Source organism: Nothobranchius furzeri, chromosome 12, assembly GCF_043380555.1.
Source record: "Nothobranchius furzeri strain GRZ-AD chromosome 12, NfurGRZ-RIMD1, whole genome shotgun sequence".
Taxonomy (NCBI): domain Eukaryota; kingdom Metazoa; phylum Chordata; class Actinopteri; order Cyprinodontiformes; family Nothobranchiidae; genus Nothobranchius; species Nothobranchius furzeri.
Genome location: NC_091752.1, coordinates 28,853,738 through 28,997,916, shown reverse-complemented (window position 1 = coordinate 28,997,916; position 144,179 = coordinate 28,853,738). Strand labels below are relative to the sequence as shown.

Genomic DNA, 144,179 nt, shown 5'->3' with positions numbered 1-144,179 from the left:
GACCATGTCCCAACCTCCTACAGACCAAGAAGTGAGTGAAAAATTTACTTCATTCTTCCAACAGGTCACACATTAATTTTTGTATTTGAAATAAAGTATATGAGTCAGTTGGGCCTAGTGCATAAATGAAATGCACTTTGATTGTGTTAAAACAATCAGTTTGAGTGAAAGTTTCCCCAAATCAACATTAGCATTAGGAGAAAGAAATTGTCTATACCATTTGTTAGTCCAAACTTTCCCTTTAAGCATTTGCTTGATCTTTATTCTAACTAAATTTAATATTTTTGTCCTTTTACACATGTTTTTGTCCATTTAACCTGAAGCTGATCAGTTAATATGATTGGATTTCTGGGGAAATAGATGGCTTTACATCAGTGTTGGGTTTAGAGCTTTTATTGACAACAGCAGGAGAAGCTAGAAGTCAGGAACATGAACACTACATGTGTTCAGTCGTCATGTCCTCATATTGTTTCAAGCTGTGAAGGAGATGTGTGTGTTTCAGAATACGTCCTCATATGGTTGGACCAACAACTGTAGTGTGTGTGTTACACTGTCCTCATATTGTTGGGTAGCAGAACTGTACAGTGTTAATAGTTTCTATACAGTCTGATATAAGGAACTCAGATTCTTCTGTGAATAATATTCACTGAAACAAGTATGATCTGTAGTTAATGAACTAGTCAGGATTCATAGTACAGAATGTTTCTGACATTATATTGTTGTCTTTTGTTGCAGACACCAAGTGTTGAGACCATGTCCCAAACTCCTACAGACCAAGAAGTGAGTGAAAAATCGGAAGAAAAGTTATGAGCCACCAAAGCTGTTTTTGGAAACCGGCCTTCAAGTGACACCACGCCCGGTGACCTTTGGGACATGGTTTGACCCCCTTAGGAATGTGCTATCATCATGAAACGTTCAGATCACTTACAACTCCATAGATTATACTTTCACGTGATGTTTCAGCCTGATTGGACCTTGTTTTCACACAAATGGACCCAGAAATATGTGAAATTGGGCTTTGTGCGACATAATTCTGGGTGCCATTTAAAAACCAGATCTGAGCTCTCTAGGACATTCAGAAGAAAAGTTATAAGCCCGCAAATGTGTGTTAGGAACCACGCCTTTAAAGAACAAGTGATCCGATGACCTTTGTGACATCATTTGACCCCATTAGGAATGAGCTATCATCATGAACCGTTGGAATCACTTCTAACTCAATAGATTCTACCTTCCTGTGATGTTTCAGCCTGATTGAAGCTTTTTTCAGAGAACTGGACCCAGAAATATGTGAAATTGTGGTTTGTGCGACATAATTCTGGGTGCCATTTAAAACCCATAAGTGGTAATGACTCCATTCCTTCTGTTCCAGATATAGACCATTAATTGGAGTATTTTAAAATCAACCTGACCTCTCTAGGATATTCTGAAGCCAAGTTATAAGCCCACAAAGGTGTAACCGGACACTACCTGACGATTTCTACTTGGAAATGCGTCCCGAAAGGGCCCTCGAAAAGGTCCGACGGCCGCAATTTCGACGTGTGTCGATGAGATGGTAGCCGGGATGCACCACAAAAAATTTCGTGCGGCTACGCCTGACTGAATTCAAACGGTGGCCCGAAAGTGTTAAAATTTAGCTCAGGCTTTGTTTGCGGCCTTCTGCCACTTGAGACCCTTTTCGTCCGCCATTCAGCCCACGTTGGTCCGAGGCACCCGAAAATTCTTCTGGTGCATCCCACCACTAGCCCGAACCACAGATTTTGAATTTGTGCCGGTCGCATCGTGTAAAGCGTCCGTTTGGGGCCGGACGGCAGTGTTCCCTCCTTTTTTGTCATGTGCTCGGCAAAGTGGCATTTCTCAACCGATTTTAACAAAACAAACATTGATTTGGCATGCCGCCGTCACCCCGAGCTAGCCCAGGCAGTTTGGTAGCCGTAGCTCGTTGTTCCGGTGCTTTTCTGAACCCTAGGTCGCCAGAGGTCACGCTCTTTTTTGGCCACAGCTCCTCAAGCAAACGCCCAATCCGTCCCGTTTTTGGAGAGGTGGTCCCCGTGGTGCCAAGCAATCATAATCCGCTGTCAAAATTGAAAAGAAAAAAAAAGTCGCTTCAGAGTTAGGCCAAAAAATGTCCTCTGAGACGTAACGCCTCAAAGAGGACTTGTGTTTTGCTGTTACAAAGTGGAAAAAAAAAGTTCTGCTGGTGCCAGCGGCGCCATCTTCGGATATGTGGTTCGGGGGCCAAGCACTAGTCCACCCGAGGTGATTTGGTGGCAAAATATTTTGTGGTTCCGGAGATATAGCCCCCCAAAGCGCGCAATTTTTGCAAGTTTGCAATGGCGCAATTCTAGCGCCGTGAGGGCTATCAAAAAGGCGAGTAGATTTTTGCTCTCGTACCGGACTTCCGAACCAGAGAGTGAAATTTTTTTTGACTGCGCCCACTAGTGGCCGAACTCGGTCAGTGAGCGACGTAGCGTGACGCATTTTAGAAATTATGATTTGGCATGTCCTTCTTTACAACATATGTGAATTTCATGTCCCTACGTAGAAATAAACTATTTTTAATTAATTAAAAGCAACGGACAAAACCCTAGGCCCCAAATGAAGCCTGGCCAAGATTTGAGCCCCTTTTTGGCTGCCGTTCGGCCATCGTTGATCCGAGGTTCACGAAAATTTTTTTGTTTTACCCCAGTGCTGGTCCGAACCATAGATTTCAAATTTGTGTCGGTCGCATCGTGTTAAGCGTCCGTTTGGGGCCGGATGGCACTTTTCCCGCCTTTTTTGCCATGTGCTCGGCAAAGTGGCATTTCTCAACCGATTTTCACCAAACAAACGTCGATTTGGCACGCCGCCATCACCCCGAGCTAGCCCAGGCAGTTTGGTAGCCGTAGCTCATTGTTCTGGTGCTGTTCTGGGTCAGAGGTCAGAAAAAATGATGGATTTCAGCTGAAAAACAGGGTTCTCTTCAACCTACAGACTTGCAACTGATATGCTCCTTGACCTCACATGTCCAACATATGTTAATTTCAGACAGATTGGAGCTTGTATCACAGATATGCAACCAGAAATATGTGAAATTGTGCTTGGTGCAACATAATTCTGTGTCCCATTTTAAAACCATAAGAGCTAATAGGGGCTGTTAATTGGAGTAATTTAAAACCAAGCTGACCTCTCTAGGACATTCAGAAGCCAAGTTATAAGCCCCCAAAGCTGTTTTTGTAAGCAGGCCTTTAAGGCAGAAGTGATCCGGTGACATTTATGACATCATTTGACCCCATTAGGACTGAGCTATCATCATGAAACGTTGGAATCACTTATAACTCAATAGATTCTGCTTTCCTGTGATTTTTCAGCCTGATTGAAGATTTTTTCAGTGAACTGGACCCAGAATAATGTGAAATTGTGCTTGGGGCTATCATCATGAAACGTTCAGATCACTTACAACTCAATAGATCTTCATTCTTCCAACAGGTCACACATTATTTTTTGTATTTGGAATCAAGTATATGAGTCAGTTGGGCCTAGTGCATGAATGAAATGCACTTTGATTGTATTAAAACAATCAGTTTGAGTGAAAGTTTCCCCAAATCAACAAAAGCATTAAGAGAAAGAAATTGTCTATACCATTTGTTAGTCCAAACTTCCCCTTTAAGCATTTGCTTGATCTTTATTCTGTCTAAATTTAATATTTTTGCCCTTTTACACATGTTTTTGTCCATTTAACCTGAAGCTGATCAGTTTACATGATTGGATTTCTGGGGAAATAGATGGCTTTACATGAGTGTTGGGTTTAGAGCTTTAATTGACAACAGCAGATGTTAGAAGTCTGGAACATGAACTTTACATGTGTTCAGTCGTCATGTCCTCATATTGTTTCAAGCTGTGAAGGAGATGTGTGTGTTTCAGAATACGTCCTCATATGGTTGGACCAACAACTGTAGTGTGTGTGTTACACTGTCCTCATATTGTTGGGTAGCAGAACTGTACAGTGTTAATAGTTTCTATACAGTCTGATATAAGGAACTCAGATTCTTCTGTGAATTATATTCACTGAAATAAGAATGATCTGTAGCTAATGAACTAGTCAGGATTTACATTGTTGTCTTTTGTTTCAGACACCAAGTGTTGAGACCATGTCCCAACCTCCTACAGACCAAGAAGTGAGTGAAAAATTCACTTCATTCTTCCAACAGGTCACACATTAATTTTTGTATTTGAAATAAAGTATATGAGTCAGTTGGGCCTAGTGCATAAATGAAATGCACTTTGATTGTGTTAAAACAATCAGTTTGAGTGAAAGTTTCCCCAAATCAACATTAGCATTAGGAGAAAGAAATTGTCTATACCATTTGTTAGTCCAAACTTTCCCTTTAAGCATTTGCTTGATCTTTATTCTAACTAAATTTAATATTTCTGTCCTTTTACACATGTTTTTGTCCATTTAACCTGAAGCTGATCAGTTAATATGATTGGATTTCTGGGGAAATAGATGGCTTTATGTCAGTGTTGGGTTTAGAGCTTTTATTGACAACAGCAGGAGAAGCTAGAAGTCAGGAACATGAACTCTACATGTGTTCAGTTGTCATGTCCTCATATTGATTCAAGCTGTAAAGGAGATGTGTGTGTTTCAGAATACATCCTCATATGGTTGGACCAACAACTGTAGTGTGTGTGTGTTACACTGTCCTCATATTGTTGGGTAGCAGAACTGTACAGTGTTATTAGTTTCTATACAGTCTGATATAAGGAACTCAGATTCTTCTGTGAATAATGTTCACTGAAACAAGTATGATCTGTAGCTAATGAACTAGTCAGGATTTACATTGTTGTCTTTTGTTTCAGACACCAAGTGTTGAGACCATGTCCCAACCTCCTACAGACCAAGAAGTGAGTGAAAAATCCATTTCATTCTTCCAACAGGTCACACATTATTTTTTGTATTTGAAATCAAGTATATGAGTCAGTTGGGCCTAGTGCATGAATGAAATGCACTTTGATTGTTTTAAAACAATCAGTTTGATTGAAAGTTTCCCCAAATCAACATTTGCATTAGGAGAAAGAAATTATCTATACCATTTGTTAGTCCAAACTTTCCCTTTAAGCGTTTGCTTGATCTTTATTCTGACTAAATTTAATATTTTTGTCTTTTTACACATGTTTTTGTCCATTTAACCTGAAGCTGATCAGTTAACATGATTGGATTTCTGGGGAAATAGATGGCTTTACATCAGTGTTGGGTTTAGAGCTTTTATTGACAACAGCAGGAGAAGCTAGAAGTCAGGAACATGAACTCTACATGTGTTCAGTCGTCATGTCCTGATATGGTTTCAAGCTGTGAAGGAGATGTGTGTTTCAGAATACGTCCTCATATGGTTGGACCAACAACTGTAGTGTGTGTGTTACACTGTCCTCATATTGTTGGGTAGCAGAACTGTACAGTGTTAATAGTTTCTATACAGTCTGATATAAGGAACTCAGATTCTTCTGTGAATAATATTCACTGAAACAAGTATTATCTGTAGTTAATGAACTAGTCAGGATTCATAGTACAGAATTTTTCTGACATTATATTGTTGTCTTTTGTTGCAGACACCAAGTGTTGAGACCATGTCCCAAACTCCTACAGACCAAGAAGTGAGTGAAAAATCCACTTCATTCTTCCAACAGGTCACACATTAATTTTTGTGTTTGGAATCAAGTATATGAGTCAGTTGGGCCTAGTGCATAAATGAAATGCACTTTGATTGTATTAAAACAATCAGTTTGATTGAAAGTTTCCCCAAATCAACATTTGCATTAGGAGAAAGAAATTATCTATACCATTTGTTAGTCCAAACTTTCCCTTTAAGCATTTGCTTGATCTTTATTCTGACTAAATTTAATATTTTTGACTTTTTACACATGTTTTTGTCCATTTAACCTGAAGCTGATCAGTTAATATGATTGGATTTTTGGGGAAATAGATGGCTTTACATCAGTGTTGGGTTTAGAGCTTTTATTGACAACAGCAGGAGAAGCTAGAAGTCAGGAACATGAACTCTACATGTGTTCAGTCGTCATGTCCTCATATTGATTCAAGCTGTAAAGGAGATGTGTGTGTTTCAGAATACATCCTCATATGGTTGGACCAACAACTGTAGTGTGTGTGTGTTACACTGTCCTCATATTGTTGGGTAGCAGAACTGTACAGTGTTATTAGTTTCTATACAGTCTGATATAAGGAACTCAGATTCTTCTGTGAATAATGTTCACTGAAACAAGTATGATCTGTAGCTAATGAACTAGTCAGGATTTACATTGTTGTCTTTTGTTTCAGACACCAAGTGTTGAGACCATGTCCCAACCTCCTACAGACCAAGAAGTGAGTGAAAATTCACTTCATTCCTCCAACAGGTCACACATTAGTTTTTGTATTTGAAATCGAGTATATGAGTCAGTTGGGCCTAGTGCATAAATGAAATGCACTTTGATTGTTTTAAAACAATCAGTTTGAGTGAAAGTTTCCCCAAATCAACATTAGCATTAGGAGAAAGAAATTGTCTATACCATTTGTTAGTCCAAACTTTCCCTTTAAGCATTTGCTTGATATTTGTTCTGACTAAGTTTAATATTTTTGTCCTTTTACACATGTTTTTGTCCATTTAACCTGAAGCTTATCAGTTAATATGATTGGATTTCTGGGGAAATAGATGGCTTTACATCAGTGTTGGGTTTAGAGCTTTTATTGACAACAACAGGAGAAGCTAGAAGTCAGGAACATGAACTCTACATGTGTTCAGTCGTCATGTCCTCATATTGTTTCAAGCTGTGAAGGAGATGTGTGTTTCAGAATACGTCCTCATATGGTTGGACCAACAACTGTAGTGTGTGTGTTACACTGTCCTCATATTGTTGGGCAGCAGAACTGTACAGTGTTAATAGTTTCTATACAGTCTGATATGAGGAACTCAGATTCTTCTGTGAATTATATTCACTGAAACAAGTATGATCTGTAGTTAATGAACTAGTCAGGATTTACATTGTTGTCTTTTGTTTCAGACACCAAGTGTTGAGACCATGTCCCAACCTCCTACAGACCAAGAAGTGAGTGAAAAATCCATTTCATTCTTCCAACAGGTCACACATTATTTTTTGTATTTGAAATCAAGTATATGAGTCAGTTGGGCCTAGTGCATAAATGAAATGCACTTTGATTGTTTTAAAACAATCAGTTTGATTGAAAGTTTCCCCAAATCAACATTTGCATTAGGAGAAAGAAATTATCTATACCATTTGTTAGTCCAAACTTTCCCTTTAAGCGTTTGCTTGATCTTTATTCTGACTAAATTTAATATTTTTGTCTTTTTACACATGTTTTTGTCCATTTAACCTGAAGCTGATCAGTTAACATGATTGGATTTCTGGGGAAATAGATGGCTTTACATCAGTGTTGGGTTTAGAGCTTTTATTGACAACAGCAGGAGAAGCTAGAAGTCAGGAACATGAACTCTACATGTGTTCAGTCGTCATGTCCTTATATGGTTTCAAGCTGTGAAGGAGATGTGTGTTTCAGAATACGTCCTCATATGGTTGGACCAACAACTGTAGTGTGTGTGTTACACTGTCCTCATATTGTTGGGTAGCAGAACTGTACAGTGTTAATAGTTTCTATACAGTCTGATATAAGGAACTCAGATTCTTCTGTGAATAATATTCACTGAAACAAGTATTATCTGTAGTTAATGAACTAGTCAGGATTCATAGTACAGAATTTTTCTGACATTATATTGTTGTCTTTTGTTGCAGACACCAAGTGTTGAGACCATGTCCCAAACTCCTACAGACCAAGAAGTGAGTGAAAAATCCACTTCATTCTTCCAACAGGTCACACATTAGTTTGGAATCAAGTATATGAGTCAGTTGGGCCTAGTGCATAAATGAAATGCACTTTGATTGTATTAAAACAATCAGTTTGATTGAAAGTTTCCCCAAATCAACATTTGCATTAGGAGAAAGAAATTATCTCTACCATTTTTTAGTCCAAACTTTCCCTTTAAGCATTTGCTTGATCTTTATTCTGACTAAATTTAATATTTTTTACTTTTTACACATGTTTTTGTCCATTTAACCTGAAGCTGATCAGTTAATATGATTGGATTTTTGGGGAAATAGATGGCTTTACATCAGTGTTGGGTTTAGAGCTTTTATTGACAACAGCAGAAGCTAGAAGTCAGGAACATGAACTCTACATGTGTTCAGTCGTCATGTCCTCATATTGTTTCAAGCTGTGAAGGAGATGTGTGTTTCAGAATACGTCCTCATATGATTGGACCAACAACTGTAGTGTGTGTGTTACACTGTCCTCATATTGTTGGGTAGCAGAACTGTACAGTGTTAATAGTTTCTATACAGTCTGATATAAGGAACTCAGATTCTTCTGTGAATTATATTCACTGAAACAAGTATGATCTGTAGTTAATCAACTAGTCAGGATTTACATTGTTGTCTTTTGTTTCAGACACCAAGTGTTGAGACCATGTCCCAAACTCCTACAGACCAAGAAGTGAGTGAAAAATCTACTTCATTCTTCCAACAGGTCACACATTAATTTTTGTGTTTGGAATCAAGTAGATGAGTCAGTTGGGCCTAGTGCATAAATGAAATGCACTTTGATTGTATTAAAACAATCAGTTTGATTGAAAGTTTCCCCAAATCAACATTTGCATTAGGAGAAAGAAATTATCTATACCATTTGTTAGTCCAAACTTTCCCTTTAAGCATTTGCTTGATCTTTATTCTGACTAAATTTAATATTTTTGTCTTTTTACACATGTTTTTGTCCATTTAACCTGAAGCTGATCAGTTAATATGATTGGATTTCTGGGGAAATAGATGGCTTTACATCAGTGTTGGGTTTAGAGCTTTTATTGACAACAGCAGGAGATGTTAGAAGTCAGGAACATGAACTCTACATGTATTCAGTCGTCATGTCCTCATATTGTTTCAAGCTGTGAAGGAGATGTGTGTGTTTCAGAATACGTCCTCATATGGTTGGACCAACAACTGTAGTGTGTGTGTTACACTGTCCTCATATTGTTAGGTAGCAGAACTGTACAGTGTAAATAGTTTCTATACAGTCTGATATAAGGAACTCAGATTCTTCTGTGAATAATATTCACTGAAACAAGTATGATCTGTAGTTAATGACCCTCAACAACACAAAGGTATCTTGACTTGCCCAGTGTGTGTTAATATCTTTAAGTTATGAGACTGGAGACAGTTATTAGGTTCCTGATAGTCATTTTAGATGGGCTTAAGGTACAGCAGTGTATAAAATAGAAAGAATGGTAGACACCATTCATTAATATGGTACTAAGAGATCTAGATACCTTGAAGTCTGGCAAAATGCATAAATAATTAATACAAAGGCAAATATTAAATATAAGGATTAGGAGGTCCACTTCTGTGAGATTAGGCACACAATTTGAGAGGTAGTGCATGCAAGTAATGTGTTTGTAGGGAGATGCCTGAGTATTGATGAGTATTATTAGTAGATTATGTTCACATGTAAAATATTCATATCAAATGTAAAATTACACACTGCCCAATTCTGACTTTGCCTACAATGCAAACAAAAAAGCAAACAAACCTATTGCATGCATTAGTTCTCATATTTCACAGTTACTTTTCAAAGGCTCAAGAACCAAGAAATCTGGGAACCAAAGCCAGACACTTTACTCAGCTTCCCTGGACATTATGGAGGGCACTTCTGCCTCAACCACCCTGGACAATTTGGAGGGCACTTCTGCCTCAACCACCCTGGACAATATGGAAGGCACTTCTGCCTCAACCACCCTGGACCGCAAAAACATCAGCAACACTGCACCAAGAAAGGGCAAAGTTACCCATATACAAAATGTTTTAAGTGAATATACTTGTTATCAATAGATATCTTTATTCTTTTCAGGCATGACACTATTAAGAGCTTTTATCATAATCCGTTTAATCTTCTTTGATTCCCAGCAGAACACAGCACTTCAAATGGTTTATCCCAAGCATCCTTAAAGGAGCATTAAGCAATATCTTTTCACTGCTTTTTTAGGTTTAACTGTGTGCAGTGCTTTGGTCAGCTGACATGCTGTTTTTAAATGCGCTCTATAAATAAAATTGGATTGGATTGGATTGGATTGGATTGCTAGGTGTGCTGTTGTGCACTGCCTCTAAACCAAACCGAAGTCTATGGCTGGAGATCAACACAGAGAGGGGGATTGTGACTTCATGCTGTACTCCAGATGAAATTACATCTCTAATTCTTCACTTAGCCATTTTGTGATGAATTGTGCTTATTGCTCCTTTCAAGTGCTCCATTAGAAACTAAGGTTTAAGAACATTTTGTATTCACATTATAGACTAGAATATTTTCTCTTTTATATTACATTCGCATTAAGATATTTTTTTGTTTCCATTTATGACAGCTGGGAAGGCGAGGTGCAAGTGGACAGATGATGAAGTCAAGGCTGTTGAGCGGCACTTGCTTCATTTCATAACAAGCTGCAAAGTACCTGACAAAAAGGAATGTGACTCCTGCATCCAAGCAGAGCCGGCAGCTCTGAAAGGCAGAGACTGGGTTGCCATAAAGTATTACATCCACAACAGGATCATAACATTAAAACGAAAGATGAATAAATAAAATTATAAAATGCAGGTTCAGGAATGCTGCATCAGTTAAAATTAACTTTATTTTCATTTTATTTTTTTACATTTTTGACTTTGTCTTTTGGGTTACAAATGACCAAGTTACTCAGTCCTTTCTCCTGGTTTTTGCCATCATAAGTTCATGCGGTTTTCAGTTTAAACAAGCAAAGGATATAGTTTGTTACTCTCACAGTTATTTCAGTATTGCAGGTCTCCGCATTGCGTTGTTCTTACTCATAAATCTGTTTATGGGTGCATTTTGTAATAAAAATTAGAGAGGCAGATAATGTTCCATGTTTTTACTCACATAAACATTCACCGCAAAATGAGTTAATGCAATACAATATTAAGACTTAAAAAGTAGACTGACCACATTTTTGAGCTATGTCTCTTTTTAAGTCTCTATACAGCTCAGATTTACTGTGTTGTATTAACCCATGAATGTCTGATATTTCAGTCAGAAGTTACCTGACTGGTCATCGTTACTATTGTACATCTATGCCTATTATATTGTAATTTCAAAAACCTGTAACAAGAGCCAAGCTGAAAATACAGATGCTAGCCTTACCAGGTCCTTATAAGTCATGTATACCTGAAAATTGTGTGTGTAGCCATGGGCTTCACAATTCACCTAAACATGAAATATCAGTGTGTGACCTTATGGTACTCATAAGTCACATAAACCTGACAGTGTCCTCACAAGTAGCATTAAATTCAGGTTTGACCAAAATTTTGCCCTAGCCAAAATCTCAACAGATGGGCGTGTTCCTGGAAGCATGGGTCAAACTTTTTGTGATTCCCATGCCTGTAGGCCCTTCGGAAAGGCACGTTCCCATTTGTCACCTTTTTGTCATAGGTACTGATATGTCATGAAAACACGTATGTGTGTGTGTGTGTGTGTGTGTGTGTGTGTGTGTGTGAAGTGAGCAGTTGTCTGAGGGGGCGGAGAGAATCTCCATGGCGACGGTCTAGTACCCAGCTGTCATGAAGAAGAAGAGGATGGGTCCCATGAACGAAGAAACCACTTAACCTCAGCTGCTCCTCAGCTTAGGGGAGTCAAGATGCTGCTGGGACTCCTACAAAACCTCACTTAATATGTAGACAATAAGCCCTCCAGACCGCCACCACCAGACAAAACCAGTCAGAGGAGGGGAAAAGTTACAGAAGGCTTTCACTGAGGAAATGGAAGTTTTTCTGGGGAAAGAGGAAGTTGGGAAATGATTATGCTGGATTAGTGTTTTAACTCATAATTTATGGCAGAGGGATGCCATGTGATAATCAACCTTGCTGTAATCACTTGCTTTACAATTATTTTACATACAATATTTATAAATGTGAAATCAGGGGGCACTGGGGTGTAACGAGTCTTCAATTCAATTCAAAATAATCAAATAAAACTTACTGCAGGACACCAATGGGTGTAACACTAGAGTCATCCAGTTAAAAATAAATAATAAGTAGAGTCTTTCACATTTTATGCTGCATAACAATGTCTATTTCTCAGTGGTGGCTCATCAATAGGGACACTAGGGTGCCACAACACCAGTCTCACAGGAAGAAGAATAAGATAGGAATAGAAATATATGGAAAAAAAAACATAAGTTATGTGTGTAATCTGCATTTAAAGTGGCTTTCCGGAGTTTTTTACTTTCAGAAAGTATGTATGATTTTTCAGAAATCCATAAAAGTGATTGTCTTATCATGTACTGTGATGTAAGCAATACGACTTTTTTTTTGCAAAGCACGCCCCCCTGCCCCGCAGAGCTCCGTGCAATAGGAAACTGAGTGCCGACCAGAACTAACCAATGGCGTTAGACCACCGCTTACATTAGGAAGTACCTCAGCTGATGCAGAGTTGATGAACTTTAAGTCTTTAAAATACAAACATATGAGAACACAACATGACATGAGAATAATACTTGTAAAACAACGTGTTTTAGCTCTGTTCGTCGGCTATAGAAGCAATAATAATTTATAAACAAGAAATGTGAAGTCATCATCTTAAAAAAAATGGATCGACAGACTTTTTATGTGATATGCTTGTCAGCTACTAGAAGGTGCCATCGGATAAGAGAAATACTCTGGAAAAATGCTTTAAGTGTAGTTTAAAGATGTTCTCTAAAACATTTCGCATGACCGAATCATCTTCTGATGTATTTTGTGTTCTTTTTGGGCGCAGCAATCTTTAGCGTAGACCTATTATAACTGACGCATGCCTGCTGAATCCTCCTCCAATACAAAGAATAGGAGAGCCTTTGGTCGCAGATGTTTGTGACCAAAACTGGGTGGAGTCTCAACTCAGCTCAGGATGTTCACCCGGAACCGGAAGCTCTCCACAGTACCATTTTTTTTCTTAGCTCACCGTTCTTTGTTTTGGAGCAACTGAGTACACCTCGTGGAGTTTTCTTAAAAAGAACTGGAAAACGATGGAATGTAGCATCTGAGATTGGTAAACACTCCAGCGGGTAAAAGAAAAAAGCCCAAGAGAGTCAGGAATCAGCTCAACGTCAACTTGGGACATTGGATTAAACAAACCAAGTGATTTTTATTTATTTTTTTTGTTTCGTTTTTACTATAACATAGATTATGACCGTAAACCAGCAAAGATAAGACTGAATTCATGCTTTTAACTTCATGAAATGAAGTTTGTTTGTTTTGCTGCTGAGTTTCTTCAGCTTTGCAGTTAGAGCAATTGTACTTATGTGGTTGTAAAGAGGAGAGTCTGGGCTTTAATTTAAATGGCTGCTGTTGATAGGATCATATCGCATTGTTGCTACTGTGTATTTTTCTCAATATTTGTATTTAGCCTTTTTTCCAGCCTTTTTATTTAGCGTCATTATTGAGGTAGAAAACATGGATTCTATCATACGACTGGTAATTTGGCATCCCTTAGTGGTGATATGTGATTAGTGCATCTGAAAATAATAATAATAATAATAATAATAATAATAATAATAATAATAATAATAATAATAATAATAATAATAATAGCCTTTATTGTCATTGTTGAGCATACAACGAAATTGGAGTGCCACTCCCTTGGTGCACAATACAATAATACTTATAAATATAAAAGGTCCCCTAAAACAAAACAATAGTAAGTACAATATATACAGAATAGCAGCTAAAATAGTATGTATAAAATGGCATTAGAATAGCAGCATAATAATTGACGGTGACCTTGACAAGTCGCTAAGCAGTTTTAATTGTTTTATGCTTATTTACAATAGAGATCGCCCTGGGAAAAAAGCTATCCCTGAATCTGTTTGACCTGGTTTTATGTGACCTGTACCGTCAACCTGATGGTAATAGTTGAAAGACTTGATTGCTGGGGTGAGACTGGTCCTTGATGATATTACTCGCTCTGCTGAGGTACCGAGAGTTTGCAATGATCTTCAGGCTGGACAGAGAGCAGCCAGTGATCTTCTGGGCTGTGTTGATGACCCTCTGCAGTACTTTCCTGTCTGCAGCTGAGCACCCTGCGTACCATGCTGTTATGCTGTACGTTATGATGCTCTCTATGGTGGCTCTGTAGAAAGTCACCAGCAGCCTCTCCTCCAGGTTGTTCCTCCTGAGCACTCTCAGAAAAAGGAGATGCTGCTGGGCCTTTTTTACCACTGCCGTGGTATTTGCGGTCCAGGAGAGATCGTCAGAGATCTGCACGCGCAGAAACCTCATGGTTTCTGCATAATAACAAATGCATAAATGTGCCCCACCAAAAAAATTAATCACCAGCTTCCACTGCTACTAATTGGCCTGGCCAGCCATGCCAATGCTTCCTTATGGGAAGCAAAGGGCCTGGTAATTCTCTCATTCAAATAACCTCACCCCCTGAGAATTCTACCTGAGCCAATCAGTGGTGAACAGCGTACATCAGACATTGCAACGCTCAGTTTCTCATAAACAACGAAGAAGCCAACTGAAGTGGCATTTGCTGCGTCTCTTTCTTGTGTTCTAAATGACTTGGAGATGTCTTTAAAACCATGACAAGAAGAAGTGCTAAAAGCCTTTCTCCTAAAACTACAGCTAAAATACTACAGCGTCATGCAATACAGTCGTCATTTCCGCCTTTTTTCCTGATTGGTTATTTTTGAGCTGGCTAGTCCCGCCCCTCACGGTGCTCTCTGAGTGTCCAGACTCATCCGCTATGTAGAATAGACACACACACACACACACACACACACACACACACACACACACACACACACACACACACACAGAGAGAGAAGCTGGTATATAGTGCTAGCTACAATGATTGATTTTTTTCTCATCTTTTTTTAACCTTTTGACCAAATTTTACAGGCTTTTCTCTTTAAGCAACTAAATTGATGTAACGTCCAGCAATGGTCAGTTTTTAGGCACAGTTTGTCTGGCAGGTCAGTCAAGCTACTTATGGCAATTACGGTTTATCAAACCTCACCAGAACATTTTAAAAACCTAAATCTAACCAAACAGGAAGTTAAAGCAAAAGTAAACAACTATCATAAACAGGAAGGAAGCAACTTGGTTGCCAAGCAAACTCTCAACTTGCCGTTTCACATTTTTGGCTCTTCTAACTCTCCATGGCTTCTATATGAGTGTGAGCATGCTGCAGTTATTTTTAGAGGGAACTTGCAAATGTTTTGAACAAACTGGAAATTTAAGAGTCTAAAGAACATGGCCTGCAACTTAAAGTGGTAGTAGAATTTAAAACCATGTACATTGTTGCTGAATAAAGGCTGGTCAAATGTAGCAAACTAAAAAGTCAGAGACGGGTCCGACCTTCTTTTTATGCTAATTTCTTGAAAATGGTGAGGGTGAGACAGTTCGTTTTGAGAAAAGCTGGTTTAATATGCAAAAAAAGCAAGACATACCTCCTTTCTTCAGTGTGTCCTAACTCATTAAAGTCTCAGCAATATTTGAACGCAGGTCACGGTAATGCTAATCGCAGAACAGTGCTAGGCCAAGCCACTGCAAACGCTAGCTTGAGCTGCTAGCGCCTTTGTTGAACATTACAAAACAACAAAGAAGAATGTTGAAGCATCGCTCACCTCCCAGGATGTACTGGGAATATCCAGACTATGGATGAATGGCAGATAAAGCCATAGATTCTGGCCCTTGTTCCTGTCCGTGTCATGGCCTCGGACAGTTGTTCTCACATCCAACTATTAAAAATGAACCTTCATTATAGGCGTGTGAGATGTGTAGCAGTCTTTTAACTCCTGGAAGGAAGCTGCAGGGAACGTTAGTTTGGAGAGAGTGACTGCAGGAAGAGGTGGAGGAGACTGAGGGACAAATGTGTGTGTTTTAAAGCCTTACTATGCAACTTTTTTATATTTTTAAATAATTATAGTATGTGCTAAAATGAACGTTTCAGGGTTTCCCCAGCACTTTATAAGCCTGGCAGCCCACCAGGCTTGGCTTGGCCACCTGCCAGGCTAAGCATCGTGCCCCGACCCCCTCCCCGACCCTACAGTGTCCGCTGACAGGAACGGCGCACCGAAACAGGAGCCCTACATCAGCTGATACTGGTGAGAAACAGCAGCGGAACGTGTGCAACACCCCCACCCCCGCTCTCACGGAGGAGCGCTGCGGGACGGTGCGCACGACCCCCCTCTGACGGCCGAATCCGCCAAGCTTAACTCATTTTCCTGGGGAAACCCTGCCCTTTATATGATGAATGAAATTTCACTCAGATCCCACCACCCCCTGGGGCCAGAATACCACACTTGCAACTTCTGAGTGCCGTTCCGTTACCTGTTGGACTTAGTAAAATGGAGCTGACATGCCAGGCACTGTAGTTTGCTTCCAGCATTTGTTCTGATGTGTTTGATTTAATGAAGAATCGCTCCAATAGAAACTAATGAAGGATGATGAGATATTTCAGAAGTTAGATAAATGTGTTAAAAGGACGAACGTACAGCGAGAAAATAAGTTTCACTTTTGCTTTAACAAACAGACATCACGGGGTGCTAAAAGCAAGCCTAAATTTTAAAGTATCCCTTTAATAAGTCTCTAACACAATACAGAAACATATACACAAGAGTAAATACACTATCGGAGGTGCAATGGAGGTTGGACATCCCCAGAAGAGCGTTACGCCCTCTGTTGTCCTGGTGGGGATTTGCTTTGCAACACTCCCCAGACAACAGAGAAGCTTGAAAGGAAAACATCTTTGCACCTAAGCTGACAGTGACATATTAAAAAACTTTATACAAGGAAACTGAGACATTTTAGAAACTCCTCGTTTGTCTCCAACCACCACAGCACAGTTAGATCCTGACCTAAGTTCACCGAAAAGGTTTACCTGGAGAAACCGGTTTAATTTCCCCTCGTGTTCTCATGATTAGAGATGAACCTAAAAGTATATTTTTGACGTACCGTCCTCACTTGTTCAGTACTTGCTGTGTGTGTAAAAAGAATCAGTTTATCACCTGCTGTTTGAAAAGTGAATAGCGGGGTCATCTGTTGACAACGCTGAAGGGACTGATGTGAGTCTGATGATGGAGCCGGGGGAGGGACGTCTGAGTCTGACAGTGTGCCGTCGTGGCGGTGACACGTATTGCCGCTGACAGAGGTCGGAGGGTCAGACAGGATGGGCTGTTGTTATGAGGAGAGAGAGGACTACATTGTTTGTTCCTCCCAGAGCAGCAGCAGCCTAATCGGGCTTTGTGGTCGTTGTCTGAAACAAATAGCACAAGCTCATTCTCTGTTTTCCCCTTTTGTCTCCAGTTCTGTTTCTGTCTCTCATCCTGAAACTCAAGCAATTTTTTTTCCTGTTTCCTAACATCCTTCTAAGTCTTTGCCTCTAGCGCAGGGATCACTTACTCTTGCTTTCTGTATGTGCATGCATTTGTCTAGGAGAGTGTGTGTCTCTCCCTCGGGCCGTCCCATGGGAGGCTTCACAGGCTTTAGAGGCCAAATGAGGTGTAAGTCTATTAAAAAGGCAGAGCCAGCGTGCAGATTCCCAGCATGGGATGCCACTGAAATAAGGATAATTTGCACTTGATCAACAGTAGGCGTGCTGCAAAGAGTCTGACAGGTCAGCGTAGACATATCCACCACCTTTCTGTTCCTCTCAGCAGCCTCAGATGAACCTTTCTGTGCCTATAGCAACAGCTGTTGCAGAAGATTATGCTGCACTACGTAACATCCTAGCATGCTGATCGTGTGGAGAAGCTCATTCTGTCAAAGTTTGCACATAAATTCAGAGAATGATGGATTGAAACGGCGTCTCCCTGCAGTTCATTTGCAAGAGAAAAAAATACTGTGTATATCCATCCTGTGGAAGCAGGACAAAAGCAGTCTGCTGCTTGAGTATGTGTGCTGCAAAGTGTTGTGAAAGGATGCAAAGATTAAATATGCCTGTTTATTCATATGAAGATGACAAATGCAGCAAGATGCAGGAAGAGGAAAGGCTCGGAGGGCACACGATTCATTTTCTGAATGCCTGTGGGTCATTGTGTTTTCAGCTAAATCAGGTCTGTTTTCCAACTTAGACCGATTCCAACCTAACACACGTTAAATATTTAATTACCGTTTTTCTTTCATTCTATAAAAAATGTAAAAAAGATTTAAATAAGTATGAAGTTTAATCAGTGACTGCTGCGAGTCGGTGTGCATTAGGATCACAGCGACATGAGACTGGTGTAACTAGAGTCTGTCAAGGCTAATTACAGGTGAATCTGGCTGCAGCTTGCACTGCTAAAAAAATTTAATTTGCTATTGATTCAATACTTAAATGCTCTCAGTTCATTCCCATCATTAAAACATGGAAGCACAGCTGCCAATACAAAAAAAGGACCACTAACTTCCCTCAGGGTGACTCCAAATGCCTGAGGAAGTTTTGTTTCATTAGCACAAAATTCATTTTCAAGCATAGCTTACTGATTTTAAAAGGTTTGTACCCTTAATAATTGCTAAATGTAAGACTTTACAACTTCTTCAAAAAAATATCGAACCAGTGTTACTTTTGACTAAAATTCTTTAGAATTTTAGTCACAATTTAGTTGTCCAATTTGTTTAATTTTAGTCTCATTTTAGTCAACTAAAATAAATGTATTTTTCTTCTGATGCAATAACTTTCTAATTGTGTAAAGGAAATATTAACTACACCTACTTGAAACTGTAAATAAATATGAAAAATTCACATTTCACAATCTGGATCAATAAAACTCTATATTTATAATTGCTTTAATAACAATAATTTTTGGAAAATACCAAAATGCAAACTGATCATTTGAAATTGTGCCTCTAAATATTATTAAAGTAAACAAATCTGTATAATTGTTTTGAATGCTGTAAAGCAAACTACTTCCACAATTCTTCAACTATTTACACAATTTTGGTATCAAAACCTTCAACTCGTTCAGCTTATGCCGGCAATGACTTTTGGTATTAAAATATTTTATACTTTTTGAGATATTCCGCTTTTTCTGCGATTTTTGGTCCCATTGAAATTAATGTGATTGCTCAATTTTCAGCTAAATCCTATCACTTTTTTTAACTCTTACAGGCAGGGGCGGATTAAGGACTGAAGAACATCCGGGGCTTAACACACGCACGCACACGCGCACGCACACACACGTGACACGCACTAGTCAACATCATATATGTCTTGTACCACATAATTTTTAATCTAAAGCTACATATTAAGCATTTTCAGTGCAGAGTATTGTTCCTGTTAGTGTTTAGTGTGAGATGATGGTAAATATTCCCTTTCTTTCTTCAACAACTTTACCTGACAGTAAGCTAACTTTAGGCAAACCAGCAGCACAACAAATATTTTCAAATAAGACTCACAAACCTGAGTCAACACCAGTCTCATCAAAGCTGGGGTTCTGTCGCCGTACTTTTGGTCTAAAAAACGTCCTTATGTCCACCTTCACTCATGCGTTTCAGGCAGAGAGTGTAGAAGAAGCGGGCTGCTGAAGGGCTTCTTCTTCAGTGGTGGAGGCTCAGGCAGGCTGTATACAAACTACTGCCAGCTGCTCCCTCTCTGTTGGACTTTGGTACTGCATGTTAGTCTAATGAGCTTTGAAAGAAACAGACGTACTGCATGTTAGTTCCGCGATTTAGATCCGGGGCTTCCTATGAAACATCCGGGGCTTCAGCCCAAGTAGCCGGGCCTAACGCCGCCCCTGCTTACAGGTTAACTTTAACCTAGAGACTTCATTCAAGTTTCAACAAACTCACAAGACTTTCAGCTGTTTATGGTTAAAAGATCTTTTACATATCTATTACAGTTTTTCTAAAATCACAGGTAGAAGTTGAGGTACGGCTTGAGATTTTCAGAAAAAATCTCAAAAACTATAATGGGCAGAAATAGGAGCAATGGCCCTCCTTTGCTCCATTTCTGGCATTGTCCTGAGAAAACCGTAAGTCCGATTGAAATGAGACATATGCTGGCTTGCAGCTAACGGATATACCTTCGTTTTGAGCTATAAATCATGAATGTACTCCAAACATTGTGGTCGTACGGTTCATTTGTTTGAGAATATTTTAATTAAAAAAATGTCTCTCACCACTCTAAACTGAAAGTTCCACTCCAACTTTTGACCTTCACATTTTCTGGAAACAACTCTTTCCAACACCCAGACCATCTGGAGCACCGAAACAAATTAAATCTCAAAAAGTAGGAATTTGTCAGCTTTTCAGCATAGATTTCATTTCATCTGTACGTGGTACGGTTCTTTCTCTACAAACCTCAGAAGGAGGAGAGACCCTGATTCCGTCTCATTGAAACCCATGTTAAAGGAACAGAGATTTTCTCCTCCCATCGGCTTCAGTGTAGCGTCATAAATGGCCTCTAATTTGTGACAAAGGTCACATTTTCCCAGTTGGGTCAAGCTGGGTCAACTGTAACTTTTCCGCACAGATTCACCATGCCAGGAGCCATGATGTCTGCTGAATATCATCTTTATCTGCTGCTGTTCCGTCCCAAGATGAAGGACACTTCAAGTTTCACAATAATTTTAAATATTAATTTTAATAAACTCTTGACTTTATTACGGTTATTACAACCATCATAAATAATCTCTTGATTCAGTATAAATGTATTTTAATTACTGAAATGACTTATCATGCTAATAATGATTATTGTTGATGATGATGTGTGTTCATCAAACCAGAAGGTCATCTTGCAGTTAACCAGCCTCATTCAGAAGATATCCAGAGTAAAGGGTAAAACTATCACATGTCTTTACCTCATGACCAAGCTTTCTGATGCTGAGGGTTTATTTTTAAAACCAAAAATCTCGCAGCTGTGAACCAGTTCTTGAACCCACCAGGAGACAAGGGACGGCCGCCTGAGTCTCAACTAAGCATTCTGTCACGCCGATAGAATTGCTCCGAATAAACGCACCTGTTTCCAGCTGACACAAAACTCCTTCAGTTATTGTTTTTGAGATGCAAATAGTTTCACCAGTCGAGTGACCCAAGGAGACATCTCAGGACCGATTTGGTCGCACTAAGGTCCTTCTACCAACCTCATGCCTGGAGGACATCATCTCCACATGACATCTCGGATACAGAAGAAGGTCTCCTGATACTGGGTGAGGTAGACACTTGACAGGTTGCATCGGTATGCTGTTATATCTAAGAACAACTCAGTTAGCTGCAAAACAACTTTCCACCCAGAAACACTTCTCTCTCTGAAAGAAACCTTCTGAAATTCATTCACGCATCCAAAAAAAAACACATTTTCATTTTAGCTTCCATTCAGTCACAGGTTTCCCTTTAAAACAAGTTTTAATATCAAATTGTCTGTTCAAAAATTGTCATTTCTAAATTGTCATTTCAAATTGTCATTTTTAAAAAGTGTTAGTATAAATTCTTAACTTTAAAAACTGGACTCTTGAAATTAAACACAGAATGGTGTAAATTTCTGTTTATTGAAAAATCAAAGATTCCTTTAACTTCTGATTCAATAAATAAACTTTTGCTATTAAATTTAATTATCTTAAATTAAACATCAATCTTTGGATTAAAAATAGACCAAGCACATTGGCAAATGAACTTCTATCGAGTATATAATATCCTAGATATTTATATATGATAGAAGCTTCATTGTTAACTTGTGTGGATCTTTTCTCGGGATCAAACAAAGCTGACAGCAAACAGTGTTGATTCTAGTATGTAGTGAAACACGCTACATCAGACAGCTAAAATGTTCTCGTTATAGCTTCTAGACAAAAATTCACACAGATGACCACCAAAACCTTCTGCCGCTCACGCTTTTTGAATTTTTCAAATCATTGCAGTACTTTTCGAATGGTGATGAGAAGTTTGACAGGTCCAATTTCACTTCTGAAGGACAGATTTAAAGGCTTCTCTCATTAACAGGAAGGAGTACAGCTGCAGGCCTCCTAGGGAAAAGGCGGGAGAACAGTGCTGCTCTCTGATTGGTTGAGAGCGTTCAACCATTTTCTGTCCAAGCAGGATCGAGCACCCACACATATGACACATCAAATCGACCAGCTTGGTCTCAGGAATCTTGTATTCTACTTTAAATTTGTTATCTGTTACCATGGTAACACAAGTGCATAAGTATATCCCCAAACAAGTCTTATTGAAATAAATGTGAAAAGCCTAATATTGAGCCTATGACATATTGCTGTTTCTTATCTTTCTGAGCTGTATACACTTAAAACTAGCAGCATAGCTGACGTTTTAACACTAGTCAGAAGGCAGTTCTGACAGGGGAATACAGCCATGGACCTGTTCTTGAGGATTTTATCTCTTGGTGTGATGAATCATATCTACAACTTAATGTAATTAAAACAAAATGTATGATCATCGATTTTAGAAGGAAGCCACAACAACAGCATGATATTTCCATAATTAAAGGTCAAACTATTGAGCAAGTGAAATCATATAAATATTTGGGGACAATTATTGATAGGGAGTTGGATTTTGAGGAAAACTGTAATGCTGTGGGTAAGAAAGGCCAGCAGCATTTGTACTGTCTTTGAAAATTGGCCTCATTCCATGTTGACAGGACTATAATGTCCATGTTTTATTGTTCTTTTATTGAAAGTGTTTTATCCTTTTCCTTAGCCTCATGGTTTGGTCTGGCAAATCTTAAACAAAAGGAAACGCTAAACAGGATTGTAATGTGGTCGGGTCGTCTGCTTGGAAAGCCAGGGAAAAGTGTGGCACATCTGTACAGTGGACAGGTAGAGAGGATCCAAAGCTATTGTTAGAGATACGGGCCACCCACTGCATGGCCAGTTTACTCTCCTGCCATCTGGACGGAGATTTATTGTGCTAAAGTGCAGGACCGAGAGGTATAAAACAAGCTTTATTCCCGAGGCAGTAACGTTACTCAATAAGAATCGAGTCTGGCGTGGCTATTTTATTTTTATTCACTTATTGTTTATATTTTTCATTGATGTTTGTGTTGTGACTGTGTGTGTAACCTGGGTGTTAATTCTCGTGTCACATGGCAAATCAAATTTACCTGTGGGTATTAGTAAAGTTACCTTGAACCTTGAACCTTGAATGCTTCCATCCATCCATCCAATAAACCATCTAACATCCATCCAACAATCCATCCGTCATTTCATTCATCCAACCATTCATCCATCCCATATCAAATCTGAACATATGTTAATCTATCAGTTTCAGATATCAGCAAATGTTTCTAAATTCACACTTCAGCCAATTGTAAAAATGTACCAGTTAAACTATTCTCATTCAAATGCCAGCTGTTTAACATATCACATTTCGAGTTTTTAATCAATGTTCAAAGATTAAAGTTTTCTGCTGTTTAGCATTTTTGTCCATTCTTCACCTATATTCTGAGCATTATTACACTTGGTGATTTTTGCTTCTAAATCTTTAAATACATTCAGCTCATTTTGACAGTTTAGCTTAGTTTCAGCTTCACTTCAGCTATTCAGCAGCTTCAGCAATCAGTTTCTGAATTCAGCATATGATGCTAATTTCACAGTTCAGCTAAATGTAAAAATTAAACTGTTAAACTAGTCCTACTGAAATAACAGGTGTTTAGACATTTTAGCTGTCCAGCTTTTTAAACAGTGTTCACAGATTTCAGTTTTCTGCTGTTTAGGATTAGTTTTCTTGATTCTTCACTTACTTTTTGTGCTTTATTTTCTTGTTGGTGATTTTTGCTTTCACATCTTTCACTACATTCAGCTCATTTGCCAGTTTAGCTTAGTTTCAGCGTCACTTCAGCTATTCAACAACTTCAGCATCAGCTACCAATTTAGCATAAGCTGCTAATTTCACAGTTCAGCTAAATGTAAAAATTAAACTGCTAAACTTGTCCAACTGAAATAACAGGTGTTTAGACAATTTAGCTGTCCAGATTTTTATACAATGTTCACAGGTTTCAGTTTTTGCCATTTAGGATTATTTCTCTCCATTCTTCACTTACTTTTTGTGCTTTATTTGCTTGTTAGTGATTTTTGCTTCTACATCTTTCAACACATTCAGCTCATTTTGACAGTTTTGCGTACTTTCAGCTTCAGTTCAGGTATTAAGCTGATTCAGCTAACAGTTTGAGCTGTCCAGCATTCAAACAGCATTTATGCAAGAAATGCAATTGATCTAGTTTGAAGTAATAATACCGTAAAATAATTAAAAAGTTTTACTCCAACCATATTAGGAGGTAAACTAATTGTTTTCAAATGTATTTATCAGATTTTTCCCTGCACTAAGTTACCTAGGTGGGCTGCCTGAATGTTTTTGTCTTCACAAAAACACACTAAAACACCGAACGCTGATAAAATCGTCCGTAGTAGCACCAGAAAAAGGGTGGTACCACGTACCACTTTTATAACCAGGGGAAACCCCGGATGTGTAGTCAGCAAGCAAAATACTTTTCAGATCGTCACTGTCATGTTCTGCGTACTGCGTCCCCCTCATGTGTCTCCTTCTGTTCTCCTGCCCTCTCTAGGTTCCCGTTTATATGTCTCCTTGGGATCCTCATGTGTCTCCTTGTCTGTGTCCCCCCCTCCTTGTGTTCCCCAGCCCACTCCAGGTTTTCCCCTTAGGTTTCTGTGCCCCTTAGGTCTTCAGCTCCCTCTAGGTTTCCCTCAGGGTCCCTCTTTGTGATTTCAAATCTAGTTATTCCATCCTTGTTAATGTTTTTCTTCTGATGTCTAGTTTTCAGGTTTATTAGTTCACTTATCTTTAGTTCTCTGTAGATTAAGGCCCTGTCCACACGTAGCCGGGGATCTGCCAAAACGTAGATATTTTTCTACGTTTTGGCCTGTCATCCACACGAAAACGGAGTTTTTTCACACGAAAACGGATCTTTTTAAAAACTCCGGCCATAGTGAAGATCTGCGTTTTCTCCGTTTTGGGTGTCTGTGTGTGGACGGACAAAACCGGAGTTTTAAGGTCCGCAACGTCACTTTCCGCGACAAAAAATGCTGACATCACGTGTGCGACCTGTGTTTACACTAGCCGACAGCATGGAAGCCCTCAGCTGCGCTCTGTCACTACCCGATCCATCAATTGTCCAAGCGCTTTCTGCTTTTTTGTTTTTGCAAGCGGAATTACTGCTCCTTGCGGAAGACCACAGACGAAGGACGAGGTTAAGAACGGGGGAAGTACTGCCGCCTACAGGTCTGGCATGTCCTTAACAATGTATTTATCCGGGTACGTGTGGACAGAGTTTGTTTTTAAAACGTGGTGGTGTGGATGCAAGTTTTTGGAGGGGCGGATATTCGTTTTCAAAAAAACCCGGCTACGTGTGGACTAGGCCTATGTTTACCTAGTCAGTTTCCCCACTCAGTTAATTAGTCTCACCTGACCCCTTCTGATCTCACTCCCCACACACCTGTCACCTGTTTCCCTGATTGTTTCCCTTTGTGTTCCCTCTGTGTATATAACCCTGTCTACGTCTCAATGTGTTGTCGGTATTGTCTTGTGTCAGCATTGCTTTGTCCTCTACAGACCTATAGGTCCTGGCTCATGAGTGAGCTTTTGTTTTTGTCTTTAGAACTTTAGATTTTTGGCTTAGAGCCCTGCAGTTTTGTTTTTTATAATAAAAGGATTTTTATTTTATACAACCTCTTCTGTCTTGAGTTGTGTAGTGTTCTGCGTTTTGGGTCTAATCCTCCTGCGCTTGCAGCGTGACAGTCACATCTAATGCTTTTCCTCCCATCTATACACATTTTCTTCATTTAGATATAACTAGTTCAACTGCATAGACATCAATGTCTGTGCTTAGTGGTAGTTTGTTCCAACAGCGGCCAGCGACTCTGGTTTGTTTCTCATCCAGTTCCACTGGTTCCATTCGCTGATTGGTTCTTTCTTCCATTCTCCGATCTTTTCCATTTTATGATTGGATTTTTGTTACTGTCAATTTTCGTTGTCATCTTTAATTCATTGACAAAATTGTCAATCAATATTCATCATAATTTAGCCTTTAATAGAAGTACAAATTAAAGTTTTTGTTTTGTATTGATTTGCTAAATTTAATTCTTCACAAAACAAAAATACTTCATCAGTGAAATGAACACTAACAAACAAAAACTTCTCAATCATTGTTTTGACCATTCTCTTCCTTTAATTTGATTTACCAACAGCAGTGGCATAATGACCTGTGGCACAGGTGGGATATCTGTCACCTATGGGTGGTAAGAGTTGTGAAGTAAAGTACAGCAGAAAAAACAAACCTGTCAAATCTCTCTAAAGAAATATCCCAACAGGACAATTAACAAAAACACGAACATGTTGGGTTTCTGGTTGTTTGGGCAGTGTTGTCCCCATATGAGATTTTCCTTCAACACACTGATCACAGTGATTCTAATCTAAAACATCATAATCATTTGCAACCAACAAATGCAGAACCAGAGCAAATAAGATAATAAAGAACCCCATCCACCAAGTGCATGAACTACTCTCCTCGCTTCCTTCAGGCAGAAGACTGACCTGCTTAAAAAGCCTAAAGCATCAAAGCTGAGACTTTGATGTTCACGAGCTCTGCAGGTTTTCCACAAAAAAGATGAATTTTAACTGTTTATACAATTGTTTAGATTCTTTCTTGCATATATCCAATAAGCCATTGACTGAAAATGCATCTGAATCCTTGTGTAAGTGTAAGCTTCAAATACACCTTCACATAATTGCATTACTGTAACGTCCTTTTCATCCCTTTCCCACCAGTGTGTGAATGTGTGTGTGAATGGATGAATGATACACTGTAGTGTAAAGCACTTTGGAGTCCTTACTCAGAGGCGCTATACAAGTGCGGGTCATTCATCACTTATCATTTTCTCAAAACATTAAGAACAAATTGATGAAATGGCATGGTAAAAGTACACAGGTTTGGTGTGTTTCAATAAGTGGGTACAGAAACCTGAAGCTAGCTCAATATTCCACTGTCCCCTGCCTGCTCTATGAATGCAGTAGCTGAGGTCAGTAGCCCTGCTCTGACCTCTCTGGGTTCGTTTCACTGACAGACATTTGTCACTCTGTGGAGGTCTGTGTGCCGTAATAGATTATTGACCACCTTAGCAGTTCCATTCCTCTGAACAGCTCAGATCCCCAATCCAGCTACCTTTATTGTCACGCAGAAGCACACATGATAATGAGGTGGCATTTTTACTGACATACCCTACAGTGCTGCTCTTCTGTTTTAAACCATCTTTTAAGCAGAAATCCAGAGTTTTCCACATTTCAGTATTATGTATGATGTTTTTAAAAATCTGTTAAAGTGATAGTCTGACTGATCTGGGATATAGGCTGTGTCTCAATTCAGGGTCTGCATCCTTCGAAGGACCCAGCCCACCCGGCCGACGTGGGCTGGGTCCTCCGTCGGCCGGGTAGACCGGATGTTAACGGCTGTGAATTTGGACAGGCCTAGCCTTCATGAACTCCCTCCGCGAACGTTCCGTCGCCTAGCAACCGTGGAACCGCTGGGCAGAAGGGAGAAGGAACTTTAAACGATGGAGCTCGACGTTTTATTTAGCTTTTTAACCCCCAGAGACCCAAATTTAGAAAACAACTGCAAAATCTTTTTTTAACATTTCACATGTTGTTCTAGGAGGCCAGATAAACAGGCCTATTTACACATTTTAACAGCCAATAGTGTTGCAGAACTGAACAATAGGACCTATTAGCAATGTAAATGTGGTTTTAAAAAGAAAAAAATGGGGAAGGTTTATTCTTGTAGACTTAAATCTGATGTTGTAATATTACAACCGTGGGTCTTTGGGGGTTAATCATTTCCTTGACTGTTGGAGAGCTAATTCAGAGAAAATACTTTAGACAAGCTGAGCCAGAGCAAAGATGTGATAATAGTTTTTAATACTTTCTAAGGGTCTTGATTTGACCAAAACCGATTTATCACCTTTTAAGACTTTTCAAGACCCAGCGGATACCCTGTAATATTAAACAATTCTCATTTGTAAACAAAAATAAAATTCAAGAGTTTAATGCAGAACTGATTTTATTTAGATATTTCTTTTATATGTACATGTTTAATCTTTATTAGCCATTTTTTTCTAGCAAAGTAAAAAGCTGTCAAAGTTCTTCCTTCTCTCCTGTGCCCTCTGCTGCTCTGCCTCCCTCTGCAGCCTCATGTCCTCCCAGATCAGCTCCAGAAGCTGGTCATCGCTGGCACCTTCCCCTGGATGCCCATTTTCTCCAGAATAGTCTTAACAAACATGTAAGAAAAGAAACAGGAAGAGAAAAGAGGACAACGGGTTATTCCTTTCATGTTTTCGCAGAAAAAATAAACTCAAACGAGTTTTTAAAATATGAGATGTTATTGTACCTCCATGCCACAGCCGCCGAATACTTGGCTCCGGTGATCATGGGTCCATCTTCGCCCTAACCTTAATAAATTCCCTGTTTTTCTCATTTGTTCCTAAAAACAAACTCCTATTAAAATCTGGGGGGAAACGTAGCGGTAGAAGTACGACACCGAGCGCGGCCGAACATACAAGCCGAGACCGCAATACGAGCACTTTTACTGTTACATTTCTAACTAAAATAACGTTCATGTATCACAAAAAGTCCTTAACCTAACAGTTTTCAAGTTTATACTTACATTTATATGCGCAATCCTCTCCAACAGCTCCCGCTTCACTGTCCGCCATTGTTTTTAAGTTTTTCTGCCGGCCGGCCCCCAAGGCATCTTGGGAAATGCTACCTATTGAAGGATACACCAGACCCATCCATCATTCAGGCGAAAAGAAGGCTGGATTCGTCGACCGCATTTGAAGGAGTCTTCGAATTGGGACAGGCCTAGTCGCGGCGCTGTGACGTAACCGGCCGACGTAGGATGCAGACCCTGAATTGAGACACAGCCATAATGTAGACCATACATCTACTTTTTTTGTCCCGTAGAGCCCCATTTTACTTGACCACCACTCTGCATTAGCCAATAGCATTGGACACCCGCTTATGTCAATCACAGAGCGTGAGCAAGCATGTAGAGCACCAAGGGCACAGCGAATAGCAACCACCTTAACAGCCACAAAAAGACCAATTCCACGAGTGCCTGCTTTCACTCAAAGTCAGACAACAGTGGAGAAAAACTCACGGACTAAACTTGCTGAAATGACTGACATGTACCTTGGACCTGATTTTCAATGGTGGAATGATCAATTTGAATGTCAAACAGTTGGTGACATAATATGAAAATAATAAGGTGCGTGTTCATGGATAAAAGACTTTTGCTTCCAGTGGTGTCATGGAAGCAGAAAGAGAGGCTTAAATGTGACACACATTTTTCTTGTCTCTAGGTGGGGCCCCAATGTGTAGTTTTTACCACTAATCTCTGGAAATATGCATTGAAATGTTGCTGAAAATGAATTAAATGATGCTTGGTTGTTGGCGGTTATTGGCGACTTTGTAAAATAAAACAATAAAAATTGGGTCTAAAATACATGGGAGCAGGTCTAAGTCTCTGGGCGACATTTGCTGATTTGCAACAAGCGGTAACAACATTTTTGCAACTCATAAATGTTGTTCCTTTACACATTTACCTCTTCGCTCGTTGCCAATGATGAAAGGGAGGCGGATGTGCTTGTCATTCTGCTGGAGGCTGAACGATCTGACAAAGTACTCATTCAAAATTTGCTCTCTCAGGAATATTGGACCCTAAGGGCCATCCGTTGGTAAGGGTCTTAAGCCTAATTTATAGTTCTCTGTCTGCGTCAGGACGGATGCTCGCAGCACTATTCTTTCGAGGGCTCTCCAGCAGACTCGCAAAGACGGACATTGTTTAACTCTCTTTTTTAAACATCCATCAATCGAGACGAGAACGCAAGAATGTGATTGGTCAGGACACTGCTGTCATCTACAGTGCCGCCATTGTACCCTCAAAAACATAAAGAGAGCCGAGGATTTTTAGTGGCAAACACGGAGAAGCTTGAAGAATACCTCACGGAAAAACTCTAACAACATGAACGTTTTATTCCCTCGTGACTGAAGGAATGAAATGATACACAGCAAGCGTTTTATTTGTGGAAGGAAATGACAGGAAACATGGGTTTAGAGGTGGTGAGCACATGAGGAGGTGGAGGAGGATGAAGGACAAATTTGTTTGTGTTAAAAAAAAGTCTCTTAAATGCAAAAAAAAAAAAACCACAATATAAACACACTATCTTGGACCGGATGCATGACAGGATACCACAGTGCTACGCCCTCTGTTGTCCTGGCAGGGCATTGCTTTGCAACACAGCCCAGGAGACAGAGAAGTATAAGGGCAAATTGTCTCCGTTTGTGCGTGCGTGTCTCTCCCTCATGGAGCTGATGGAAAAGTATAAATTAGGCCTAACTCGAACACTAAATTAACGCTTGCTTGCTGTGATTTAGGTGTGTACTGCCCCCTATCGCCAGGGAAAATACACATTGTCACTTTAAGGAGGCAAACTGTAACGTAGTAATTAGTGTATGTTTTTGGGTGATTTTAAAGCTTAATATACCACCCTACACTTTGACCAATGTGATGTGAATTTCCATGTAAATATGGAAATCCAGTCTGATTGGTCTTAAATGTTTAACCAGAAGATTTAGAATTCTTTGTTTATTCAGGGATTGTAGGACACTTCACATTAATTCAAGAAGAGAGTCAAGTTTATAAAAAGTAAGAATTTATTTTCCAAACAATTAAAAACATGACAGGTTCACTAAGATTACTGTGATGGATGGATCTAGGTGGATGGGATGGGATGTATGGTGTGACTGTTAACAATGAAGCTTCTATAAGCTTGTGGACCTGATATCAGAACCTTTGTATCTAGAAGAACTGAGTTCTGGGTGTAAAAAGGAAAGAATTTGGTTCGCATTAACTAGGAAGTTGATTCTAATCAAACCCACTTAAGACGCAATTCATGTTGTGTCTACCTCACCCTTTTGGAAAACCCTCTTCGCGGATTCAGAGGTCAGGAAGGTCGGATGACCTTGGGGCAGCGAGGTTTGTAGAATAACCACAGCACCGACTCTCCAGTCCAGAGATGTTTCTAGGTCACAACAGATAGATGGAATCGTTTGCGTCTAGAAGGACTCTTAGGAAGTCAAGAAGAAGAAGAAAATATCATTTCTATAGCGCCTCTCAAGATAAAAATCACAAGGCGCTTCACAAAAACAAAAAATGTAAAAATATAAAAAAGCCTTTAGAAAATGTTTAAAAATATATTTAAAATGAGCAAAAATAGGCAACTGTGATTAAAAAAATGTTAAGAAAGAGAGAGAGAGTGAATAGGAAAGAGGGAAATCAGTGGATCCTGAGGAAGGTGGAATAGGTGGGGAGAGCAGAATAAAGAGAGAGTTGTGAAGAAGGTCATACAAAAGCCAGCTTGAACAAGTGAGTCTTCAGCTGTTTTTTGAAGGAGTCCACTGAGTCCACTGATCTCAGGCTCGGGGGGAGAGAGTTCCAGAGTCTGGGGGCCACAGCAGCAAATGATCTGTCACCTTTGGTCTTTAGCCTGGTGCTGCACAACCAGTAGGCTTTGATCACTGGACCTCAGGGACCTGCTGGGGGTGTAGATCACCAATGTAAGATGGTGCTTGCCCATGTAAGGCCCTATAGACCAGAACCAGGATCTTGAAATGAACCCTGAAGTTGACTGGCAGCCAGTGAAGCTGGAGGAGAAGCGGGGTGATGTGGGTGTGTTTGGAGGACTTAGTCAGAAGCCGAGCACAGGCATTCAGAACCACCTGTAGACGGTTCAGGGAGGTTCTGCTCAGACACGTGAAAAGAGAGTTACAGTAGTCTAAGCGTGAGGAGATGAAGGAGTGGATAACTGTCTCAAGTTCAGAGCGGGACAGAGTGGGACTCAGTTTAGCAATGTTCCTGAGATGGAAGAAGGAAGAGCGAACAAGAGAACTGACATGAGAATCCAGGGTGAGAGCTGGGTCAAAGGTCACGCCAAGATTCCTTACAGAAGGTTTGGTTTGAGAAGCAAGCTGACCAAGAGAGTCACTGACTTTGTATGTTGTTCCCTCTAAGAAACGACTTAGTTAGCTGCAAAACATCATCCAGAACGCGCTTCTCTCTCTGAAAGAAACCTTCTGAGAACATTCACTCATCCAAAACTCGCATTTTCAATTTAGCTCCCATTCAGTCACAGGTTTGCTTTAAAACAAGTTTTAATATCAAATTGTCTGTTCAAAAATTGTCATTTCTAAATTGTCATTTTTTTAAAAAGTGTTAGTAATAAATTCTTAACTTTAAAAACTTGACTCTCTTCTTGAAATGGAACACAGAATGGTGTGTATTTCTGGTTATTAAAAAAGCAAGGATTCCTTTAACTTCTGATTAAATAAATAAACTTTAGCTATTAAATTTAATCATCTTAAATTAAACATTAATCTTTGGATTAAAATAGACCAAGCTCGTTGGCATATGAACTTCTATCGAATATATAATATCCTAGATATCTATATATGTGATAGAAGCTTCATTGTTAACTTGTTTGGATTGTTTCTCAGAATCTAACAAAGATGAAAGCAAACAGTGTTGATTCTAGTATGTAGTTAAACGCGCTACAATATTTATATAATCGATAGAAGTTCATATGCCAACTGGCTTGGTCTATATTTAATCCAAAGATTAATGTTAATTTAAGATAATTAAATTAATAACAAAAGTTATTTATTGAATCAGAAGCTTAAAGGAATCTTTGCTCATTCAATAACCAAATATACACCTTTCTGTGTTTCATTTCAAAGAAGAGTCAGGTTTAAAAAGTTAAGAATTTATTACTAACAATTTTAAAGATGACAATTGAAATGACAATTTAAAGAAATGACAATTTGTAACAGCATTGATATTAAAACTTGTTATTAAAAGCAAACCTGTGTCTAAATGGAAAACTAAAATGAAATGTGTGTGTTGGATGCGTGGATGATATCTCAGAAGATTTCTTTCAGTGAGAGAAACACGTTCTGGGTGGAAAACGTTGTTTTTGCAGCTAACTGAACTGTTAGAGAGAACAGCATCAGATGCCATCTGTCGGAAAGTGTCTACCTCACCCAGTTCAGGAGACCCTCTGTGGATCCGAGATGTCAGGTGGAGATGATGTCCTCCGGGCACGAGGTTGGTAGAAGGACCTCGGTGCGACTCAAATCGGTCCAGAGATGTCTCCGGGTCACAACGACTGATGAAACTATTTGCGTCTCAAAATCAATAACTCTGAAGGAGTTTTGCGTCAGCTGGTGGTGCTGTTTATTCGGAGCAATTCTATCGGTGTGACAGAACAGCTTAGTGAGGCTTCAGGCGGCTGACTCTTGTCCTCTGGGATAACTCTCATCACCACGGAGAGCATCTGCTTGGTTCAAGAACTGGACTTGAGCTGCGGAGATTTTGGTTTTAACAAAACCTCAGAACACGCCCTCAGCGTCAGAAAGCTTGTTGTTATGGAGCAAAGACATGTGAGAGCAAGTTAACTTTACCCTGGATTCAGCCCCCTCTGCATGGTTTTCACACGTGCAAATGACCTTCTGGTTACTGTTAAACATTACTGATTATCATAAATAATAATTATTATTAACCCAAAGAATAATAAGTCATCCCAGTAATTAAATACATTCATAATGAACCATGACGATTATTTATGATGATTATAATAAACCTTGTAATAACAGTAAAAAGAGTTTATTAAAATTATTATTTTAAAATCTTGACGTGTCCTTCATCTTGCGGAGGAACAGCAGACAGATAAAAGATGGTGTTCAGCAGACTGTACGGCTCCTGTCTGTGGAACAAAAGTTACAGCTTGACCCAGCTCGACCTAGCTGGGGAAGTGTGACCTTTGGGACACAAATATGAGGCCATTCATGTTGCTACATTATACTATTTATAGCTATAATATGTTAGAACGTCGTTAAGTGGCATTAAAAAAATATTTTAGCTAATTTGTTTTCAAAATTTGCCATTGCAGCTTTTACACATTTATGTCAATTCAAAATAAGTCTAAGCAAAAGTAGATTGAAAGGAAATAGCTTTTCGCAAAATGTTGTCTCTGAATAAACACGACACAAACAAGGTGAAACATGTTAAAACTCATAATTTTATGGAAATAAATAAAAGGAGATAAAATGAAAAGCAGTTTCTTAGATTCATCTCTGGTGAATTAATAAAAAAAGTAGGTCTTTACTCCATATTGTGTGTTCTGTTTTTGGCCATTCTGGGGCTCTTAATTGTATGATAATTTATCTCGGAGCACTAATTTACCCCCTGCCAGTCTCTTTCAACGATGGACTATTTTGTGAACCTGCACTCTGAATTCACAATGAGCTGATTTTTTTAAAGACGAAAAAAGTGTCTTCCATATTTCTTTGTTTGCTTTGAGCAGATAAATATCCATATGTTAGCCTGGCAAGCCATCCTATATATGTGAATATCTATATAAGGCAAGAATTTGGTCTAGTACACTAAGCTACCCATATGTGGCATTTATAAGAAAACCAGTTTATTTTTTTCATTTATCACTCTTCCCCCAAAATGTTTTATTTTTTATTTAAAGCAAAATAAAATTCTAGCTTTTGATGAAAAACAGAAACAGAAGGAACCATTACGCTGCAAATTAGGAGACAATGATTTAGAGCCAGTGCATTGTGATGGTTCTGATGTGGCATGTTGGATCTGCAATATGTCCCTCTCAAGCAATTCATATAACAACTACCTGCTGTTCAGATTCTTGAGTCCAGCCGGTTTTGTGTTCGGGGGACATTTAGGCTTATTACGCCACGGGAGGCCTATTAATTTCAGCAGGCTTCGTCTTCTCCAGGGGTGAGCGTTACCCGCAGCATGCACGTCCCATTGTTCAGTTCCATTTACATCTGTGGTCAATGAGTAACGACAGCTCCAATGCAGCAAAACACATACTGGCACACACTGAGATTGAGCACAAATTTCCCACAGGAATGGTTAACTGAAAATGAAAGGAAAGTGGAAATTCTGGGATTTCTGTGGGTTTGCTGTAGAAATTTACAATTAAAAGCTGCATAAGTGAAGCTTTAACTCTCCTTTGTGAATCTCCATTTTGTACGGCTGTCATTTTGGCACCCTCCCAACTGCTTTTGACCCGTTAAATTAGCCACATTGGCTGATTTGGTGCCATACTAATGTTGAGGTTTTTTCTCCACCGGGTGCACAGACTCCTGGCACACTTTGATTTGTACTGTTTGTGCAGAAAAAGGCTGTGCCACTGCTACCACACATCATAGAATATTAACCCTTTTCTGTTGTGTGGCAAATGCTCCAGATGGCACAGCACAGGAACAGCTGTCAATTTCAAGGCTGCGCCTCTTTGGTGGAGTTTCTTTTCCCCACTTGGTGTTTGAGATCTTCACAAGGATTTTTAAGACATAATAAGCAAACCGATTTGCTGTTTCAGATCATAATGAATCAAATGTTAAGAGAGGAGCAAAGAGCGTGTTTCCTCGGTGGGAAACCAAGGAGGTGTTGCAGAGCCGGCGCAACAGTCAGCTGCAACATACACGCACACAGCGTGATGGATCAGTGGGAGAGAGTTTACACATTAAAATGTGAGGAGAGAGAGAGTTCCTCTTCTTGAATGTGAGATGTGGTCCCTGGTGTCACCTCAGCTGCTACTCGAGTTAAATTAAAACTGAAGCCACCAAACACACTCCCGCCTTTGTGGGTCTTTTTGGGCCAAGAGATGGCTCGGGAATTCTCCCACTCACAAAATCCCATTTGTCTTATTTACATTACAAAAGGTGAAGTCAGGGAAAACCAGCTTTTGATTCTTTTCATCGTTCATTTCTAGAGAAATCTTACTTACGTCAAAGGAAAATGATAAAATCTCAGCTGCTTGAGTTGTTTCAGTGGGACAACGTGAAAAAAGGAGTGTTTAACTCCTGAATGAAGGGGTTGAGATGAATCAATGTTGAATTGACCCAAGTTCTGCTGCTCTTTTAGGGGATGCTGTTTTGTCTATAAGAGAAGGCTGATCGGACCAACTTCGCCAACTGAATCAGACGTGATGACATCACACTGGAGCGTATAAGCAGGGGTGGACTGGCCTATCTGGCATTCTGGCACTGTCCCGGTAGGCCGCTTGCCTAGCTTGGGCCGATGCAAGCCCACAGTGTGAGTGCCCCGCGCAGCCCCCTTCCCCCGCTCTCAAATTCAGCAGCATAGAGACGAGTCTGCCAATTTTCGGTCCCAGTCCACCCCTGCATATAAGTACCACATTTACTGGTGAGTCTTTTATGTTGCCAGTTTTGCAACTTAGGATGGAAACGCTCAGTCAGTCAGGGGTTAATTTCTCACTCAGACCGATGTCATTTTTTAAAACGCATGTAATCGCGTTAGTCTTGCTGAAGGCAAACTGGTTCTAATCATGCTGAAGCACCCAGATAATGCGGTGGGAAACTGACTGCATCTTTATGTAAACGGCTCCATTGAGTTGATCGTTTCTGGAAGCGACAAGACTGCAGAATGGGTCTTCTGATAATATCATCGCCACAATGTAACAAGTGTAACACCATCAAACAGTACAGCACTACCAAATAAGCTGTGCTGCAGCATTGTTGGTGTCCATTGCTTCCGCCATTGTGCATTTCCTGTTTTAACTTTGCTTTACTCCAGCGTTCATTAACTAAAGTGTTGCTATCCATGTTAATCTTACGGCCCGTGACGCATTTGCACGAAAGATGTAAGCAACTTCCAGTCAGTGTTTGTTAACATTGAAATGTTATCTCTCCCCCTCGTCCTGACGGACACCCCCGTCACCACTGTGGACTCCTTCCGCTTCCTCGGAACCACCATCACACATGATCTTAGGTGGGAGCCATCCATCAGCTCCCTGCTCAAAAAGGCCCAGCAGAGGATGTACTTTCTGCGGCAGTTGAAAAAGGCCAAGCTGCCGGCCCAGATGATGGTGCAGTTTTACACGGCCATCATTGAGTCCATCCTCACCTCCTCCATCGCTGTGTGATACGCTGGAGCCACAGTGAGGGACAAAAATAGACTGCAGCGCATTGTGCGCTCTGCTGAAAAGGTGATTGGCTGCAGCCTTCCATCTCTCCAGGATCTGTACGTCTCCAGAACTCGGGGGCGTGCAGGTCGGATAGCAGCTGACCCTTCTCACCCGGGTCACAGACTTTTCGAGCCGCTTCCCTCAGGCAGGAGGTTACGGTCCATCCAGACCAGAACCTCCCGCCATAAGAACAGCTTCTTTCCATCTGCCGTTAGACTTGTGAATAGCTTATAAACACACAACCATGTTCGTCTTCGGTACTTGACATAACGTCACGTTACCGGCCATGTTACCATTACCTGCCTTTTTTATAGCTGAATGTTTTATGCTAGTTTTATTATATTTTATTCTACTTATTCTATTTCTGAAATGTATTATTCATGTTATATGTAGCACATTAGTACCGAAACAAGTTCCTAGTTTGTGAACTGCTTGTTCACTGACAATGGCAATAAACCTTTTCTGATTCTGATTCTGATTCTGAAATGATGCAATACCTTCACGCAAATCCTCTTTTTATGCGCTTCTAGAGACAAACACATGTGTAAACGTCAGCTGTGACAGCTCAGACAGGACACTGTTACACTCCTTCAGCCTACTGTGCCAGAGGGGTGGAAGGATGATCATAAAATCTGATCAAAGCTAGCCTACAGCAGCATTTTAGCTACTTAGCTACAGTAAGGCAGTAAACAATCTCAAAAACTCAGAGGCTTATCAGCTCCAATAGTAACAAGGTTGTGTTTTGTTGAATCTTATTTACTTAAAAGCAGACGTAAATCTGAGTCAGAGCCATAAATAAAATAAAAATAAATAAAAATACAGTTCTTTTTTTTTTTTTACACAAATCAGTAAAAAAAAGTCTCTAGTCTTCATAAGAGATTGCCGGTGTTGGTGTTTTTCCGTTTATTCGTTTATAATGAATGGATGCACAAAGAAAATTTTAGGTGGTTTTCAAGTAAAGATTTTTCAGCCACATCCCTCTGGATTCCTCATCTCCGGGGAGGCGGTGACAGCTGCACCAACACTGGCAACCATACTGTCTCTTACACCGAGGCGCACGTTATAAACATCGCTCTTGTAGCCACAGATTTTATTTTCTCAACCGCGAACTGCGTGACACCTTCCCATGCCACACGAGTACTTTATTCGAGGGTAAATCATTTTTAAAATCCTCTTTGAATGTTCAAATAAACTGCTACTAGCAACGAAACCTCACCATTCAATCAATCAATCAATCAATACTTTATTAATCCCAGAGGGAAATTAGAGTTTCAGTACACACAATTCAGAGATCAGACATACATGGGCAAGACACATGGCAAGAATTGGTGACTGTGGTCATTCGCAACCCGAGTCTTAACTCATTCACTGCCAGCCGTTTCCTGATCGCTAACGGCCTTCGCTGCCAGCGTTTCTCACCGTTTTTACTGTTTTTTTAAGAGTCACAGAACGTTGCGCGCTAGCATGATGTTGATGCCAAAACAACCTAAACAAAGAGGAGACTCACCTCTTACATCAGGAAGAAGCCGCGTGTTTCGAGCATTATCCGTTCTTTCATAATCCGTTGTCGAATTGTGATCGGCAGACGCTTTGCCGGTTCGTGCCTCACTTTTTTTACAGGAACGGCCCCAAAACGATCTCCAAACACATGGATGGTCTGCTTCCTGATCATGTGATCTGTGACGTATGCGGATGAAGATCGGCTTCAGGGCTGAGATGTTTGTTCTCTCAGCGCGGGGGCTCGTTCCAATGCTCAAACAGTAAAAAAATGCAAATGACGACTTTAGTCGTCATTGGCAGTGAATGAGTTAATAGAGATAAGAGGGGCTACATGAGGATTGGTTCAGGTGGAGGGAAAAAAAGGCACTTCAGAGTTACCCTCCCACCAGGAGGGCAGCTTTGCTCTGCAAAAAAACCACCTCAACAAATATGCAACAGACTTCAGACAACCCAACATAACATGAGACTCCAATAGGAAGGCAGGGGAACTAGCACACCAAAGAGTATAGAGCTCCGGGAGTTGACGTCACTTCTCCCGGCATACAACAGTTCAAATCGAAAAGGCGCCATATTGGCATGCAGAAGCCGGCAGCTGGACTATTTGTTATTGTCAGAAAACTCAATCAAACGGGAAATATGGTAGATTCCTGTTGTGCCCCAGGATGCAGAACAGACGCGGACGACATAAGGGATGAGCCATCTACAGGATTCCCCAAGATCCGGAGCGCCGCAAACGTTGGATCATTGTAATAAAACGCGCTAGTGACCGGGCGAAAATGAAACTGTGGGATCCCGAGAGTAAAGGTTTTCACTTATGCAGCGACCACTTCATATCAGGTACTTAAACTAACGTTTCCTCAACTGTGTCTGGTATTTATTTTAAATGCTTTTATTACGATTCTTAGTGGGCTTCCTAAACTTATTTTGGCGTGGCTTTTTCTGTCTTATTACTCATAGCAACAAGTAAACATCACGTAAAACGTTGCTTCGTGAGTTCTGCGTGCTGCCGTTTACGTGTTTTATGATGACAGCAATTAACCGGCTAAGCTGTATTTAATTTTTAAGCAATGGTTGATCAGATCACACATAAAAAGCACTTTGGATTGCTATTATCTGTCTCACCGAGACTACTTACGTGTAAATCTGTTATTTGTCCGTCCATCCATCCATTTTCATCCGCGTATCCGGAATCGGGTTGCGGGGGCAGTAGCGTGACTTCCCTCTCCCCAGCTGCCGGAGCCAGCTCCTCCGGGTAAATCCCAAGGGGTTCCCCGGTCAGGTCCGGTGTTGTGCCGGTAAGAAGCCCGCTCCGACAGCTTCTGGCGTCGGAGCGGGCAGTAGAGTCGAGAGTCCCAGACCTTCTCCCCAGCTCCTCCGGCCGGGGGAATCCCAAGGGGTTCCCCCGGCCAGGTCCGGTGTTGTGCCGGTAAGAAAACCGCTCCGACAGCTTCTGGCGTTTTTAAAAAGTATCCCAGGGGCACGGTAAGGGTCGGAGATGTTTAGTCTATTTAATTTCTGACTATATAAAACGATTTCTTCTGTTTTAAAGTGTGAAGTAAACTCCGACGAAGTAAAATCCAAGCGGATCCCGTTCATGTTCATGGTTACATCCGTGTTTGTTTACCTTTTTTGCATGCCAAAATGGCGTCCACTAACTGAGAGTCACGTGGGGTCCGGAGCTCTATATTCTAGTTCTGGTAACTCACCGGATGTTGCTACCATCATCGTTTCTCCATAAGGAACATGAAAAATAAGGTGGACAAGTTAAATTTTAAAAAAGTCCTTCTAGTCAGTGAGCGCTTCTTTTTACATTACACAGCCGCTCCCGATACACCAACTTGATTAAATTATGACGTTCTTTAATGCCTTATGGCACTGATCGGTGACATCACTCACTGCCGAAGCGGTTGCGATATTCTGACGTCTAAGCAAAGTCCTGAAAGAATATGAAGACACAATAGCTTAAGCCGGGAGTACACTGTGCGACTTTTTCACTCGTAGCACTCAGCTTCAGCTCAAACTGTACGACTTCCTCGCAGGGCAGATCTCACGAGCCAGGCGCTCACACTGTACGACCCAGTTCTCGGATGCGACCTGACTGCTCACACTGTACGTCTGGTAGCAACACGTCGGCCATAAAAATATGCTAAAAATAGCAGTTTTTTCTCAACACGTTAGACTTTTTGGTCTGGTTTTGCCTGTTGTCCGTCGGGAGTGCTGCAGGAGGACACACAGCGATTCATGGGGGTTGGCTGAGGAAAACGAAATAAAGAAAGTAAATCTGTGTTTTGTGATCAGGTTAATTTGACATGAACATGACAAACACGCTTTCTTGACAATCTTTGTGAGTAAAAAAACGTGTAGAAATTAAAACGAACAACGTGTGTTATTAGGGAAATAGCGGGGAGCGGTGTTGATGCAGGATTGCGCAAGCACCGTGAGCGGTTCCGATACATTTTGGGTCGCAGCTGCTCGCAGCGCCGCTTCAACAGTACGATACCCTCACGAGGGACGAGCGAAATATTAAACATGCCAGAAGTCCGTGCGACCTCACGACTGCTGATCGGCAGCTGGTCACGTGGTGTTAATCGCCTCTCGTAACCCCCTGTACACTACACGATCGCTCGGCGCAAAACTCGCCCCGATGTCGTGGATTCTCGCACGACTGGAAAATCTGCTCAAAAAAGTGAAAAAGTCGCACAGTGTACGCCCGGCTTTAGAGGGCCATGGTATTTACCTTTCACCTTCTCAGAAATGTCCTGGAACTCCTATAGTGGAAACATGGTTAATAACGAGTGACTGTCACTCAAGAGAGCGCCGTCATAATTTTATAGATGGAGAGTTGGGTGGACACTGGAACACACACAAGCAGATTTGCCTGTGTGCATCATTTAAATGTAGTTTTCATAATTAGCATTATACATTTCACATCTACAGATGCCTTCTTCACATCTACCCCTGCCATTTTTCCAAAATGGTATCCTTCCCCTTAAAGATTAATTGAAGCTGGGATAAAACAAAATGGTTCCCAGGGGGTGGCCCACTGTTTGTTATTCATGTGGGTCTGAAAACAGCAACAGTAAATCCTCTAAGTTGTTGTTAAGCCGGGGATATTACCATATGTGTGCCATTTCCATAGACTGACAGCTCCCTCTGGATCAACTGGGGACTATTGATCTTGCAGCACTCCATTTCAAGTTAATTGTGCTTGAAATGAGGTCCACACTCCCAGGCATACCTTTGTTTGGAAGGTGGATATTCATTTTTCTTTGGCAGGATGTTGATATCAAAGACACAGGAAATATTCTATATTTCGATTATGTTTATCCTACAGAGGCAGTTTCTCTTGCGGCAATTGGTCAAACAGGCTGAGATCAACACAGCTTGATTTCAGTCATGGTTTGTTTTTTTTCTGTTTGTGCCTGGACATTTTCTTACATATTAATAACACAAAAAATAGAATAAAACAAGGAATAGTCATCCTTGGAAGGTAAAATTCACAAAATCTCACAGAGGAATCTGGAAATTGTAGAGAAGATTAATTTTTTTTATAAATCAAAAGTGAGAAAAGACAAAAGCAGTGCTTGGATGGTTTCAGCTTTTATATTTTGTACAATGCTGAAAAAAAAGTTATACTGTGTTTTTTTTATTATGGCGTTAAACTCTTATTTTTTTTATGGCAGACTTTCATCTCCTTTCACTGCTTCATGCAAAAAATAAATAAATAAATCTGGTGCACAAACAAACCAAAACCTGAGCCAGCATTCCATTTACTCATTTTCCAACAGCCACAAAAACATTCTCAACAAGGAGCCGCAAAAGCTACTTATGCAAGGGACTTTGCTTGTTTTTGGTTTAATTCCTAATCACAGAAAAAGTGTCTCGCTGCTTCCAGACTCGCAGGAAGGTGAACTTTGCTTGTGGAAAGTACCTAAAGTCACTGCAAGTTTCACAGCTCTGTGGCTCCTGTGTGTCGGGTATTATACCGCCATGATTATGTCCAAATAGGATTAGCACGTGTTTTTTGCAGCCACTTTTTGACAGCCTGACAGAAACAGTGTGTGAGAAGTTCTGAGTAATGAAGCAAAGTGTGACCTTGTTAAGACAAGGAAAATGGTGACAAACACTGTTATTATCACTGGTTTAAACTCTCAGTCTCAAATGCATTACAGTCAAAACTGGAACTTATTACGGTGGAGAGGGAAAAGGAGAGATCTAGAGAAGATGTCAAGCTGGTATCCGTCCCAGTCTTGGAATATTCCCACTGCTCTTTCCTGCGAGGCAAATGGCACTTTACAGGGATGAGAGTGGATGTAAATTCTATTTTCCTCAGTTATCATCCCCACATGAGTCTAGTGTCTCTTACTGTTGCTGAAACCATATCCGTTTGCAATATCAGCCAACAACAAATAAAAGGTGTGTAATGGAGGACATTAGAGGGGCCAGAGCATAGAGACAGGATTTAATTTGCATGGCAGATTAGCCTTCGAGTCCCTCTGGTGGGGCCACAGCCTCCGGGGTAAAGTCCTTCTCTTCTACTCTATCTCTTTTATTCCTTTATTAATAGATTTGAAGAGAATAGATCCTATTAAGTCAATTGAGCAGACCCATACACAGGTCCTTCTAAAAAAATTAGCATATTGTGATAAAGTTCATTATTGTCTGTAATGTACTGATAAACATTAGACTTTCATATATATTAGATTCATTACACACAGCTGAAGTAGTTCAAGCCTTTTATTGTTTCTAATATTGATGATTTTGGCATACAGCTCATGAAAACCCAAAATTCCTATCTCAAAAAAATTAGCATATCATGAAAAAGTTCTCTAAACAAGCTATTAACCTAATCATCTGAATAAACTAATTAACTCTAAACACCTGCAAAAGATTCCTGAGGCTTTTAAAAACTCCCAGCCTGGTTCATTACTCAAAACTGCAATCATGGGTAAGACTGCCGACCTGACTGCTGTCCAGAAGGCCATCATTGACACCCTCAAGCAAGAGGGTAAGACACAGAAAGAAATTTCTGAATGAATAGGCTGTTCCCAGAGTGCTGTATCAAGGCAGTTCAGAGGGAAGTCTGTGGGAAGGAAAAAGTGTGGCAGAAAACGCTGCACAACGAGAAGAGGTGACCGGACCCTGAGGAAGATTGTGTTGAAGTACCGATTCCAGACCTTGGGGGACCTGCAGAAGCAGTGGACTGAGTCTGGAGTAGAAACATCCAGAGCCAACGTGTACAGGCGTGTGCAGGAAATGGGCTACACGTGCCGCATTCCCCAGGTCAAGCCACTTTTGAACCAGAAACAGCAGCAGAAGAGCCTGACCTGGGCTACAGAGAAGCAGCACTGGACTGTTGCTCAGTGGTCCAAAGTACTTTTTTCAGATGAAAGCAAATTTTGCATGTCATTCAGAAATCAAGGTTCCAGAGTCTGGAGGAAGACTGGGCAGAAGGAAATGCCTAAATGCCTGAAGTCCAGTGTCAAGTACCCACAGTCAGTGATGGTCTGGGGTGCCATGTCAGCTGCTGGTGTTGGTCCACTGTGTTTTATCAAGGGCAGGGTCAATGCTATCAGGAGATTTTGGAGCACTTCATGCTTCCATCTGCTGAAAAGCTTTATGGAGATGAAGATTTCTTTTTTCAGCACTACCTGGCACCTGCTCACAGTGCCAAAACCACTGGTAAATGGTTTACTGACCATGGTATGACTGTGCTCAATTGACCTGCCAACTCTCCTGACCTGAACCCCATAGAGAATCTGTGGGATATTGTGAAGAGAAAGTTGAGAGACACAAGACCCAACACTCTGGATGAGCTTAAGGCCGCTATGGAAGCATCCTGGGCCTCCATAACACCTCAGCAGTGCCACAGGCTGATGGCCTCCATGCAACGCAGCATTGAAGCAGTCATTTCTACAAAAGGATTCCCGACCAAGTATTGAGTGCATAACTGAACATAATTATTTGAAGGTTGACTTTTTTTGTATTAAAAACACTTTTCTTTTATTGGTCAGATGAAATATGCAAATTTTTTTAGATAGGAATTTTGGGTTTTCATGAGCTGTATGCCAAAATAATCAATATTAGAAACAATAAAAGGCTTGAACTACTTTAGTTGTGTATAATGAATCTAATATATATGAAAGTCTAATGTTTATTACAGAAAATAATGAACTTTATCACAATATGCTATTTTTTTGAGAAGGACCTATATAATCAGATTTCACATCCTGCATGAATCTGCTTAAGCAGCAGCTCAGGGTCCACGCTGGGTTCCTCTACTGGAAGGTGGAGGATTTTTGCAAAATAGAAGATGGATTTTTTTAAATCATCTACAAAACTATGTTTATTCTTTCTTCTGGTTGCTGTTAAGCCAGTAAAATGTTTTGCATCTAAAGTTACGACATTACCCAAAAAAAAAAAAAAAAAGAAACCCCCCAAACTGTTGTATACAAAATAAATACATGTTACATCTTCCGGGCTACCTATTTCCAAATCCCAGAGGAGAGGAGAAAGATTGAAAGAGAAAGAGAAAGCACGGCTGGAGGCTTTCTGGTCTCTGCCCTCTGCGCACTGGCCTGACTGGGGCCAAGTTACGCCCCAGTGATCCGACGAGCCTCAGCTTTACACAGGCAGGCAAATACACACACACTCACACACACACTCTCACAGCTGGGGTTACCAGTTATTAGACAGCAAGAGGAAAGAGCCAAGTACACACTTTCACAAAATCATGCATTCATAAATACATTTACACACCCTAAACCCTTCAAGACGCAACTGAGTGGCATGGAGACGAGAGGTCTGACAGCTTGAATTAAAGAGAAGGTGATCACATAGGGAGATGGTTCATAATGAGCTGCAATGTTTTCTGTGTGAAAGTTTTGTTGTAATTACTTTGAAGGGGAGATATTATGCAAAATTCAATTTTTGCATATTTTTATACTGCATGTGGGACTCAATTGTCTCTATAAACATTCCAGATGTGAATAAAACATGTCCATCCGTTTTCTATCACTCAGTGCGGTTACATGTGCACTGACCGACATCAAATTCGATCCAGGTCATTCTGGTAATAAGCTGGGAGTCTTTATCCTAGTTTACATGCGCATTGGAAAACTGACCTCTCAAATAAAGTTGGTTCCACTCCGGTACAGCAGGTGCGACATGCGCCCTTTCATGTCAGCATTCTTCCAGTTAGCTTATAGCAACACAAATAGTAAACAAACGCTGGCAGGAGTGAAGCAGACAAAGTTGAAAATGGATAATGCTCAATGGCTGAAGGAGTGGACAGCAATAATGCTGAAACAACGCTTATTTGGTACATACTGTAAGTGATAAATGACAAATGATCTGCACTTGTATAGCACCTTTCAGAGTCAGAGGAATCCAAAGCACTTTACACTGCAGTGTATCATTCATCCATTCACACACACACATTCACACACTGATGGTGATGAGCTACGATGTAGCCACAGCTGGGCTGGGTCATACTGACAGAGGCGGGGCTGCTGAGCACAGGTGCCACCAGTCCCTCCGACCACCATTGGCAGGCAAAGTGGGTTAAGTGTAACCTGTTGAGCTACTGCTGCCCCAGCTACTGTTTGATGTTACTTTTCAGCAATGATATTATCTTATCACTTCCAGAATGCAAGCATCCAACCAGTTCAGTTCGCCTAACCCGTTTACATGCAGAATGTATTTGGATTGCTACCACATTATCTGGGTGCTTCAGCTCAGTTAGAACCAGTTCACCTTCAGCCAGGCTAACATGTTTACATTCATTTAAAAAACGGACTGTCTTTTTAGGGCAATACTTTGGTTTTCTGATGTGCATGTAAAGGCACTGAGTGTTTGGTTTTAGGAATTCTGTGCCTAAAACAAGCCGTTTAAAAAAACTTTTGTGACATCACAACTGAAGAAATTAGAGTGGAACCACCTCTCATGTTCAAGAGACAGCTACTGCGGGAAGAGGAGAGACTCTACTTCTAGCCCACCCAGATTTCAGAGCTACTCGGCTTACTGCAGCCTGAGCAAGGGAAAGGTGGGCGTGGCCAGTGACGACTCATTCTGGAAGATACTGAAAATGCAAGAAGAAAACAGCTGAAATTGCTTTATGTGAGAAGGACTTAGAGCAAAAAACTTCATTAAAATGTTTTTATGAATCTACTATGAGACTATTATAAATGAAAGTAACACTAAAATCACTTTTTAAACTTTAAGCTAGAGCTTTAACCTTGATCTCAGTGATTATTGAGTTAGAAACTTGAACAGTTGCATCTGACACCTCTGCAGCCCTCTGCTGGCTACTGCATTCATCAGTTTTGTGGAGCAGGTAGGGGCTCAATAGGGGAAGATATTTGACTGCTTTAAGGCTGTTATATCTTATGCTAGCAGTCAGCCTTTTTAGTTTGCTAATCGTCAATGAAAAGCACAAGAACAAAAGAAGAAATTTTCTTTTTGTTGGCATCATGGTGGAGTCTGGAAGTAAAAGTAAAGCCTGCCGCACACGAGAGCAATCTGCTGAGCAAACGACCTCGAATGACCGTTTGTTCAGCAGATTGCTCTCTGTGTGCGCCTGATTTTCACTGGGTTTTCTGCCTCACGAGACGCTGAGGTGAATATCTGACCAGTCAGGTATTTTCCGCCTCACATGGGGGTAAAAACTCGCTGTGCGCGCACTACGTGAGCTGCCGGCTGAGCTGAACTATTCTAGTGGCCAAAGAAAGCATGTTCTCTGATCACATGATTCCAAGATGGCAGCCCCCTGTCAGAAAATAAACAAAATGGAGACAGAGCTGGAAACGGAGGAAATGCCTATACTTTTTTTGTTGATGAAGCGTCGCCGCCACCGGCATTTCAAGGTTAGGAAATTATTGGTACAGTGGCTGGAAAGATGGGCCAGGCAAGGAGTTTATGCCAATTAACTCCATGAGATGCGCCTGGAAGACCCAGAATCCTTCCGACAGTACAGCCGCCCGGATTCTTCGAAAGGGTGATGGAAACAGTGGGCCCATCGATCCGCAAGGTACCGTTTGTTTATTTTTCAGACACGCAGACAGGGCAGGGGGCTGCATCTGAATACATCTTGGGGTCATGTGAGCGGAGAACGCGTTTTGATTGACCACTAGAATATTTCAGCTCAGCCAGCAGGTCAGTAGTGCGCACGCGGCGAGTTTTTACCCCCGGGAGGCGGAACATATCTAACTGGTCAGATATTCACCTCAGCGTCTCGTGAGGCGGAAAACTCAGTGAAAATCAGGCGCACACAGCGAGCAATCAGCTGAGCAAACGGTCATTCTAGGCCGTTTGCTCGGCAGATTGCTCTCGTGTGCGGCAGGCTTAAGAGAGTAATGTCCTTGGAAGCGAAGCAAAGAGTTAAAACCGAAGTAAACTAGTTCAGAAAACTACACTACACTAGTTTGGGGAGCTTGAGGAGGCTACAAAAGCATGTCCTGATGGTGACCTGGCTTTGTTGCTAATGAACTTGTAAATAATATTTTTGTCCAACAATGTGGATCTATATTGATGTTAGCTAGATGAAAGTGCTAGCCACTTTCAACCAGTAGGGCAGAGGAGCAGGAAACTACTCAGTGTTACTTTAAGACAGAAAGTCATAATATGTCCCTTTTAAACAAAACTCATGCATTTTTGGGATGCAATCTATGATCAAACTTTCCCATACGAAAACAAATAATTTCATCTGACAGCAGTGATGTTTGTTGGTGTTGACTTTGAACTCTGTCTAAGGTCTGCCAAATGCATAATGCGACACTAAAGGTGCATAATGAATCTTGGGATGTCATCCTTGAATTACATCTGTGCAACCCACCAAAGCCCCACCCCAATTCTTGTCTTATTATCATAGAAGGAAACAGCAGCAACAATGTTTTGCTAACAGTTCATGCATTACTACTCAGGGGAGGGTTAACACCATGCATCCTTGCATCTCAAACACACACACACACACACACACACACACACACACACAGACGTTCCCTCGATGAGATTCAGCAGCAAAAAAAAAAAGAATACAAAACACATCGTTGCTGATCAGAGGTGTTCAGCCCGCTTGCTCTGCTCTCGGGGCCCCTGACAGAAGCAGTGATGTTTGATGTGCGGAGAGCCCAGAGTTTGTCCATCACTGATTAGTAAAAACTCCAGCTCCTCCTGCCCAGCTGCTGATGTTCTTGTCTGAGTATCCTAACACAGATTCCATACTGAAGGGGTTTTTATGTTTTTTTTTCCATCCTTAATAATAATACATTAAATGGGCACAATAAGGCGTGTATCAACAAAGACACACAAACAGATGTGCCTGAAGTGCGTGCACATGCAGACAAACTCTCAGCGTGTGCAAAAATGATATTTTAATTTGTAAAACACTGCTCGCGAAAGCTGGAGCAAAGCGGGCAATTAGGGGCTCCTCTTCCTGAACACTTCACTGTATTTCTTTAACCTTTAGACAAAGATTTATGTCAAAGGATTTGTCACCTTCGCAGCAGGGCCTTCCTACGCAGCTTTTCAAAACACACAATAGAGATGGGGGGGGGGGGGGGGGACTTAAAATCCTTCTGCAAGGATTTGGGAACTTATATAACTCCCAATTATCAAAACTTCTTTTTGCAGCCTTCGCAGGCCTACCCTCTGTTTGTAAGACTCACAAAATATCTACAGTGGCACTGAAGAGTGTATAATGCCTGTGTGCCCACATGACTGGCGAAAACACTCCTGCTCTTTCTGCCCCGCTGAGCCCTGCTGCATAATGGGGGTCTTGAAGGCTCTGAGCTCAGAGCAGGCCTGCCTAACAAAGCCTTGGTGGCTTGCAGCAGACAGGAGAGTGTGTTTGCAAGCCAGTTGCCAAAAACTAATTTTCAGGAGGATTTTTTTTTCTTCTGTGGGATGCAGTGGCAGCAGCATAGCATGACAGTGTTTGGTTTTAGATATCTTGGTGAGCATGGAGGAGGCGGGGGGGGGGGGGGGGGGGTCCAGAGAGTCGGTTCAAAAGAGAAACCTCACAAATTGGTCATTTAGAATACGTTTCAAAAGTAAGCAAGAATTCTATTTTTTCTCTAACTTTTTTCTACTTTTTTTTTTTTCAAACACATTTTCAAGCAGCTTTTTGAATTAATTCCAGATTATCCAGGAGAAAGCCACTCATATATATTTCACTTGGTCACTCGTGAGCATTTTTATCTTCACCAGCCCCCATCCCTTGGTAATGTACCTGTTTACCTGTTGGGTGGTCCTGAGCTGGGCTAAGCTAAAGCCCCGGTCTCTGCAATCTAAGTGTAGAGTAGCTACTAATCCGATTTCAGGAAACAGCCCAGGCCCCACCTCCTCACCCTCCTCTTACCTTTCACCATCCCAGCTTACCACCTCCCCACAGACAGGGAGGGAAATGAGAGGGGAAAAAATGAACAGCGATGAAAGATAAGGAAACAAAGAGACAAACATAAGCTATGTGCTTTATTTCTTTACTTAACCGCAGCGTTTTAGGCACCTGTTTCATAAGGTGTGAATTTGAGGACATATCACCTCCTCACTAGCTGATCTCCCCACCGAGCCCACTCTGCCCTCTCTGGGACGTTCCCGAGGCCAAACATAAAGCAGTTTTTCATGCTGCTGGGGCTTACCTGGCCTCTTGAAGTATGTGAGACACGCCAGGAAAACAAAGGAGCGTCTCTGCACCCACAAGCAGGAGGAGAATATCTCTTTACTCCTACCTGGCTTTCCTTATTTGACAAGCTCATGGTGAGTTTTATTGGAGAAGCTGAAAAGAGGCTAACCAGCAGAAGGACCGCTGGTGTCGGATGAGAGATGGAATCGCTTCCATCGTGTTTCTTTTGTTAGATTATTATTAGGAATATTGCATTTATTTGTCCAAGAAACTGGAAACATTAAATAGAAAGAAGAGGAAGGACTAAAAGAAATTATAGGTGAAAGAAAAATGTTAATTAAATAATATTTATGGTTTCAAACTCAAGCTAGGATTAGATTAATGCACCAGCCTTTATTTAGTGCAGACCAAGGTTAGGACAAATGCTTTAAAAATAACCTTGTTGGTATAAAAAGACACGTTTTCTGTACATAAGGTGCTGCTTTTGTTTTTCAGTAAGGCAAATACAAACTAAGCTAAATATGTTTCTTTGCAAAAAATGCCTTAATATAGATTTTAATCTATGTTTATGTTATTAGTGTGCCAAAACTCATTTATTTGTTTCAAATTCAAGACCTTTTAGAAACGTCTGGGTGCAAAATGTAAAAATTAGTTGCCTCCAAATTAAAATGATTTTCAATGTGGGTGAAATTATTAACAGCTCATCAACAACGATGTAATTCCACTTAAAGAACACTGAATGATTCACGCACCCAGCTGTCTCAAACAAGTGTAGTTTTGAGATATTTTCACAGACAACTATTTGTAAATAATAATAAAAGAACAATAAAGAATGCTAAAGAGATTAAATGCTGATGCTGTTTCTGTGTGACCCATATACACAGAGTCATTGTGCGGAAAGAAGTGGGCCAGAGAGGAGGCATGCGTGTGCTGATGCTGAAGCCGCTTCGATCCTCACCCTGAGGAAAGCATGGCCTCAGCTGGCCAAACATGAGCAGTGCAACTTGTGCTGCTGCAGACGCTGACCTGAGATCAGCTCTAACAAAGTGAAACAACACAGAGCAACGCTGCTTATTTAATTAAACATGATTTGTTTTATTAATGACCTTTTTCCAGGCGGAAGAAAAGCGTGATCATTGATTTGAAAGACCTGCTTCTATTGATCAGGACAGATAAATGTGCCATTGTGTATTTGATATGAAATACACACACACACACACACAGTCTTTCTCACACAAACATACTGTTAGCATTATGAATGACACAAAGGGATCTGTGTCAGAGATTATCCGTGCTGTTCTGTCTGACAGCAAATACCCACAGGACCCTCCTGTACTGTCCAGAGTACAACAGGCCATACTGCATCTGTTGTGCTCACTAACACACGACTGCAGTGTGTGCAGGATCTACATGGCTGTGTAAAAGTCTTGAGTGATCTCTCAGTTCTTTATGTTTTACTTCCTAAGAGTCAGCCAGACGTTTATTAAATTATTTAAAGTGTTTTGGGGGGGGCGTTTTACACATATCTTCAAGAGCAATGCTGCACAGCATACCGTCATGCTCTGGTGTCAGAAGATGACTTAAAATTAAAAAGCTGCTTAAGTCCAAAGAAAAACAGCATGTGCAATTATTTGTGTTTTTACCGTTTGTCTGACTGCGTCCCTTGACTGCCGTACGAAGTCCAGCACTCACTCTTCACACCTCTTTTCTATTTCCAGCTACCTGTCTTTGTGGCCACCTTACAGATTACTTCCATTCTTCATAGTCCTTCCTGTGTTTGTTTGCGTCGTCTTTAACGACAGGTCACTCTGGATGCTGCCACTAATGACCTCGGTCTAGTCCACCTGCCACAGCTGGATTGCTCCATAAATGGTCAGTAAAGACAGAGAGACTGAGGGTCACACACACAGACACACAGACACACACACACACACACACACACACACACACACACACACACACACGGCTTGTTAGTAAATGTCCTGACCCTCTCATACGTAACTCATGTCTCAGGTTTCCAAAAGCGCTAAAACAATAAAATGATGCTTTTTTTAGGGTATTCAGCATCTTGTGTTTTTAGGGCCTTAGAGAAAAACAGGCCTTGTATTTAGTCAGCAGATTTAAATTTCAAATTATTTATTGGCCTGTTGTTACATTTAAGAGACAATGTGTAGATTTTAACATTAATCTCTGGAAATATTGTTGAAAATGAATTAAATGATGCCCAGCTGTTGAAAAACACTGGTGGTTTTGTGACATATAACCATAAAAATCGGGTCTAAAACAAATGGGAGAAGGGTCTAAGTCTCTGGGCGACGCCATATTAGACACCATGTTTCCTTCTATGGGAGCCCATGAGGACAAAATGCATTTACTGATTTGTAACAAGTGGTTACAAAACTTCAGCCGTTCATAAACGTTGTTGTTTTACACATTTACCTCTTCACTCGTTGCCAGTAATGAAAGAGAGGCTGATGTACTTTTTTATTTTGCTGAAGGTTGTTCGGTCTGACTAAGTACTTGTTCAAAATTTGCACTCCCAGGGATTTTTGACCCTAATGGCTAGCCGTTATTAAGGTCTTACCCAAACACAAAAACTTGCTTGCAGTGATTCAGGGTTAACCCTAACCCCTAACCCAACCCACACTTGTGCAAATTGATTATTTTATCACTTTATTATTTATACTGTCTTATTAATACATAATTAAGGTCATGTGCACATGTAGCTGAGTTTTTGTAAAACCGAATAATCTAGGAAAAAAGTCCACAACACCTCATTTTCAGCCCAAAAAATGTAAAAGTCCTGTTTACGCTGAAGCACAATCCGAAGTATTCAAAGCCTGTAGGTGGCAGTAGTTCCCCAAATCTTTGGAGTCTTTGTCAAAAAACATGGAATAACTCGGTAGCGGGCAATAACTGTCCTTCACCTGTGGTACTCTACATAAAGCAGTAATCGTTAGTGTAAACACAGGTCACACACATGATGTCAGAGCATTTTTGTCATAGGCAGTCACGTGGTGAAATGTAAAATTCTGGTTATTTATGTCCGCAAGCAAATGCTGACAACATAGGAGTTCAAAATCTCAACTTTGGTCAGAGTTGTTTTGAAAGAATCATTGGTAAAAACTTTACCATAAGGGTCCCTTTATTAATGTTATTTAGTGCATTGTTAAAGGAAGGATCCCTTTATTAACACTAGCATTATTGACGTCTGCTTAGTGACACATTACGTAATGTGGTTAAGCGGTTGTTAATACTTTACTTAATTTATTAATACTTAACAATGCATTAAGTAACACCAGTAAAGGAACCCTTATTGTAAAAGTGTTACCGGATCATTTTACTGTAGTCCCATTTATCTCCTCTTTCGTGTGGATGGCAGGCCGAACCCTATAAAAACATTTTGTGGGCTACCCGATGTGGACAGGAAGCCAGAACGGCTTTCGAAAGTGTGAAAATGTCTAAAAATGAGTCTCATTTCATACAGAAATATGAGAGACACATTTTTCTAATACATTTTTGTGTCACTTTGAAATTTATTTCTATTTAAAAACAAAAACAGATGTGTTCAAAAATATTCAGGTGCAGCATATGAAATAGTTAGTTAGTTAAACTTTATTCACAGACAAAAATTTAGTCCATTACTAAAGATGAAAAGAGAAAAATTTAAATTTCAAAAATTTTAAAATGAAAAAAAAAAACATTATCCCTGTACATACAAGCAAGTATACCAATGTTTAAACAGAGAGGATGAAAATCTTATATCATGTTGGGTTAGACAATGCTCTGACTATAGACATATTCAGACGATACATAAAATTATACATACAATTCCTCAAAACAGCATAAAAAGTAGGAACATTACTACTAACAAACATCTGACTCGCAGAAGTCCATCTTGGGAGTCTAAGTAGAATTCTAAAAGCGTCCTGATAAGCCACTTGTAATTTCCTGATGGCTGATTTGCCATAACTACACCACAAATGAGCAGTATAAAAGGACGTGCAGTAGGTCCGAAATAGGGCCACTTTGACATCATCAGAGCACATACTAAATTTACGTGTCAGAATATTTGCTTGCATATAGAACTTACTGCATTGTCTCTTTACATCTTCATCATCAGATAAATCACTTCTCAGAATATGACCAAGATATTTTACTTTATCCACCAAAGTTAGGGGCTGATCTGCCAAAAAGAATGTTGGAAATTTCAAATTCTGATCTTCTTTAGTTGTAGCAGTCACAACAACACTCTTTTTAGGATTAAACATGATGTCAAACTGAACACCATATCGAGCACAAACCCGCAGTAACTGCTACAGGCCAGCACTATATGGGGACAGGAGGACCAGATCATCTGCATTTAGTCATAAATATAACAAAAATCTTAATAAATAATCAGATGCATGTTTTTACGATATATCAGCTAAAAGTTTTCAAAGTCAGTAAACAGAGACAATAAACAGCAAGCCACTTATTTGTTTAACCACTTTGCCTTTATCTGTGCAACTGGGAAATGTGCTGATCCAACACAAACTGTAGTTTCTGTAAAGAGACGGCTCTTGAAAAGACACAGGGCAGCACCATCCGCTCCCTGGGTAGACACAGACAGACTGCTGCAGATTAACTGCTTTTCTTAATGTCTCCTCTCTGGCGAAGTTTCTTTCAGGGGGGCTGAGAGGAAAACAGGCCCCGCCGCGGTGAAAGACTCACTCCCCATTAGTGGAGGTAAATGGCTCTTCTGTGAGCGGCCGGTTAAAGCAGGCTGCAGATAAAGGGCCTCTTCACGCGCTTCTTCAGCCAGATTAGAGAGGTGACTCTTGTCTCGAGGATGTAAAATGTTTACACACGCACGAGGAGCGCTGGACCGTACAGGAGCCTCAGCAGTGTTACTATTACGTTCATCATCAAGAATTCACGAGGCCCTTGTCAGCAAAGAAATGGCTTCTAATGATGCATCTGAAACTCTGCAGCCCTCCTATTGTTCTGCCTTTATCGTGTGTTATAACTATGGCTTTAATATTAAACTCCCAAAAGAAATCAGTCATTTTCATAGGCGGTGAAGGAAAATCTAACTTTAAAAAACGTTTTTTTTTTTCATGACAATATTGTTTTTATGCCTTTCCAACAGCTTAAAGCCTTTTCTCTAAAAGGGGGGGTTGCTTCACCTAATCGCGGGCTTATTGCTTCCTCGCCAGCAACCAGGCCCTGATTGCATTTCAGCTGAGAAGTAAATACTACATGCTCAGTTACCAGGTGAAATCAAGCAGGCAGATGTGTCTGCAGCCTCAGTAGACACTCGCTGGACCCTCCTACCTGTAGCAAAGACTTTCTGGCCAAGTCAGCTGCTTGGCTTGATCCGCGCTGAGAGAGAAAACCAGGCTACGAATAATCCATCTGATTTAAAAACATCTAGGAGAAGCAGGGATTGAGTTTGGGAGATTTGCAAGAGCGTCAAAAAATTAAAAAGTGTCACAGTTCAGTCTTGTGTCCGCATAAAAGTCAGTTTGTCATGAGAGGGGCGCTAAAGAAGAAAGCAGCAGAGGTATGAATGAGAAGGGGTGAGAATACAATAGCCCTCCTTCCAAGGGTCTGTAACCGTAGACTCTAATAAAGTCACTGGCTGCAAATAAAGAGCCGCCGCTCGGCTCGTGTTACAACAACAAGGGTGGCATTGTACAGCTGCCTTTGTTTTGGAGTACACAACCAAGATGTTAGAGCAACAAACACAACGCACATCACCCAATCATGATAATCCAGGAGCACGCTGTCAACTGATATATTGACGTTGAGGCAGCTATGGCACACTTCGTACATAGAGGCAATTCAATGTGCTTTCCATTAGCAAGATTAGCATAAATTAGTTTGGATTAGAATAAAAGCACAAATTAATTTCAGATTGAAGAATCAGAAAAAAGACAAAGGTAAAGGGTGAGCAGTTACAGTGCAGAAGGTGCAGCATAATAAACAGTCAATCACAGGCTGATGAATACATGAAATGTTTTAGTTTTGATTTGAAAGTTACCAGAGTTGGGACACATTTGATGTCATAAGGAAGCTGATTCCATCTGTGAGCAGCATAGTAGCTAAAAGCAGCTTCACCCTGGTTGGTTCTGACCCGGGGTTACCAGGATCTCAGAGCCCTGTTGGGCACATATACCTTCCTGTATTTATAAGACTCACTCAAGTGTTTCACATCATCTGAGCATGACAAGGTAATCGCTTACAAATGTGTCTGCATACATTCTGTTTATTTTTTGTGATTTTCTTTAGGAGAAGTTTGATTACAGGCACATTTGGTAGTTTTGGCTTGCTTTTAGCACCCCCTAGTGTCAATTTAGTAAAACCAAAGTGAAACTTATCACCTTGCTGCGCGTTCGTCCTTCTACCACCTTAATCTAACAGCTGAAACACCTCCCCAGCCTTCCTTAGTGTCTACAGGAGTGATTCATCACTAAGTTAAACATATCAGCTGTGTTCATGACCATAAGACATGCAGGAAATGTGCTGGAAGCAGGCTGCAGCTCCAGGCATGTTAGCTTGACTTTTACTAAGTCCAGCAGGTGGCGGCCTGCCACTCCGAAGTTGCAAATGCAACATTCTGGATACAGAGGACTGTGGGGGTCTGAGTGACATTTCATTAACCGTGTAAAAGGTCATTTTAACACATACTAGCTCAAGAAAATTATTTAAATGTATATGAAAAAGTAGCATTTTATGGCTTTACTGCATTGTTTCATCTCTTTATAGGAAGTTTTGGAAAATATGCCATTTATGAAGAATTAGAGAAAAAAGATTAACAGTTCCTAGCACGTCATCGAGTGATCAAGTAAGAATATTTTGTTTTGGTTTTTTTTTTCTCTGTTATTATGACACAAATAAATATACTGCAAGAAAAATGTAGAAAAATATAATTTTATGTAAAGAAAAAAAAATTTACTTTCAGATGTTTGAAAATTAAAAATATTCAATTCAATTCAAATTCAAAGCACTATGGTCAAAGCACTAAAGAAAAGTCATAACTGACAGCATTCAGACACTATTTTATGGACTTTATCATGTGAAGGAGCCTCTTTATACATTTCAGGCCACCCTGTCACTAAAGGTTGTGACCTAGCTTTTTTTCCCCCTCAGGCTGTTAATGAAGAAACAACAAACTAAACCCACGGCTAATTTGGTGTGGCACTTCCTGAACCCTCCTGTCTCCACAAACATGTATTTCATTTTCTCTTATCTCCGCCTCCGTCATGTGGCTTCCGCATGGACGCCCTCGTCTCCCCCAGTTGCGCCAATAGTGGAAACTTCGTTAACGTCACTAAAGTGCAGACTGGGACACGAACCAAACACGTTTAACCCTTTTGGATTTGCCATCCAGCTGTGCGGAGCCTCAGGGGTGAGGGTGGGGGGGACAGTTGCCGCTCTGTGTGACGATAAGAGATCTACTTGTCCAACAAGCATCAAACTTTCTTAAACGTTCCTTAAGTGATCCTCAGATGGTGAATTTATTTTCTACCCGGCCTCGCTTGAGTGAAGATACGATGGCGCACATTTAAACAAAACATGTCAAGAGACCGATTAATGACTCATCGTGTTGCTGTGATTCATGCCTCATTCAAAGGCCTTATTCACACATTCCTCCAGCCCCATGAATGGACTCTCAGCCCCACATGTCATATACTTTCATTCATAAGACGAAAACAGGAAAGAGGGGAGGGGTTGGAAAATAAATAAATAAAGGGAATCTCTTTGGTAAGGATGGGTAACCCAGGGGACATTTTCTTTTGTGTGGCGCTCAGCTTATGGGGCCAAATGCCAGCAGGCTTACCTCCTCACTGTCTGTCTGTGTGCCCCCCTTTTTCTTTTTGTGCACGGTAATTAGGAGGATCTTAATGGAGAGGGGGTTTATTAGTGTCTGAGGAAGGCTTTAAACGTCACTTTAATTAAGGGAGATTCGACAGACAGCTTGTGTGGCGATGTCACCCGTTTTATAAAATCCTTGTTTGGACACAACAGCAAAACAGAAGCGGGTTTTAAAAAGGAAGGGGAAAGGGGCTTTCCAGGGGAGGGCCGTCTAGACCTGCGGTCCGGGACAGAAAAGCCAGCCTGACCCTGGCTGAGCATTAGGATGACAGTCATTATCTCCCAAGAAATTCCACATGTGCAAAGGAGCAGCAGGGAAAGGGGAAAAAATCAGACAAATAAACCCTCCTGCCCCCTAAATAACAGTCCAAAGATAAACTGTTGATAAAATTTTGGGGGATTAATTTATTCTCAGCATATCCTACGACCATTCATGCAGGATATAAAATCCTAGATTATTTCCTGCATGGTTAACCCGCATCCGGCCGGTCTCTCTCACAAAGCCATTCTAATGTTGCTATTAGTTATGCTCCTCTGGTGGCCAAAAAGATTGATCCCGCAGACCCAGAAACCAATAAATGTGTATGTGAATGGCAGAGGGAGATAACGCACTTGCCGCACACCACACCGGAGCAATCCGTGCTGAAATGGGATTGGAAAAAGATGACTAATGATAAACAATAAATTTAGCAGTACAGCTTTTTTTTATTTTATAAATGACACATTTTACATTTTGTACTAAATGTGCTTTAAAAATACTGTATTTCTGAATGATTTATTACCCAGAAGTGTGTTTTTTTTCCCTTTTCTTTTTTCTTTATACTGATAACATGTGTCAGGAGGAAGCTTTTGAGTCTAAACAAACAAACAAACAAAATGCAACCTGCCAATCAGACAACCAGAAGACAATGTGTGCAGGCTTGTAAAAGTAGTGTTGTCACAGACATCGTGGGGCTGTAAAAGGAGCCTCCAACAATAACTGCAGCAGCTGAAGTCCCACAGAGGAGATCTGATAATGGGCCAGAGGGGAAACAACAAAGTGCTCAGGGACCAGGGATTGTCTAGGAGGCAGATAAGGAAACACGGGAACAGGTTATCAGAGACTTTAGGAAGTGTCCCTGCTCATATATTCACCTGTGCTACCACACTTTTACACCGCGAGGCTGCAGTTTTTAATCAGTCAGATGTTAAAAATCTTAAACATTTAAAGAATGGTTTTGGAATTTTTGCTCAAAAAATAATGTTCTTTTAATTTTTTTTTCTCACAACTATCTTGACAAATATGACAAAATAAATATAAAACCTGCAGAAGTGGCACACAGCACTCATTCATTCATTCATTCATTCATTCATTTATTCATGACAATTTCATGTTCAACATGTAATTGTAAATGTGTTTTTTTAAGGTTTTATATTTTTATTTAATTTTTTGCTTTGGTTTGTTTTCCTTTTTAATGTGTTATGTCTGCCTTGATTTTTCTGTAACACTTTATAATAAGGGTCCCTTTACTAATGCCACTTTGTGCATTATTAAGCATTAATAAGCAAAGGGTCCCTCTATTAACGTTACCAGTATTATTAACTATTAAGTGTCTGAGGGAGGCGGTGGGTGTAATGCATTACACATTATAGTGTTAAGCAGTTGTTAATACTTTAATAAATAGTTTATTAACCCTCTGGAGGTAGGCATTGCAACAGTTAAAACCTACCTACCTGGTTACTCCACATACGTATTTCATGAGCATTTTTTAACTCAGAAGCACCCCTGAAGGACTTAGTTGTTCGTCCTTTTATCAAACTTATTCTGAGCCCGAGAGGGTTAATGCTTAATAATGCACCAAGTAACATTAATAAAGGGACCCTTATTGTAAAGTGTTACAAACTTTTTTTACAAAAAGATTAGATTTTTGAAGTTACAACAAAGTCTAAAACACGATTTAAAAATATGTGATAGTGAAACATTATTAGAGCCAAGGGGTTGATTGACAGAAGAAGAAAAACAGCTAAAGACCTGAAAAATGTTGTCGGTGTATAGATTTTTACTGTCATTTGTCCAAATAAGAGTAGATAATTTATTGTTTAAAATACACGTACATGTCATTTTCTTTAAATCTAAAACGATTTAGACGGTGTGTGGAGTCTATGGAATAAGCAAACTAACTAAAAAAGCAAATAACTGCTGACATGCAAGTTAACCTGTGAGAAAACGTTTTACAGAGAAAAAATACATATTTGCCCTTAAGTTCAGTTTGTTTTATATTTAAACTTTGCCTTGTGGCACACACAAAAAAAGCTTTTCAAACCCTTCCTGGTGTCACCGCCTCCCGAACGGGAAGTCCCAGCACAAAGCTTTTGTTGACATTGAATTTAAAACCAATAAAACTACGTTTGGTATTTTTTGTTGTGTTTTTTAGCAGCAGTATAACTGCAGCTTTATTCACTAAGACAAATGTAAGACAACCTAAGACTTAGTTAAATTTCACAGTAAAAAGATTTGCATTATTCACTACAAAATCTCTGGAAACGACAGAAGACAATGGCAATTTTTCTTCTCCGGTGATTTTTTTTTAGATAACAATCGTCACATCATGAATAATTGAAGAGTTTTCTTTTTCTTTTTTTCTTATCGTCTTTTAGCAGCTTGTCAGTAGCACTAATGCAAAGAGAATGCATGCTTACTGAAATGGTTAATTAAAATATCTCAAAACTTTGTCACATCCCTTAAAGTGCATCACAGTTTACTTTTGCATTTAAAAAAAAGAACATATTACATTTCACGCCTCAGTGTGCAGAACCCAGTGCCACTAAAACAGAGAGAATTGTAATTTTCCATAAATACATAAATACAACACAACCTCCTGTAGATAGCTCAGCTGCATGGGTGCACTCCTTTGATTTTTTATATTATTTTTATTATTATTTCACCCAAACAAACAATCAAAACAAATGGTAATCTTTGTGCGAAGGAGAGACAGAGTCCCACAAAAGAGAGTCTGACAGCCATTTCCACAACAGATGTTTTTACAGAGGGGTGTCTTCTCTCCACTGAGCAGTCTCACACATGAGAGACCCCCAAAAGCTTCAGAGAAACGTCCACAAAACCAACATGTAAATTTGTAACTGCCATGCCTCAGACCGATAATATTCTCATTTAGAAGGGGAAAAAATGAGGAAATGAAAAACAACCAAATATACATATCAGCATTAATAATCCCCCCCACCCCCCAAAAAAAAATAAAGATGGAGGGTGGAATTAGAGCTTCAATAACAGACGACAGACAACATTGTTACGAGTTATCATGAAAGGATGAGGTCCTATTGATCCAGGTTGTGGGCAAAGGCTGCACTATTGACAGGAAGACAGACTATGTTGGAGGGGCGATATTTCATACATTTGGCTCGTTCACTCCATCACTGTGAGAGGGCGTTTGTCTGGGCTGTATATTATAACATGTGTGCTCTTTATTTCCCTCAGATCAATGGTAATGCGGGGGGTGGGGTGGGGGGGGGCACAAGATGAATGCCAGAGGCAGGTTAACCTATTGACTGCTCGACAGAGACACACGGCCCACAATGGGAACCATCCATTTGCTTTCTGAGATCTAGTTGTGTGCATGGACCATGGACGTAGTTTTAGGGGGGACAGGGGAGAACATGCAACCCCCCCCCCCCCCCCCCCCCCCACACACACACACACACACCTTTTCTTAAAGTCAATTTTTGTCCCCTGCACTTTTACCATCCTAAAACAATATTATGCTATGTTATACACTGGTCGAGCACTACTTTACTTTACAAAGCCACTTTCACAACCTCATCATCATAAAACAATTAAAAACAGTTAAGAACTACTAAAAAAAAATACAAACATAAAAAACAGTTTAAACAATAAAAATAGAAGTAGGACAATGGTGCCAAACCACATAAACTTGTGGATGAAAGCTAAAACATAAACATAAGTCTTTGCTAAGACTTCAGTATATTGTGGCTACTTCAACTGTGAGTGATTTACACACCAAAAGAGCACCAAAAAGGACTCATGGACATTAAAAACATTACAAGTTTTATTTTGTCAAAGCACGACATAATGTAATCTAGCCAGAGGGCAGGCAGAGTGGCCGTGTCATATAAAATGACCAGAATGGGATGTCGACCACATTTTTTGGCGTTGGGACTTTAGTGACAGTGATTTTAAAGCAGCGTGAACACTGCTTCTTTTCTTTTCCTTCCATTCCACCTCATCAGCAACTCTTCCAATACTATAACTTGGCAGTTGTTTTGGCAACTTGTGCATTTACAGTTACAACCAATTAGCATGAGTTAACCAAACATTCTGCTCATATATACTTTTTGCTTTTAAATCAAGACAAGACGGAAGTTCTCATCTTTGGGCCTGAAATTCAGAAAAAGAAATTGCTTAGTCAATCATTGGACCTGAATGGCATTACATTAATCTCCGAGAACACAGTAAGGAACCTTGGTGTTATCTTTGACCAAGACATGTCATTCAAATCCCACATTAAACAGGTTTCTAGGATTTCCTTTTTCCATTTTTGGAATATTGCTAAGATTAGAAGCATACTTTCCAGGAGTGATGCTGAAAAACTAGTTCATACATTTATTACATCAAGACTGGATTACTGTAATTCATTACTCTCAGGAAGTCCACAGAATGTAGTTAAAAGTCTTCAGCTTGTCCAAAAAGCTGCAGCTAGAGTTCTGATGAGAATTAAAAAGAGAGATCATATCTCTCCTGTCTTAGCTTCCCTACATTGGCTACCTGTTAAATTCAGAATAGATTTTAAGATCCTCCTTCTCACATATAAAGCTCTTAATAATCAAGCTCCATCATACATCAGTGACCTGATTGTTCCATACGTTCCTAACCAAGCACTTTGCTCTCAGACTGCAGGTTTACTGGTGGTTCCCAGAATATCTAAAAATAGGATGTGAGGCAGATCTTTTAGTTATCAGGCTCCTCTCTTGTGGAACCAGCTCCCAGCTTTAGTCCGTGAGGCAGACACCTTGTTTACTTTTAAGACTAGGCTTAAAACATTTTTATTTGATAGGGTCTATGGTTAAAATCTGATGTAAGACTAAATCTGGACAAGTGGGGGAGTAGAGGGAGGTGGAGAGTACAGTCGGTAAAGACGACTCTACCTTGCCCTGCCTCCAACATGCCTCCATCTAAAGGCTATGCAGAGTTATCTCTGTAGTTATGCTGCTGCAGGCTTAGACTGCTGGAGGATACACTGACCACTTTCCACATTCTACTACTTTCTTCTACAATCTGCTCTTTAACTGTATTATTTCCTGCTTTTTCAGCTGTTAACTTTATTTTTCTCTAAGTGTTTTTCTCCCCAGAAGAAGCTACAATGATGTTCTGCTGAGCTGTGGTGGCCTCATGGCGGGGGCCATCAACTTGAACACTGTTGCCAACCATTTAAAAATTCTCCCTCTCCTGATAATAACATTTTACTTTCTTTGACATTAAATGTGCTACTACTAGTTTACCCATTTATTGTATTTATCCTAGCGAATCTATAATTAAAGTTTATCTCTCACCAAATAGAATATTTAATAAGAATTCACAATGTAACCATAGAAACATTGTGGTACATGTGTGTGTGCGTGTGTGTGTGCGCGTGTGTGTGTGTGTGTGTGTGTGTGTGTGTGTGTGTGTGTGTGTGTGTGTGTGTGTGTGTGTGTGTGTGTGTGTGTGTGTGTGTGTGTGTGTGTGTGTGTGTGCCTGCTCTGTCTTCTCTATCCCCAGTGAGTCGTGGTGGATGGCTGCTTATACTGAGCCAGGATCCTCTGGAGGTTTCTTCCTGTTAAAAGGGCGTTTTCGTCTCCATTGTCGCTATATGCTTGCTTAGTATGAGGATTGCTGTAAAGTGCAATTTGCTGGGTTCCTTATATAGGAAACTTTTTTTCTGATTGGCTTAATGAACTGACCTGTATTGGAATGTTTACTATGTGAAGTGCCTTGAGATGACTCATGTCGTGATTTGGCGCTATATAAATAAACTTGAATCATATATACGTGAATTCTTTTATTTGGGTCTGTCTGTTGTAGGCTTCACCTAAACTCACTCTGGTTTCAAGCTCTTTATGGTCACTCCTCTGCTTAGGATAACAACATCTTCTGGTCTAAGAAACAGCTGCTTGACATGCCGAGTCCGCCACTTACCACAGCGCCAGTCTCGCTGTGCCAAGTGGACTGTTTATCGTATCTGGCAACCCGCAATGGTGCCCTCTACTGGCTGGTAGATGTGAACATAAACCCAGTGTCATGCCCAACACAGGCAGGCCTAGACAGGTGGCTCAGGTCTGGATCAGGTCAGCCTTTCTCTGCAACCCAACTAATCTCATGCTTGAACTCCTTTTCAAGCAAATTTTTTTTATTAAAAAAATAAAGTTATTTAAAAGCAGATTCGAAGTTTCAATTTTCAAAAGATACAACAATGTTTTGAATCTCCTGGTAGAGAACAAAAAAGTGACTTGAACTGATCAAACTGATTAAAGACAAGTTCTGATTATGAGGGAGGTTTTATGTTGTAAAAGCTTGATTTAATTAAGCTCCACTGTGCATGAATTCACTCTGTAAAAGCCCCTTTTGTGAGGGTTTGGAGACGAGATTTGAGATTTTAAGAAATTTGCCATTGAACTAACTGAATGTGCTGATCTCATCTCTGCCGCACGGGCGATTTGACTGAAAACATCAAATAATTCTGCGCCGTTCCATTGTTGATGAAATGCTGCTCATTCGCTGAGAAAATACAATCAAATCTAAATATGCAGTCACTCTGGCTGAACCGCAAATCAAACGCTAATAAGAGAATACTGCTCCACAGACAACTCTGAGCAATATTGTCTAAACCTGGGTAAGAGGTAATTAATTTGGCAGTAAATCCTTTAGTGTTTCAGTTAGTCTGATGAGAACTGTGATTATTTTTTTCTTCTCAGACATGGCTTCAGCCAACCCCCCAATCTTCATTGTCTGAGTGAAAATGGAAATCTGTGCCACCAGTACAAAATTCACATTATTTGCCCAGTTACGACTTTGCAGCTTGACATGCTCAGTTATACGTGGACATGTAAAAGTGGAAAAGACTAAACATACCACAATAACATTTATTTTTCTATTTTAGCAATGTTCAATGAAAAACTTTTGAATTTAATTATGTTTGACTGTTTTTTTTATTAAACATACTTTAAAATGCATGAAAGTTTTGATCTCAAATAATATCCGCTTTTATGCAGTTTTGGACAAACCCGAGTTGTCACAGAATGTATTTATTGAAGGCAATTGTCTAGTATCTTGTTGCTGCGCGTGTGCACAAAACAATCAAGAAGAAAGGGCTTTCCTGCAGCATTTTTGTTGAATCACTGCACTCTATTATTTCTTCAGAGTATCTTAATATTCACTCAAGTGCAGTACTGAACAAATGCATGCATTTTGTGTGTCTTAATGTTAATCCCTCATTTTCTGCTGTGCAGTTTAAGAAATGTATTCAACACCAGGAAGCAAAATAATTTACCCTCAACTTCTCATGTCCCCATGCTTTAGCCTATTGTTTTATTTCAGGCGAATAGAATAGATTAGAATAGAATAGAATAGAATAGAATAGAATAGAATAGAATAGAATAGAATGTATTTATCCCACAGTGGGGGGAATTGACTTGCTACAGCAACACATTAGAGAAAGGAAGAAGAAAAATAATGATATTACAGGTAAACACATATAGGCAATAAGCCATTATTGTAACCTTCAACCACTAAAAACAATGAATAAAAAGAAAATGCGTGTTTCCAGAACTGTGCAGCATAAGGGACACAGATATACTAAGGTCTGTCCGGTAGTGCACAAGTATTGAACACATACTGAATATTGCAAATGGTGAAGTTGGAAATTGTCATGCTCAAGTGTAGCCAAATGCCAACTGCAGAGGGACAAACATGAGAGTACAATGAAGTTATGCAGAATTAAAGCATGCATGATCAAAAACGACAATCTATTGACCTCTAGTGTCTGCTGGTTCAACAATGTTCAGATACTTCTGACAAATATATCAATGCTGCCACCTAGTGTCTGAACAGATTTCTAGTTCTGTCTACGTAAGATTAGGGCCACTGAGAAGAAAAGAAAAGAAAAGAAAAGAAAAGAAAAGAAAAGAAAAGAAAAGAAAAGAAAAGAAAAGAAAAGAAAGAGAATTCTGACTTGTTTTCTCAAGACTATTAAAGTCATAATTCTGAGATTAAAGTCAGAATGCTGAGAAAAAAGTCAGAATTCTAAGAAAAAAGTCAAAATTCTGAGAAAAAAGTCAGAATTCTGACTTTAATCTCAGAATTCTAAGAAAAACTGTCAGAATTCTGAGAAAAGCAGTCAGAATTCTGAGGGGAAAAACAGAATTATGAGGAAAAAAAGTCTGAATTATGAGAAAAAAAGTAAAAAAGTCAGAATTCTGAGAAAAACGTCAGAATTCTGAGCTTAAAGTCAGAATTTTAAGCAGAATTCTGAGAAAAACTGTCAGAATTCTGAGAGAAAAAAAACAAAGTTATGTGAAAAAGTCTGAATTATGAGAAAATAAGTCAGAATTATGAGAAAGAAGTCAGAATTCTCTTTCATTTCTTTCTTTTCTTTTCAGTGACCCTAATCCTCTTTCGTATGTCTGTGTGACTTGATTTGACCAAACTTTGTATTTAAAAAGTAGTAATCATGATAGTCAGCTTCATTTGAATTGCTCATTTCACACACAGATGCAATTCATTGTGCTTTCCATTAGTGAGAATAGAATGAACTTTGAAAACCACAATTAAAATACGCAAATAAATTTAGATCAAATTAAATACACTAATTTCAGAATTAAGAATCATGACAAAGACTAAGTTACGTGGTGAGCAGTTACAGCGCAGAAGGTGCAGCATAAGAAACATTTATTCAAAGGCTGATGAATGTTTTCAGTTTTGATCTAAACTAGAGTTGGTGATAATTAACAGTTAGTGGTTTAGATATAATTATATTTACTGGAATTTGAATAACTAATTAAAGCTGTGTGAACATGCATGCTACGTTTTACTAAAGCATGTCTCTTTATGGTTTTCAAATAGGTCATAATATAGTCCCTAGGCTCACAGGTGTCAGTTGAGATGACAGAAGAAGAAGAAACAACAGGAAAAAGCAGTCCGTTTGTGGAAAACACGTCTTGTTACCTCAGCCCCACCTGTCTAGCCATGAGCTCAGGGGTGAAACAGAGTTCAGCCAAGCTGGGAGCTGTTCTTGTTTGTTTTATCAGGAGCATGTACCATATTTCCAGCTGAAATACTACAGTCAGCAAGAGACACCGCTGTGCAGCCCAGGAAACAATTGACCCGGCATTAATGATTTACAGCTACATATCTGCTATAATGCCAACACAGCCTGACGTAACTGAGAGCAGGTCTCTATGGCATCACTGATGCTGCCTCAGATAACACCCTGCTCATCAACTATGTATGGATCTGGCAAAAGATGGAAGATAATGTCCAAGTGAGAGTAGCCTCTGAGGGGAGAAACAGAACACAGAGACAAGTAACAAAACACAACAAGGAAGAAAAAAATTTAAATTACATGTAAAAGCATGTTTCCATGAGATAGATGTCCACATGCTCAATCATGCTATCATAGATAGATAGATAGATAGATAGATAGATAGATAGATAGATAGATAGATAGATAGATAGATAGATAGATAGATAGATAGATAGATAGATAGATAGATAGATAGATAGATAGATAGATAGATAGATAGATAGATAGATAGATAGATAGATAGATAGATAGATAGATAGATAGATAGATAGATAGATAGATAGATAGATAGATAGATAGATAGATAGATAGATAGATAGATAGATAGATAGATAGATAGATAGATAGATAGATAGATAGATGATAGATAATTTTTCATTTAATTTTCTCACTCAGCAGTTTCATTCAACATCCATGCAAAATGCAATCATCAACAGTCTCTTAAGTGAAAAAAAGGGGGAGGAAGAAGAAGTCTTGTAAGACCTACCCCTTTCTACTTCATACTATATAATTTACAGAATGGCCTTACAAACCAAGTGTAGAACTTCCTTATCTTTGTAAACAAAATCACAATAAAACTTATCAATATACTTATTCCATATTTACTTATCAATCATAGGATTCTATGATTTTTTTCTTTGTAAAGTCTCTTAAATTGATCGGTAGTTAAACATTTTTTCAGGTCATGATCCAGATTATTCCATAATTTTACTCCTGAAATACACATTTGCTTTAATGTTGTTCGTGCAAAAACTCTTTTAAAATCAGGCTTCTTTCTACTTTTTCCATCATTTGAAATCAAAACAATAAACTTCTGTAACTTCACTGGCAGTAACCTCTTTTTTGCCCTAAACATAATTAGTAAAGTTTTCAAATGAACCAAATCCCTGAATTTCATAATTTTTGATTCAGTAAAAAGTCTATTGGTATGTTCTCTAGTATCTACTTTATATATAATTCTCATAGCTTTCTTCTGTAATAAAAACAAAGGATTAGTGTTTGTTTTATATGTGTTGCCCCAAACCTCTATACAATAAGTCTAGATAGATGATAGATAGATAGATAGATAGATAGATAGATAGATAGATAGATAGATAGATAGATAGATAGATAGATAGATAGATAGATAGATAGATAGATAGATAGATAGATAGATAGATAGATAGATAGATAGATAGATAGATAGATTTTCTAAAATGAGTTAGAATAAATGAAATTATAAATGACAAACTATCATTATGCTGAAAATGGTGCAGTAACAAACTAGTCATATATACATATTTTACTAGTGTTTTTGACACATTTTGAATATCTTTGTTGTTTTGGTCAAACTAATTAGCTCTGAGCTTCAGTTTAGTGATTTTGTGTGATAATAATTTCACTTCATGGCCACTGTTCAACAAAAAACCCACTAAAGTACATCCAGTCAGTGAGTTATTCTCTGCTTTATTGTTATTTTCTGAAATCTGGTCAAAAATAGAGATTTTTTTAAATGACAGATTGACACTTTATCTGTTTATATTCCATAGTGGATTTGTACTTTCCGCGCCAAGGTCCGAGTGTTTACGTTTAGCGGAAGTGACGTAGGAATGTTTTGAATCCTGCGGGCTGACAACCATTAGTGTTCTCTGCTGCTCATCCTCCCCTCAATCACCTTTGGGGAAAACTTTAAGCTTCATGTATTCATAATTTTCTTCACAGTAAGTCTGTCAACAACAAATCAAGCTTAAATAATTACGCTGGATTCTGTATTTTCTAAACTGCATTAGCTTACTTGAGGTTGTTTTTGTTAGCTACAAGCGCTACTTCGCCGTTGTTTCTCTTCTATAATATATGGGTTAAGGTTATCCAATTTTAGCAAAACAAAACGCAGATAATATGACGTTGCATGATAAATGTACACAATTATAGTAGCTCAATCGTCACACAGTGGGGATTTATTTCGTAGCTATCATTAGCTCTTATGTGCTAACGCTAGGCAACCGAGCTAAAAGAAGAGGTCGTTGCAAGATGCGTCAAATAAGTGTTGCACCGGAATCTTTGTAAGATTGCTTTATAATTAATTTTACATTAGCATCAAAATTTTTACTAATTAGTGCTTTAGCGACATCAGCATTCGAGTCCTAAAGGAACCTTACCTTGGTGCGTGAGCGGTGGCTGGTTTTCTTTTGTTTATTTGCAGCCACAGCTGACCTTTGTACCGTCATCAGCTGCAGCGCACTGACTGCGTGTCTCCTCTGCAGCACAGACATGGACCTCCAGAAAATCATCCACCGTGCGCTGCACGAATTCATCCAGGCCTACATTCCTGATGCAGATCTCAGGTGAACCCCTTAAGTTTTCCTACAGGTTTGCAGGGCAATTAATCAATGTCCCTCATAATTAGAACCAAGTGCAAAACTCTGTCATGTTTTCAAGATCAAAAGGTTGTACTCAAATTAGCAAAACTAAGGTTATTGTAAATCGTTATTAATAAAGTAACCTGTGGAAATATCACACAAATATGGGGAATTTAAAGTGTTACAGTTTTGATTTCATAAAGAGGAAGGGTTAAGTTTAGTCTTCATACAGACTTGTTAAATATTAGATATTGCATCTGCAGTACAAGTCCGTTTGAAAGGCCTATGTTTGGTTTTCTTTTCCTTTTAATGATATTGAGAGCAATTATCAGAGTTCTTGTTCGTTTTTCTAGCGTGTAAAGCAACCCAACATCACATCTTCTGATTAAGATTATTTATCGGACTGGTACCTTTACAAAATTACCTTTTATTTTTATGCAGCACACTGGATGATGTTCTCCTGTCTTACATCACTGGAGTCCTGGAGGACCTGGGTTCTCAGCAGAGCGTTGAAGAGAATTTTGATGTGGAGGTCTTTGCAGAAATGCTGGAAGCTTACATACCTGGTTTTGCTGAAATTGACAGGTAAAACAATCTATGTTGCTCTGAGGGGTACAAAGAATTGTTCTGCTTTGTCATTTTGCTGTTAATGCAAAGTAGCATTTATTTTTCGATTTTGTAGTGTAAAAGTATGCGAGATGATGTTCAGTCTGGCTTCAAAACTAGCCACTGCTCGGACGTCAGGTAAAAGCTTTTTTTTTTTTTTTTTTTACATTTCATGAGTATGTGATCGTGTGTAGAAGCTCTGTCATTTTCAAACATAATGTTTGTTGTTGCCAGTGGCGCTGCAAGGGTTTGTTGGGGCCCCCAAGCAAAAATGCCTGCAGTCCGCTGTAGACAAGAGTTTCCACTATTTCACTACTTTTGCACTTCTGACTTGGCTTAAAGACCATGTTCACTCGTTTTCAACACATTTTTAGTGGTCTGGTATAAATTAATTCCTTGTGAGTACATCTGTGTGAGGAAAAATGCTCGGACGCTCCTGTTTCAGGGATGAGAATTAAGCCAGAGCAGGATTTGGAGTCTAAAGGTTGGTTTATGCTTGACGCGTCCGCACGGCTCCGCGCGGCGAAATTGCGTCATTTTAACAACCTGCTCCTCCACACGGCCCAAAATTTCTGCAACGCGCACCTAGGAAATTTTCTAACCATGCGGATGGTCGGACGCGGAAAAACATGGCGGACCGGCAAGAACTAGTATGGCAGAGGTTCGTAAATACAGACATTTGTATGATTCAGCTCTCAGAGATCACCGTGATCAACATGTTGTTAATAATTCTTGGAGAGAAATAGCTCGCACTGTCGGAAAAGACGAGGACGCTGTTAAAAATGCTGGAATGCCATGTTGTAAACAACAGTAATTTCTACTTCTACTATGGTGTAGTGTTGGATGCATGCTGTAGAGCTCCATGCTGCCCCGTTCAGTTTGGGAGAATATTGGCTCACCGCAGAGACAAGCCGCATGAACCATAAACGCTGCAAGTTGTGAAGCGCGTTCCATCCGCGAGACGCATCACCAAGCGGAAAGTGAATGCGTCAAGCATAAACCAAGATTTATATCCTGATATTCGGACATTTCGCCTCTGATTGGCTAACAGCTGCATGACTCTACCACTGCCTCTGTTTGCTCTGCAATGTTGATGATGTATCTCCACAAATAACATAAGCCTGAAGGAGTTCTGCTGTGTGGCAGAGTTGCTAATGCCAGTGGTTAGCTTCTACTAGTGGAGACATTCTCTCCTGGCTGCAAAAATGAACACAGCCTTCCCCGGTGCATGCCAGGATGGTAGAGATCATGAATGCTAATTCAATTTCTATCAGCGGCTAATGCAGGATATAGGGGTAGAAGACTATTTCAATGCTTACCCTCCATGTTAAACTCAGTGTGACCGATCATATTTAAAAAATAACAAGTAAAAAAACAGTTTCCCTGTGATAGCTTGTTAGCCCTTTGGGGGCCACAAGTAACTGCCTGCCCTTACCATCAGCATGCAGTGTCTCTAAACTTTGCAAATGTGAATTTCTTAAGATGACAAATAGTCAGTCCAAATGTTCCCGTCTTTTTTCCTCATCGTAATTTCTTACCTTTTAGCTTTTGAAGAAAACAATGTGTCAAAGTCAAGGACAGAAGAGGTTTCACTGAAAGTCACCAGCCTGCCCAGTCAGCATCCACTAGGACAAGAACCTCAGTGCCTTAAACCGCAGACAGAGGGTGCCACAGCAAAGGTTCTCATTTCAATCAGTCTCTCCCTCTGCATCCTCCTGTAAGCGATTTTGTTAGTGATTACTATAAATGTGTGTATGTTCAGCCACCAGTATCTGAGTTGGAGTCTCAGGAGCAGCACCTGCTGGAGATGTTTCCTAAGTGCAGTTTGTCAGAGGCTCGCAGCGCTCTGTCTATTGCCAAAGGAGACATGGAGGAGGCAGTGCGCCTTATTATTGAAGGCGATGTCCAGCTCAGCCCCACTTGTAATGTGAGTCTCTCAATGAGACAGAGATATTACGACTACATGTAAGTTAATGGAGTGTGTTGATGCTGTTCTTTTTGCCCCAGGTAAACCAAGGAAAGAGTGTTTCCTCAGTTGCAGACCAGAAACTCAAAGAGAGCATCCTGGAGAAGTGAGCGAGATCTCTTGCATTGCTGTTGTTGAGCACAAACGCATCATCTCATTCAGGTTAACGATCATGTTCCATCTCAATAGGTACATGCATGTGGACAGGGAAGAAGATAAGAAAACACACCGGCCTGTCCCCCCCAAGGATGTAAGTCTCTGGTTACATTCACAATACGAGTGGCTCGTAGAATGAAGCTTATTTATTCATGTTGGGTCTTTTTTTTTTTTTTTTTTTTACATTTCAGGCCCCAAAGAAGCTTGTTCGCTACCATGGCAACCAGGTGGTAACCACAAAAGGAGAACGATATCAGCTTGTGAAGAAAAGCGAGACAGAGGACGTGAAGAAGACGTACGTCAACCTGAAACCGGCTCGCAAGTACAGGTTCCACTGATGATGAGTAAAACACTATCAGAGCAGCTATCGACTATTATTGTTTACACTCCTTGTTTTATTTATTATGTTCATGTAACCTGTTTGTTTTTCCAAAGTATTAGCAGCCATTTCTGGAGTGACAGTGGCTTATTTTAAAGTGTTCACATGACCACCATGCCTTGCATAACAATATTAGTTTTAGTTGCAACACTTTTTTGAGAAGCTTTTCTGTGATGTTTGTATCAGGACGTTGGAACCCGTGGAACAACCTGGGTGGTTTTCTGGCCTCCTGGCATCTGACTCCACACTGACACGAGTTTCCTTTTTTGTGATAATTATTTGTAATGTACAGAACTTTATTTATGAAAGCAAGTTATGAACAAATCTATAGTCATGTTTGTAAATAGGTGGTGCTGTATAGTTATTTTTTCATCGTGTCCCATCTCGGTAGTTTATATTTTTACTTTTTCATGTCTCAAATGCCAACGTCATTACAATCCTTATAACTTGGATGATTAAAGTGATGTAGGAATTTCAATTTTAACTGTTAGTTCTGATGCAACTTGCAGTGTTTTAAAACTCCCAACACAAGGTTCTTGGTGAATATTGGTTCGCCGTAGGTTAGAGATTATTTATATAGTTGAACTGGAAAACGACTGAAACATATCTACTTTGAATGGTCTGATCTGTTTAAAAGCGAACAAGGCCGATATATTTTCACACAATATACATCATTTTTAGAAAGGGTGGTTTCATTCATACATTTGATGTGCATACATACGATCATGCCTGGCATATGCAAGCGGATGCTGTGAATAATGCTCAGACACTGTTCAAAGCCCACTATGTTTATTTTTGTATTATAGAAGTCTAGATTTGCAATGTCTCCAATCATGTGCAGATTTTTTTTCCAGAAAAGTTGAATGCCATTATTAAATGTAAATGGAAGTGAAATAGAATCATTTGCAAACACAAATGACTTAAGCAGATAGAGCCTGCCGTATATAAACACAGGCGGTGGGGTAACAAACAATCAGACGTGGTAGCGTACATATTTATAAAACACGGTTAGCATTTAATGTTGACTTTCTACTATAGAAGATCTGAAGTTTGCAAATCAATATTTTTGAACGTTTTCTTTACATTTTCTAAAGCAGTGGTTCCCGACTAGGGCTGGGCGATATAGCCCTAAAATCAATATCACAATATATTGAGGATTTCACCTCTAACGATAAATGAACGATAACTACAGGTGTGCGCAGAAACAAAAGTTGTCCACTAGATGGGGCTGTCACGTGTATTACGTTGAGTCACATTTTTACGTGACTGGAGGTTGGACAGCTTCTTAAAAGGACATGAATGTTGCCAACCTACACACATCTTTTCATCTTTTTATTATCAAATTTATTGACATGGAAAAAATTCTCGATAAGCCAGAAATTTCGATAACAATACATTTTAGATTTATTGCCCAGCCTTCCTCTCAACCCAGAGGAGTCCCTTCAGTTATGTTTGTGTTGAGGTTTAGAGGTTACCATGATTATATTTGTAAAAATGACATTTATAAAATCCCACTAACGCACCCAATAGTACAACCAAAGCTCTGTTTTAACTCTGCATAAAGCATTGATCACTTCTAATGTGTGAATGCAGGTTGGGGCTCCAGGTTTATCTTAAACACAGGCAAAGGGGGTCCTCCAGGTTGGGAACCACTGTTCTAAAGCATCACAACCTTTAGACCATGTTGGTAAAGATGCAAGTGCTTTCAGGTTTACCATAACAGAACTCATCTCATTAGTACCATGTGGGGTTTTGCTTCATTGTGACTGTTAAACTACGATGAGTGGATTTATATTTCTTGTTTATTACAACAAATGACTCGTTTTGAATTTCTTTACCAAGATTTGCTATTTGTGGTCTTCTTTGGATTTATTTGGTGTTTTAAACGTATACTGTTTTTTTCTTTACTGTATTTTGAAACATTTGAGTGTTGAAGACAAGATTGTTACCGTAACGATCGGGCACGGTGTTATTTATAATTCTTATAAGGCGTTGTTGCCGTAGAGCATGGAGTGGACCTTCTGAGGCTGTTCATGAATGATTTCTAAACCATGGCTTTGAGAAACTGCTGACGTACAATTTATAGTAAACAAATTTTTGTAAACTACCTTTGCTGCATTTGTTTATTTACTGGTGTAGTTACAGTCACAACAAAGATTTCAAGTGAGACTTTTTGAATTGTTCAAACAAACTTTATTCAAGACAAAACATCAAGTAAAAAATCTGCTGTTTTTAAAGCTGTTTAATGCCAGAGTGAAAGCAAACATTCACTGTAAAAAGTTACATAAACAGCCTGTTACTTCTATTGCCATGCCAGCGCTAGGCGAGGCACAAACAGTAAACAGTAATCCTAGAGAAAGAATAAATGCATTTGTTTCACACTAATTTAAACTATTGTGCAATAAGTAAGAAATGTGCACAATTAGTAACTACAAGGGTGAAACTAACTCAACCAATGTCACGCCTAATGTTTAGAGTGTCAGTTGGCTCAAATGTTTGGCGCATACAGCACATTAAATTATCTCCATTTAGATCATTTACACTGATCAGCCATGACATTAAAACTACTGACAAAAAACGAGAGTAGCACTTGTTGGGCACTGTTCTAGGAACACACATCTGCTGGTGTTATTTTGAAACGACCTAAATGTTTTACAGATAAATCACACACACACACTACAGCAACCGCTCCCAACAGGACAGAAACAAACCTTACCCAAAGCTGCTCAGAAAGAGCATGACTAGGTCTGAGTTGTTCTATCTGATTCAGTTCAGATGAAACAAAACCAGTTCACATGGTCTTGGACTTAGCCACCAGGGGACACCTGATGTTTACAAACCTGAAAATGGTTTTAAAGACATGGCTGATCAGTGTACATCTTTACACAAATAAGTGCATTTCATGGAACAGTTAACCCCATGTGTTCAACATGAATTTATACAGATATTTTTTCGTGCATTATTAAACAATTTCATCTGATCTGCAATTCAAATGCTAAAAGATTTTATGTCACTAATCAAAATGACCATGCCTGACCACTAGATGGCACATTACACTGCACAGCAAAGGCTTTAGCAAAGCTACCTTCCAGCACATGGTTTTGCACTTAACCTAAATCACTTCTACACCCATAAGAATCCTGCAGCTGTAACTGTTTTAGAAGCTCCCTCAAAAACTTAACTTATAATCTTTATAGTAATTCCAACAGTAAAGAGTAAATGGATTCTTACTGGTTCACTGGATTACTTAGCAAATTTAAACAGCCCTTCAAAAATAAATCAAACAAGCAATGTATTTATAAAAAGCAATGAAATCACTGAAATAAAAACGGATATCACTTATTCCTTCAGCTATGCCCTTTTATCATATCATACACTTAACACTTCACAGATCCTAACTAACTGTGGGATTCTGATGACTTTACATCATACATAACTTGCCGATAAAGCCATCACGAGTGAGTAGAGATCATTTCGATAAACACAGCTGTGAAGCTGATTGGAAATAGAAGTTCAGATTAAGCCTTTACCATGTTATTCCTTGTATAAAGGAAATAATTTTGTTATTATTGTTCATTTGTTTTTGTCTACTTATCCAGTTCAGGTCATGGGGTTATCAGCCCTAGTAGAGGCCCAGAGAGCCCTCTCCCCAGCAATCCTCCACTAACCCCCATGGTGGGACCCTAACCCGTACTGCACACCGGAAGCATCAGTAGCGCCCAATGGCACTGCTTCAAAAATAATCCATTATAGTCTATGGAGTGTAACAAACCAGCTGCGAAGCAGCAATTTTTTTGACACGTCCAAGAAGAGCGCCACTTCTGGGACACTAAAGATAGGATTGGTTCCAGTAATTTCGTCGTCGTCGTCGTCTTCCTCCGCTTATCCGGGTCCGGGTCGCGGGGGCAGCATCCCAACTAGGGAGCTCCAGGCCGTCCTCTCCCCGGCCTTGTCCACCAGCTCCTCCGGCAGGACCCCAAGGCGTTCCCGGACCAGATTGGAGATGTAACTTCTCCAACGTGTCCTGGGTCGACCCGGGGGCCTTCTGCCGGCAGGACATGCCCGAAACACCTCCCCGGGGAGGCGTCCAGGAGGCATCCTGACCAGATGCCCAAACCACCTCAACTGGCTCCTTTCGATCCGGAGGAGCAGCGGTTCTACTCCGAGTCCCTCCCGAATGTCCGAGCTCCTCACCCTATCTCTAAGGCTGAGCCCGGCCACCCTACGGTTCCAGTAATTTTCAAAATAAAAGTATTGCAGTGATGCAATTTCATATATATGAAGCTTATGTGTGACCTAACGACTTATTTACTCACAGCATCGTTCCAGAAGTGCAGCAGTGTTTTTCATGGCTTTGTTCCTGGCGGGGAAGATGGACAACAAACAGCGATAACGACGTGATTTCTTTCTTTTTGGTTTAAAGGATTGCATACACAAACTAACCTTAGAAGTCTCGAGCGATCGTGTGATCTCGCAAAGAGGTTGGCGGATGTCTTGAGGGATTTTGTGATCTCACTTTGCTGCTGAGACTCTCCCAATGTCCACTTGAGTGCAATGATTGTCGCGGGTAAACCGTTGCGCCCCGCTGATGCTTTCAGTGTGCAGCCAGGGTTAGGCATTTCCTCTCCAGCATGTCCTTGGTTAACCCTGGGCCTCCTGGCAGGACATGCCCAAAAAACATCTGCAAGGAAGTGTCCAGCAGGCATTCTGACCAAACCTCAGCTGGCTTCTATTGATGTGGAGGAGCAGCAGCTCTACTTTTAAGCCACAATTCCCTTAGCACTTAAGCCTAATTTCTGCTTCTCTTGACAGCTCAGAGAGGGAGAGACGCACACACATCGACACAGATGTTGCTCCTTCAGCTTCTTTGTCACCTGGGGAGTGTTGCAAAGCAAGTCCCCACCAGGACAAAAGATGACGTATCGCTTTTCTGAAGTTTCTTGTCATGTATCTGGTTTAAGATTGTGCATTTACTATTGTGTTCATTTTGTTTTTTGTATATCAGAAAATTTTACACAGACAAATTTCTCCCTCATTCTCCAACTCTTCATGCGCTTGCTACCTCTAAACCCACGTTTCCCGTCAATTTCTGTGCATCTTTTTACTCCTCCAATCATGGGTGAATAAACGACCATATTTTCAGAGTTTTTACACGAGTCATTCTTCAAGCTGCTTCGTGTCTGCCACTAGATATCTTTGGCCCCCTTTTATTTTTTAAGGGGGCAATAGTGGTGCTGTTGATGAATTTAAAGGAAGCATTTTTCTGGCAAATCACAAGCTTGCGCTCTCTGTCTTGACCAACAGGTGTTTGGAAAAGTGGGCTCAACCCCGTCTGTCCTTGCGAGCCTGTTGGAGAGCCATCAAAACGACGGATAATGGCGTTGCGTGTCTTCGTACCGACGTAGACAGAGAAGCATAAAATAGGCATTACTAGGCGTGACTTGAATCAATTTGGTCCAGTTGGACAGAATTAATGTATAATGAATACCAAGTTGCCGCTGACTTGTCCGTACCTGCTTTGCTAAGCAAACCGAGCCTAATACACAGCGTCAGCAGCAAATGTTAATCACCGATTGGCTAGGGAGTGGAGTTTCTGGGTGCTCCACAGCTTTCTGCCTGCAGCAGACCATGTCCACCATTGTGGTGTTGGGTACAGATCACCTTGCTATGACGAGTGTACTCACTAGAACCACTTCTCAGTTGTAACGGAACACCACCCAAACCGTGCAGAGTTGAGCTTCACTGAGTAGATACTAATGAAATTACGGCACAAGTCTATCCCTGATGTCAGAGCTCCTCCCCTACCTCTAAGGCCAAGCCCTGCCATGCGACGAAGGAAACTCATTTTGGTCGCTTGTTCGTTCAGGCATTAGCCAAAGTTCAAGGCGAGAGGTGAGGATTGCGACAAAGATCAACTGGGTCAGCTCCCTGTTTACCACAACAGATCAGTTCAGTGTGTTGTGGCGGGGAGGTGATCTCCTACTCCCTCCTTTTATCACCCAGGAACAAGACCCTGAGATACCCCAACTCCTCTGCTTGAGGTAAGAAATGGCAATCTACCTTTTTCTTGTGGAGAACCACAGCCTCGGATTTGGAGGTTTTGAACCTCGTGCATCTCAGTTTGTGGAGGAGCGATGTATTGTTTTATTATTCTACTTAATAAACACAGTATTATATCCCTTGAGTCATCAACAGATGTCCAAAACACTGAAGCAGACTTAAAAGTACCAATTTTGAACACTGCACAACTGTTAAAAGAACACTGACATTGTTTCCTCTACAAGTCTTCTCTCCAAAGATGAGATATTTCTTCAAGTTGGATGAAATCCCAGTAGTCAGATGGGTCTTCTTTAATTGATGTATTTAGCATTAATTGATGCATTTAGCATCAATTAAGAGTGGCTTTTAGCTCCAATGGCAGGGTGTGCTTTAAACAAACGCACAGCAATGTAACATGCAAACAGTTTCTAGAACAGTCTATTTAACAGTTGCAAAGCTGAGGAGCTTTAACTCAAATCCTGGTCATATCTCCCTTTGATCATTGTTTTTAATAAAGGTCCAACCTGCTGGGGGAAAAAAAGGGAGTCAGGTGCACGTTACATAGTTTTACTCACTGTCCTTTCTTTCCTTTGTACCAATGTAAGCCATGAATATTAACAGTAACTGGGTTGCTTAAAGGGTTGGCATGCCCCAGAGATTCTGTATTGCAGGTGACCTAAATGCAGATCCTTTTTAGTCTCGGAGAAACGGACAATGTGACATCCATATGCAAACAGTACACTAATAATGGCAATCGTGCTTCGAGCTTTTACAGTGATGAGGGAAAAACTGTCTAAAATCACAGGCTTTTACCTCTTGTGGATTTCCAAGTGCTTCTCCCAGCATCTTCTCAATATTCCTCATGATGGCAACCTTCTGGTGAGCTCTCAGCGGATACTCTATCCTCTTAGGTGTGGGCGCTCCCTAAGAAACAGACATTTAAACATGTAGAGGGAAGCCACACTAAAGCCATACAACAAAAAGTCAAAGTCACACCAATGTACATACTTTGTACCAGAAGTTAACAGTGATTGTCTCTCCGCCATTCAACAAAGATTCAATGTGATGCCACCTTTAAAAAGAGCAGAATTTGAATGACTTGAAGAAGAAAAAAAAACATGGTTCAAGATTGTTTTGGAAAACTGAAAGTGAACAAGCGAATAAACTATGAGTGAAACGTATAATCATTAAAACATTTTTACTTTAATCATTTTCTTACCAATACATTGGAATGTATAGCACATCTCCAGGTCCCACAACAGCTTCATAGCCAACGACATTTTTAAAATTTGGAAACTTCTCATAGTTGGGGTTATCAAAATCTATCTGTGAATGAAAAACAAAGAAATGATGAACATTTCTGTGTGCTAATAACTTTGTTTACATGAGGATGACACCTGGATGTGTTTCTACAGTATTTACTTGGCTCTGTCGGTCACAGGGGTGATGAACAGGATAGGGATAGAGACACTCGAACTGGTCTGGATGGAAGAGGATGCATCTCTTATGACCTTTGATCTGTGCAAAAAAGTTCTGCTGCTCATCATAATGTGCTGGCGTCACATTGCCTGAGAGGAAATATAATATGATCAACAGAAGCCCAGTTGTCTTTGGTAACATGAGTGGGAAAATGTTACTTTTTTACTCCATTGGTACTTTTAATGAAGCATAAAAATACTGTTGGGTAACTCACCCTCCATGCCAACGAGCAGCAGGTTCGACGTCAGTGGTCCCCAGCCTCTCTGGGCTTGCTGCCTGTTGATCCAGTTCCAGTTGAACCCAAGAAAGTCAACAACAATCTTCTTTCCTACAGTATCATTCAGGGTCTGCTGCAGATAGACTCTTAAAATGAGCAAATAAGATATTTTCAGTATACATAATGCAGTGATACAGTTCATTTTAAAAGGAAAAGGAATCCAAAACATCTCTTTGTTTACAAGATGAGTTGACGCATGTTAAATGAGAAAGGTGGATGGTGTAAAACTAAATAAAAATCAGCCACAGCAAGGGTCAGCAGGTCAGCCCGGCCTCTTTGGTACCTGATCTGTGTACATGGTGCTGGATCAAGTTCCAACACATAAATAGGCTTCTCTTATGAAACTTCTGGATGAATGACTGGTCACAGAACACATTGAACTGCTCAACGTTTACTCGTCAAACTGACAAACTAAACTGAGAGCAGGTTGATTGATTTACTTTCAACTCAACATGGCCGATTAAGCAGGAAATCCTGCTTCAGCCCTTAGAACACTTACAGACGGGTTAATAAACACATCTTACCTCTCCTCTCCTCCCATTTCCTCCATTCTACGCATTTTATCTACAAATTCTGAGAATTTCATTTCCATACGCTGAGACTTGGGAACAAAGTTCTTACAGTTGGGCATTTTCTTCTCGTCGTAGTAGAGGAACTTGTGGTTTTCTGAAATGTAAACGGAAAAGTCTCCATTCCCAATGTTCTCCAGGAGGTATGGGATGTCCCATTTGAGAGCTGGATAGACGAGGTTTGTGTCCATTAAAACCACCGGTTCCTGGAAACACACAACAAAATGTTTAAAGTGACAGTGTGTATTTTTCCTGGCAACAGGCCACAGTAGATACCTAAATCATTGCAAACAAGCAGTATTTTTTGTGTTCAAGTAAGACCTTCCAACAGATGGCCATTAGGGTCAAAAATCCTTGGGAGTGCAAGCTCCATCAAAATAACAACAACATTAGATTCCCATTCATCACTGGCAATGAGTAAAGAGGTAAAAGTGTAAAAGAACAATGTTTAACAATGCTGAAAGTTTTGTAAATATTTGTTACAAATTAGTGAATGCATTCTGTCCTCACGGGCTTCCGTAGAAGGAAACATGGTATCCAATATGGCATCGCCCAGAGACTTAGACCTGCTCCCATGCATTTTAAATCCAATTTTTTTGGTTATACGTTATGAAACCACCAATAATTTTCAACAACTGAGTTTCTTTTAATTCCTTTACAACAACTTATCAATAGATATTTCCAGAGATTAGTGGTAAAATCTACACATTGTCACTTTAAGTGATATCATGGAAAAATAGCTGATGACTGTATTATGTCATTTCCAGTTCAAAGACCAGTTGTTTTCAATGCATGTTGCTTCTATATATTTTTTCCCCTTTTTTGTATGACAATTTAGTTGCACTCAAAGGCACACTTGGCAGTTTTGCTTACTTTTAGAACCCCGTAATGTTCATTATTAATTTTCTGTGGTAAAACCGAAAATAAAACTTATCTCCTCGCTGTGTTTGTCTTTTTAACTAGGGATGCACCAAAATGAAAGTCCTTAGCCGAAGTCAAAATGAGGAAACCAAGGCCGAAATAAACAGTAATGTAAATAATTAGAACCGTATAATTTATGGTTACGATGTGTACTAACTTCACTAAAATCAAGGCATCGTGATAAATCAATTACAAAACCATGCATATATTTATTTAGCACTGACATATCAACAATACACAATATTCACTCACCTAAAGGATTATTAGGAACACCTGTTCAACTTTTCCGTAATGCAATCATCTAATCAACCAATCACATGGCAGTTGCTTCAATGCATTTAGGGGTGTGGTCCTGGCCAAGACAATCTCCTGAACTCCAAACTGGATGTCAGAATGGGTAAGAAAGGTGATTCAAGAAATTCTGAGAGTGGTTGTTGGTGCCAGATGGGCCAGTCTGAGTATTTCACAATCTGCTCAGTTACTGGGATTTTTATGCACAACCATTTCAAACAAAAAGTAAAAAAAAAAAAAAAAAAAAAAAAGATTAGAAAATATATCAGTTTAGACTAGTAAGAAATTGTGATTAAAAAGATGTGAGGAAATGTGACCGTCTCTTCAGCCATCGTCTGTTGGGGTAGTAGCATCAGAAGCAGGGACCTGAAAAGGCTCAACAGCCTAATAAAAAAGGCTGGTTCTGTTCTGGGGACGACTGTGGAAACACTGGAGGAGATCATGCAAAGAAGGATTCTCCAGAGAATCGAGAAAATTATGAACAACCCTGAGCATTCTCTTCACAAGGCTGTCCGACAACGGAAGAGTGTCTTCAGTCAGAGGCTTCTTCAGTTTCGCTGCAACACTGACCGCTACTGGAGATCCTTCCTGCCAACAGCCATTGTGATATACAATAACTCATTGATGACTTGATTATTATTATTATTCTGAGCTACTACAGCAATCAATTTCCCTCTGGGATTAATAAAGTATTTTTGAATTAAATTGAAAGGAGAAAGAGAAAATTAACCCTGTAAAGTAGGGCTGCACAATATATCGAAAAATTGTCGTTATCGGGATAACAGGACATGCGATAGGCCCATCGCAAAGCATGCCAAAAATGGCGATAAATGTTTGGTTCAAACATTTCCATCTGTGTCATACATCAGCTTTTGGTAAACCAGCTCTACATCGGAGAAACCAAACAGCCACTTCACAAGCGCATGGCACAACATAGAAGAGCCACCTCCACGGGACAGGACTCAGCAGTTCATTTGCATCTAAAGGACAAAGGTCACTCTTTCGAGGATGCCAACGTTCACATTTTGGACAGAGAGGACAGATGGTTTGAAAGAAGAGTAAAGGAAGCCATTTATGTCCACTGTGAGCAACCATCTTTGAACAGAGGCGGTGGTTTACGACACCAAGTGTCTGCCATCTATAATCCAGTTTTGAGATCCCTTCCCAGATGCCTCAACGCCCACGCATATCCTGGGCCATCTGACCTCAGGAATTCACATGATAGGGTGAGCTCACCCGAAACTCTGGCTGAATAGGACCCACACCCACCCTCACACCTTGGCTCATGTGTTTATGTAGAAGATCATCAGGGGGTCTTTTGTTCCCTCTTCGGGGGGAAACTCCCACTGGGTTTAAATCTGGGACTCTCCACCATTTGACCTTAGAACTGAAGAAGCCTCTCGGATGAGAGGTGAAACGTCTTCAAGCAACTCAAAGAAGTCCAGACGCTTTTCTTTCAAAGCTCATTAGACTACAATGACCTGGATGACGGAGAACCTTCACAGACATAAACCAGCTCTGTTTTTTAGTATTATTTGACCAATCAAATGTAGCCCTTCTGATATGTGGCCAATCAGCTGGATCTGTTCACGTAATGCGCCCACCCCCTACGTAGACCCTTAGGATGGAAAGCAACACTCGAACTGAGTTAGCGGCACCGTTCCCTTGTTAAAGCAACGAACGTACTTAGTGCTGATGTTTCTGGAATCAGTGCTGCTTTCAAACGTGAACGTGAGTCCGCTCGGTGTCGTTAATCATTTTTACCGGGCTGACTCCGACACGTGCCGGTGAACCAACCCACATCATGTCGCTAGTGTTGCACCGGGTGGTGATGTTAGCCCCAGGCTCCGGTTAGCTTCCAGCTAAAAGGCTACAGCACTCTCCTCCCAGTCCCACCCTACTAAAGAGGGCCTGTAAAAGTTCCCCCACACATCAAAGTGATTTTTCATTTATGAGCGTTTATAACCTCGTTAATCAGGATAGTTGATTTGCTGCTGCACATAAACTGTCAGTCAGAAGCTCTGCTAGCCGGTTATCTTAGAGGAGCTAATTCAAATTGTTAGCTTGTTATCAGAATCATAGTTGCAGTTTCATCATCTGAGCTGCTTTTAAGATCTAGGTAAACTTGTTCAATTTGGGGTTAAAAACAAACGTTTTCACATATTTTCCATGTTTTTTTTTTTGCCAGTTCCTTTTCTGAAAGGTAGACAATTGTTTTTCTCTTTCCCTCAGAAAATCTTAATATTCTCCTAGTTTGGCCCAGCACAGTTCACTTTCCAATAGCAGCAACAGCCTTATATCATAACCACATAAGTGGAGAAAATGCTCAGTAGCAATGAGAGAATTTGCTGTTGCATTTAAGTGATGTTAACTATTATTTAACATTTAAACTTACTTTCAGATTTTTTTTAATTCAGAAAACCCTGGTAAGGGATGTTTTTTCTGTATTTGGAGCATCAGAAAAAGTTTTATGGTGGTGGTGTTTTAAAGTCACTGAGAAACTACATGCATGCAGTTTGTTGTTTTGCTGCTAATACAGTAGCAGGTGCAGCTGCATACTTTTGCAATAAAAATGTTATGTTGTAATGGAATTCATGCATTAGTTTTTGTTTGCTTTGAACCCAGAGCAGACGTCACACGCCAGACGACATCAACACTGCATACTTTAGTATTTGTTCATTTATCGTGAGTAATATCGATATCGCAATATTAAGCACTGTTATCGAATATCGCAGGTTTTCCTAATATTGTGCAGCCCTACTGTAAAGGATAATTTTAGCACATCTGGTTCAAGAAAATTATTTTAAGCTATGAAAAAGTTGCATAGTATCCTCTTAGGCCAGCAAAACATGTGGCAGTGTCCAAATTTATGAGCTGTATCCTTCAAAGGACCCAGCCTACGTAGGCATTGATTCCATCACTGACCGGGAATACCAAAAGTTTACAGTTGTGAAATTGGACCTGTAGCCTTTGGATTTATTTCCGCCGTTACCACTGCATATGTCCTGTTTGTGCAGCAACTGTGATGACGCTAAACCAAAACTGAAATTCAAATTAGAAACTTACAAGCTAAAATATGGAGGTTATAAGTCACCCCCAAATCAACCTTTTTTTTGGTGATAAACTATATGAATGGTTGTCTAATCGTGCTGTAGACATGTGTAGTCAATAATTTGGCACTTTAGTCCATCTTAGTTAAAATTTAAAAGTTCTACCTAAACTGTGTGTTGCGCCATTTTCAGGTGAAAACTCTGCACAGCATTCGAATTTGAAGCTGCCATCGCTATTGGCTAAGAGGTAACCTATGATGTTAGCTGGTACCATATGATGTCACAATGCCATTGTGAGCCTGTGTGTGTGTGTATTTGTTGGCCCTCTCGGTCTGCCAGGCAACAGCATTTGCATTTTTCAAACAGAAAGTGGGAGTGGTGTAAGACTCTGGTAGCGGGTGACTTGCTCTTTAGAATAATAAAAATTACAAAAAATAAAGAGAGAGAAGTGTGTGTGTGTGTGTTTATAAAACTCAACTAATTGATGTTTTTGTTGTGTTATCAGTCTTTATGCAAGTGTATATGCTAATGGGGACAGAAAACTTATAGAGCAAATTGCAGGTTAAATTTTTTTTCTAATTCATATAAAATGCTGTCCAGAAATACTATTTGAAATGCTTATTGTGGATATTTGGTTTTAAAACAGCAGTTTTCTAGTAAAAAGTGGCCTTTCTCAGCAAAGTTTCTAAAAAGGCTCTTTTTTCTAAATCTGAACCTCTGACGTAACCAAAGGGAGTTAGAAGCTAGGCTGCCTCAGCTCTGTGTGGAGACTGGCTAGTTGTAGGGTAGAGAGGTCATGTGATCCAGTCAGTGTGTGTTTACTAGTGTTGGGTTGTGTTCATTATGATAAACTAGTTTGTGAAGGCTGTACCAACTCCAGCCTGTCTGGACATCGAGTCTACGGGTTTCCAGATAAGAGAAACAACGCCTCTATCTCCGTGCCTGAGGGCGTTTCTGCAGCTGAAAGATGGACTTCTGTAGCTCACATCGGTCAGTACCGGGACAGAGAGGTCCGCGCTGGGCTTCGGAGACCTGTGGTGGGGTTTAAAAAATGAAATGCGGATTTCTGGAGCTCAGATCACCATCAGAACCAGGTCAGAACCAACCACCAGAAGAGATGCGCGGCTCAGCAGGCCAGTTGGGTTCCGGGTCGGAACCGGATCAGAACCGCCGCCCGGACAACCAGGAGAGGATCATGTGCAGCTTTTAAAAATACCAACTGGACTTGCTTGCTGGTGTTTGGGTCGGATCCAGCTCACAGAAGCCCGCATGAGCTCCAGAACCGGAAGCACTCCGTCTCTCTAAAGCACTAAACTACGTTAGGTGAACGGATATTAACGAGTATGAGACCGCTGACAGACGCTCATTAGTATTATATTATATTAACTGACCAATACTATTTTAATTGTCTGGTACACGATAGTAATCTTTTCAATATTGTGATGTTAGCGCACGAGTTTAAGCTAATATGGTTAACTCACCAGACACCTTCTGCTCCCCCCCCCCCCCCCCCCCCCCCTAATCTCTGCTTTGGCCAATGATTTCTCCCTCTGGTTTGTCTCTGCCCTCTGGGGCGTGCAGCAAACTCATAACTTTATGGTTTTGGTCAATCAGAAGTAGAGCCGCTGCATGCATCGACAGGGGTGGACCGTTAAAGCGCCCGAGCGCCATTGGCGCTAAATTTTCTCGTCGGGCGGTAAATACTTGACGACTTACCGCCCGGGTGGCGCCCAAGCTTTATTTGTCATTTACACACCGGCTTTCGCCTACATCATGGCCCCGCCCTGTAGGAAGCTGCCGTTTTCGTTTCGCGCGCGTGAACCTGCGCGCCTCTAGCCACCTACTGCACTTGTACGATTCGTGCACGTACTGCACGATTATTTATAGTCACGTGAACTATAAGTCACTATTAAAGACGAAGTGGAACCACGCTAGAAACACACAAGCACGCAGGAAGATCGCGCCACCACTGGGATTGGATTTCTTGATGAAATCTCCGGCAAAACGCTTTAAAACTGGTGAGGAGAAGCGAGACAGTTCGAAACGGTATGAAGCAGAGAAGCGTGTGCGTAGGTGGAACGATTCTTGGCGGTTTAAAGAAGACGGGAGGCACAGAGAATGGCCGTGTTCGAGTTGAGCAGCGCCTCGCCTGGAAAACAGACGGAAGCAGCAGGGGGAGTGGCTGAAAGCCGGCGTTTACGCCGGGGACACACCGGCCGCGGAAGCGCCCGAAGCGAATCGCTCACGAAGTCCGGCCGCTGCTCGCCGCTCCTCAGTTCAGATCAGACGCGCCCCATTCGAGGCGCGCCTCGGCTCCGCTGTGGTTTTTCTTTTAACTACCTGGTGTCCTCAATTTCCTCTACATGTGTGTGTGTGTGTGTGTGTGTGTGTGTGTGTGTGTGTGTGAGTGTGAGTGAGTGAGTGAGTGAGTGAGTGAGTGAGTGAGTGAGTGAGTGAGTGAGTGAGTGAGTGAGAGGAGAGAGAGAGGAGAGAGAGAGAGACTATGGTGTGAACCAGTTGTTTCTGCCAGTTGAATCTCTTGGATTTCCCTACATGTGTAGCTCGGGGGTGACGATGGATGAAGATATCGCGTTAGCATACTTGTTCAATTTTCAATTTTAATTCTGGTGCCTGTTAACAGCTGAAACCCATCCTCACGTGCTTGTGGATGTCATATACTGTATATGGAGACATGACTGTAATAATAAGTAAAGGTTAGCAGCTGTAGCTTCAGTGTGCTCATAGGAAACGTGACAAAAGAACACAAAACACATTCCTCTTTATGGCCTATATTGTTGTCATCATCAACGTAACATGATTTACAGAATACATGTGACCAACTAACATTTAATGTTCTACCACCGGATGTTTGGATCAAAATATGAACCAATCAGATCTTTGATCAGGTGAGAGCCAGGTGTTTCCCATCATCCTCTAGGTTTTGCAGCCAAGGGAGAGCAACTGCAGCGCCTTGCTCCAAAATCTGCGGCCGCCTTGATCTCACAAGGTTATCGTTGCCTACGTATGCATGACGTCAGAGCAAGTCGGCGTCAATTCGGACACAAATCTAACCGGCATGCACTGCTCGCCGATCACCGCTGGTCTAATCTGCGCAGAACTGGCTCATCTCGAACACAGCCAAAGGCTCGAGTACAGCAAAGTGGAGTTGGTGATGTACTGCGTTGTATGCTGGAAGTATGCGACGACAAAATTGTTTTTTGTTGAGGGAACAAAAAAATTCAAACTTGAATACGTTATTATGTTTGTGAATGTGTACAAAATAAAGGTTTATTACATTTAAAATGGTTCAGTTGTTATTTTGACTCGTTTTGGCAGCTGACCAGCGGGGCCGGTAGATTCTTGGCGGGGCCGGTAAATATTCAGAGTTACCGGCCCGGCTGGCCGGTTGGTTTTGAAGTTAATGTCCACCCCTGATCGATCACCAGTAGAATTGATTACTGTAATGCCCTGCTTTCTGGTCTTCCCAAAAAGAGTACCTCAGGTTTACAACTCCTACAAAATTCAGCAGCTCGTGTCCTGACTAAGACCAGGAGGCAGGAGCACATTACACCACTCTTAAACAAGCTGCATTGGCTTCTTGTATGTTTCAGGATTGATTTAAAGGTTCTTTTAATGGTTTTTAAATGTCTTAATGGTCTTGGGCCTTCTTATCTCTCAGAACTGCTTCATAAATACGAGCCTTCACGGTCCCTGCGCTCCTCTGGCAGCCATCTCCTCGTCATTCCAAAAGTCAGGACACACTCCCAAGGCGAGGCATCCTTCCAGCTTCATGGCCCTCGCCTCTGGAACAGTCTGCCAGAGGACCTCAGGGCCGTAGAGTGTTCTTGTTTTTAAGGCCAGGCTCAAGACTCACCTTTTTAGTATAGCTTTTAAGTGATTTTGATCTATTTTAGCCAGTTTTTACCTTTTTATTTATTTATTTTAACATATATTTTATCAGTGTTTTATTACTTACTACTCTTAATTAAATAACACACATTTTCTTACATTTTATTTTAACTTGTAATAATTATTAATTGTAACCAGTCTTAAAACTTTGTTGTCCAATATTTTACAAATTATATGTTTCTACTTGGTCATCTTTTATCACTGTGCTTTATTTAGATTTTTATTTATCAGTTGTTTATGTTTAATTTGTTTCTTAACTGTTATCTTAGTCTCATTAGTAAACTAGTGTTTCCTCTGTGGGGGCCGGCTGGGGTGCTTCCCATGTTTACTCTTGCCAAGGCTATTGCTGCCAATCTTGGTGCCCCCGGTGCAGTTGTCTCCTTTGATGGCGTTTTCGTCTTCTTTGTATCTACTACATCTGCACTCAGCCAGCTGCCCTTCCTCTATTACATGTGTGCGTGTGCGTGCGTGATTTTGCATCTGCATGGGATGGGACTGAGGGTGGGAGAAGGGAGGAACAAAGGGGATCTCTTATGTGAATCTGTGTGGGAGGGGTGGGAAACTGACTACTGTCTGGTTGTTTTTGATATTGTAAAGCGCTTTGAGCTGCATTTGCATGAAAAGCGCTTCATAAATAAATTTTGATTGATAGATTGATTGATTAGAATCAATATTTTTCTCTGGATTAAGCTAACAGGACTCCCTCAGCTGACGTCACTTCATTTGGCAAAACAAAAATAAAATAAAATAAAAACTCTCAAATAAATGAATCTAAAAGCCTAAATAATTCATGTATGTGTTAAAAAACTTTTAAAACTAGTTTCTATTATATTTCTCTAAACCAGGGGTTTCCAATCCTGGTCCCGGAGGGCCGGTACCCAGCAGGTTTTGTGGTTTTTCTGCTCCAACACACTTGATTAACTGGTTGAATCACCTGTGCAGCAGCTCATCAGGTATAGACCCTGTTAATCACCTGCTGATTGAAATCAGGTGTGTTGAAGCAGAATTAAAACATGCTGGATACCGGCCCTCGAGGACCAGGATCGGGCACCCCTGGTCTAAACATTGGTTCATGGGAGTCTCTAACCTGCAATTTGCTCTTTAACCCCGACAGGACCAATGCGTGCGACTTGGTGACCATAGCAACGCTTGGCTCAGGGTGCTACGTGACTGAAGGAACGTAGCAGAGCGCACTTCCGCTTCTCGGTTTCACTTTCGCTGGAGGACGCTGGATGCACGTAGGTTTTGTCTTTTAAAGCGGCGTCTTTCACCACTACTAACTAATTTCCATAAATAGTGAACATATTCTCGTTCGTGTCATGAATGAGTCCCATTCTACCCAGAGATTAATCCATCAAAAATGTATTTTTGTTCTAAAAATTATACTTTTAACATCCAAAATTCACCCGATCAGGCTGCTTCTGCATCACTTGTGCCACTTTATCAAGGTTATAAAAACGAAGTGTTATGTTTAGCCAACTCCACTGTTATCTAGAATAACCAAAAGCTGCAGGTTATTCTCAGTATGTGAAGACGTGATCATTAAAAGCACTGCAGAGATGGTGCTGCTGCAAAACGTGTTCCGGTTTAAATTGCGGCTACACAAACGGTTTTATGACCTTTAAAGCAGCACACCCTACCCACAGTATCAGAAAGAGCTGTTTGTGATCATGTTTATGCAACAAAACACCATCCTAAATAATACAATAATTAATACATTTACTGTAAGCACCACAGTTAAGAGTATGCACATAAAACAATGGCCAAATGCAGCTAAATCCTCACGTTTTCTGGCTTTCTTTTAAAAATAAATGCAGATAAACGGTAGAAATTTATTTTCACGTGTGTTCCTGATCCGTGTAAACTCCTGAACGTGTGTGGATTCAGCAGGTGCTAACCATTTCTAGATTAAATTAGTAACTGAATTATACGTAATCTAGATTTTCACCAAGTTTTGCAATTTTAAGTGTACGTAGGAAACTACTACGGGAAGTGAGTTGTTATATTTTCTAATATTCATTATGTCTAATGCTAGTTTTTTTGCTTTTAATTTATACAGCTTACAAATTCATTGTATAAACTCAGCTGTGCGTCACAATGCGCACAGTAAGGGCTGTAATGGCGGTTTTATATATGATATTAAACGTTTAATCGCCTATGAATAGCCTCTGTGAACAAGTTATAACAAGCTAACTCTGTCGCTGTGTTACCTCGTTGTCTATGAGCTTCTGTGCCATTGGGTCTGTGTGAGAAAGCCTGGGAATGGGCTTCGTGGTGAAGGAGTAGGTTCGGAGCTGGGAGTTATCCCAGCCCCGGTCCTGAGCTCCAGAGAAAGCCGCTCCGCCGTCGCTTGTCGTGGCATCAGCCTCAACAACGGTCGCCGCTGCCATGGTTGTGGTCGGCGGTCCTCCTCACAATGAAACAACCAGTCTTCTATCCTGCGGCGGAACTATCACACAAACCTTCCCATTTGAGTTTCTGAGCTATTAAACACCAAGCGAAGAGAACCTCCCGCACAGTTGTTTACACGCCGCGCTGACAGACAGAAACCAAATGGACGCAAAAGCTAAAACAAGGAGATAAACGTCTGCGCAATTTCAGGACTAGAATATTACAGCGACCCCTAGCGTTCCGGAAAACTACATGCACCAAAGTAAATGTGTGTGCATGCTCCTGCTGTCGTAGTTTATTCTAACCACAAGAGGATGCTGTTGTACCGGTTTTTCTCACCGTTCTAACTGCTTTACACCACATTTATCAGGTAAATTGTTATTCAAGGATAATGATATCATTGTTTATGTGACACACACACACACACAGCAAGCATTTTTAATGGAAACAAATTTTCTTCTATTCATCTGTCTGTAAAAAAAAAATAAAACATAAAAAAACGAATCCCGGCAGCTCTGTAAAAAAACAAAAATATTGACATTTCACTGAACCAGAAATGAAATATTAGGTGAAAATTTGAAGTACCTGTATTTACCAGACTACAAGTGACTTGACGGATATTTTTACAACAACAGGAGTTTTTGGAAATCATAAAATAACTGTTTAAATGAGGCACAACATCAATTGAAACCTTAAACATACTACAAATTAATCATAAATAATAATAAATAATAATAGCACGTCAAACTTGTATAGCGCTTTTTAGGACACTCAAAGACGCGTTCATGCACTCTCACATTCACACACTGCTGGTGATGGTAAGCTGCTTTGTAGCCACAGCCGCCCTGGGGCAGTCTGACAGAGGCGAGGCTGCCAAATGTTAATATATATTTTATTAATATATATTATTTATTAATATAAATGTTTAACATTACTAACCTGTTCTTCTGTTGTTGTTTTGTTTGTTTGGTCTGATAATTGGTGATTCACATGACTTATTTCAGTATATTTTTTGTCTCCGTGGACATTCACCACCTCTTTTTTTGGTTGCGGATGTGTCTTTTTCTGATTCCAAACAGCTTTTTAATTTGTTTTTCTTCTCGTTGTGGTCTTTTGCTTATTTAGGGAGGTTTTCTTTTTGGTGATTTAGTATCACATTTTGTTGTTTTTTGTCTCATTTAGACTCCTCTTCACACCTTTAGCCACATAAGGCTCATGTTCCCCTCCTGCCTCTTTGTTTTTCTATCTCCTTTATAAGATTTATTTTCTCAGTCTCAGTGTGGGATATTAACTAGAAAATAATCATTTCTGGGTTTCTGAGGGAAATTTTGTCTACTCATTCTAGTGACAAAGAGTAACATTACTGTTAATTCATAATATGTGATGCAACTTATCTTTTCTTCATCTTTGACCCCACTGTTTGTCTTTTTCTGTGTGAAGGTGTGATAAAAAGCTTTGAAATCCTGAGCCAATATTTAACCGTGGTCATCATAGCCCCAGCATTACTGTATTGATCCCTGGGCGTTCATTATTCATGTGACGGCAGAAAGTAGCTCAGTGGTCTGATTAGAGCCTTGATTTAAAAACAAGAGGGGTTTTGATCATCTATTCTTTGCCATTTTGATCTTCTGCGTTTTCAAACCGGCCGCATTTCCCGCTGTGTGAAGATTTCTGCGGCACTTTCGGCTCCCTGACAGGTTCCCATGCCCAGCTGTTTCCTGTGCAGATCAGTGAGCTGACCTGAGCCGACCTGATCCTCCTGATGCCTCCTCCCCCTCACCTGACTCCCCCTTTCTTTGCACAGGCCAGTGCAACCAGGAGTTTTGAGCCTCCGTAGTGTCTCAGTCATGCTATTAAACACGTCTGATCTCTGCTGTTGTCAAAAATGCCTCTATGTGAGCCACTGGTATGAACAAATATTTCATATGAACTACTTTTAATAGTTTTGATGACAATTTGACAAACGGTAAAACACATTTTAGTGTCAGTTTGACTGGATTTTGTCACTGAGAGCACGGGATTACTGCAGCGTTTATCTGTACTCATCTGCGATGGCTTTCTTTCACATCCATGCTGACCCTCGCCCCTCAAGGTGTTGTGGGTCCAAAACCCTTAAGTCATAAATCCTATTAGTCAAGGATTCTGTGAAGCATTATAAGTCCTTTTCCCAACTTTAATTGTTTGAAGTATCACTATAGGTACCTGATATGTCTAAGTCTCATTGATGATGTGATATGGAGCTCAGTCCTAACAAATTATCATTCATTGCAACAATTACAAAAACACAAACTCGGCTTGTAGTATATGCTGCTTACAAAAAATTTACAATAAGTGGTTAAAATTGATTTGAGCGCTGATCTGCTGTGCCACCTCTCCTCCCGTCACCCCGCTCTCACGTGCCATCACAGATTAGAAATGGCAAAGCTAGCCTGAGACACGGAAGTTTAGGCCCCAAGGTTAGAGGTCGTGTCACTCTCTGCGTGGGGGTAAATTGTGTGTTTGAGTCGTGATTGGTGTTATGCGCTGCTTCACATGTCCGTTTGCTTCCTCCAGCTTGCTTCTCTTTTTCTTTTTTTTTTTTGGCGATTGAGAGAAAGTACGATCAAACAAACAAACAGGAACTGATGGATACATGTTTGCAATAATTGTCTCAAACTGTGTTAGCTGTGTTTAAAGGTGTGGTTGACTGACAAACAGTGATGCCAGTAACGCGTTCATTTCTTGGTAATGACTAATCTAACACATTATGATTTCCAAACTAGTAATCAAAGTACAGTTACTTGTCCAAGCCATACTGCATTATTTCATCCTTTACTCTGAATTTTTTATGCTTCGGTAAATCCTGTGTGAAGGAAATTGAACATGGCAGAGGAGGAGCCAACATCAGCTTTGCATAATGTATTTGACCAATCAACACGCACTTTCCTTGCACACGAGAAGAAGTGTGTCGCTTCACTAAACAATAGAACGGCACTGCATTGCCATTTGTTGGAATATAATTCTTACTTGTGGTGCAAAACTAAAACCAACAAAACAAGCACAGTCATATTACTGAATTAACGACTAAAAACATCAAACACAACCCTGCAATAAACCCCCAACAAAACGCACAATAAAGAACATAAAACTGGAAAGCTGGCTACCCTTAATGCACTCTGGAGCTGCATGCAGCTCTTTCATCCATCTGATGTGGCTCTCTGCTTGTAAAATAATTAATGAATATTTAATTAAAATATATTTTATTTTACTGCCTTCATTTTTATCTGTATGCCAGCTCTAAATGTAAAGATGATCTGCGTAAACCTGAACAGGTCCAACGGGTGACAGGTCACCTGCTTGTGCGTAATCAGATGTTAGGAGCTTTCTGAGCTGAAGAGGATGTGAGATTCTGGGCATCTCCTCAGACAGGCTCATGTTGGAGACAGGAAAAAGCGCTATTCAGCCAAAATTTCATAATCAGGGAACAATGATGAGTCTCTCTGAGAGACAGGATTTGGGAAACACTCGCTTCAGTGAGAGGAATCTTTCCGCATGGCTCTGGTACTGCAACGCGCTCCAAGCCACCGATCTACACATCTTCAGCTCGCAGTCAGCACCTTACGTGTGCGCTGACAGCGAGCTGCGTGGAGTTCAGTGTCCAGCTCAGATGTTCTGATGGGAATCTTTTCTTGATTGATGTAGCTACCTCCTCGATGTGCATAATGATAAAAAATATCCGAGCATCTGCAGCCAGAGCCGGATTAACACAAAGGCAAAGTAGGCATGTGCCTAGGGCCTGATTGGCTGGATGGGGCCCAGACAGAGGGACAAAATTAAAAAAAAATTAATTAAAAATAAAATGTACAACTGTCCTATGACAGAATTTGTAGATAGGACTCCTATCTACAATTTATTTCAGTATTTATTAATTTACTAAAAATAGTGACAATGTTTATCTTAACCTAGACTGTTACCTCCTCCTTGAACTGTCACCTTATCATGGTGGAGGAGTTTGAGTGCCCTAATGATCCTAGGAGCTATGTTGTCTGGGGCACTTTGTGCCCCTGGTAGGGTCTCCCATGACAAATTGGTCTTAGGTGAAGGGTGAGACAAAGAACGGTTCACAGGATCTTTCATGGAGGTAAAGTCAAAGAGTCGGAGTACCTGGCCCGGAGGGTTACCGGTGTCCTACCCTGGAGCCAGGCCTGGGGTTGGGGCCCGTGAGCGAGCGCCTGGTGGACGGTCTTTCGCCCATGGGGCCCGGCCGAGCCCAGCCCGAACCGGATACTTGGGCTCATCCAACTGTGGAGGAGGCGCAGGAGGAACATGAAGGGTCCGGTGCAATGTGGAACTGGTGGCAGACCAAGGCGGGAGCCTTGGCGGTCCGATCCCCAGACAAGAAAACTAGTTTTTGGGACATGGAACGTCACCTCGCTGGTGGGGAAGGAGCAGGAGCTTGTGGCAGAGGTTGAGCGGTACCGGCTAGATATAGTCGGACTCACCTCGACACATTGCATTGGCTCTGGAACCCAAGTCCTTGAGAGGGGTTGGACACTCTCCTTTGCTGGAGTTGCTCCGGGTGAGAGGCAGAGGGCTGGGGTTGGCTTTTTGTTAGCCCCAAGACTCTCTGCCTGTGTGTTGGGGTTTACCCTGGGGGACAAGAGGGTAGCTTCCCTGTGCTTTCGGGTCGGGGAACGGGTCCTGACTGTTGTTTGCGCTTATGGGCCAAATATCAGTTCAGAGTACCCACCCTTTTTGGAGTCCCTGGGACGAGTGCTAGATAGTGCTCCATCAGGGGACTCCATTGTCCTGCTGGGAGACTTCAATGCTCACGTGGGCAATGACAGCATGACCTGGAGGGGTGTGATTGGGAGGAACGGCCCACCTAATCTGAACTCGAGCAGTGATCTGAACTCGAGTGGTGTTTCATTATTGGACTTCTGTGCAAGCCGCAGTTTGGCCATACTGAGCATCATGTTCGAACATAAGGATGCCCATCAGTACACTTGGTACCAGCGCAGCCTAGGTCGCAGGTCGATGATAGACTTTGTAGTCGTATCATCTGACCTGTGGCCGTATGTTTTGGACACCCGAGTGAAGAGAGGAGCGTAGCTGTCAACTGATCACCACCTGGTGGTGAGTTGGATCAGATGGCAGGGGAAGATGCTGCGTAGACCTGGCAGACCCAAACGCATAGTGAGGGTCTGCTGGGAATGCCTGGCAGAAGAACCTGTCAAGACGGTCTTCAACTCCCACCTCCGGGAGAGCTTTGACCGCATCCTGAGAGCAGTGTGGGACATTGACTCCGAGTGGGCCTTGTTCCACTCTGCGATTGTTGAGGTGGCTGTTGCTAGCTGTGGTCACAAGGTGGCTGGTGCCAGTCGTGGTGGAAACCCCCGTACCCACTGGTGGACACCAGAGGTTCGGGGAGCCGTCAGGCTGAAGAAGGAGGCCTACAGGGCGTGGCTGGTCTGTGGGTCTCTGGAGGCAGCAGACAGGTACCGGATAGCCAAGCGGGGTGCAGCAGTGGCAGTTGCCGAGGCAAAATCTCGGGCGTGGGAGGAGTTTGCTGAGGCCATGGAGAAAGACTATCGATTGGCTCCAAAGAGGTTCTGGCAAACTGTCCGGCGCCTCAGGAGAGGGAGGCAGCAACTCGCTCACATGTTTACAGTGGGGATGGGGAGCTGCTGACGTCAACTGGGGCTATAGTCGGACGGTGGAAGGAATACTTTGAGGAGCTCCTCACTCCCACATACGCGCATTCCGAGGAGGAAGCAGAGCCGGGAGACCTGGGGATGGACTGTCCAATCTTGGGGGCAGAAGTTGCTGAGGTAGTCAAACAACTACACAGCGGCGGAGCACTGGGTCGGATGAGATTTGTCCTGGGTATCTCAAGGCTATGGATGTTGTAGGGCTGTCGTGGTTGACACGTCTCTGCAACATTCATGATTCATCAGGGGCAGTTCCTGTGGAGTGGCAGACCGGGGTGGTGGTCCCCTTTTTTAAGAAGGGTGACCTGAGGGTGTGTTCCAACTATAGGGGGATCACACTCCTCAGCCTCCCTGGAAAGGTCTACTCCAAGGTACTGGAGAGGAGGGTCCGATCGATAGTTGAATCTCAGATTGAGGAGGAGCAATGCGGTTTTCGTCCTGGCCGTGAAACTGTGGACCAGCTCTATACCCTTGCAAGGGTGATGGAGGGGCATGGGAGTTTGCCCAACCAATCCACATGTGTTTTGTGGATTTGGAGAAGGCTTATGACCATGTCCCCAGGGGCACCCTGTGGGGGACGCTCCAGGAGTATGGGGTGGGTGGCTTTCTGTTAAGGGCCATTCAGTCCCTTTACCAGAGGAGCGTCAGTTTGGTCCGCATAGTTGGTAGTAAGTCTGACCTGTTCCCGGTGAGGGTTGGACTCCGCCAGGGCTGCCCTTTGTAACCAGTTCTGTTCATTACCTTTATGGACAGAATTTCTAGGTGCAGCCGTGGTGTGGAGTGTGTCGAGTTTGGTGGCAGGAGAATCTCGTCTCTGCTTTTTGCGGATGATGTGGTCCTCCTCGCTTCATCCAGCTCTGACCTTCAGCTCTTGCTGGGTAGGTTCGTGGCTGAGTGTGAAGCAGCTGGGATGAGGATCAGCACCTCCAAATCTGAGACCATGGTTCTCGACCGGAAAAGGGTGGCTTGCCAACTCCGTGTCGCGGGAGAGGTCCTACCTCAAGTGGAGGAGTTTAATTATCTTAGGGTCTTGTTCACGAGTGAGGGTAGGAGGGATTGGGAGACAGTTATGAACCTGCTCGAGTCAGCAGAGCCAGAGGCCGGGGCCAAGCCAGACCCGCAGCAGACACGGCCCGAAAACGCGGTGGAAGATGCTGTAGCGCCAACGCCATCAACATTAAAGCCGTCACAGAAGGACAAACTGGAAGAACAGCAGCCAGCCAGAAGTGAGCCCAATATTTACAGCAGGAGCCTATAGACCCAGAAAGGGTATTAACAAGCTACCCATTTGATCCTGCAAAGTGGTACCAAACATGACAGGATGCGTGAGTACTTTGCACTAAACCATCCCTCTCAAAATATTGGATATTCCTCTGCATCACAGAGGAAATATGGAGACAGAAACCGAAGCTTAACTAAGTGTGACAGTGTGAGCATCCTGTCACAGTGTCCCGATTGATCAAGTGCCCTGGCCACTTGGCCAAGGGAATGTCCCTTTGGCTGACTGGTTAGCGCACGTGACTCTCACCTGGTAGTCTGGGGATTGAATCCTGCCCGGGCCCTCGTTTCTCCACCTTGCCACACAAGGAACATTTCTTTAGACATGTTTCTGCTGTGACTGAGGCCTGTGATGCTGGAAGGCTGAAGATTATCCCGGAGTGGAGCATGCTAAATGGTTTCCTTGGTAAGTGTTGCTGGTTTTATTAATTATTTTTCAAATAATTTTATTAATGTTCAAATAGCATAACAAACAATAAGTTCACACTCAGAAAATTCACACCGAATTTCTGATTCAGCAGAGGCAAAAACAGCCTGAATGAGCATAAAGCAAGATCAAAACTTAAGATAATGTTTTCATTTTATTAAAATACTTTCTTTTAAGATTATAGATTGTATTAAATTTATACTGTAATAACTTAGGCTGCATGTTTACAGTTTGTTTTTGCACCTTTAAACATGCTTCAGTCCATTCAAATTCATCTATTTATTCTCAAATGTCTTTCCAATATCATGTGATTAATTTGTCAACATTTATAAATGTTGTAAGCTATTGTATTTTGCAGAAAATCTTTTAAATTAAATGTGTTGATTAAATGTAAACAGAGCAAATAAGATAAACATATTTGCTCTGTTTACATAGTTTAATGACGCCTAGTGGTTATGTACTGGTACTACTGCCTTAACAAAGACACTCCCAATGGATAAGATGAGGATAATTTATTAGCATTTAATACAGCTGTGTAATGACATAAATTATTAATATTGAAAAATAGTCTGACAGAATGTTTTACATACAACACATGACTTATTTTGGCATACAAACAACCAATTTGTAACCAAAGACTAGGCTATGTATAAAGTGAACAAACTTTTATTAGTAACTTTGGTAAGTTTCAGATTTCAATTCATTAAATAACATCGATTGGGGGGGGGGCGGCAAAAATGTGTGCTGTGTGCTGGCTCTGTGTGTTTTATTTTTTATGAATACTATTTATTTTAAGTGAGGTCAAGAAAGACTGTTTTTATTTTATTTTATACAAACATGCATTATGTCAGGCAATAGGTTATAAGTTCAGCTTAAAATGTCAGGAGATACGTTGTTGACATTAATGTTAAAAAGCATTTGCAATAAAGTGAGTGTTGGCAAAACAGGTTGTAGTTTTCATGTTGAGGCAGTGGAGTGTTTTTGGTAGATGCTAAAAGTAACTAATAAAGTAACTCATAATCTAACTTAGTTACTTTTTAAATGAATGAATCAGTAAAGTAACTAGGTTACTTTTGGAAGGAGTAATCAGTAGTCAGTAATCTGATTACTATTTCAAGGTAACTGTGGCAACACTGCTGACAAAACCACTTTCAAATGTTTTTTTCTGATTGTGATCTGTCACCTTTTCTTGCAGGCTGAACATGAAAAACAGTTTCCTACTCCTATCTCCTGCATCAGCTTCTGACAGAAAATATACGGTGAAAATCTAGGATTTGAAAATACTTACAGATCTACGTCACACTGTGAATTAGCATTTATGGACTCGCCCATCTTGACTCACGAGCAGATGTTTTAGCTAATTTAAGCTAACGTTAGAATTAGCAACTACACCACACCTCAGAACTCCTCCAGGCTTGTTATATGTGGAGCTAAAACATCAGCATTGCAAGTCAGTGGTAGAGTCACGTTGCTGTTATCCATTCTGGGGCGAGATGTCCAGATATCAGGAAATAAGACTCCAAAACCTGCTGTCTGAAGCTCAGCTATGATCTGGGCAACTTTTAGGTCAGAGAAATGGTGCACTGGTATATTTATTCTCACTTAGAACGACTTACTGGAGACCAATGCAAATGTATTTATAAACTGAGTCAACCACTCCTTTAAAGAATGGCTCAAAATGCAACAAGAAAATATGCTAAATGATTTTAAAACATCATCCGACACACGTGACAGCAAAACAAACAAATCTTCTTTTGGATGTCTATGAAAACTTTGAACTCACTTTAGAGTCTGTTTCTGCACGGGGAAGTCTGCATTACTTGCATGTATATGCAACATTTTCAAGGCCGAAGCTTCAGTGTTTCTATTGAACCTGAAATCTAGCACCTGACATTAGGTCTCCAGGTTAAGCACAGTATTATCTTTAAACGCTGCCTGCTAGAGCGATCCTTTCTTTTATCCTCGCTGCTGATGCGCAACTGATCTTCACCGAAATGGTGGAGGACTTCAGAAATGTGCCAGTCTGCTCAACTTTACTGCAATCAACTTTTTTCATGTCTGGTTCCCCCTCCACACACACACACACACACACACACACACACACACACACACACACACACACACACACACGCACACACACACACGCACACACACACACACACACACACACACACACACACACACACACACACACACTCACACACACACACACACACACACACACACACTCACACTCACACTCACACTCACACTCACACTCTCTCACACACACACACACACACACACACACACACACACACACACACACACACACACACACGCAACACCACCACCACAAATGAATGGAGTGCAAGCGTTTCATTTGTGAAGCAGGAATAGGACCTCAAAATTCCGATGAAGCTTTGACAGCTCTGATCCATTAGTTTTATTTTATCTTTGAAGGTTTTCAGTGAACATTTTCTTGACACAAACATTTGGAGACGTTCCACAGAGTTTCGGTATGCTTGGTTCTTTGTTGAGCAACAAGATTGGTGCCTGCAATGGCCGAGCAACCCAGCCGGCCCGCAGAGGTCATCAGACGAGACAGGAGTTCCAATTATGATCATTATTTGGTAAATAAGATGTCAACAAGGTGTTTCCTTGACACTTTACTGAGTAAAAGGAGGAAGGTGCAGAAATGAACGCCCCCTTCTCAATGGGACCTCTAATCTCCTCTTTCATGTCTCTTCTCATCTGAAGGGCTTCGGCTTTGGCTGCCATGTGCTGGTCTGCTTGGGCTGGCACTCCTTCCTCGCAGGTGGCACGAGTACCCTGGCAAGCATGTGTTTATAAAACTCATTTGTCTGGGCACAATACTTGAACTAACTTCTTTTGAGCGAACAGTGTGAATCTGTGCAAAGCCTTTTCCCAAAGTTCTTTAGAAGGCGACGGCCCATTGAGAGGAGAGAAGAAGGGATTACCTCCTTCGACAGTGGTGCGTTTCCGAGAGAGCTGATTAGCTCTGCATTCATTGTTAAATCGAGCAAAGGAAGGCCCTAGAGGAGTGAAAGGATCCAAATAGGTGGGCCCGGAGAGAAAACAGCCACAGGAAGCCTTGCACAAGCAGCCCAAAGTTTTCCCAACATTTCTGCTCCCTCCTCTTTCCTAAGGAGGTGCGGCGTGAAAAAGGAGATTAGCATACAAAATTAGAGGCAGAATGATTTTTTTAGGGGCGACCTACCTCATGCCCTCCACCCCCACGGCCCTGCTCTGTCTGGACAAAGTTAATTAAACTAGAATTAAACAGTGAAGAAACTTCCAAGCGCTCAGCGAGGATTACCACGATGAAGGGGAGAACAGGAGGAATTTGTTGAGACATAATTGAGAAAGGCGTGATGGAAGGAGAGTTCGCTAGAAAGCTTTCTTTTCTTTTCGGTTTGCCAATGAGTGTCCCCAACCCCAATGGTGGCAACGCGAGGAGTAAAGTTGTGTTTACTTCGAACCACAAGGCATTGATGCCACAAAACGTATGCAAACGAAGGATGAGTACTTTCTTCAGCCTGAAACTATGCACAATTAAAGGATTTATTATTCTTTCATTACATCAGAATAGAAAAAGGACCCAAAAAGGCAACTAACAATAAAGCAAAACTAGAAAACGATGTGCAATAAATTAACAATGTACAGTACAAAGTGCTTCGTTTTATGTACAATTAAATACATCAAGAGGGCAAATGTCAGGATGAGACAGAGGACGGGAGAGCAAACCGTGCTCCGAAATATCAACACTTGTCACAGTAAAATCAATTCACATCTTAAAAAGTTGAACAAAACTACAAAAATGTCCGTGTGTATGAATACAACCAAGTGGGTGTTAAGGAAAGAAATGTGTGTCATTTTGTGTTTTACAGATCAACCATCAAACCGCCACTTTCCCCCCAAGGTTTGTGTTAAAAGTGAGAATAAATAACTTACAGGGTGAAGGATTTTAAAAAAATCAGAGAAAAGCGATATTAATGCTATGTGGCTTTTTTTAAAAATGTAAAAAATATAAAAATATATCTTAAATACATTTAGACTAACCCAAAAACAAAAAACTCTACAAAATACCAACATCACCTTTATTATTTTTTCTATTATGTGACACTGTGGTCATTAATCTTTGATTAAAAAAAGGACAGGTTGGTCTGAAATGTAAAGTTTTTGTCCAGAACACATGCCATCTGCAGTCTGGATCAGCTGCAGTGATGTGATGAAGTCACAAACATGCTCAGTGCTTCTTCAGTCTAAGGCTCTTTCGACGAATTGTGGCGCTCTCATTCCTCCCTCTCTGACTTCCCTTCTTCACACAAAAGTACTTGGTCACCGTCTTCCTGCACTGCTCACACTTCACGGCGCAGCACCAGTGGAATTTGCAGTTGCAGCTTGACACCATCTCAGCTTTGCGCTCCTCCACAACGAGCCCGCATTCTCCACAAAGTCTCTTGCAGCTCCGTTTCTCCCATTTGCTCAGGTTCTTGCCTTTCTTTAGGCACTCGCGGCCCTCAGTGCCCGGCAAGCCCAGTGTGCGATTTTCCAGGCAGTAATCGGGAGAGTCCTCAAGATGGACCAGCTCCTTGCGGGAGATGGAGCTGAAGGTCTCTGTGATGGCTCCACGATTGGCTGCACTGTTCCCCGCTCCTCGTAGAAGATCTACTTTCAGAGCCCTGTGGTACTTTTCCTTCAGGTAGTTCCCCACCTCTCTGAACTCTGGCAGCTGCAGCCAGCAGGTCTGCGTGGTGCAACTTCCCGAAACACCGTGACACTTGCATGTCCTCTGCATGGTCCCCTTCACAGCCTGCAACCACCAAAAGGGAAAACTTGTTTTAAGACACTAAAGCTTAAATTTACTTCAGGTTTGAAATATTAATGCAGTTTGAATTTTAAAGTAAACAGTTTTTAACACTTTAAGTTATTGCTTTCAAACTGGTTTCAGTGGTTCTTGAGCCATAAACTTGAGCAACTTCACTTTGGACAGTACTGTAGCCCTCTGCTGAGCAGAAGCTGAACTTAACAGTTTTATGGTTCAAGTATGAACCATCGACATATATACACGGAATGAACACTAGTGGGAGGTCTCTATCTGCTTTAGAGCAACAGCTGTGCCAGTAGCTCATATACACGCTAGCAGTTCGCATTTTCAGTTCACTGACTGTCAATCAAAACCACAAGAAGTTTTCCTTGTTGGCATCACAGTGGAGCCTGAAAGTAAAAGTACAACAGTAATGTTTTTGGAGTGGATTATTTGAAAGAAAAAGGGAGGCTATGAAATCATGGACTGATAAGTAATAATATTTTTTGTCCAAAGGAGTGGATCTTTTTACTTTGTGGCTTATTTAGTATAATTTGGCTCATGTTTGCGTCAACTTGTTATTAGCACTAGCAACAGCAGGGTTGTTTACAACAGTTGTAATTCTGCTTTCAACCAGTAGAGGGAGAAGCGGAAAAGGAAGTGTAACTTTAAAGGTGCAAAGTGTAGGAATAAAGTAAGAATGAAATTGTGTGGTCAAGTTTGGGTACTGCAGTCCATTATTTTTTTTTTTTCCTCGTGTCCTGTCTGGCGGTAAAGTAATCAGAATTGATGTCTGAGAGCCGAAGACTAGCCTTACAGTTTTACTTTCACAGGTGGAGCGGTATATCTTCAGTTATATTGTCTCGCCTGATCCCAAATTTTTTTTTAGAAATATTTTCGGTTGTTTTACATCTAAATGCACATTGAGACAAAAATTAAAGCGAAAGGGGTTAGAGGAAAGGACAAGGTGGGGGAAGAGTAAAAGGTTCAGAAAATTAAAAAATAAGGATAAAGAAGAATCTGCTTCTAGACCTGCAGAAAAAGGAGAAAAAAAGGGTACACCCAAAAATACAACAAAACCAAAATATCACCTCGCCAACCGTATTAGGATATATAACAGTACATTTTTTGCTGAAAAGTAATAATTCATAGTGCATTTAGTACCAACCACAGCTTTAGGTTTTGTGTCAAAATGCCCAAGTCCTTACTTGTGAGAGCACCACGTGAGCACCTGTGTGCGTACACACGCTTGTGTAGGTTTTCTAAACAAAACTGGATTATTTCACTACCATTCTAGATGACAAGCAAAGACAACTCGTACACAGTATGCTGATGAGATAAATACATTTCACTGTAAGGTCTGGAACATACTTGCTGTAAAACTTTGCATTGATGCAGGCAAAAGGTTGATACAGGAAAAAGATTGGGTTTGTGGGTACAACCAAAACAAACGTGGCATCAATAAAATAACTCATGAACAATTTTTTTTGAGATAACAACAGAAAAAAAGACAGCAGCGGTATGGTAGATGGTGTGAAAGACCTCTAAACCAGAGACGGAGTCAACATGGTGAGTGTGTCTCGCTCGTGTTGTCAACCCCACCTACTGGTTACTTGATATTGCAGTGTTCAGATGCGTCTCATTCATTTTGGGGGACGCACACAAATCAACGTAAGGAACACGTGGCAGCCATTTTAAACAAGCGTTTGTGTCGTTAAACAGCAAGTATATCATAGCCCTTACATTGAGTTATTAATAACTAGCTTGAGATTTTTTTACAACATTTTTTTTCAAGTTCATTGTTAACAATGTTAGCTCAACGCTAGCGCCCTCTTCACCTAACATTAGAGTAAAACAAAAAGAGCCGTGGCTTCTAGGCGTACAAGAAATAACTTCCGGGCTGCTTCTTTACTGGCAAACCTTTCTGAAGCTCTTCGCTGGTGAAGAACAAATGTCAACGCAGCAGTGCTTGCCCACGCAACCCTGCAGGCTTACAGACTGTAAATAAAGACTACGTCCCCCTTTAGCCATTTTATAAGGAAAACAACTGACAACCCCTCAGACAGCCGAAAAGAAAATCTGTTTCAATGTAACCTTCTTTGCAGCATGACTGACACGTTAGACAATCATTATTCCACTGTAAAATTCTTACATGGTGCAGCTTTAAATGAAAAAAATTGCACCATCTACGATTGTGTGCAAAGAGTGCATACAATGTCTGCAAAATCTCTTTTGTCTGTTGATTGATGTGTTGCCAAATTAACTCATTGTGTTATTAAAGTTGTCTAGTTGAGTAAAAGAAGAGATGAATACACTCAAAAGAAAGCGGCGTCAAGGTCCATAGCTACGTTTCTTTGTTGTCCATGGTGTCTCCTGACTTTACTCGACACAAAACAGCTGTCGTTTGAAAAGGGGTGTTTTCTTTCTGTGAGAGAGGGACAAACTGCTAAGGTGAGAATGAACCAAAGTTTCACATCAAGGCTTGTAGTCCCCCCACCAACAATACACTGAAGTATTTATTTAGCATGTTCATTATCAACATGTTTTCATGTGAGTGAGGACCCAATGGAGAATCCCATTGAGTCAAAAAATGAAAAAAAAAGAAGTTTTTCTCTCTTTCTATCCTCATTTTTTTCTGTTACAATGATGCTCCAGGTGCCATGGGGATCCCAGGGCCCAACGGGGGGGAGCAAAGGCACCATAAACAAAGAACACTTCAGCTGCACGCCTGTGGTCCCCCCAGACTCCCCCAGGGCCAAACAAAGACCAACATAAATGTGGAATCCTTATTGCAAGAATAAAACTAAACACTTATTTTAAGAAAGCGGAATAATACGGAAAGCTGTGCAGTGTCTGGCTCTGCAGGATCTCTAATTAAGCTTGCACCAGTGATCCCAGGATTCCTAAGTTGAAGTATTGTCATAAGGCGCATTCAGCACTTGTAAATAGGCCCTTCTGGTACGCCGAACACACTGTTATCACTGGGGACAAGTGGCACCTCGTTTATAGAGACGTGAAAGGGATACTTGGGTGGCACACTCAGGGTTATTCTGAGCAGGAAAAAATAATTCAAAGGATGTTTTACACTCAGCAATCAGTTGGAGAGACATAGGGGTTTAAAAAAATGCAACACACTTCAACCTCTTTTTCAAATCAAGTCTTTGACATTGTTTAGTGTACAAGATGTTATACTACAAACTCATTTCCCGTTTCAGAGTGGACGAGGTAAATCAGGGGCCAGCTACTGCACCTTTCGCCCAGCTTCGTTATTATGGAGATTCATGGCTGCCCGAGCATCCTGCCCAGTCTCCAAGGCATCAACGAACTGTTTGGAGATGGCCTCGCTGAAGCCAACATTATCACTGCAGCCACCCCACAGCCAGCCGTAGCCGCCTAGGAGGACAAACGAAACTAGAGTTCTACACAAAATCACATCAAAACGTTTGCAGGATGCAGACGGGTGTTGTTTTCTGACCTCGTTGTCCGTTTCTGCTGTCGTCGCAGCCACAGTTGTCAAAGTCTCCCAGGCTGCAGTTCCTGGTTAAGGTGTACATGACCCCGGCAGAGCTGATGGCATGGACGAACGCTGCCTCTCGGTTCGCTGTCAGCAAAATAACTTGTTAGCAACTTTGTCTCATTACTTACATTTTTATTTTAACAAACATTAAAACAAGTTGCTGATTTGTAATAAAAACTGAAGATTTGGTTTTAATCTTTAGCTATGATTCATAGTTTTGTGAGACGTATTGGTTCTGTAAGAAATGGGATGTTGACTTTACCTAACCAAGTTATGTCAACTGGTTCCACTAAACCCAGTTACTTAAACGTAAAAGCATACAATTGTATAGGTGAAGTTAAAAGTAGATGTATGTTGCTCGTTCAATGTCAGCAACAAGGTTTGGTGTAACCAGTTGACATAACTTGGTAAAGTAAATTTAACACATCATTTCTTACAGTGTAAATATCATAAAACGTTGTAAAAATAAGCCTTTATTAGTCAGTTTTCTATGTTGTGTTTAACACAAGTATTTATATTAGAGTCAACACTTATTTGACTCTTTGTAACGTTTAATTTGCCACCAGATGGAGATTCTGGCCGATTTTGTGAAGTGTGTTTATACCCATCCAAAACGCACACTTCCTGTGCAGAAATGTTGCTTTGAGATTTGTTCTCTGGAAACTTACCGCTACGCAGACTGCTGTGTGTGGTCAGCTGCAGAGCTCTCTCCGGGCAGTTCCAGCGGTCCCATGCAAACTGGTATTTGCATTCCTCGATGCCACTCTGAGCTCCTGCTGCTACGCTGCTTGAGTAAATGAGGTACGCCTGCAGCCACAGAGATAGATAGTGTTATGTAGACTCGTGTAAAAGTGCTCAGCGATCTCACATTTTGCGGTAAGCTGGTTTTAAGGAAACGGTCATAATAAACCCATTAGTAAAATGTTTCAAGAGGGTTAATTTGATGTTTTTTTTTCTCCAAATCACAAGACGAGGCTACATTTAATAAAGGATTTAAATATATAGGGAAATATTTAATCAAATCTGGACTTTTAACAAGTGATTTAAACAACAAATGAAAAATTAAATAAAATTCCATTTATTTAAATGTTTGTTTTCCACTTTTTTACAGTAAAAATTAAGGATAAATGATAATTTCTTTGAGATTTGATGATTTTAACACACAATTTAAACTCCATCAGCAACACTGAATCTTTTTGTTTTCTCAGACCGGTGCACTCCGTCCTGCTGCTCCGCTGCTTGTTCAGACTGCATGAATGATAATATAACTAATATGTCTCAAGTGGCCTTCAGGGAGATGGAGTACCACCTCTTTCACTGGGGTCTGGCTCACTAATGATGACCACCCACTACAGCGTAGCCTGTCCTTGCCTCTTCACACATTCAACCCTTCGGACACACAGAGCCTCTGAAGGAGGTCAAGTGTACCGAGGGGGTGGAAGAAATCACAAAAGGCCAAGAATATCACTGATATTGTGTCTTTTGTTACACACAGACAGGTAGAAGAGCAGAGGTAAAACAACACAAGGGCAGTGGTTTCTATCCCTCTTTCTTTTGAGGGGAGAAACAGAGAAGATCAAAAGAAAGTTGGCTTACCTTGGGTCCAGTCATCAGGAAATTATTCACTGACCTGGAAAAGGAGACAGCTTATTCACTCGGTGTCCACCTCAAATTCCTCTGCCAACATCTCTCATTAGTGTGCTTTGGGACATGTGAGACACTAGTCTGCTGCAGGTCTGGGTGAATGCTTTAAATCAAGGCCCGTTTGGGGGTTTATGGTTTTACCACGGTCAAATTCATAAAAATGTCCAAATATTTTAAGTAAATTGCTCCACTTACTCCCTAACAAGATGGTTTTAGAAACTTGTGTTGTAATAAATGTAGTTTTGATCATATTCAGACTTTTGTTTTGAAAAAAAAAAAACTCAAGGAAATTTGCACAAACCTGACAAGCCACACAAAATGCAAATAATCACTGAAAATTGGGTAAATTATTCATTTATATGATTGTTATAAAAATATTCCAACAAATGCAAGTGAAATTAATTAAATAAATTCAGGAATATTTTCCATTTTCAGTAAAGTAAATGGGAATTCCAACTGGATTAAATAATATTTATTGTAAACGAAACTCACCAACTGCAGCACGATCTCATGTGAGTCATGAGAATAAAAACGTAATAGAAAACTTCCCAGTGGATGAACATCCTGGCAGGTGAGGACTCGTCCAAAGCCTGTAGGCGGCACAAGGATGGAGAGGAGAGTGCGCTACCAGCACATGGTCCTTCACTATCAGGACTCGAGGAGGGGGCTCTGAAATGGAGCTGCTCTCGTCCCAAAAAGAGATTATCTACTTAATTAAAGATTTTCCCCCTTCTTAGCCTCTTGGCCAATCAGGAGCATTGCGCAGAGGAGAGACTGAAATGATCAAAAGGGCACCCCGGCCTTCAGGGCCGGGCAACGGTGGGTTCCCTGCCTCCATCCCAGAGCAAGGAGAGATCTGTTTAATCCCCTGCTGCAGGAAAAGTGTAACAGTGATCCATTAAAAATCGGCTCTGTGAATAAAATGTATTTAAGATACCAAGTAGAGCTGATTGTCGGGGATTAGTGGAGATAGTGGAGAAAGAAGGGCTGTTGGTGATGCGGCGGAAAAAAAGAGTTAAAAACCGAGAAATTTAGATTTGGTTTTAACAAAGGTGCGTATCGCTCCTAAATCAGAGGGACTATTACAGCAGTTTTATTTGATTACTTAATTTAAAATCTGGGAAAAATCTGGAAAATGGCGCAGATCAGTGCGTAAAACTAAAAAAAAAAAATCCACGGATCCATGGGTGGATTACACGACTCGCTCTTTTAATCACCAAATCATTTCACGTGTCATGAATTCACAATAAAACTCATACAATAACATTTTAAACGTGGTCCAGAAACCGTGCAGGCCGAGATTATTTGGGATAGTTTGCATGACTAATCCAGACGATGCTCTCCAAACACCGGTGGTACTCCAGTAACCCCGTTTGACCCCTAGGTCCCTCTCCGCGGGCTCAGGCCGCCTTTAGCAAACTTCTTGTGTGCAAATTAGGATTAAACATCTGAAAAAAATAAAGTCATTTGGAGGGGAGATACTTCCTTGGGATGTATGGGAGGATGACAAGTAGAAGGAGACAAAAGCAGAAACTGATCTGCTGTTTTAGCTTTGTTTAAGATGTGCACAATAAATTATTCTTACCATCACTAGGACAGCGCACTAAGACCTGGGAGGGTTTTACTTCTGTTATTGCACTTTCGGAAATATTACACAGAAAAGGGGGGGGGGGGGGGGGGGTGTACATTATAGTTTTTTATTTATTTTGACAGACCGTTAATATGCATGTTATTCACTAAACAAATAAACAAACAAACAAATAAAAGCTCATGCAACAAATTTTGTGACATAAAAGACAATGTTTGAAATTTGCATCCCACAGACAAAATTAGTAACCCGGTGAATCTTCGCTCCGTTTAATTTGTATTTTTTCATTCTATTTTTTCTTGCATGATTTTTTTTCTACTCATGCAGCCTCATTCCACCAGGCTTAAAAAAAAAAAATATATATATATATATATATATATATATATATATATATATATATATATATATATATATATATAATTTCTAAGAACCTTCACAGTATCATTCAACAGTTGTTCTATAGTTTTGTAAAACAATAAATTAACATAAACATTAATGATGAAGCACTTTGTTTATATTAATAAAATGTCAACATATTAATTTAGCTGTAAAATATTCTGAGTAAAAACTTCTGATGGCATTTCTCTCTTTTAAAAACGGTTTTGCAATTGAAACAGCATAGGGAGGACATTAAAGTAAATGTCTGAGTAAGAGTTGCAGTTTGATACAAAAAATACTTAATCAAAAGGTTGATTACTTTATTGGCCATGCTATTTAATAAGTACTGGTTATGAGTTCCTGGCAGTAACTTTTGTACATTTTGTTCAAGCATGTTACTGAATAACTGACTCAATTTACACAGTTAGCTTTTTAACCTCATAAAGGGACTTTTTTCACACAAATCTGGTTTTTATATTTTTCAAGAACATACATGTAATCCTGTAGATTAAATTCATTAATCTGACTAAATTATGACCTCAGATGCAAATTTTCCTGCAGTGGTTATAAATCCACTCTGCACCAGCACCAGTCTGGAACTGCCTGCTGCAGTCAATTGTTTGAGCTTTCACACTGAGATGTTGCACAGCACATGGAGGATGGCCTGACAGTCAGCAGCCAATGAACAGAAGCCTGATGTCACCATCAGGGTGACAGAGGTCAGCAAGTGGCTCCACTTACAGTACATTTCAGACTGTAGACAGCACGCATCATTCAGTTTCCTGCTTACATAGACAGGAAACACACACACACACACACACACACACACACATACACACACACACAAGGTTAGCTGCTTGTTCTCAGGATATGGGATGTGCATGCTGTCGACTTGCCTTGAAATAGGTCCCCAACAGAGGGCACAAACCAGGAGTTTAATCCAAAAAAACAACAGGGATTGGGACTATGGAGGGGACTCTTTTCAAGAGCCAATAAAAAGTGATCTAAGGCTCATAACACATTCAGCAATGTCTGATTAAAGAATAGGTTTGTAATGTTTTTTGAAAACAAAAGGATCCATCATAATAATTTATAAGAATGTTAAAAATGCAGACATTTAGCATGTTTTTCTCTGAAGGGTCAGATGGGTTCTTGTTGTAGAACCCAAGAGTATCCTGGTGTAACAAGCTCATAATTTACTTAAATTTGTGAGGTCAAAGTCAGAGTTGATCAAACATGTTACTAAATAACTGACTCAAAGACAGCAATGTTGAAACGTTAGTTCAGTTATTTACACCAATTAAATATTTTCACTTTGACCCGAGTGCTCCAGCCTTCTTCCTCCACTTCACAGTTGGTGGTCCTGTAGCTGTTGAGCACCATCACTCAATTAGATGAAGCGCAGTGTGCCTATTCTTCAAATATCAACATGTGTAAGGATTTTATATTACAAGCTTGATTTTTTTATTTTTATACTGAAATGTTAGTTCATTTCATGGCTTCTTGCTGCTTCAGATTTTAAGGCATAAAAAACAGCTAATTGTCTTTAAGTTATATGAATTTTATCATCAAACCTTTAGGTACTGACCAATAACTGTAAAAATAGTGGGCAAATCTTCTGTGACGTCACTTATAGGTTTCTGAATGGCTAGGTTGAAGCTCAATGGGTGGTTCTGATCACTGCCATCTTGCGTGTGTCACATGTCTGGACAGTCGTCGTCGTCTTCCTCCGCTTATCCGGGTCCAGGTCGCGGGGGCAGCATCCCAAATAGGGAGCTCCAGACTGTCCTCTCCTCGGCCACCTCCACTAGCTCCTTCGGCAGGACCCCAAGGCGTTCCCGGACCAGATTGGAGATGTAACCTCTACAACGTGTCCTGGGTTGACCCGAGGACCTCCTGCTTGCAGGACATGGCCGAAACACATCCCCAGGGAGGCGTCCAGGAGGAATCCTGACCAGATGCCCAAACCAACTCAACTGACTCCTTTCGATCTGGAGGAGCAGCGGTCCTACTCCGTGTCCCTCCCGAATATCCGAGCTCCTCACCCTATCTCTAAGGCTGAGCCCGGCCACCCTACAGAGGAAACTCATTTCGGCCACTTGTATCCGCGATCTCGTTCTTTCAGTCATTACCCAAAGCTTATGACCATAGGTGAGGATTGGTACGTAGATCGACCAGTAAATCGAAAGCCTGGCTTTCTGGCTCAGCTCCCTCTTCACCACAACAGATCGGCTCAACGTCCCCATCACTGCAGACGCCCAACTAATCTGCCTGTTGATCTCCCGATCCCTCCTACCCTCACTCGTGAACAAGACCCCGAGATACTTAAACTCCTCCACTTGAGGTAGGACCTCTCTCCTGACCCGGAGTTGGCAAGCCACCCTTTTCCGGTCGAGAACCATGGTCTCAGATTTGGAGGTGCTGATCCTCATCTCAGCCACTTCACACTAGGCCGTGAACCTACCCAGCAAGAGCTGAAGGTCAGAGCTGGGTGAAGCGAGGAGGACCACATCATCCGCAAACCGCAGAGACAAGATTCTCCTGACACCAAACTCGACACACTTCACACCACGGCTGCGCCTAGAAATCCTGTCCATAAAGGTAATGAACAGAACCGGTGACAATGGGCAGCCCTGGCAGAGTCCAACCCTCACCGGGAACAGGTCCGACTTACTACCGGCTATGCGGACCAAACTCACGCTCCTCTGGTAAAGGGACTGAATGGCCCTTAACAGAAAGCCACCCACCCCATACTCCTGGAGCGTCTCCCACAGGGTGCCCCTGGGGACACGGTCATAAGCCTTCTCCAAATCCACAAAACACATGTCGATTGGTTGGGCAAACTCCCATGCCCCCTCCATCACCTTTGCAAGGGTATAGAGCTGGTCCACAGTTTCACGGCCAGGACGAAAACCACATTGCTCCTCCTCAATCTGAGATCCAACTATCGATCGGACCCTCCTCTCCAGTACCTTGGAGTAGACCTTTCCAGGGAGGCTGAGGAGTGTGATCCCCCTATAGTTGGAACACACCCTCAGGTCACCCTTCTTAAAAAAGGGGACCACCACCCCGGTCTGCCACTCCACAGGAACTGCCCCTGATGAATCATGAATGTTGCAGAGACGTGTCAACCACGACAGCCCTACAACATCCATAGCCTTGAGATACCCAGGACGAATCTCATCTGACCTGGTGCTCCGCCGCTGTGTAGTTGTTTGACTACCTCAGCAAATTCTGCCCCCAAGATTGGACAGTCCATCCCAGGTCTCCCGGCTCTGGTTCCTCCTCGGAATGCGCGTAGGTGGGATTGAGGAGCTCCTCAAAGTATTCCTTCCACCGTCCGACTATAGCCCCAGCTGACGTCAGCAGCTCCCCATCTCCACTGTAAGCAGTGTGAGCGAGTTGCTGCCTCCCTCTCCTGAGGCGCCGGACAGTTTGCCAGAACCTCTTTGGAGCCGATCGATAGTTTTTCTCCATGGCCTCACCAAACTCCTCCCACGCCCAAGATTTTGCCTCGGCAACTGCCACTGCGGCACCCCGCTTGGCTATCCGGTACCAGTCTGCTGCCTCCGGAGACCCATAGACCAGCCATGCCCTGTAGGCCTCCTTCTTCAGCCTGACGGCTCCCCGAACCTCTGGTGTCCACCAGTGGGTACGGGGGTTGCCACCACGACTGGCACTGGCCACCTTGCGACCACAGCTAGCAACAGCCGCCTCAACAATCGCAGAGTGGAACAAGGCCCACTCGGAGTCAATGTCCCCCACTGCTCTCGGTATGCGGTCAATGCTCTGCCGGAGGTGGGAGTTGAAGACCGTCTTGACAGGTTCTTCTGCCAGGCGTTCCCAGTAGACCCTCACTATGTGTTTGGGTCTGCCAGGTCTACGCGGTATCTTCCCCTGCCATCTGTTCCAACTCACCACCAGGTGGTGATCAGTTGACAGCTCAGCTCCTCTCTTCACTCAGGTGTCCAAAACATACGGCCGCATGTCAGATAATACGACTACAAAGTCTATCGTCGACCTGCGACCTAGGCTGCGCTGGTACCAAGTGTACCGATGGGCATCCTTATGTTCGAACATGGTGTTCGTTATGGCCAAACTGCGGCTTGCACAGAAGTCCAATAACGAAACACCACTCGAGTTCAGCCAGGCGGGCCGTTCCTCCCAATCACACCCCTCCAGGTCAAGCTGTCATTGCCCACGTGAGCATTGAAGTCCCCCAGCAGGACAATGGAGTCCCCTGATGGAGCACTATCTAGCACTCGTCCCAGGGACTCCAAAAAGGGTGGGTACTCTGAACTGATATTTGGCCCATAAGCACAAACAACAGTCAGGACCCGTTCCCTGACCCGAAGGAGCAGGGAAGCTACCCTCTTGTCCCCCGGGGTAAACACCAACACACAGGCAGAGAGTCTTGGGGCTAACAAAAAGCCAACCCCAGCCCTCTGCCTCTCACCCGGAGCAACTCCAGCAAAGGAGAGTGTCCAGCCCCTCTCAAGGGCTTGGGTTCCAGAGCCAATGCTATGTGTCAAGGTGAATCCGACTATATCTAGCCAGTACCGCTCAATCTCTGCAACAAACTCCTGCTCCTTCCCCGTCAGCGAGGTGACGTTCCATGTCCCAAAAGCCTTTTTGCTTGTCCGGGGATCGGACCGCCAAGGCTCCCGCCTCAGTCTGCCACCCGATCCACACTGCACCAGACCCTTCATGTTCCTCCTGTGGGTGTTGGGTCCACAGTTGGATGAGCCCATGTATCCGGTTCGGGCTGGGCCCGGTCGGGCCCCATGGGCGAAAGCCCAGCCACCAGGCGCTCGCTCACGGGCCCCAACCCCAGGCCTGGCTCCAGGGTGGGACTCCGGTAACCTCCGGGCCGGGTACTCCGACTCCTTGAAAGTTCATCCATGAAAGATCCTCTGAACCGTTCTTTTTCTCACCCTTCACTTAAGACCAATTTGTCATGGGAGACCCTACAGGGGCACAAAGTGCCCCAGACAACATAGCTCCTAGGATCATTAGGGCACTCAAACTCCTCCACCACGGTAAGGTGACGGTTCAAGGAGAAGACAGACCCAGGAAATCCAAAAATGGGCAAAGAGGTGGCGCTGAGAGTGAGACTGTGAAAAGTGGAGTTAGCCTTTACGCCCAGCTGCGGGCTAACTGAAGCTAACGGAGGTTTGCAGGTGCTTAGCAAGAAAAATGTGATTCAGTGATTCTAATGCATCAATTTACTGAGCCGGGTGTTTCTGTGGTCTTTCTCAGAGAGTGTTGCAGACTGCTTTGCCTCTGTGAGTTTAGCGGGGTGTGCGTACGCAGACTGTTTCGCCTCCGTAAGCTTACTGTGAGAAAGGGGGGGTTGAATCTTCAGAGTGAGATATTGGAGGTGTGGCATGAGAGTGTGAAAAGGCATGTGTCTAACGCTCAGTGCATGAGAGTTGGCGGCCCTGCAAGATGATAACAAAATGTGGTCTCCCTCTTTTCTTCAGTAACGACTTTGCAGATCTCTGACCTCTGTTAGCTTCTGTTGCTGGCCTTTAATGCAATCAGTACCACAGCTAGCCATATTTGTCCAATAAGTTAATGATTAGCATTCAAACACAAAAACACAGGGGACACAACTAATGGTGAAGTTCAGGGAATCAAAATGGCCAAACACTTTTAACACTTTTAAATTTTAAAGCTGAGGCCTTCTCCGGAGCTAGCTGCTATGCTATCTGTCAATGAAATCTAATTATTCATCATTTGATGCATTTAATTACACCTAAATGGGAGAGTTAAAAAAATCACTCCCCTCAGAGTTGTCATGACTTGACCAATTTAACCTAAAATGTTTTTTGAACAAGGCTGTAAACATGTTTATTCCTGATGTGAAGTCGGCATTTTAAACATGGGAGTCGATTAGGATTTGCTCTGTTTTGGAGCCAGCCCCTAGGGTGAGGGGGCAATTTCTGTCAATTCCTTGTTGGCACCAGGTCCGGCAGAAGTTCACATTTTTCTTGTGTGTAGTTTTGAAATAAAACAGCCCTGTTTCAACACCAAAAGCAACTTTGAGGCATGAGGATTTTTATTTGTATTTCATATAATATAGGTAAAAATAAATCATTTTTCTTTCTACACAAACGTATTATTTGGTAAAGGGGAATAGGTGGAAGAGCTTATAAAAATATCTTCAAAGTCTGAATGCTGTTTTACAGCAATATCTCTTTTAATATTATTTTCGTTAAAATTTTTTAAATGGCACGAACTCATATTGTGGTTTTTCATAATACATAAATGAGGATGTTTCCAAAAGGTTCCCGTGCAGAAATATAAAATCATCTTTTTATTTCTACATCATGAATGTTTAAACCTCCGTTCGAGCCAAACATTTCAACAATGTTAATCATCAAAAAACATGAATGCAGCTCCTTTGTGACTCCTGCTGAGAACACTTTTCAGACCTGTTTAGTTTAACAATGACGGTGGAGTTTGAAAATAAATGTTTCATCACGCCAGAGAACCTAACTCTTTGCAATAAAACATATGGACATAGAAGATGGATTTCTATTAACTTTGAGCTGAATTAAATGCTTATTAAAAGCCTTAAATGCAACAGCCCATAGTTTAGTATAAGCTTTATCAATAACAAGTTAAACTTTTAGCTTAAAATTCCCAGTTTAAGTCAGTTCAGCCTTGTCTGTAAAGAAACCACACAATTAAAACTAAAATCAAGCTTTCAAAGTGCCAAAGTCATACAATAAATAACAAATCAATAAACAAAAACAACTCATTATTACTGCTTTTATGCACTGCTTGTTAATTGATTTGCTTATTTAGTTTTAACCATAAATGTGTTTATTCTCCTCGTGACATTTTAATAAAATAGTTGCAAAAGGTGTATTTTCTTCTTTTTTTATCTCTACCGCTTGTAAATAATCCAGTAAGAGCCTCTTTATTAGAAGCCTGGTAATCATCAGCACTCGGTGAACTTCTGCTTGTCGTTACATCCTGTCTGTTTGGCACGTTGAATCAGTCTAACAGTTTGGTAGCAGGGCCCTCGGACTCAGCCGCTTTTGCAGCTGCTATCCCCCGTGCGCTGAATGCGAGCAATGATCATCTCCTTTGAAACCTTCTTGCAGTCTTTGGCCAAACCAAGAAAGCACATGAGGTCTATGAAGGCGGTGGTGAGATTGATCCTGCAGCCAAACTCACTTGTGGAGTAGTCGAAGGGAAAGGTGTGATGGTAGTTGTGGAAGCCTTCTCCTGAGAAGAAGGAAGAACTCATCAGTAACACTTTTTAAAGAGAACGGTGTGAACTGACATTGATCTGAAAGGACAGCAGTCGATGGCAGCTGACTTATAATTTATATAATATAAATTTACATTTTTATTTTTGGATTAGAAATCCAAATTAGTTTGCTAAATGATGTCCCATTCAGACAATCAGACTCGTTTATTTGCACAGGAAGAGCTAAACTGAGAGCTTAGTGTTGTGGTGCAACTCAAACGCCGACTGCCAGGTGGCAACAGTTTGTTCTGCCTTTTTTCTGATGAAACAACAAGAATTTAGGATAACACCGGATGTCTTAGAAGTGCCTGGCTAGAGTTTTCAAATGAAATTCACTCTTCAAATAACAAAAGATAGTTGTTTTTTTTTTACTTTAAGCTAGAGCTTAATATTTACATCAGTTGTAATTCCACTTTGAACCAGTAGGGTAGAGGAACAGAAAGCTGCTGTGTTACTTTTAAAATTGCATTTCTAGAAAGGTGAATCTAGCTTCTTCAGCAAGCTTGATGTATGTAGATTGACAATATTTAACATTTTTGTAGTTAGATGTTTACTAATATGACTATAGTGGACCTATTTTAGATGTAGAAATTTTTATACCCCCCACCCAAAAAAAAAAAAAAAAATTGTTGCATTTCTTTAAACACAGAAAACTGTTAACATGACAGTTTTGGCCCTCATCTTTAAAGGTTTGGACACCCCTGGTTTACAGTATAATGTCAACTTATTTCACCTTTCAGTGCATTTGTAAGGTCAGTTATGGGAAAATCCAAAAACATTAAAAGCAATGCAAAGTTAAGTTATATTTTTAACAATCAGCAGTGGGTGCGTTGTTTGTCTGTAAAATTGTCAATTTGTTTAGAGCTCTATAAAACCCTTGTGATAATGATTACTAAATACTTCATATTAATGAGTAACTAAGCCATGTTTGAACACATGTAAAGTGCATGCACTTCACCATAAAACTATTAATAATGCTACTGGATAGACTGAGAGACTGGGTAGGCCTATCAGGATGTGCTCTGGAGTGGTTCTCTTTCTGAGCGTTCCTTCACTGTGGCCATCTCCATGTTTAGGTCCTCCACCACCTCCATCACTCATGGTGTCCCACAAGGTTCTGTGCTGGGGCATCTGCTCTTCCTCCTCTATCTTCTTCCTCTTCAGCACATTCTGAGCTAATGTAAAGGAATCTCCTACCATCTTTATGCAGATGACATCCAACTGTACATTTCTTTTAAGCCCCATGAGATGTCTAAGTTGTGGCTGTTACACACCTGCTGACTCTATCAAAACCTGGATGGCTGGAAACTTTCTACAGCTGAATGAAGATAAGACTGAGATTTGAAATAACTGATTTCCCTCTTTTGTATTCTCTCTCTCTCTCTCTCTCTCTCTCTCTCTCTCTCTCTCTCTCTCTCTCTCTCTCTCTTTCAATTTTTAATCACAATTGTCTATTTTTGCTCATTTCAAACGTATTTGTAATCATATTCTAAAATCTTTTTTACATTTAAAATTGTAGAAGCCTCATAATTTTGATCTGGAGAGGTGGTATAGAAACGATTTTCTTTCTTTCTTTCTTTCTTTCTTTCTTTCTTTTTAAAGTTTACCAGTTAAGTATCAACAGCCAATAATGACTCCTTACCGATGGCACAGAGAGCTACCCATTGGTTTTGCCTCGGGTTGATGGTTTTGTCATAGGGCCTGTTGCCCCACATGTGTGCAGCACTGTTGACCAGCCAGGTGGCGTTAAGCACCATGGTGTACCTCAGGAGTCCAGGGACAAAGTAGCCCACAAGCAGGGACTCGCCCCAGAAATACCAGGGCACCAACGTGGGCACAAGGAAGCAAATGATTACCACAGAGAGCTTGTAGTGCCTGAAACAAAAGATCAAGACACATCTTCGTCAGATCTCCTCTCACGTGATTTCATTTAAGAAAAGCAAAACAGCTTTATTTATAGAACACATTTTAAACACAGAGGTAATTCAATGTGCCCTAAAATTATCAGGGCATGATATGAAAACAACATAAAAACACAAATTAAAATACACACAAATGGAATTAGAGTTTAGCGCTAAAGGAGAAGACAAAGTCACAGTGCAGATTACAGTAGAGATGATGCATGATAACAACATAAACAATTAATTTAAAGGCTGATGAGTACATTAGGGTTTTTAGTTTTGTTTTAAACAACTCTAGGTTTGGGGTAGATCTGAGGTCATCGGGAAGCTGATTCCATATGTGAGCAGCATAGTAACTAAGTGCATCTCCACCATGTTTTGTTCTGACCCGTGGTTCTACCAGCTGATTGTTTCCAAGGGGTCTCAGGGTCCTATTGAGTGTATATACAGGAATGAGATCGGACATGTATTTTGGTCCCATGCCATAAAGTGATTTATAAACTAGTAGGAGCACTTTGAAATCTATTCTGTAGTTTACACGTAACCAGTGTAGGGATCTAAGAACAGGAGGGATGTGTTCCGCTCTCTTAGTTCTTGTTAACCATCTCAGGCTCAAAATAAGTTTTGATAAAAGGACGAACAACTAAGTCCTTCAGGGGTACTTCTGAGTTAAAAAATGCTCATGAAATACGTATGTGGAGTAACCAGATAGGTAGGTTTTAACTTGCAAATCTGCAACGCCTGCCTCCATAGGGTTAAGACTCTAGCAGCAGCATTCTGAACAAGCTGTAGTTGCTTCACAGCTTTTTTGGAAAGACCAGTTAGGAGACCATTGCAATAGTCCAGCCAACTAGAAATAAAAGCATGAATAATTTTCTCTAGGTCTGGTCTGGACATGAGACCTCTGACTCTTGATATTTGATGAAGGTGATAAAATGCTGATTTAGTTATAGCCTTAATATGTCCAGATTCAGGTCAGAGTCAATGCTGTAGGGTTAAATATTGTTGCTTTTAAGCTTAATATATTACCTTTACTTATGACCAATAAGATAAACCTGCTTGTTCTTTGGATGTTTAATCAGAAGATTCAAGGATTCTTTGCTTTTTCAGGGATCAACACACACTTCGTCTCAATTCAGACAGAGTCAGGTTTATAAAAAGCAAGAAATTAATTTTCTAAACAAATTAAAACAAGACAAGTTAACTTAGATTACTGTGATGGATGAATCTAAGTGGATGGGACGTGATGTGTGGTGATTGAATATGTGTGTTTATCAGAACCTTGTATCTAGAAGAACTGAGTTCTGGGTGTGAAAAAGAATTTGGTTTGCATTAAACTATGTAGTTGATTCTTATCAAAACCGCATTAGACGCAATTCATGCTGTGTCTACCTCACCCTTTTTGGAGACCCTCTTCAGGGATCCAGAGGTCAGGAAGATCGGATGACCTCTGGGCACCAAGGTTCAGTAGATTAACCGCAGCACCGACTCGCTAGTCCAGAGATGTTTCCATGCACAACAGGTTGGAACTAGTTTGACTCTAGAAGGACTCTTAGGGAGTCGGAACAGTATCAGCTTTGGTCTGCAGGAACCGTTTGCTGTGTCAGCTTCAGCGTGTAGCAGGGTTTTGACAGCTTGTCAAAAGATGCTCTGGGTTAAAGAGGTTTTTGCTCCGGATGGCCGGTCCGTAGCTTTCTCTAGAACTGAATCACTCAGGAAGTGACCTTAGTTTTATTAAAGGTTTTACCAAACAAACCTCAGAACACTCCTCCTTCAGATAAAAGAGCTCTGATTTGTGGACAAGAAATGCATATGTGTCCTGACGTTTAACTTAACCTTGTGTCAGGAAGATATGCACGGGTGTGTGAGTGTAGATCATGATTACCTTGTCATCTCAAACATTACTGATCATCGTATATAAATCTTTCAATGTAATAATAATATTCATTTCAACTTCTGTAATTAAAGCACAGATTAATCAACCTTATTAATTTAAGCACAGATTAATCAAAACATTATTATTAATCAACCATTATTGTTCATTCGACCATATGATTATTTACTAATATAATGGTTCAGTCCTTTATTCTGTGCAGGACAGCCTAGATAAGCAGACAGGCTTGAGAAGGGAACATGATGTTGACAATCTGAGTGTAAATACGCAGTGTCAAATCTTTTCCTGCAGCTTGGAAGATTAAGAGACGCACAGAGGCATATTCATGTCTGTAGATGATCGGTGGCATGTAGGTCAATCTGTACGTGAAAACTGACCATTCCTGGACATTACAATGATAACACCAAGATTTCTAATCTGGGTTTTTGTCTTTACTCCCCTGGAGTCTAGCTGAGAAATAACATCCATTCTCCCCTTCTTGTTGCCAAAGACAATAACCTCAGTCTTATCTTTGTTTAACTGAAGGAAGTTTATCTGCATCCAGTCGTTTACTTGTTCTAGGCACTGGCAGATTGAGTCCAGTGGACGACAGTCTCTAGGTGATAAGGCTAGGTAGATCTGGGTGTCATCAGCATAGCTATGATAGGCTATGTTGTTATTAAGTATGACCTGACCCAGGGGGAGCACATATAGATTAAAGAGTAGCGGTCCTAAATTTGCGCCTTGGGGGACCACCACGTCACGGTAATCCACTTTGATTGGTAGTCCCTAATAAAGACAACATAGCCCCTGTCTTTGAGATAGGATTGGAACCAGCCAAGCACTTTGCCTGATAGCCCCACCCAGTTTGTGAGTCTGTCCAGAAGGATGTTATGGTCCACGGTATTGAAAGCGGCACTGAGGTCAAGCATCATCAGGGCAGATGCTTTACCTGAATCAGTGTTGAGATGAATGTCATTTAATACCTTCATCAGTGCAGTCTCAGTACTGTAGTGCTGTCTAAAGCCTGACTGAAGACCGTCCATAATGTATTTTGAGTCTAAATAATTGTTTATTTGGATCATTACCGACTTTTCAATTATTTTTCCAATCAGAGGGAGATTAGAGATCGGTCGGTAGTTGTTCAACACTGAGGGATCTAATTTCCTCTTCTTTAGAAGGGGTTTCACAGCAGCAGTTTTCAGTGATTTGGGAAAAAATTTGTGACATTAAAGAGCAGTTAACATATTCCAGTACCTCAGCTTTTAGGCAACTAAAAACATTTTTAAAGAAGTTTGTAGGCAGGCTGTCCAGACAGCAGGTAGAGGAATTTAGAGTCTTTACTGTGTCATTCGGTGTTTTAGTACTAATCAGGGTGAAAGTTGGCACTCTGGCCTGGTTGTTTCTGTGTGGCTGTGTCAATGGTCGGTTTGTGTTTGTTGATTTAGAGGAATGAATGGCTAATCTAATGTTTGTGATTTTTTTCATTGAAGAAGGATGCAAACTCATCACATTTGGTCTGAGATATGAAGTCCGGGGCTAACTGTGCTGGGGGATTAGTTAGCCTCTCGACAGTAGCAAACAGAACAAGAGAATTGTTCATATTTTCATTGATGACTTTTGAGAAAAATGCTTGCCTCGCCTTTTTTATCTCCGCGCTTTAAGTACGCAGCTGCACTTTGAAGGTCTGATAGTGATCTGGTAGTTTACTTTTCCTGAATTGGCGCTCTGTTTTTCTACATTGTCCTTTTTGATTAGTAACAGATCTAGAGAACCTCCAAGGAGTTTTCTGTTTGCCTGAAATGAGTTTGACCTTTTCAGGTGCAATGGCATCAAGGACTTCATGGGTGTTTCCTCAATGCCAAGGAACCTTGCCTTGATGTCTTGGCCCCACCCCGGTTGCCTAGGTGATACGTCATCGGGAGCCACCAAGACGTGTTTCAATGTTCATGTTCTACTGAGGCATGTGTTCTCCGTTTGTTAGCCATTTAGCTAGCTGAGCAAGGATACATGGGAGGTGTCTTGTAGCCTAGCCTTGGTCAAAAATTACCCAGAATACACTACGGTATTTTCAAAAGGACGGCAGATCAGAAGTCAGCAGCTACTTCGGGGGCAATTTTCAAGTTTAAAAGGAAGTCAACTAATTTAAAATGTTTTTTTAGATCCAAAGAAGTTATCTATTGTTGGTGAGTTGCTTATTAGTTGCAGCTTCGGTGGCTAGCGGGTAGTAACTCACTTATATTTTTAATTTAATAAACATATAAACAATTTAAAAAGTAAAAGGCTCATTATATATTTATATTGAAACTAATACCTATAAAATATAACGTTATCTCCTGTGTCTCATGACGTTACGTGACCGCTGTGGAAGCCACGGTCACGTGATGCAAGTCCGTTCCATTTAACCGTTTTCTTTGACCAAGGTAGGACAGTGTCCTCGTAAGCAAGGCGCCTGGCCTCTCAAGACATCACCTCGCAAGGCCAGGCGCCTTGACATTGAGAAATGCCCCAAGTGTTTTGGAGTTGAAGCTGGCTAAGAGTGAATCAACACAGCTGGATGTTGGATGTGTTGATAAGTTCATCTGTTCGGTAAAAGCTGAAGCAGTGTGATCACTTATGTACCTTTTTTTGCGAACAACTGTAGTTTGAAATGTAGCAGGTGAGATTGATCATATCTCTGAGAAAACACAGAAATGATCAGATAGGCCCACATCTTTAACAACAATGTTTGACACATCAACGTCTCTAGTGTGAGAGGGGTGAGCTTAGGTGGATAGGGAAGTGGAAATCTGACTCATCTCACAGATGGATAGGGACTCACGGTGGCCCCGGCGAGCAGAGGGGGGAGGGGGAAGGGAGTAGAGCGGTTTGTGGTTTAAAGGTCTACTTTACTCATAACTTTAATACATTTGCAGGTGTCTCTAGAAGGAATTCCTTCTGTCATTCTCTAGGGGAACAAAAGCTCTGCTGCGCCTGTATACAAACATAGAAGTCAGCTGGAGTAGAAAGTAGCTTCGGACAACAGGATTTAGAGCAGGGCTATTCAATTCCGGACCTCGAGGGCCAGTATCATGCACGTTTTAGTGGTTTCTCTGCTCTAACACACTTGATTCAGTGGTTGAATCACCTGTCCAGCAGCTCATCAGGCCATGCAGAAGCCTGCTAATCACCTACTGATTGAAATCAGGTGTGTTAAAGCAGAGTTAAAACTAAAACGTGCTGGACACCGGCCCTCGAGGCCCGCAATTGAACAGCCCTGATTTAGTCTTATTTACACATATTTGGACATCTCACTAGAGCCCTGCACGGGCCTAAAATCTGAGCCCGTGTCTGGCCCGGCCCGAGGGGGTGGAGCCCCAGCCCGACCCGGTCCGAAAAGGTTTTCAGGATTCTCTGGCCCGACCCGAGCCCGACTTTTTTTTAACCTTTCATAATGTTTTAGCGTGATAGAATGCTCAGCATTCTAATTATCTGCGAGAAGTGTTCTGCAGTAAAAAAAAAAAAAGAAAAGAAAAAAAACAGCATCAATGCAACTTTTTTTTCTAACAGAGCGTATTTTTCGAGCGACAGAGGAAATGTACGAACACTATATTAATTGGATGCGTTTGTAAATTTAATCTGCTCTGAAAATGCGCTCTCGTGCAATTAGAAAAAAAGCAGCATTCTAATTTTCTAACTGCAGAGCGCGTTTTCAGAACGGCAGATTAAATAAACGCCCCCCAATTAGCGTTTGTAAATTTAATCTGCCGCTCTGAAAATGTGCTCTCCAGTTAGAAAAAAAAACCCAGCAATGAATGCTGTATTTTTTTTAACTGCAGAGCGAATTTATTCACAGAAAAATAGAATGCTGCCGTTTTCATGAGAATAAACGAATGGTTTCTGACATCAAAGTGGACATAAAATGGCATATTAGAATAGGGGCACATGTTTCAATCAGCAGTTTGAGAATTTGTTTATATAGGCGCATTTATAAACCACACAGACCTTAACTGAGTTAATGGTGCCGGTGCGTGAGAAGCAGGCAGGTGCTGCTGCGTTCGAGTGTTTGTTTTATTTTTTTCATGAATTCGATCAAAAATAAAAGCGCCCGGCCCGGCCCATGTCCGAGGTAATTACACAGTCGTTGGCCCGAAGCCCTAGGCCCTCGGGCCGGGCAGACCCGAGGGCCTACGGCTTCAGTGCAGGGCTCTACATCTCACCTCTGACTGAAAAACAGCAACTAACAAACCACACAAATGTAACAAGACGCTGTCTGTTTTGTGGCCACTAGGTGCCCTCAGCGTCCCTACCTACTCTCCTGGCTCTAGCTGAGCCAGGTGGAATTGCTTTCAATCAGTGAGGCTCCCTGTTAAAAGGGTGCATCTGATGATATAGAGGGGGGGGGAAGTTCAGAAGAGAACAAGCAGCAGTGTTTGATCTCCTCTTTCCCTCCTCGTACTGACGTTGTCTCGCTTTGCTTACCTGAGTGGTATCGATAATCATTTCCTAGTTTCTAGAGCTCGTTTTGTGTTTCTTCAGCATCCTCATTAAAGAGATCTAGCTCACCCTTCTGGTGGAGTTTTTTGTGTTAATCCTGCTCATTCTTTACCCGGTTTTAATCCCCGGCGCTTTGTGTTTAATATTATTATTGTTGTTCAATCCCCAGTTTTGGATGTCTCTTGTTTTGTATCATTTTGTCCTTTCACCTGCATAAAGCAGTGACTTTTAGTTAAATAAACTCCTTTAAGAGAGTGAATCTTGGTTTGTTCCTGTTCACAACCACATTTCTTTACGCTCCCTAACCACATCATCTCTTAGACGAGCTGGGGGCCGTAAAAGTGCCAGAGGTCCCGGGTTCATATCCCGGACGAGCCCCCACTCTTTTACGCATTTTTGTCTTTTAAGCAATTCCACCTGGCTCAGCTAGAGCCAGGAGAGTAGGTAGGGATGCTGAGGGCACCTAGTGGCCACAAAACAGACGGTGTCTGTTACAACAAACTTGGAGGAGTTCTGTTGTGTGGAGGAGTTGCTAATGCTAACTGCTAGTATTTCACCCTCTGTTCTCCATCAGAAAATGTTCACTTGCTATGGCTCGGACTAAATCCTGAGCCTTTTAAGTCTGGCAGAAAATAACTTTTACTGTCAGTTTTGTTATGAACATTTTATTCAATAAAGAGATTTGAAATCATGGAAGAGTAAAAAGAAGAGCAGATTTTATCCAGGCTTGATGATGTCTGGACATTTCCTCACCTCCTCTGGAACATCACCACTTCATCAGCCTTCAGATCTCCCAGCTCCAGTTTCTGTCCCTTCTCTATGACCTCAGGGTGTTTTCGGACCATCAACCACCCGACGTGAGAGAAGAAGAAGCCCCGTTTGGCGTTGTGAGGGTCTGCGTTTGTTTCCGAGTACTTGTGATGGACACGGTGGTCCCTCGACCACTCATAAATGTCATTCTGCACATGCGGGGGGGGGGGGGGGGGGGGGGATTACGTGATTAAAGTTCTTTGTTGACTGTCAGCTTAAGGTCAGAAATCATGTGGCTGCCAAAAATGCCACGGAGGTTAAATGTTTCAATCATGTTCATAAAGCTGCAGCATTGAATATTTCTGTTTTTGTCTGTTTTACCTGAAATGCCATGGAGTTTCCAAAAGCAAGGAAGACTCTCAGAGGGAAAGAAGCCTTGTAGGATCTGTGGCTCCATAATCTGTGGGCACCGGCCGTCACACCAAGAGCACTAAACACGTAGCACGCAACAGCTGGGAAAAACGAGGGATGCAAAGGAAAGTCTCATCAGTTTAATGTTGGGAACATTGCAAGCTGTGATTATTCACAAGCACAAAACGGGTCGATCTTTTTTAAAGAGTTATGTCTGTGGTCAAAGACCCAACCCGGTCCTGTGAGATTAGTTTCAAACCCACAAGAGAAGAGTTAATGGGACACCAGAACACCCTGAAGCTGTTTGGTTTCACAAAACGTGATCTTTGTGAAGGACGACGGTACGAATGCATTTGGAGATGAAGTCTAGACCCGGCAGCCATGAGGCTTCTGATTGGCACTGAGTATTCTGCTGTGGTGCCATGCAGCCCACAGTGGGATGTTTATAGGAGCGGCCATTGTGCTTTGTCTCCTTCTTTTAAATAATATGCAGCCAAACTCTGCAAAGAGAGGGAAAATGATGGCGTGCCAGAGTGGAGACAAGAGCAGAGATTGTGTAGGAATTTGTGTCACGTCTCAACTACAGACAACAAAATCAAATCATTCTGCAAACACTTTGAATCCTGAACTATAACGTTAAATAAACTCAGTTTACAATCAGGCAGAAGGTGCAGCTTTATTTTAAAATGTCAATTAAGCAGAACTTTTATCTTTTATTTTTTCTTATTAACTTTGGGAGACTTTGGAAAAAAATGACACAAAATATAGAATAATGGTACATTTTATACACACACACACACACACACACACACACACACACACAGGTCCTTCTAAAAAAATTTGCATATTGTGATAAACTTCATTATTGTCTTTAATGTACTGATAAACATTGGACTTTCATCCATATTAGATTCATTACACACAACCAGGCGCGCATATTGGGTGGGGGACGGGGGGGATCTGTCCCCCCCAGATTCAGATCGTCCCCAATCCGTCCCCCCCAACTGAGGCCAGAAAGAAAACAAAACCGGAGGTTAAGCGCTTTAAGCTCCTTTTTCCAATTACATTGAATGCAGCATGACGTAAACAAACACCGACTCCAGAGGCGCCAAAGTGGTTGCTGCTAGGATGCAGGATGAAGCGAAAAAGGCAAGCAACGATTACTGCGTATTTAAAAATGACCAACAGTGTAAGTAGGCGGGACCGATCTGTCCGTTTATGCAGGTTGGTTCTAGTTTCTGTACATTGTTGTCAGTGTTGGGACTTACTCGTTATGAGCACCAAAGTCTCATTGCTGACTTTAACAAGTCTCATCTACAAATATGATCCCTCTTGAAGTTACTACTTTACACCAGAAGATAGTGGAGATGTGGAACCTTCAGGCTGAGCAAAGTTAGGGAGTTTTTAGTTTGAAAAACGCCTCCCGCCGTGAGGCTCCCAGTTGGGGAGAGGAGGAGATGTGTGCAGCATGAAGAGCGCAAATATCAGATAAAACGTATAATTGCCGGCAGGTCTGGTCTTTGTTGACTGATCACTTTGTCTGGTAATGACTGACTCTGATTATGAAGCAGAATATTGACTCTGATGAAGAAATTCACTCATCCAGCCGGGAAGATTGACGCTGCTGCAGCATCAGACAGCTGGTGCTGCACGAGAGGTGTGTGGAGTTTACAAGCTCCAAACGTTGGCTTTGATGTTTGTTTAACCTTCTCTGGGACGTGATGGATGTAGAAATGATGGCAAAACACCGCTGACATGACAGACGTAGCGACAATGTAAAAAAAAGCCGTAAAAAAGAGGCAGAGGCAGATGCAGATGCGTTAGGTATGGAAGTCAAAGTGTGCCACATAATCATAAAAAAGGTCAAATATAAAATTTAAAAAGAGATTTATATATTTATATATAAATAAAAGCTTTCCAAATATAATGAAAATTTCTAAATACGTAAAAATATGAAGGAACATCTGTTGGTCAGGCTGAAAAGTTTGGGAACCACTGCTCTAAGTGATAAGTGAATTTTGTTTTTTAATATATTTTATGTGCAGTTTTTTAGGGTTTTTATGTTTTCTGTAAAGATTGGTATGCTGAAAATCATTTAATGTTTTGCATAAAGCATGAGGTTTTGATTAGTAATTGATTGGAAGAATAACAAATGACTGAATTAAATAGTGGAGCACCTCTGTCAGTGCGCCCCAGGCTTATCACCATCAGTGTTTGAATGTGTGTGAATGGATGAATGATACACTGTAATGTAAAGCGCTTTGGAGTCCTTACTCTGAGAGGCGCTATGCAAGTGCGGGTCATTTATCATTTATAGTGTTGATCAGGCAGAGCTTTGTTGCCAGCGTTCCACTGCATAATGGCTTCAAACACATATATAAAAGTGTTCGTTTTTTCGTAAACCATTGGATGAAGTTACACAAACTGACTGAGCTCTAGTTAAGGGGCTTGCAATAGTTTGTGTATGTGTACATGCGTGCGTGTGTGTGTGTGTGTGTGTGTTTGGGGGAGGGTACATTGGAACTTTGTCCCCCCCCCCCAGTTTGAAAATCCTATCTGTGCCCCTGCACACAACTGAAGTAGTTCAAGCCTTTTATTGCTTCTAATATGGATGATTTTGACATACAGCTCATGAAAACCCAAAACCCCTATCTAAAAAAAATTAGCATATCATGAAAAGGATCTCTAAACGACCTATTACCCTAATCACCTGAATCAACTAATTAACTCTAAACACCTGCAAAAGATTCCTGAGGCTTTTAAAAACTCCCAGCCTGGTTCATTACTCAAAACCGCAATCATGGGAGAGACTGCCGACCTGACTGCTGTCCAGAAGGCCATCATTGACACCCTCAAGCAAGAGGGTAAGACACAGAAAGAAATTTCTGAACGAATAGGCTGTTCCCAGAGTGCTGTATCAAGGCAGCTCAGTGGGAAGTCTGCAGGGAAGGAAAAAGTGTGGCAGAAAACGCTGCACAAAGAGAAGAGGTGACCAGCCCTGAGGAAGATTGTGGAGAAGGACCGATTCTAGACCTTGGGAAGCAGTGGACTGAGTCTGGAGTAGAAACATCCAGAGCCACCGTGTACAGACGTGTGCAGGAAATGTGCTACAGGTGCCGCATTCCCCAGGTCAAGCCACTTTTGAACCAGAAACAGCGGCAGAAGCGCCTGACCTGGGCTACAGAGAAGCAGCACTGGACTGTTGCTCAGTGGTCCAAAGTACTTTTTTCAGATGAAAGAAAATTTTGCATGTCATTCAGAAATCAAGGTGCCAGAGTCTGGAGGAAGACTGGGCAGAGGGAAATGCCAAAATGCCTGAAGTCCAGTGTCAAGTACCCACAGTCAGTGATGGTCTGGGGTGCCATGTCAGCTGCTGGTGTTGGTCCACTGTGGTTTATCAAGGGCAGGGTCAATGCTATCAGGAGATTTTGGAGCACTTCATGCTTCCATCTGCTGAAAAGCTTTATGGAGATGAAGATTTCTTTTTTCAGCATGACCTGGCACCTGCTCACAGTGCCAAAACCACTGGTAAATGGTTTACTGACCATGGTATTACTGTGCTCAACTGGCCTGCCAACTCTCCTGACCTGAACCCCATAGAGAATCTGTGGGATATTGTGAAGAGAAAGTTGAGAGACGCAAGACCCAACACTCTGGATGAGCTTAAGGCGAAGCATCCTGGGCCTCCATAACACCTCAGCAGTGCCACAGGCTGATGGCCTCCATGCCACGCCACATTGAAGCAGTCATTTCTGCAAAAGGATTCCCGACCAAGTATTGAGTGCATAACTGAACATAATTATTTGAAGGTTGATTTTTGTGTATTAAAAACACTTGTCTTTTATTGGTCGGATGAAATATGCTAATTTTTTGAGATAGGAATTTTGGGTTTTTATGAGCTGAATGCCAAAATCATCAATATTAGAAACAATAACAGGCTTGAACTACTTCAGCTGTGTGCAATGAATTTAATATGTATGAAAGTCTGATGTTTATCAGTACATTACAGACAATAATGAATGTTATCACAATATGCTATTTTTTAGAAGGACCTGTATATATATATATATATATATATATATATATATATATATATATATATATATATATATATATATATATACGTACAAAAATGTGACTTTTTTCAAATGCAAAGGTTGTGGTGAAATTTACATTTCATAATATTATGAAACTGTCTAAAAAATTTGGGAAAAAATTAAAGCATCTGAGCAAGGAAAATTTTTCCCCTTCAATAATTAAAAAAAGATTTCTAGGAAAATGCTTTCCAAGCTAAATAAATGTGCTCAGAGCTAATTAAGCACATAAAAAGTGTCATGGCAGAGACAAAAGAACATCCAGCTTGTTGATATTCGTAAAATTGTATGAAGAAATGCAGAAAATCCCTGGAGATGAGATAATAAGAGTGAAAACCATGCTGCATTAGAGTTGAATCAGACATGAATTGTGCAGCAGAATCCACAAAATCTTATTTTTCTGTCCTTAAAATCACATCACCAGAGAAAACTGAAACATTCTGATTTCTATAAAAAAGAACAAAATGTATTTTTTCATGCTCAGAATAAATGTTAGGGCTTTAGCGAGTCTAAATGGGTTTCATGAATTGGAGCAGCTTCTTCTCACCAACAATTCAGTCTCATTTTTTACATCATTCTTACATTCCTGCTCAGTATGCATTCACTCTGGTTGCATTTTCCTGACAGTCTGACACATTTGGTATGAAATAACAAAAATATTAAATAAAAGCACGAGACAAAACTAATTAGGCCATGGTGACTCATTCTGTTTCCCCTAAGCTCCAGCTCGAGCTGCAGCATCAGCACTTTCTGTCCTCTGATGTCTTTGATCCGAAGAGGAAACGATTAATCTTTGAAGCTAATACTGAAATATAGATATTTGAAACACTTACTCCATGCAAGAGTTGAGCGCGAGGCGGACGGAAGGAGGATGAGTCCAAAAAGCGCACCAGCGTGCAGGAGAGTCATCAGAGCGATGTTTCTCCACACCAGGACTCTCGGTTGTTTCCCTTCCTTCTCTCTGTAGGTGTCGTCAAAGACATCATCCACGCTGGATGTGTCACGGTCTCCGTGGAGGGTTTTGGCTTCGGTCATCTTTCTAAAAAAGACGGAAAGCTGTGAGGACACACCGGTGGGAAACGTAAATGCGCAACGCGTTCTGCGGAGGATGAAGCTCGCGCACTCTGCGGCAGCTGGCACATCTGGTCATGCACCTCTGCTGCTGCATTTATTCAACTATTATTACTTATATAAATAAATGTTAAACTCTCTTCAGATGATCTTTACCCTTTAGGTAACATTTCCTGGAGGGAACATATTTATTTGCAGTTTCTGTCATACTCACTGTTTTAGAGTTTCTGCACTAGAGAATTAAAGATGCAACGCTGGTGTCTTGATCCCGAGTCACTGGTGAGCTCTTGTTGCAGCTTTAAAGCAACTCCTCGGTGTGGAACCACTCCTAACTGGCTGTTATCTCAAACTTATGTTTGTTCTCCCACGTAACCTTCATTGCCAAATATTCTCATAACCTAGATGTCAGTATGACTCAAAAAGTTAATAAACATTGCAAAAATAACTGTCTGTCCTCTTTAATCACCTGTGACGTGATCCAAACAGCTCTCTTTAGTGAAAATCATACAAGGTTTCTGCCTAAACAGTGCTTTTTGTAAATAAAAAAATGTGCATTTTCTGTTAGTGAAGAGTAGAAATGTGGAAAAACGCCATGAGCTAATTATGGCTTCAATAACTCTTACACAGATCGTACTTAAAGTCTTAAGTTCCTTTTGTAGAAAATAATAACGTCATGTGAACGACAATTACCCCTTTAGAACAGATTTTGCCACTCCAACCCAAACGCCTGGTGTCATGACCGCTAGTGAACTGGAATGAATGAGATGATCTGACATGTGAAACATTTTATTGTCGTTTAAAGGTTTCATCTGTCACGTGGTAAACAGCACCACCTGCGGGTGAAGAGCAAGCACTACAGAGACAGCTGGCAGAATCAAACACACCAATTCTGTCACACGTTTACATTTAAATGGAGGTATGTTAATAGTTATGGCGGGAAAATGGTATTTAGAAAATTTAAAGGGTTTCAGAAAACAAAAAAATATTTTTACACGATCCATAATGAGTTTGCAATAGGAATATCTTTTAAAAAAATGTTAAATTTGCATTTTGTGTTAATTAAATAACTTTAAAAAAATTCCAAGTGGCTAATTTAACAGCAGTGCACATCCTCATTATGCATCACTTAGGGCCACTTCATGACTCTTATTTCCCTTTAGCCATTAGTCCACTGAAGTAACTTCACTGTTTGCTACCTCTCAAAGAGTAGCACCACTTCACAGTGAGGGGTATGTGGGAACAAGTCCACGGGCACAGCAAGAGTGGGAGAAAAGGCGTCTCCTATGAGTTTCCTCTGAGGGTCCGGAGGACAACAAAGGTCCCTGAAGTTCCTCATTGCCTCTCCGTCTGGTTTACAGGAAACATAAACTAGCCTGTGGATGGAAGGTTGGTTTCGTAGTGCTCTGACCACTTTGGGGTGAAGGCCAGCCCGTGATGGGTTGACCACAGCTGTAAGACCTCCGCCTGCAGAACTCAGCTGAGACATAAGCCCAGGAAGCACCACCTCTGCTTTACCAGGGATGAACTCACAGTTAGGGATGTTATTAAGAGCTGCGTTGTGCGCAGCGTCCTTCACGGCCTGTTCTATCAGCTCGATGCCGATAACTCTGTCCACTCTGGGAGATGCGGTGATGCCGATGGCACCTGTGCCACAGCACACGTCTAGAAGAGTACCTCCAGACTCTTCTTGATCAGTGTGTGGGACGCACAGGTCTCTCACTGTTTCATACAGAACCCCAGCAGCTGACTGGTTCACCTGGAAAAACGCATCAGCTGAGATGCGAAATTTGAAGCCCAGCACCTGTTTATCAGAAAACAATAAAAGTCATAAAACTGGCGTTAAAAAAAGCAGATGCTAAATTATCATGAGCTTTATTTATCTTAAAGATGATAAAACTGTAGAGCTTCTACTTTTGATTTTGTACACATACACCCACCTAAAGGATTATTAGGAACACCTGTTCAACTTCTTCTTAATGCAATCATCTAGGGCTGCACAATATATCGAAAAATTATCGTCATCGCGATAACAGGACGTGCGATAGGCCCATCGCAAAACACGGCAAAAACAGCGATAAATGTTTGGTTCAAACATTTCCATTCGTGTCATACATCAACTTTTTGTAAACCAGCTCTGTTTTTTACGTGCAAGTATTATTTGACCAATCAAATGTAGCCCTTCTGATATGCGGCCAATCAGATGGTTCCGTTCACGTAATACGCCCGCCCCCTACATAGACCCTTTTGGAAAGCAACACCCGAACAGTTTGCGGCGCTGTTCCCTTGTTCGTCATGCTGGCTCAGAGCAACGAACGCACTTTGTGTTGATGTTTCTGGATTCAGCGCTGCTTTCAAACGTGAACATGACTCCGCTCGGTGTCGTTAATCATTTTTACCGGGCTGACTCCGACACGTGCCGGTGAATCAACCCACCTTCATGTTGCTAGCGTTAGCCCCAGGCTCCGGTTAGCTTCCAGCTAAAAGGCTACAGCACTCTCCTCCCAGTCCCACCCTGCTAAAGAGGGCCTGGAAAAGTTCCCCCACACATCAAAGTGATTTTTCATTTATGAACTTTTATAACCTTGTTAATCAGGATAGTTGATTTGCTGCTGCACATAAACTGTCAGAAGCTCTGCTAGCCGGTTATCTTAGAGGAGCTAGTTCAATTTGTTAGCTTGTTATCAGAATCATAGTTGCAGTTTCATCATCTGAGCTGCTTTTTAAGATCTAGGTAAACTTGTTCAATTTGGGGTTAAAAACAAACGTTTTCACATATTTTCCATGTATTTTTTTTTTTGCCAGTTCCTCTTCTGAAAGGTAGACAATTGTTTTTCTCTTTCCCTCAAAAAATCTTAATATTCTCCTAGTTTGGCCCAGCACAGTTCACTTCCCAATAGCAGCAACAGCCTTATATCATAACCACATAAGTGGAGAAAATGTTCTGTAGCAATGAGATAATTTGCTGTTGCATTTAAGTGATGTTAACTATTATTTAACATTTAAACTTATTTTCTGATTTTTTTTATTTACTCAGAAAACCCTGGTAAGGGATGTTTTTCTGTATTTGGAGTATCAGAAAAAGTTTTATGGTGGAGGTGGTGTTTTAAAGTCACTGAGAAACTGCATGCATGCAGTTTGTTGTTTTGCTGCTAATACAGTAGCAGGTGCAGCTGCATATTTTTGCAATAAAAATGTTATGTTGTAATGGAACTCATGCATTAGTTTTTGTTTGCTTTGAACCCAGAGCAGACGTCACACGCCAGACGACATCAACACTGCATACTTTAGTATTTGTTCATTTATCGTGAGTAATATCGATATCACAATATTAAGCACTGTTATCGAATATCGCAGGTTTTCCTAATATCGTGCAGCCCTACAATTATCTGATCAACCAATCACGTGGCAGTTGCTTCAAAGCATTTAGGGGTGTGGTCCTGGTCAAGACAATCTTCTGAACTCAAAACTGAAAGTCAGAATGGGAAAGAAAGCTGATTTAAGCTATTTTGAGCGTGGCATGGTTGTTGGTGCCAGACGGGCTGGTCTGAGTATTTCAGTTACTGGGATTTTCACCCACAGCCATTTCTAGGGTTTAAAAAGAATGGTGGGAAAAGGGAAAAACATCTAGTATGTGGCAGCCCTGTGGGCGAAAATGCCTTGTTGATGCTAGAGGTCAGAGGAGAATGGGCCGAATGATTCAAGCTGATAAAGAGCAACTTTGAAATAACCACTCGTTACAACCGAGGAATGCAGCAAAGCATTTGTGAAGCCACACCACGCACAACCTTGAGACGGATGGGCTACAGCAGCAGAAGACCCCACCGGGTACCACTCATCTCCACTACAAACAGGAAAAAGAGGTTACAATTTGCACGAGCTCACCAAAACCAACACATTCTCACACCCAAAGCATCAAAATATGACGCATGTGACCAAGACTCAATATATGATGATTCGGGATGCCCCAGCGCGTCAGGAGACGACGATCAGGGACACACTGATGACGCACCATCCCAGAGCGTCGGTATCCGACGCTGGTGGTGAGACAGACATTAGAACGACTTGTGAACTACTTAACCTTCCCCTCACCCCAGTCCTAACCTTAAGGTCAAAGTTACTGACCTTAAGGTTAGGATTGGGGTGAGGGGAAGGTTAAATAGTCGAATAATGTCCGTGTAACCGCGGGCGTCAAACACTGACGCCAGCGGAGCCCCGTGTCCCTGATCGCCGTCTCCTGACGCACTGGGGCATTCCAAATCGTCATATTTTGAGGCTTGGTCACACGCGTCATATTTTGACGCTTTGGGTGTGAGAATGTGTTTCCAAAACTGGACAGCTGAAGACTGGAAAAATGTTACCTGGTCTGATGAGTCTCGATTTCTGTTGAGACATGCAAATAGTAGTCAGAATTTGGCGTAAACAGAATGAGAACATGGGTCCATCATGCCTTGTTACCACTGTGCAGGCTGCTGGTGGTGGTGTAATGGTGTGGGGGATGTTTTCTTGGCACACTTTAGGCCCCTTGGGCATCGTTTAAATGCCACAGGCTACCCGAGCATTGTTTCTGACCATGTCCATCCTCTGATGGCTCCTTCCAGCAGGATAATGCACCATGTCATAAAGCTCCAATCATTTCAAGTTGGTTTCTTGAACATGACAATGAGTTCACTGTACTACACTGGCCCCCACAGTCACCAGATCAACCCGATAGAGCACCTTTAGGATGTGGTGGAACGGGAGCTTTGTGCCCTGGATGTGCATCCCACAAATCTCCATCAACTGCAAGATACTATCCTATCAGTATGGACCAACATTTCTAAAGAACGCTTTCAGCACCTTGTTGAATCAATGCCACGTAGAATTAAGGCAGTTCTGAAGGTGAAAGGGGGTCAAACACAGTATTAGTATGGTGTTCCTATTAATCCTTTAGGTGAGTAAGAAAAGTATATTAAAAAAACATTTTTCTTAAAGGAAACATCTGCTGCAAAACGAACCTTGTCCTTCATTTTCTGCTGTCATGTGGAGCTCTACTTCCTCCAAATGTGAAAAAAAAACACCAACTCATTTTCCATGAGCGTTTAACTCATTTGCTACCAGCCGTTTCCTGATCAGTAAAGTCCTTCGTTGCCAGCATTTCTCACCGTTTTTACAAGTCACAGAATGTTGCGCACTAGGATTATGTCGACACCAAAACAAAGCGGAGACTCACCTTACATCAGCAAGAATCTGTGCGTTTCGAGCGTTATCCGCTCTTTCATAATCCGTTGTTGAATTGTGATCGGCATTTGCTTTTCTGGTTTGCGCCTCACTTTTTTCACAGCAGCGGCCCAAAACGATCTCCTAACACTTGGATTTTCTGCTTCCTGATCATGTGACGTGTGACGTATGTGGATAAAGTTCGGTTTTAGAGCTGAGATGTTTGTTCTCACGGTGCGGGGGCTCGTTCTGATGCCCACACATTAAAAAAATGCCAATCATGACTTTAGTCGTCATTGGCAGTGAATGAGTTAATTTTAGGAATTCTGTACAGAAAACAAGCCATTTCAGAACGTTCCGGTTTGTGATGTCACAAATGAGGAAAGTAGAATACTATCACCTCTTACATGAAAGAGAGAGCTACTACTGGAGAAAGAGCAGCATCTCTACTTCAAGCCCCACCCTGATATCAGAGCTTCTAAGCTTATAGAAGTCTGAGCGGGGAAGGGTGGGTGTGGCCAGCTCCAGCTTATTTTCTTAAAATGACAGAGTTGAAACGGCTCATTCTGGAAGGTACTGAAACTGTTAAGAACAAAACTGCTGAAACTGCTTTATATGAGGCAGATTTAGTGCAAAGAATGTGATTTGCATCAACCATAGAACTACTATAACTTAAGGAAAAGTCATAATTTGTCCTGTTTAAATGAAATAAATGTTCAACCGACCTTTTATAGAGGAAAGGTAGATTTAAATAATAATAAAGCAGGTAATTAAGTTTTCAACCTAATAAATAACAGTGGCACTATTTAAAACACCACGGTTTTAATCTGTGACTCTTAAAATAAAAACAGACTTGACCGTCACTGGTGCTGGTGAATCACGTGACTGCCCCCCCACAAGAGTGCTGTTTTCAGTCATTACCTCCTCGTATATGTGTGGCTGACCATGCAGAAGCTGGTAGGGGGATTCTTCGTGAGTGCACCGAGTCATGGCGCTCTCCTGGAAGAATAGAGAGTCCAGCTGACACACTGATCCAGGACCCCGTGTGAAATAATCCACCAGCTCAGCCTTATGGACATCCACCTCCTCAGGGGTCAGCCTCTGTGGGTGAAAGTACACTATAGCCATGGTGTGACCCTGGGCGTTCGTCCTCACGGTGATCTCTCTCCAGTGACCCCCAGCGTCGAACAGCAGGCAGGGGTCAAGGGCAGAGCAGCGCATGAAGTCCTGGTAGCATCTGGCTACCAGAGTGTGCCTCTCTGGCATGTTGAGCAGGTGATCTCCACTGACGCAGACTATGTTCTCATCCCTCCACGTGCCAACGTAAAACCCAACCGTTTTAGGATTACCGTCCACGCCTTGGTTGACGGAAAATGTGGATTTGTTACGATAGCCTTCCGTGACCGGGGACGGGAGGATGGACAGGACAGGGAAGTGGAGTGTCCCTGAGATGTGAGACAGGATCACCTCCTGGTGTTTTTGTTTACGCTCCAGCTGCTCCTCATAGCCGAGCCTCCACAGAGGAGTGACCCTGTCAGCCAGCCTCTCCTCCCAGGACAGGTGGCCGTCCCAGGGAGAATTCTTCCGGTCTGTCCTCCACCGTTTCTTTAACGAGGCTTTGCCTCTGGCTGCTGGAACGGTGCTGCTGGTGCAAAACAACACGCAGGTTTTCCACACATGACGAAAACTGACCCGCAACATTTCGGTATTAAGTCATTCTTCCGGTCAAGAAGACGCTTCTAATCTGTTTCTTCTTCGTCGTTGCTGTTTTACTTCTTCTACGCTTCTGTTAAAAGTTGAAGTGCAGTACCGCCACCTACTGGACACGAGTTATGTGGAGCATGGTGTGGAGACATGTTCGTTCAAAAAAATCGTGTTCATTTTCAAACTAACTGGACCCTGTTACCCAGTAGCGGTTTTAGGCACGGGCAGACAGGGCAGTTGCCCGGGGCGGCATTTTTTCATGACACAAAAGGGGCGCACAGGCGCTGATTTAAAAGAAAAAAAGAAATCTGCGCCGCACCGAGGTTTTCTCTTATCGGTTATATGACAGTGTCTGGATTGGAAACAGCGAGTTGGCGCCCCCTGCAGCTGCAGGCGCTCCTGCTGACCGAGAACGTTCACGTGCTCCGTGTGTGTGTAAGAAGAGGAAGGGGAGGGGTGTGGCGGGGGAATTCACCTCTGCGTCTTTCCAAATGAAAAGCGCGGTTAGGGGCTGAATCAACTGTATTAACATGGCTAAAGTCAATCTTGATGTTCTTCCATTTAACGCACATTTCATTCATAATATCATAAACACAGGCCTATCGTTCTTTCAGGTGTTTCTGAATTGTGTGAAATGACCAAATAAAAAAAGGAAAAACAAAACGATCGAGGTCAAATTGTTTAGTCCTGACTAAAGGAAACTTATTGAGTCAAGAGCCAAACAGAAGAGATGAACATAAAAAGGCTAAAACCACCAGGTGCCCGATTCAGGAAGAAAAGAGGAGATGATGCATGTTTTCAATTTTTTGAACCAGGTAACTGGGATTTTAACGGTTAAATTCGGTCAACTAATTGCTAACAGAGCTAATAGGGCTGAAATATTGAAACGAATATTCAAATGGTTCGAAAAAATTCATTGAATCGTTTTTTACTGATTCAAACTAGGATTTGTTAAATGCTCGCTGCAGCCTGTGGCCTGCCTGAACAACAACACATGTTGATCATGTTCACATAATAATAAATAAAACAACTCTACAAGCAGAAGAAAACTCCCCAGTCACCACTAACTATCCTGTTTATTTATTGCAGATGCCTGCACTGATTATTTTTACATGATTTGTTCTGTAAAAATTGGCATTTTTGGTAGTCTACAGTTTTTTATGTTAGTTTAAATTACAATTTCAGAGGCCATTCTAAAATATTATAGATCATGATAAAGATCTATTGGAGATCTACCCCAACTTTTGGACTGCTCTGCCAGTCACTGTGGCTCAAGCTGAGAGGAGCTTTTCAAAACTTGATCAAGTCATACCTGAGGTCACCTATGTTTCAGGGGTGGCTCACTCACCTGGCTCTGATTAGTATCAATCACTCAGTAGGGGAGCAGATTTCATATGATGACATTATTGATGACGTTGCATCAAGGTTAGGTTTTAATTTTAGTTTGTGTTTTCTGTTCTAAGTGCAATGCTGTAGTGATTATCTTTAGTTTGTTATGTGTGAAATATTTTTGCTATTTAGAATATTTATTATATATTATGTTCATATATTCTTAATATTTAGTTATTGTTTGTTTTTGTATATTTGATTCTATATATTTTGATACAGTATATAATGTATATTGCTTTACATTCTGACAACTTCATAGTAATTAATGTAAATATGTGCAACTTAGAAAAATGAATGTTCAATAGTCGTTCTAATAAAACAAGCCTGTTTGTAGAAAACATGCGTGTGTTCGTGCAGGTGGGGTGGTGTGGCGGTGGGTGGGGGTGGGGGTGGGGGGGCGCACAAAGGGTTCCTCGCCCGGGGAGTAATTCCATGTAGAACCGCCACTGCTATTACCCTGTGTTTTACTTGCAGTAATTACCAATTTATTTGCTATTATCCATCTCATAAAAGATTCTGATTCCTTATTTAAAATAATATTAAGCTGTTTTGATGTTTGTGCAGATGTAAATTGCCATGCTGACATGGTCCAGCACCAGAGGAATATCATTCATAAAGACAGAAAATAATATAACCACGAGAATTGGAGAAACATCATCTGCAGCCCACATCCTATTCTTACTGATGGAAATAACTTTGGCTGGTAAGATCAGCTGATCTTTGCAAGTAGAAATGAAATTATTTGGATTTATTTGTGCTTTATTGTGGTTTTGCTTTTCATCAAAGAGTTTTCTCAATTCACCAATTTAAGGATGGATTGGAACTTTTCATTGAATGAGAGGTGAAATGTCTTATTGTTGTCCTTGTGAGCAGCTTCATTATCAAAATACACTAAAAGACATAACTGTGAATGTTTAAGTGCCTCAGATGTGTTTTAGTTCTATGAGTGTGGACCCTTAACATCTTTTCATGAGTTGGGGGCTGCTCTCTGTCTTTAAAGGGGTTCTTTGCAGTTTGGCTTGCTTTTACCACCCCCTAGTGTCCTTTTAATAAAACCAAAAAGAGGAAGCGTATCTCCTTTGTTAGAGAAATTTTATGTTTGATTATTTCTTGATCATTATTCTTATTAACTAATGTATTACTTCATGCCTGGAAGCATACTCACACTCAGACACACCCACACATTCTTGTTGCCTTTTAACTTCCCGTACACACACACTGTCTCTCTCACTCATACAGACACTGTTACCTCACTCGCACACACACACACACACACACACACACACACACACACACACACACACACACACACGCACGCACACACACACACGCGCGCGCGCACACACACACACACACACACACACACACACACACACACACACACACACTGTCTTTTTCTTTTTTTTTTGTATAAATAAACTCTCAGAGCAGAATCTCTTGGTAGTTTCCTTGAGCTTCTGCCCCTGATTGCAATTTAGTTGACTGTTAAATTCAGAATAGAATTTAAGATCCTTCTTCTCACATATAAAGCTCTTAATAATCAAGCTCCATCATACATCAGTGATCTGATTGCTCCATACGTTCCTAACCGAGCACTTTGCTCTCAGACTGCAGGTCCACTGGTGGTTCCCAATTAGGATGGGAGGCGGATCTTTCAGTTATCAGGCTCCTCTCCGGTGGAACCAGCTCCCAGCCTCGGGCCCTGTCCACACGTAGCCGGGTATCTAAACGTAGATATTTTTCTATGTTTTGGCCTGTCATCCACACGAAAACAGAGTTTTTTCACACGAAAACGGATCTTTTTAAAAACTCTGGCCAAAGTGAAGATCTGCGTTTTCTCCGTTTTGGGTGTCTGCGTGTGGACAGACAAAACCAGAGTTTTAAGGTCCGCAACGTCACTTTCCGCGACAAAAAATGCTGACATCACGTGTGCGACCTGTGTTTACACTAGCCGACAGCATGGATGCCCTCAGAGCTGCGCTCGCTTTATCAATTGTCCAAGCGCTCTTTGCTTGTTTGTTTTTGCAAGCGGAATTACTGCTCCTTGCGGAAGACCACAGATGAAGGACGAGGTTAAGAACGGGGGAAGTACTGCCGCCTACAGGTCTGGCATGTCCTTAACAACGTATTTATCTGGGTACGTGTGGACAGTTTTTTTTTAACGAGGTGGTGTGGATACAAGTTTTTGGAGGGGCGGATATGCGTTTTTAAAAAAAACAGCTACGTGTGGACTAGGCCTAAGTCCGTGAGACAGACATCTTGTCTACTTTTAAGACTAGGTTTAAAACATTTTTATTTGATAGGGCTTATTGTTAAAATCTGATGTTAGCTGTAAAGGGTCATTTTAGCACATATTGGCTCAAGAAAATGATTTAAAAATATGAAAAGATGCCTAGCAGGCTTTACAGTAACATCATGGCAAATATTGGGAATCATACAGTCCCTGCAGAGAGGATCTCTTGTTTACTCAGGTTAGTGTGAGCCCTGAAACATTCCTTCATTTCTCACCCAATGTTCTGCTTTGTTGTTAACTATGGTGTTTTTAATCATACCTTCTCTGCCTCAATTTCCTGTGTAACGCTGGGCGTCTTTAGAGAGGGAGGTCACCTTCAGAAATTTTAGAAGATACCGTAAATCCTCTAATACAGGCCGGTATTCAATTAAAGGCCGGGTCTCCAATTGTGGCCGGTGTCAGAGTTAGTTTAGGTAAAT

General features: G+C 41.2%; 4 protein-coding genes and 1 long non-coding RNA gene across 11 annotated transcripts; 2 read left to right on the top strand and 3 right to left on the bottom strand.

Moving 5' to 3' along the window:
* The first annotated feature begins 69,207 nt into the window (after positions 1-69,207).
* Positions 69,208-75,187, top strand: cuedc2 (CUE domain containing 2). Of its 2 annotated transcripts, none has more exons than XM_070541993.1 (9): positions 69,208-69,334; positions 69,817-69,958; positions 70,415-70,558; positions 70,656-70,717; positions 72,125-72,258; positions 72,342-72,506; positions 72,587-72,651; positions 72,735-72,795; positions 72,893-75,187. In XM_070541993.1, the coding sequence occupies exons 2-9, from the start codon at positions 69,885-69,887 to the stop codon at positions 73,037-73,039; spliced, it is 852 nt and encodes a 283-aa protein (XP_070398094.1). In that variant the 5' UTR covers positions 69,208-69,334; positions 69,817-69,884; the 3' UTR covers positions 73,040-75,187. The 2 variants fall into 2 exon arrangements, with proteins under 2 accessions (XP_070398094.1, XP_070398093.1); XM_070541992.1 differs by having other exon boundaries at positions 69,209-69,334; positions 69,878-69,958.
* A 63-nt stretch (positions 75,188-75,250) lies between these two features.
* On the bottom strand, positions 75,251-92,214 carry hif1an (hypoxia inducible factor 1 subunit alpha inhibitor). Of its 2 annotated transcripts, none has more exons than XM_070541990.1 (8): positions 91,826-92,214; positions 81,400-81,650; positions 80,813-80,961; positions 80,542-80,687; positions 80,339-80,445; positions 80,128-80,191; positions 79,933-80,043; positions 75,251-79,646 (listed from the first exon to the last, which is right to left on the bottom strand). In XM_070541990.1, exons 1-8 carry the CDS (start codon positions 92,003-92,005, stop codon positions 79,587-79,589), a joined length of 1,068 nt encoding a protein of 355 aa, XP_070398091.1. In that variant the 5' UTR covers positions 92,006-92,214; the 3' UTR covers positions 75,251-79,586. The 2 variants fall into 2 exon arrangements, with proteins under 2 accessions (XP_070398091.1, XP_070398092.1); XM_070541991.1 differs by having other exon boundaries at positions 75,251-79,643.
* On the top strand, positions 87,234-107,929 carry LOC139061979 (uncharacterized). Its single transcript, XR_011515591.1, has 3 exons — positions 87,234-90,489; positions 90,657-90,853; positions 107,427-107,929. It is a non-coding gene; the product is annotated as an uncharacterized lncRNA (long non-coding RNA).
* On the bottom strand, positions 103,651-110,067 carry wnt8b (wingless-type MMTV integration site family, member 8b). The gene is made up of 6 exons (XM_070541989.1): positions 109,865-110,067; positions 109,325-109,358; positions 108,397-108,535; positions 107,687-107,812; positions 107,462-107,604; positions 103,651-104,217 (listed from the first exon to the last, which is right to left on the bottom strand). Exons 1-6 carry the CDS (start codon positions 109,933-109,935, stop codon positions 103,651-103,653), a joined length of 1,080 nt encoding a protein of 359 aa, XP_070398090.1. The 5' UTR covers positions 109,936-110,067.
* Positions 110,068-118,214: 8,147 nt separating this feature from the next.
* LOC139062106 (acyl-CoA desaturase-like) lies at positions 118,215-140,170 on the bottom strand. 5 transcript variants are annotated; one of them, XM_070542516.1, is made up of 6 exons: positions 139,296-140,146; positions 132,941-133,142; positions 127,984-128,114; positions 127,606-127,811; positions 120,245-120,477; positions 118,215-118,577 (listed from the first exon to the last, which is right to left on the bottom strand). In XM_070542516.1, exons 1-6 carry the CDS (start codon positions 140,073-140,075, stop codon positions 118,378-118,380), a joined length of 1,752 nt encoding a protein of 583 aa, XP_070398617.1. In that variant the 5' UTR covers positions 140,076-140,146; the 3' UTR covers positions 118,215-118,377. The 5 variants fall into 5 exon arrangements, with proteins under 5 accessions (XP_070398617.1, XP_070398619.1, XP_070398621.1 ...); XM_070542518.1 differs by having other exon boundaries at positions 132,941-133,146; positions 139,296-139,492; XM_070542520.1 differs by lacking the exon at positions 139,296-140,146 and adding an exon at positions 133,393-133,529 and having other exon boundaries at positions 132,941-133,146.
* Positions 140,171-144,179: the final 4,009 nt, after the last annotated feature.

Excerpts from the sequence above, each read along its gene's own strand:
- cuedc2 (XM_070541993.1), top strand. The coding sequence starts at position 69,885 with ATGGACCTCCAGAAAATCATCCACCGTGCGCTGCACGAATTCATCCAG. Across the intron at positions 72,259-72,341 it reads CAGAGGGTGCCACAGCAAAG|CCACCAGTATCTGAGTTGGA; the intron begins GTTCTCATTTCA and ends GTGTATGTTCAG. Across the intron at positions 72,652-72,734 it reads AAAGAGAGCATCCTGGAGAA|GTACATGCATGTGGACAGGG; the intron begins GTGAGCGAGATC and ends CCATCTCAATAG.
- hif1an (XM_070541990.1), bottom strand. The coding sequence starts at position 92,005 with ATGGCAGCGGCGACCGTTGTTGAGGCTGATGCCACGACAAGCGACGGC. Across the intron at positions 80,962-81,399 it reads GAAATGGGAGGAGAGGAGAG|AGTCTATCTGCAGCAGACCC; the intron begins GTAAGATGTGTT and ends GCTCATTTTAAG. Across the intron at positions 80,446-80,541 it reads CCTGTGACCGACAGAGCCAA|ATAGATTTTGATAACCCCAA; the intron begins GTAAATACTGTA and ends TTTCATTCACAG.
- wnt8b (XM_070541989.1), bottom strand. The coding sequence starts at position 109,935 with ATGTTCATCCACTGGGAAGTTTTCTATTACGTTTTTATTCTCATGACT. Across the intron at positions 109,359-109,864 it reads ATGAGATCGTGCTGCAGTTG|GTCAGTGAATAATTTCCTGA; the intron begins GTGAGTTTCGTT and ends CTCCTTTTCCAG. Across the intron at positions 104,218-107,461 it reads ATAACGAAGCTGGGCGAAAG|GCTGTGAAGGGGACCATGCA; the intron begins GTGCAGTAGCTG and ends TGGTGGTTGCAG.
- LOC139062106 (XM_070542516.1), bottom strand. The coding sequence starts at position 140,075 with ATGTTGCGGGTCAGTTTTCGTCATGTGTGGAAAACCTGCGTGTTGTTT. Across the intron at positions 120,478-127,605 it reads GTGGTGATGTTCCAGAGGAG|GCACTACAAGCTCTCTGTGG; the intron begins GTGAGGAAATGT and ends CTTTTGTTTCAG. Across the intron at positions 118,578-120,244 it reads GGTAGCTCTCTGTGCCATCG|GAGAAGGCTTCCACAACTAC; the intron begins GTAAGGAGTCAT and ends CCTTCTTCTCAG.